At 40.3% G+C, this 144,179-nt stretch overlaps 2 protein-coding genes across 5 annotated transcripts; one reads left to right on the forward strand and one right to left on the reverse strand.

Moving 5' to 3' along the window:
- The first annotated feature begins 15,596 nt into the window (after window positions 1–15,596).
- SUMF1 (sulfatase modifying factor 1) lies at window positions 15,597–103,283 on the forward strand. 4 transcript variants are annotated; one of them, XM_046637511.1, is made up of 10 exons: window positions 15,597–15,873; window positions 28,562–28,735; window positions 32,125–32,199; window positions 54,037–54,119; window positions 56,424–56,546; window positions 57,301–57,415; window positions 62,292–62,405; window positions 82,324–82,375; window positions 93,146–93,205; window positions 102,167–103,283. In XM_046637511.1, the coding sequence occupies exons 1-9, from the start codon at window positions 15,604–15,606 to the stop codon at window positions 93,202–93,204; spliced, it is 1,065 nt and encodes a 354-aa protein (XP_046493467.1). In that variant the 5' UTR covers window positions 15,597–15,603; the 3' UTR covers window position 93,205; window positions 102,167–103,283. The 4 variants fall into 4 exon arrangements, with proteins under 4 accessions (XP_046493467.1, XP_046493458.1, XP_046493478.1 ...); XM_046637502.1 differs by lacking the exon at window positions 82,324–82,375; XM_046637522.1 differs by lacking the exons at window positions 32,125–32,199; window positions 82,324–82,375.
- A 21,610-nt stretch (window positions 103,284–124,893) lies between these two features.
- On the reverse strand, window positions 124,894–133,381 carry LOC124248976 (histone-lysine N-methyltransferase SETMAR). The gene is made up of 2 exons (XM_046679670.1): window positions 133,238–133,381; window positions 124,894–126,446 (listed from the first exon to the last, which is right to left on the reverse strand). The coding sequence occupies exons 1-2, from the start codon at window positions 133,379–133,381 to the stop codon at window positions 125,658–125,660; spliced, it is 933 nt and encodes a 310-aa protein (XP_046535626.1). The 3' UTR covers window positions 124,894–125,657.
- Window positions 133,382–144,179: the final 10,798 nt, after the last annotated feature.

Consider the following 144,179-nt stretch of genomic DNA (forward strand, 5'->3'; position numbering starts at 1 on the left):
TGCCTGAGCTCTCTGAGCCTTAGTCTCCTCATCTGTCCAATGGGTATCATGATAGAACTTCCCTCACTGCATTGTTGCAGGAACAAAATGAAATATTGCATTTAAGTGCTCAGCACATAGTAAGTACTCAATAAAAGAGAGATTATTAGTTAATACTGCAGTCTTTTTTTTTCAAATTAATGTACACAAGGCATTTAATTAGATAGCTGGTTATACGAGGTTATTTACAACATGAAGTCCTTTAGTTGAAAGATAAATTGTATAAAAGGATGTTTGATAGTGGAAATTTTAGGAACAAGTGACTACTCAATCCCTTCTTTTGCTGATGAAGGAATGGATATCTAAACATTCAATGGTCCTTCCAGATCACACAGCCAATCAGAGGCTCTGGGGGGATGAGAAGCCATGCTTCCTGCCCCCTGGCTGGAGCTCGGTCCACTGACTCTCAGATCCCTGGGATTGAAACTACTAAATTAACTTAGCAAACTTTCCGACTTAGTCTTTAACAAGCTCTTCATTATTTTTTTAAAATAGGATACATAAGTAAAGTCTGAATACTTACTTTTTTATTATCTAAATTTTACTATATAAATTATAATAAATTAAATCCACTATTTATTGTAGTAAGGTTTTATTCCACTTAGCTATTGGCTTGTCCATCCATATGGCCAAATTCCACCAAGAAAGAGACATTTTTCTATGGGAAAAATCACAAGAATGTTCTGAGTTGCCAATGACCTAAACTGTTCTTCTGTTGCTGTGACCCAGAGAAAGAATTCCTCATCGTGGAAGGACAATAGAGTCCTTCCAGGAGTGACTAATTTTTTTTCACATGATGGTAATACCAATTATCCTAGAACTGGGAGGGGTAAAAAAAAAAAAAAAAAACTCAGACTCTTACTGTCTTGTGGGATTTCCCAGAGGAGCGAGCATGGCACAGTTCTTTTTCTTTTCTGAAATTATTTTTAAATTAATTTGCTTCTGGCCCGGTTTACTTTTATTCATTTCTATAGCCATTGCATCACACCCAAATGAGTTTCCTCTTTCTATTGTTAGACAAATTTTCTCAAAAGATTTTAAAACTTTCTGCTTCCTCTTCATTCTGTTTTGTGGGTGAAGCATTTTTTTCAGACTCTTTTCTCCAGGAGTCCTCTTGAGTTAGAAAGTTAAATGATACTCTGTGGGTAGGAGACTTTGAGAAAGTTTGGACAGTTGTAGGAGGACAGTTTGTGAGGTGACATTTACTGTCTGTTGGCTTATCTGTGGATGTGTCTCTGGTGTCTTGTATCTAACACTTAATAATTTGTCATTAATCATCCTCATAATAATGGTAAACACATTATAATAGAAACCATATATTGAGGTCTTTACTGTGTGCCAAGTGCTTTACATATATCATTCTATTTAATCTTCATCACAGTCCTAAGAGATAGGTTTTATTAACCCTATTTGATAGATGAAGAAAGTTAAGAATTCCAAAATTTAAGTAAGTTCCCCAAGATCATTCAACTTGTAAGCAGCGAGGACTGCCTGAGTCCTAAGCTCTTACTCATTGTTCCCATGCTTCTCAAACCATGGTCCTCAGACCAGCAGCATCAGCATTATCTGGGAAATTGTTAGAAATGCAAATTCTCAAGCTGCACCCCAGATCTGCTGCATCAGAAATTCAGGGAGTGGGCCCCAGCAATTTGTGTTTTAAGCAGCCCTCTGGGTGATTCTGATGGATGCTGAAGTTAGAGAATCAGCTGCAGCATGCTAGGCTTTATAGGCATGAAGCCCTCATACTTGTAACTGGGGAAGTGGGAAGTCTGTCTGGGAAATGACTGCAGGAACTTTGGGTTGCCTGGCCAGGACCTGGCTGGGACTGTGGCTTTCTGTCTCTCAGAGGGAGGGCTGAGACTTCCTATGGTTCCGGAGGCCCCCAAGATCTCCAAGGGCTGAGTAGTTGGCATTTCTCTAAATTCCCCTAAACAGCTGGCATCTGAGCTCAGCCTGTGTGTGCCTGAGTCCTAAATGGTTATTATCACTCTCCAATTCCCAGCCCTACCTCATGCAAAATCACTCATACTTTCCTAGCAATAAGGGAGAGCAGTGAGGGTGAGAGATGGAGGGGGGCAGAGTCCCTCTCTGGTGCACAGACCCACCATGGTCTGGCTGTGCCCCAGCCAAAGAACATTGTCCGACTCTCCAAAGGATGTCCTGTGCATCTGCTGACCTTCTGCCTGTGAGTTCCAGCCTGCACCAAGTGATAACGCTAGAATTGAAATACGTATTTGTGTTAGTTTCTTGTTACTGCCGTAACAAATGATCACAAACTTAGTGGCTTAAGCAACATAGATTTATTTTCTTATAGTTTCGTACATCAGAAGTCCAATGTGGATCTCACTGGGCTAAAATCAAAGTGCTAGCAGAGCTGCATTCCTTTCTGGGGACCCTAGGTGGGAATCCATTTCCTTGTCTTTTCCAGCTTCTAGGGGCATCCACACTCCTTGCACTCCTAGGCTCATGTGCCCTTTCTCCATGTTCAAAATCAACAATGTTGCATCTTTCTCAGCATTATTTCATAGTCACATCTCCCTCTGACCAAAGCCAGGAGAGACTCCTCTGCTTTCAAGGACCTGTGTGATTAGATGGGGCCCATCCTGATAATCTCCCTGTCTCAAGGACCTTAAATTAACACTTCTACTAAGTCCCTTTTGCCATATAAGGTAACATATTTCCAGGTTCTGAGATTAGGACATGGTCATCTTTGGGGGCCATTATTCTGCCTACCAGAGTCTTCTCTTGTAGAACAGGGCAACATTCTCTCTCTCTTTTCTTTAATTTTATTGAGTTGACATTGCTTTATATAACATTATGTAAATTTCAGTTGTATATCATTCTATTTAGACTTCTGTATAGACCGCATTGTGTTCACTACCAAAAGTCTAGTTTCCATCCATCGGTATGTGCCCCTTTGCCCTTTCACCCTCCCCTCACCCCTTTCCCCTCTGTTAACCACCAATATGTTCTCTGTATCTGTGATTGTTTATTTGTTTATTGTCCACATATGAGTGAAATTATACAGTAATTATCTTTCTCCATCCAACTTATTTTGCTTAGCATAATATCCTCAAGGTCCATCCATGTTGTTGCAAATAGCACAGTTTCATCTTTTTTATGGCTGAGTAGTATTTTATTGTATATATACCATATCTTCTCTGTCCATTCATCTGCAACATTCTCTTTTGCAGACTATAGTTGCAAATTTCAAAAGATAGGAACAACAACACAAAATGAATTCATCTATTATTTTTCAATTAGGGGAATATGTAAAGCCATGTTTTCTTGATTCCAAGACCATTTACTGAAATATATACTCCTGCTTTGAAAACATTTTTTTTTTGAGGGAAAAGGAAGCGCCACCACATTATAAGTATCCACAGCTCAAAAGATGCATCCAGATTTCAGAAACAATACACTAAGATGGAAACGTGTCTCAGAATCAAAGTGATTCCATAATAATACCAACTAGTGTTTATTTCCCTTCTTATACTTACATTTTTTATCTCAATAAAGCACTATTGTGAAAAAGGCAAGGTAGGAAACTCAGGCTCATAGAAGTTTAATGACCTGAAGTTTCCTAAATAGATGCTAGGACCCAAAGCCAATCTTTGACTCTAATTCCAGGGCTCCTTCTATTATGTTAGTCAAGACTTCCCAGAAAGACATTACTTCCTCAGTGATCTCCAAGCTTTGGGTCACAGCCCCCTGGGGAACCAGTGATTACAACGATTGGGGGTTCATTCATATGTCAGCATCAGCTGAAGCCTGCAATGGTAATATATATTTGTACCTCCCAAATATACACAGGAGCCGATGTGATTTAACGTGCAGTTTCCTTTGCTGAGGTACTGCCTTTACAGCAGCGTCTTGACATTTCACTTTCTAAATAAATGGATACTAAAAGTAAAATTGCTGTTGTATGAGCATCTGAAATATAAATATATATATTTATATTATACACGTCTATATATTTCTCCTTTACAATTAAGCTCTCAATTTTGAAAAAGTTGGGAATCGTTGTTCTCCCTCATTTTATTTGACAAAACATTGTGACAGCTAGGATCTAGAAGAGAAACATGACTCGGATTTCTTATGTTATTCCTCCCTCTCTCCAAAGGCACATAAAGCCTGTTTTACTTGCTCTAAACCTCTTTTGGTGCCATTCTAGCTTCCGCTCATCCTTCTCTCCAATCACTACTGTTCAGGAACATCAGGAAGTTAAATGGATGGTAAGTTTGGAGAAGGAAAATTGTAGGTTGTACTGGAGTTGTGAATCACAGTGCTTGCGATGCCTCCGGCATTACTAAGAGAAAAATGCCCCTCCCAGCACAGATACTAAAGGGGTAGCACTAGTGGCTTATTTCATGAAAGCAGTAGTTTACCAACTGTTTGGATCAGCAGTATCTGGGACCTTGTTAGGAATGCAAATTCTCAGGCCCCACCCCAAGACCTACTGAATCTGGGGGTGAGCTGACCAATCATTGCCTTAAGTGATTCTGATGCACATTACAGTTTTACCTGGACTTCTAATTATAGCTGATTGGACCCAGAGATGACTGACTGACTCCAGGGCAGCTAAACCCTTGGTAGGTTCCCCTTGGCCTACAGTATGCTCTGGCGTGAGAAAGTGGAGCTGGGCAAACCAGGCTTCCCGTTTTTAGCGGCTGAACGGGGAAACAGTGATAACCTTGAGTGTTCACAGCATGGCTGAAGCTGAATGAGGCTGTGCCCTAGTGTTGAGGCCACGAAGGGTCAAGAGCATGCTGGAAACAGGAACTGTACTGTGACTAAGCAGAAGCTGTGAAGCTGGGGGTGGGGGGAACGGGACAGATATTGAGGAGAGAGTGAGGAAGGCAAAACAATTGGAGGAGAAGGAATGAGTGTACAGGAACAGCAGACCTTGGAGAAGTGGGGAGTGGACTGAGAGAGCACCTGAATGAAGATCAAGAACACTGTCGGCAGTCCTTGGAACTGCTGCAGACGCTCCAGGATGTGCTTCTGTTCTTGACAGTGTTCCCATCCCTTCGGAAATAGAATCATTCCATTTTCTGCAGCTCCTCTTCTCTCTGTGTACCCTTAAAACTTATCTCTTTTTTGCATTTTCTTTAAGGAAGACTTTTTTTGCGGGGGAGGGAGGGTGATTTCAAGGAGGAAGAGAAAACCAAACCCTTTGAACAAGAAAAGAAGAAAAAAACAAACAAAAATGAAAAGTTCTTTCTATACGTTTTTCTCATTGGCTACAGCACAAATTAGCAAAACTAGAAAGCTTCAATTAATAGGCTTTCCAATCAGGTGATTTCGGTACACAGTGACTCTGAAGAACGCCTAAGGAACGAGCCACAGGGCAAAATGTTTCTGCCCCTTTGGACTTCTCATTTTTACTATCTAAATATACAGAGGAAAGTATCCCATTTAAAAAAAATAACACTTTGGAATGCTCATTTTAGATATTAAATAGGTTGATAATCATAATCATCATAATAACTAATAATTCTTAAGCTATTTCTATGTACTAAGCAACGTTCTAAGTATTTCACTTTTTAGGTTATTTCATGTCAGTTCCACAAGGTCAAGAATTTTCATTTGTTTTGTTTGCTGTTGTATCCTCGGTGTCTGGACTCATGCTTGGCAACTAGTCGGTACTCAATAAAGACTTGTTGAATGAATTAAAGTGGATCTTCACAAAACCCTTGGGTGGAGGTGCTGTTATACCCATCTCGCAGATCCTCCTGGCTATAAAGATGGAAAGTCACATCTTGAATGTCTATGGCAGCATAACACTGTCAGGCAGCAAGCTTTTGCTGAGACAAAGACCCTGATCTCCAGGGTTGGTCTCGCAAATGTTTTGAAGCACTATTTCAGGAATGTTGATGTTCAGATTTAATCCTTTCCAGTCTGAAGGTTTTTATTCTTTCAATGATTCATTCATTTATTCTACAAATATTTACTTAGCACTTATACATACCCTGTGTTGTTCTAGGAGGATATAGCATTGAACACTAAAGTTGTTGTACCTGCCCCCATGGGAATAGAGATAAATAAACAAAGTAATTTGACATAGTGAGAAGGGCATGAAGACAATAAAAGAGGTGATGTGTCAGAGCATAATGGGGAAGGATTACTTTCTATTTGGGGATCAGAGAAAACTTCTCTGAGGAGGAAGCATTTGTGTCAAGACCTGAATGACCAGAAAGAGCCAGCCATGAAAAGCGTAGAGCATCGCAGGTGGAAGGAGCAGCAAGTGCAAAGAGCTCATGGCGGGATTCTGCTGCTGTGTTCTAGGAGCAGTAAGAATAATACCTCGACTGGAGCATGGTGAGCACAGCACAAATGATGGAAGATGAAATGAGAGGGAGGCAAGGCCATAGTGGCAGCCAGGAAGTGTGTGCTCAGATCCCCCTTCAAGAGCAAACCTACTGCAAGGACAGTCAACTGACAGCCTCTAGCAGCAGCCCATGTGGGATCAGCCACAGTGTTCAAACTGAGGACATGCTCTTCCTGGGCAGCTCCAACCAATGAGTGAACACGGTGGGAGGATTAAGGTTTGGCCATTTTGGCTAAATGCAAGACTCCTGTAATGAGCAATCTTTACTCTCGAGCTTCCTGTTGGACTGGCCTAGACATCTGTGTATAGGTTCTCCAGAGAAGTAGAACCAGCAGGAGATACATATATACAAAATGAGACTTATTATAAGGAACTGGCTCACGTGATTATGGAGGCTGAAAAGTGCTACAATCTGCCATCTGCTACCTAGAGACCCAGGAAAGCCAGTGGTGTCGTTCCAAGGCCTGAGAGCCGATGTTGTAGATTCTAGTCTGGGTCTGAAGAACTGAGAACCAGGAATGCTGAGGGCAAGAAAAGATCAATGTCCCAGTTCAAGTAGTCAGGCAGCGAACAAATTCAACCTCCCTCTACCTTTTTGTTCTTTTCAGGCCCTCAAAGGATTAAATGATGCCCACCCACATTGGAGAGGGCCATCTGTTTTAACCAGTCCAGCCAGCGATTCAGATGCTCATCTCTTCCGGAAACACCCTCACAGACATACCCACAGACAATGTTTATCCAGATATCCAGGCATTCCATGGCCCAGTCAAGTTGACACATAAATTAACCATCCTGAGCCCCAGGCTCCCAGGCATTTCCTGCCCAGTGCTCCTCCCTGCCGCCTTCCTTTCTCAGGCCTCAGACCTGAGTTGTAGTCTGGAACCTTTCGCTGCCTGCTCCCTCTTATTTCCTCTCCCCTTTAGTTTTCACAGGCGTTATCACCAATTAATCTCCTGCCTTTCTAATTGCATTTTGGCATCTGTTTTGGAGAGGAATGGCACTGCCACAGTTCATACTAGAAGTGGTCTAAAAAAGCGGGTGATAAGATGGGGTTTGGGGACCAGGTCAACCACTGCTTGGCTGGCAATGAGGACTCATCTTTGAGTGGTGTGTAGGGTATGGATAGTCCCATGCACAAGGTGGCAGCCTAGTTGCTAAAAATTTTACTGGTGGTGACCTGGGAAAATATCCATGTGGAAAGGAATGTCTGTGCCAGTGTGTTGATTCAGAAATTTGAAAAGTATAGAGGAACAGTGCATCCAAGGATAATGGGATTGGCTGGTTATTACCAAGTTGCATTGCCCCCCTACAGAGGGATAATGAGAAACTGAGGGCAGTTCACAAACAGTTAAGAATTAAGTGTGAGAGCCAGAGGGCCTCTTTGGTAGCTTGCAAAAAGGCCTTTACCTACTGCAGTGCAAGAGCAGACCCAGCTAAGTGGCAGACTGATGATCTAACTGTTAGAAACCAGAGTTCCCCAGATGTCTGGATGCTCAGCCAAGGCAGGTCTCCCAGGCTAAAGTCAGGGATCAGGTTGGAAAAACCTGGGACCTGAAATGTGGCTCAGGGACATCTAGGTGGACGCCCCTGAGAAGTATGGCTCTGCAGACTTCCCTGAGCCCCCAGAGCCTGTGGAGGTGGCCTATCCCTTCTATGGGAACTAACAGTTCCCCCAAGTGGGAAGACACGGCAGAGCCCCCTCTCTTACAAGGCAACAGGTTTCCCCCCACCACCCCCAGGAGCTGCCACCACCTCCTCTGTGGCTGCCAGACTATAAGGAGGGTTCAATCCCAGTATAGCCAAATGGAGTAAATGCTAGGCCTGATAAAGGAGCAAAGAGATTTTATTCTAAAGGAGATGCAAGAATTAATCACATGGTGGAGAAATTACAACCCTTTGTGCGTTGTTGATGGGAATGTAAAATGGTACAGCCACTTTGGAAAACAGTTTTGGCAGTTCCCTCAAAAAGTTAAACATAGAGTTACCATATGAGCAAACAACCCCATGCTAGTATATACCCAAGAGAAATGGAAACACATGTCCACACAAAACTTATACACGGATGCTCATATGCTGTTCATAGCAGTATTATTCATAATAGCCAAAAAGTGGAAACAATCCAAATGCCCATCAACTGATGAATGGATAAATAAAATTGGGTATTTTGGCCATAAAAAGGAAAGTACTGATTCATGCTTCAACATGGATGAACCTCAGACACATTATTTCATGTGAAAGAAGCAGTCACAAAAAGTCACATTTTGTATGATGCCATTTATAAGAAATGTTCAGAATAGGCCAGTCTATAGAGACAGAAAGTAGATTAGGTGTTATCTAGGGCTGAGATGAAAGAATGAGGAAATAAGAAGTGATTATTAATGAGGTTTAGAGTTTCTTTTGGGGGTGATAAAAATGTTCCAAAATTAGATTGTGGTGATGGTCATACCATACTGTGACTATATTAAAAAAACATTGAATTATATACCTTAAAAGGGTGAATTTTATGGTGTGGGAATTATATCTCAATAAAGCTGTTTAAAAAAAGAATTACCTAGTACGTACACATAACCCTGGACTGGAACCATGTGGGTTTGTTTTTTTTAAGATTTTTTTTATTTTTCCTTTTTCTCCCCAAGACCTCCCGGTACACAGTTGTGTATTTTTAGTCGTGGGTCCTTCTAGCTGTGGCATGTGGGATGCCGCCTCAGCATGGCTTGAAGAGCCGTGCCGCGTCCGCGTCCAGGATTCAAACTGGCGAAACCTTGGGCTGCCGAAGTGGAGCGCGCGAACTTCACCTCTCGGCCACGGGGCCTGCTCCTGGGTTTTTGATTAAGGGTCCAAAACATAAGACTGGATGAGCAAGAATGTATCAACTTTGAGGGACTCACTTGGGACATGGGATTTCATGCCTTGGCAAGAACCCCAGGGAAAGGGGAAAACTCAGTGGCAGGTGGCTCACAGAACCCAGGAGAAAGCAGTGGCTCGCTCTGAATGAGGGTGAAATGCAGGGTTGCTGAGGCCAGTGGAGGAAAGGACTCGATAGCTCAGGGAAGTAGGAATGCTGTTTGGATTTGTTCTGAGAGGCCAGGAGACCCACTGAAGACTATGTTCCACAGGAGAGCCCAGAGGACACATGTTCCCCAAGGCCATCAGGTGTGCACGGAGCAGAGGGGTGCAAGCACGACTGGGCAGTTCAGCCAAGGCTTGTCCCTGCAGGCCGTGCTGACTAGGAGAGGCGGCCACTGAGCTGGAGCTTGCTAATAGTGATGGAGATGGCAGGGCCTGGAGCAATATAAGCCAGCTGGTGGCGTTTACCATGAGCAGCCAGGGGGCTACAAAGGGTATAACAGCAGACAAGCTAGGCAGGTCGCCAAGGAAACTTGACCTGCAGGGCATGTGCAGATGGTAAAATAGGCGAGTAACCAAGAAGGGTGCTGCTTAACATCTGCAGTCAGAGAGAGGCTACGGGTGGTGAGCCCACTAAAAAGAGTGGCTGTAGACGTCGGCAAGCTCAGCCAACACAGTCCCCAATCTTAGCGCTGTGCGGGATACGGCATTGTTACCAGAGGAGAGTAGTAAAGCTTCAGGCATATAGTGCATCGCCATGGATTCAGTAAAAGTGTTTTTTTCTATCCTAGTCAGGAAGAAGAATCAGGAAGTGTTCACATTAAGATGGAACGGGTAAAATATTACTTTACTGCAGGGGCCAAATGCCTCCAACAGTTGCCCATAGCCTGTTTTCCTATGGCCATTGAGTTAAGAACAGTTTTTACATTTTTAAAAAAGATTTTTATTTATTTATTTAATTTTTCCTTCTCCCCAAATCCCCCCCAGTACATAGTTGTATATTTTAGTTGTGGGTCCTTCTAGTTGTGGCATATGGGACGCCGTCTCAGCATGGTGCTCAGCTGATGAGCAGGGCTAGGTCCCCACCCAGGATCTGAACTGGCAAAATCCTGGGCCACGGAAGTGGAGGGCGCAAACTTAACCACTCGACCACGGGGCCGGCCCCTTTAAAGGTTTATAAAATAATGATAACAACAAAATCAAAGAAGAATATGCAACAGAGATCATACGTGTCCCACAAAGCCTAAAATAGTTGTTATCTGCCCCTTTATAGAAAAAGTTCATCAACTCCTGCTTTACGGTTTTGCCCCAGGGCCATGTCACTGCTCCTGCCCTCTGTGATAATGTAGTTTGAGAAGAGCTGGACTAAACTATCTGGACATCTAGCAGAATATTATAAGGCTCTCTTACATTGATGATATTGTTAGGCAGGCAGGATGAGCAGGTAGAGGCTAGAACGCTGGGGGCCTTTGTAAGAAACACACACTCCAGAGATGGGAGATAAACCCATGAAGATTCAAAGACTTTCCACCTCAGTAAGGGTGGGTTCAGTGGTCAAGTCTGTGCTGAGGAAAAGGAAAGGAAAAGAAAAAGACAAAATGCTGCATTGTGCATCCCTACTACAAAGAAGGAAGCACGAGGTCTTTTCAGGTTCTGGGGGCAACATTCCACACCTAGGAATACTGCTCCAGCCCATACACCAGGCGACATGGAAGGCCAGGTTTGAGTGGGGCTAAGAGAAGGAAAAGGCTCTACAGCAGGTCCAGGCTGCGGTGCAAGCAGCCTGCTGCTGGGGTCATACAATGGCAGCCCTCCTGGTGTTGGAGGTATCAGTGATGCAGAAGATGCAGGATGGAGATGATAGCAAGCCCCACTGGGAGAATCATAACAGCAGGCCCCTGGGATTCTGGAGCAAAGCTGTGCCATCCACAACAAAGAACTACTGTGATGGTTGAATTTATGTCAACTCAACTGGTCCATGGGGTGCCCAGACATTTGGTCAAACGTTATTCTGGTGTTTCTGTGAGAGTGTTTTTGGATGAGACTAACATCTAAATTGGTAGACTGAATAGGGCAGATTGTTCTCCCTAATGTGGGTGGGCCTCATCCAATCAGTTGAAGGCCTGAATAGAATGAAACAGCTGACTCTCCCCCGAGTAAGAGAGAATTCTTCCTGACTGCCTTTGAACTGGGACATCGGCTTTTTTCCTGCCTTCAGGCTCCAACTGAAACATTGGCTCTTCCCGGGTCTCGAGCCTGCCAGCCTTCCAACTGAAACTAGACCATCAGCTCTTCTGGTTCTTGAGCCTTTGGACTCAGACTGGTACTTACACCACTGGTTCTCTTGGGGCTCCATCTTGCCAACTCACCCTGCAGATCTTGGGACTTGCCCACCTCTATAATCATGTGTGCGAATTCTTTATAATAAATCTCTTCCTCTATATAAATATATATACATCCTATTAGTTCTACTTCTCTGGAGAATCCTGACTAATACAATTATGCACCTTATAAAAGACAGCTGTTTATATGCCACTGGACCCTGGTAGAGATAGAATGGTTGGCTACCAAACACAGAGTAACCATGTATCTAGAACTGCCATCATTAGATGGTTCTGTCACCAAGTCCCAAAGTTAGGCAGGCTCAGCAGCAATGTGTTATCAGATGGAAATACTACATTCAAGATCAAGCCCGAGAAAGACCTGAGAACCTGAGTAAGCTGCTTATAACCACCATTGCACCAGTGCCCCACCCTCTGCTCACATCTATGGTCTTCAAGGGGGTCTCGTAAGCCCAGCAGAAGGAGGAGGAAAAAGCCCAAGCTGGGTTTATGAATGGGTGGGCTCAGGATGAGGATGCAAACCAAAAATGGATGGTAACTGTGTCACAGCCAAGCTTAGGAGCTGCCTTGAAAAACAGTGGCAATGGAGAATCTTCACAATGAATAAAGTTTGAACTGCGCCTTTCCTGTTTCAAGAGCCTCAGCCAGAACCACTGTCTGGGAACTTGCAGAATGCCTTATCCACAGGCATATATTCCCACACTGCAGAGCATTTGCTCAGGGGACCCACTTCATAGTGAGGAATTTGCAGGGGTAGATCATGGCCATGGGATCCAATGGTCTTATCCCATACTACACCAACCAAAAGCAGCTGGCCTCACAGAGAGTAGGAATAACTTAATGAAGGCACAGTGGAAATGCCAAGTTGGAGGCCATCCTCTGCAAGGATGGGGTCATCTCTAAGAATGCAGTATGTGTATTCAATCCGAGATGTCTATACGGCACTGTATTCCCAAGTAGGACGAATACATGGGTTCATGAACCAAAGGGTGGAAGTAGAAGTGGTCCCACTTATTACCACTCCTAACAACCCACTGGGGACTTTGTTCTTCCCATCCCTGAAACTTTGGGCTCTGTAGAGTTGGAGTTCCTGGTCCCCAAGAGAGCGCACACTTTCTATGGACACAGGAAGAGGTCATTGAACTAGAAGCCATGGCTGCCATCAGGGCACTTTCGACTTGACAGGGAAATTGACCACGAGTAGCAGGAAAAGTGTCAGGTGTCTTCTCAAAACTGTATAATAGCACTGCCTGTCACTAAGAGTAGAGTCTTACCAGATCCTACATAATCTGGTCCTCTGTTACCTTTCTAACCTCCCTTCTTTTTTCCCTGTCCCTAACTCTACTGTAGCTATATTGGCCTCCTCGCTGTTTAGTGAACACACACAAGTCACCTTCAGGCCTAGAGTCTTTCAGCCAGCTTCATTATATGGCAAGAAGACCAGCAGGAGGATCTCAAATGGGAAATGGAGGGTGGGAGAAATTCTAGATAAATTGCCCTAATTTATGGAGAGTTGATTGCTGAGCTGTACTTTTTTTTTTTTCGAAGATTGGCACCTGTGTTAATATCTGTTGCTGATCTTTTTTTTTTCCTTCTTCTTCTCCCCAAAGCCCCCAGGTACCTAGTTGTATATACTAGTTGTGAGTGCCTCTGGCTGTGCCATATGGGATGCCACCTCAACAAGACCTGATGTGTGGCGCCACGTCTGCACCTGGGATCCGAACCTGCGGAACCCTGGGACGCTGAAGCAGAGCGTGCGAACTTAATCACTCAGCCATGGGGTGGCCCCTGAGCTGTACGTTTAACTCTAATTCCTAGCACAGGCCTCCTCACCTAGAGATTTCTCATCAATTTTTTCCACTTACTCATTGCTTAGTGACCAATAAGAAATTATTTAATGGATTGAGTGATAAGGTTGATACCGCCTGGAAAATTCACAAAATTTCCATCTTTGATAATGACTGCTAATAATAGGAATTTTTTTGAGCTATTGTTAAATGCTAAGCTTTTTACATACTTTATCTCATTTAATCCTCGTAAAATCTTTAAGAAGGTGCTATTATAATCCCTCTTTCACACATGAAGAAACAGAGGATCAGAAGGGTAAAGTAATTTACCTGGTCATACCTCTCGCAAGTGGCCTCCTTTAAACACGGCTCTTTCTGAGTCTAAAATCTGTATTATTTTTTCAACAATTTGCTTCCCTTTAAGAGAAAGAGGTCTTGATTACTGCCATTCGTTCATTTATCTATTAATTCAATAAATATTCACGGCGTGTTTATTATGTGCCAGGCCTGGGCCTAATTTTGCTGACACAGTGATGCACAAATAGGCAGGACCTGTGCCTTCATGGGGCTTCCTGCCTAAAAGTGTAGCAGGACCACGAATCAGAGGAGTTCGGGTCTCGGAAGGGCAGAAGACACAGAACATGCTGTGACTGAACCTTTGCAATGAGACTAACAAAGATTATCTCTAACCTAGACCCTAGAAGCTGTATTGTGCACAGTAAATATATAAAACCTTGGTTAAAGCATTGACCTTCTAGCCTCATCAATTATAAATGGGTATGGTAATAATAGGTTTCTTGCCAAGTGGTTGTGATCTCAAATGAGAAAATGTGTGAAAGCTCTTGACAAACTGTAAAACAGTCAACGAGGAGGAGAGGACTTTTAAATTTCACCTTTTTTAAAAATTGAGATATGATTGACATATAACATTATATTAGTTTTAGGTATACAACATAATAAATTGATGTTTGTATATATTGCAAAATGATCAGGACTTTTCTTTATATTAAAAAAATTCAAACATGAACTAGGGAGACTAGTACAATAAACACTCAAATACCCATAAACCAGGTTCAACAATGATCAACTCACGGCCAACTATGCTTCATCTCCAGCTACCCCTCGATCATCCATATTTTGGGAAGCAAATCCTTGATGGCATATCTTTTTATCCATATATATATTTCAATACATATATCTCAAAGGAAGGGATGCCTTTAGTAAACATAACCACAAATATCATTATCACTCCTAAAAAACTAAAAACAAATTGACAGTAATTCCTTAATTTTAGCAAATATAATTTGATTCAGTGGCCATATTTCCCTGATTATCCTAAAAGTTTTGAGATCAGTAGGTTTGAATCAGTATTTAGATAAGGTTCATATATTACAGTTGGCTGAGACCTTATTTTTAACCTACAAGTTCCCCCTTCATCTTCTGTCTGTTTTGCGTTTATTTTTTTGCTGAAGAAATTTGGTCCTATAAAACAGTGGTTCTTAAACTTTAGTGTGCATCAGTATGCATTAGAATCATCTGTGGAAGTAGTTAAAAACACAGATTGCTATGTCCTGTCCTCAGAGATTCTGACTCAGTACTGCATTTCTAACAAGTTCCTAAGTGATGCTGCTGGTCTGGGACAACACTTTGAGAGTCACTGTTGTACATATTCCATAGTTTGGATTTCTCTCACTGTATCCCTTGGCGAAGCGTCCTTCAACACATCCATCTTCCATTTTCCTTTCCCTAAGGGAAGCTTATTTAATCACATACAATGCAGCATAATGGTTAAAACTCAAGAGTTCGAAGCTATATCTTAGAGACACTGAGATCCAATGTGGCTGGGTTTAAATCTCGTTTTTGACACTTATTTGCCACTTGAGCTTGGGCAAGTCACTTAATTGCTCTGTGAACCCAATATCAATAGGGACGTTGTGAGGATGAAATGACATTCAAAAAGTGAAGTGATTACTTAGCATAGTGAATGGCATATAGCAAATGCTCAATAAATTCGATTGTAATTTTTTCAATGCAGCAATAATGATGGGGTCCACAGTCTGTCGAAAGCCATGAGTTTTGTAGGGTATTGTTGTGTTTTTACGTCAGCAGAGTCAAGGAGGCGCGCTCAAAATACAGGTACCTGGAGAGAGGTGGATTGGGGGCAACTTTCTTAAGTCACTCAAGTCAACCTGGGGTCAGGCCCCTTTAAGGAGGGAGGGCCACGTGACCCAAAGGGTCACATGGCTCGCGGGACAACATGGCCGCGCCCGCGCGAGGGCCGGCTCGTGGCCGCTGCACCGGCCTAGGTTTCGTCCTGTTGCTGCCGCTGCTCCTGCTGCCGGTCCAGGCGGCAGGGAGCGAAGAGACCGGGGCCGGCTCGGGCGCGGCGTCCCTCGGGGGCTCGTGCGGTTGCGGCACTCCCCAGCGGTCCGGGGCCCACGGCAGCTCGGCGGCCGCGCACCGGTACTCGCGGGAGGCGAACGCCCGGGGCTCGGGCCCCGGAGAGCGGCCTCTCGCGCCCACCAAGGTGCTTTCTCGATTCCCAGGAGGCGGGTGGGGGCCACCAGGTTCCTGGACAGGATTGGAATGGGCAAGGCAAGGGATTGGTCGGAAGTAAAGATGATACCCGCACACTAGATCGCGCACCTGCTGATCCGATTTGATGGGGAGTTCCTCCTCCCTCATCGCCCCCGAAAACGGCTGGGTCTTGGGGCTCAGCTTAATTTTGAGCATCAGGGAGTTTGGTTTGAGGACAGTTGTCACTCTTTTTTCTTACCTCTTACCTCCTCCTTCCACCCTATCTTCTTGATGAGGTTCTTATAATTCTAAGTCAGATAGATTCGGGTTTCAGTCCTGGGTTCCTCTCGTTATCTGTGAAGGAATCAGGACACTGGGTCTCAGTGTCTCTCACATTGTTGCACACTTACCCGTAGTCTCTTCCAATAGATTTTGTTTCTTGAGGACAAGGACATGTCTTATTTATCCTGCTATCCCCAGCACTTCAGCACATAGGAAGGACTAAGTTAACAGTAGCTTTATTACTATTTTTTATCTATGCCTGGCATAGTGCCTGAATGTGTTATGTGCGACGACGATATATAAATAATAACATTAAGAACGAGTATTATGTACATCGTCCTGTCTGCCAAGTACTTTGCATATTGGTCTGGTTGTGGAAACAAACTAGAACCTAGGTCTTCTGACTCTTAAAGAAGTGCCCTTTCTGTATACATAGGACACCCTTTCCTCCTCCTTTTTCCATCCCACTTTTCTTTTCTCTGGATTAATTCTGACAGGTTTCAGGATTTAGGTGAGGTAACATCCTCCGACAAGCCTTACCTGGGCTTCTCCCCTTCCTTCCTTTTCGGTATTTGCATATGCTACCACAGCAGTACGGATTTACTCTGACATAACAATTATTAAAGATGTTTGTCTGCTAATGTCTCTCCCAAGTAGGCTGTGAGGGTGGTGGGGGGTCAGGATGATAAATTTGTGTCTCAGGTAAAGAGTGTTAGGAGGTTGGAAGCTGGTCTTCTCATTGTTTCTCCATCTTATATAATTATTAGCCTTTTAGCTTTTTCCTATTGTTCCTCAGAGGGTGACCTGCATTATTAGTGTTTATCTTTTGTGTGGTGGGGAGCCCTGGTTACTATTGTAGTGTGTATTGGCCATAATTGGTTTTAATTCATCTGTAACTTGCATGGTAATTGATAATCAGTTTCTCCCTTCTTCCAGAGAGAGAGAGCCCTGTATCTGTTTATCTGCTTTGTAACCAACAGGGTAGCTGTTTATTTGCATGTGCACATTGGTCTGTCTCAAAATTTTGCCTAGAACCTTCTGGCCAGTGCTGAACATTGCTCATTTTAAATGCTCCAACTTCCTGTTGGTTCCAGAATAGGATGTGGGTGGCAGTATCTTTTGAATCACATTTATAAGATATACGTTTTTTCATCCGTTTAGAGTGGTTTTGTGTCCAGACTGGATATTGTAGGGGTCACTTTGGCTAGTTCTTGCAGTCACTTTCTATAATATGTGGAGGCATCCCAAGCTGTTAGTAAACTAGGGGTTGCTGAGAACACAACCCACAAGCCTTCAAGGACTTTTAACCTAATGATTGAACTTGAAGTAGCCTTCTTATCAAGACAAAAGACTTCATAGCAGGCAGTTCTTTATCTCTCTGTTTACCTTCGTTTCAAAGACTTTAGTTTCTGTGCAGATGACTTTGGTCTAATTCTGACACTTAGTCATTTACTCTAAATTCGGGAAGTCCAATATTATGGGAGAGGTACATGGTTGTAGTGATAGCCTCTTTTTTTCCCCTTTCTTTTAGAGCAGTTTTAGGTTCATAAAATTGAAAGGAAGGTACAGAGATTTCTTGTATACCCCCAAACCCTACACATGCATAGCCTCCCCCATTATCAACTTTTCCCCCCAGAATGCTACAGGTTACAATTGATGAACCTTCATTGGTACATCATAATTTCCCAAAGTCCATAGTTTTCCTTTGGGTTCACTCTTTTTTTTTGAAGAAGAAGATTAGCCCTAAGCCAACATCTGCTGCCAATCCTTCTCTTTCTCTGAGGAAGACTGGCCCTGAGCTAACATCCATGCCCATCTTCCTCTACTTTATATGTGGGACGCCTACCACAGCATGGCTTGCCAAGCGGTGCCATGTCCGCACCTGGGATCCCAAGCAGCGAACCCTGGGTCGCCGAAGTGGAACGTCGGCACTTTGCTGCGCCACTGGGCTGGCCCCCTGGGTTCACTCTTGATGTTGTACATTCTATGGGTTTGGACAAATGTCTAATGATATATATCCACCATTATAATATCGTAGAGTATTTTCATTGCCCTAAAAATCTTATGTGCTCTGCCTATTCATTCCTCCCCCTCTGCACTGGCAACTACTAATTTTTTTATTGTCTCCGTAGTTTTGCCTTTTCCAGAATGTTCTATAGTTGGAATCATATAGTATGTAGCCTTTTTAGATTTGCTTCTTTCACTTAGTAATATGCATTTAAGGTTCCTTCATGTCTTTTCATGACTTGATAGCTCATTTCTTTTTAGTGCTGATAATCTTCCTTTGTCTAGATGTACCACAGTTTATTAATCTATTCGCTTACTAAAGGGCATCTTGCTTGCTTCTGAGTTTTGGCAATTATGAATAAAACTGCTATAAACATTCGTGTGCAGGTTTTTTTATGGAGATAAGTTTGCAACTCCTTTGGGTAAATACCAAGGAGCTTGATTGCTGGATTGAATGGCAAGTGTGAGTTGAGTTTTGTAAGAAACTGCCAAGCTGTCTCCCAAAGTGGCTGTACCATTTTGTATTCCCGTTAGCAATGTATGAGAATTCGTGTTCCTCCGCTTCCTCACTTGCATTTGGTATTGTCAGTGTTCCAGATTTTGGCCATTCTAATAGGTATGTGGTGGTATCTCATTGTTGTTTTAATTTGCATTTTTTTGGTTGACATATGATGTGGAGCATCTTTGGCATCTCTCTATCATCTTTGGTGAGGTATCTATCAAGATCTTTGGCCCATTTTTTAACTGGATTTTTTTTTCTTATTGTTGAGTTTTAAAAGTTTTTGTATATGTTGGATAACAGTCCTTTATCAGATGTGTCTTCTACAGATATTTTCTCCCAGTCTGTGGCTTGTCTTCTTGTTTTCTTGACATTGTCGTTTGCAGAGCAGAAGTTTTTAGTTTTAATAAAGTCCAGCTTAGCAGTTTCCTTCATGGATGTTGCCTTTGATGTTGTATCTAAAAGGTCATCACCATGCCCAAGGTCATCTGTTTTCTCCTATGTTATCTTCTAGGAGTTTTATAGTTTTGTGTTTTACATTTAGGTCTATGATCCATTTTGAGTTAGTTTTTGTGAAGGGTGTAAGGTCTGTGTTTAGATTCATTTTTTTTGCATATGGATGTCTGGTTCCAACATTTGTTGAAGAGACTGTCTTTGCCCCAGTGTGTTACCTTTGTTCCTTTGTCATTGATCCAAAGATCAATTGACCATATTTATGGAGGTTTGTTTCTGGGCTCGCTGTGCTGTTCCATGGATATATTTGTCTGTTCTTTCACTAATCCACACTGTCTTGATTGCTGTAGCTTTATAGTAGGTCTTGAAGTTGGAGAGCGCCATTCCCTCAACTTTGTTTTCCTCTTTCAGCATCATGTTGGCTATTCTGGGTCTTCTGCCTCTCCACGTATACTTTAGAATCAGTTTGTTGATATCCCTAAAATAACTTGCTGGGATTTTGATTGGGCTTGTATTAAATCCATTTTTTCTCTGTTTCCTGTTTATTTAGTTTAATTCAACAGATGTTTATTTGGCACATAGGACCCTGTCCTATGCCCTGGGCGTAAAGAAAAGAAAAAGACCTATGCCGTACCCTCAAGGCATTTCCCCTCTGGTGGGTCTCTTTTTTTCTCTCTCTCTCTCATACACACACACACACACAATCACAATCACATGTAAGCATCATTTTTCTATAGTGACAATACTATAGGAGGAGGGTATACAGAGCACTTGGAGAGGAAAAAATGATTTATTCTTCCTGGACAAGTCAGGAAGTGCCTCAGAGAAAAGGTCACATTTGGCTGGGCTTTGGAGGAGACATTTTCAGGAGCTAGGGATGGAAGGAGAAGGAAGGACATTCCCAGAAGGAAAATAGCATGGGCACAAACAAAGCATTGTGCAAGCGCGTGGTGTGTTCTGGGAAACATGAGTAAGGTTTCTGGGGGACGTTTTCACACTTTTTAATGTGACGCTTTACAAGTGTGAGTCTTTTTTTTATTTTAATTCATTTAGTGAGCACTTGGCAAGATGAGGGATACGAAGAAATAAATAGCGCTGGGCTTTACACTCAAGGAATTTACAGTTTCACTGGAAAGTTATGGCAGTAAAAATTGTCTGGGAAAAATATAGATATTTAAAAATTTTACTTAACTTCTCTCTGGTTAAATAATACAGAATTCTCATTGAGAAAATTATCCCAACAATTTTCTATGCAGCTTATTATTTTGTAACAAGGTAGCAAAACGTTTTAATCTCCATGTACCTTTCAAAACAGTTGTTTGAAAGGCATTTAGAATCATGGGATGCTAAACTTGTATGTGGTGTCTCTGTGTGTATACCTAATTTCAACTTGATTTCCTGTCTGAGGATCTTTCTGATTGAGTAATGTGTACCCAGGTGTCAAGACACGATTGAATCACATCTCTTCCGTGAAACTTTTCCTCCAGGAAGAAGTGGTTTTTCTGTCATCTAAATTCCCATAGCATTTTGTTGTTGTCTGATGGCAACTTGTCATATATATATATATATGTATTTTAAATTGAGGTCACATTGGTTTGTAACATTGTATAAATTTCGGATGTACATCTTTGCATTTTGACTTCTGTATAGACTGCATCGTGTTCACCACAAAAGTCTGAGTGCCATCTTTCACCATATACATGTGCCCATTTACCCCTCTTGCCCTCCTCCTGCCTCCTTCTCCTCTGGTAACCACCTATCTGGTCTCTCTATCTATGTGTTCGTTTATCTTCCACATATGAGTGATATCACGTAATATTTGTCTTTCTCCATCTGACTTATTTCACTGAGCATAATACGTTCAAGGACTATCTATGTTGTTGCAAATGGCAAGATTTCATCTTTTTTATGGCTGAGTAATATTCCATTGTATATATATGTGTGTGTGTGTGTGTGTGTGTATACACATATATAATATATATAGTATACATTGTACGTATACATATGTATATATACTATATATATATATACACACATTGTACACACACACACACACACACACACACACACACACACCCCACATCTTCTTTATCCATTCATCCATTAATGGGCACTTAGGTTTCTTCCAAGTCTTAGGTGTTGTGAATAGTGCTGCAGTGAACGCAGGGGTGCATGTATCTCTTCAAATTAGCATTTTCATGTTCTTTGGATAAATATCCACATGTGGAATAGCTGGATCATCTGGTATTTCTATTTTTAATTTTTGAGGAGTCTCCATGCTGTTTTTCATAGTGGCTGCACCAATTTACATTCCCACCAGCAGCGTATGAGGGTTCCTTTTCAACACATCCTCTCCAACGCTTAGTATTTCTTGTGTTTTTAATAATAACCATTCTGATGGGCATGAAGTGATATCTCATTGTAGTTTTGATTTGCATTTCCCTAATAATTCCCACATCTTTTCGTGTGCCTGTTGGCCATTTGTATGTCTTGTTTGGAAAAATGTCACTTCATATCCTCTGCTCAATTTTTGATTGTGTTGTATTTTTGTTGTTGAGTTGTATGAGTTCTTTATATATTTTGGATGTTAACTCCTTATTGCATAATGATTGCAAACATTTTATCCCAGTTGGTAGATTGTCTCCTTGTTTTGTTGATGGTTTCCTTTGCCGTGCAGAAGCTTTTTGTTTGATATAGTCCCATTTGTTTATTTTTTCTTTTGTTTCCCTTGCCTGGGGAGACATGATATTCATAAAGATACTGCTGAGACTCATGTCAAAGAGCATACTGCCTGTGTTTTTTTCTGGGAGTTTTATGGTTTCAGGTCTTACATTCAAGTCTTTAGTCCATTTGATTTAATTTTTGTGTATGGTGTAAGATAATGGTCTAATTTCATTCTTTTGCATGTGGCTGTCCAGTTTTCCCAACACCATTCGTTGAAGAGACTTTCCTTTCTCCATTGTGTGTTCTTGGCTCCTTTGTCCAAAATTAGCTGTCCATAGATGTGTGGGTTTATTTCTGGGCTCTCAATTCTGTTCCATTGATCTGTGTGTCTGTTTTTGTGCCAGGACCATGCTGATTTGATTATTATAGCTTTGAAACCAGCAATTGTGATGCCTCCAGCTTTGTTCTTTTTTCTCAGGATTCCTTTGGCTGTTCAGGGTCTTTGGTTATTCCATATAAATTTTAGAATTCTCTGTTCTGTTTCCGTGAAAAATGTCATTGTAATTCTTTTTTTTTTTTAAGAGATTGGCACCTGAGGTAACAACTGTTGCCAATCTTCTTTTTCTTTTTTCTTTTACCTTCTCCCCAAAGCCCCCCAGTATATAGTTGTATATTCTAGTTGTGAGTGCCTCTGGCTGTGCTATGTAGGATGCCTCCCCATCAGGGCCCGATGAGTGGTGCCATGTCCATGCCTGAGATCCGAACCAGCAAACCCCCGGCTGCCAAAGCAGAGTGGGTGAACCTAACCACTCGGCCACGGGGCCGGCCCCTGTCATTGTAATTCTGGTTGGGATTGCATTGAATCTGTAGATTGCTTTAGGTAGTATGGACGTTTTAACTATGTTAATTATTCCAATCCATAAGCATGGAATATCTTTCCATTTTTTTATGTTTTCAATTTCTTTCAACAATATTTTATAGTTTTCAGTGTATAGGTCTTTCACCTCCTTGGTTAAATTTGTTCCTAGGTATTTTATTCATTGTGTTGTGATCGTAAATGGGATTGTTCTTGATATCTTTTTCTGTTTGTTGTTTGTGTATAGAAATGCAACTGATTTTTGTATATTGATTTTGTAACCTGCAACTTTACTGTATTCATTAATTATTTCTAATAGTTTTTTTGGTGAGTTCTATAGGGTTTTCTCTATATGTAGTCATGTCATCCACAAATAGGTACAGTTTTACTTCTTCTGTGTATTTTCTTTAATGTAGTGTTATTTGTGTAGTTGTCTGATACCTCATTCTACATGGGGAGCATTTTTAGATATGTTTTAATCTCTGTATTACACATTTTAAGCATTCTGTAACAATTTCTTGAGTGATCTGTCACCCTTTTTTGGTGGATGCAATGTTGAGAAACTGAGTGGGAGTAATGGATATCAGATACTTTTTTAAAGAAGCCTTTGCAAAATGTTCTTTTGCTGTATCTCATCCTCCCAAGAATCTGGTGAGAGATGTTATCCTCCACTTTACAGATGAGGCAGCTGAGGCTTAATAGAATCATAAATCCCAGGGCTTGAAGGAACTGTAATGCTGTTGCATCAGAGATTAGTCTGTGCAGGCCGTGGAGTGAGAGAATGCTATTGATAGACAAGCCCTGTATAACAAATAAGGCAGCAGTTTGTGGACAGATCCACAGAGCATGCTTCTCTTGTTATTCACCTGGCTTTCTCCTGAGCCTTTAGCTTTTTATATTAGGTTTGAAGAGAGGAAAGAAGGAAAAGGGAGAAGAGCTACACAAAAGGGTTGCATATAAACATTTCATTTTTGTGTATGGCAAAAATTTCACAATAGTTAGTGAAAGAAAAGACAGTTAAAACTGGCTTAAGGGGGGGCTGGCCCCGTGGCCGAGTGGTTAAGTTCGCGCGCTCCGCTGCAGGCGGCCCAGTGTTTGGTTGGTTCGAATCCTGGGCGCGGACATGGCACTACTCATCAGACCACGCTGAGGCAGCATCCCACATGCCACAACTAGAAGGACCCACAACGAAGAATATACAACTATGTACCAGGGGGCTTTGGGGAGGAAAAAAAAAGGAAAAAAAATAAAATCTTTAAAAAAAAAAAAAAACTGGCTTAAGGGGCCGGCTCCGTGGCCGAGTGGTTAAGTTCGCGCGCTCCGCTGCGGCGGCCCAGGGTTTGGGTCCTGGGCGCGGACATGGCACCGCTCATCAGGCCACATTGAGGCGGAGTCCCACATCCCACAACTAGTAAGATATACAACTGTGTACAGGGGGGGTTTGGGGAGATAAAGCAGGAAAAAAAAAAAGATTGGCAACAGTTGCTAGCCCAGGTGCCAATCTTAAAAAAAAAAAAAAAACTGGCTTAAGTAGAAAAAAATTGGGGGAGGGGACATTTATGGGCTCTCATAATAGGGGTTCAGCGGTAGTGTGGCCCCAGACATAGCTCACTCTTTGGCTATCTCTTGGCTCTTCTTCAGTGTGATCTCTGTTTTCAGGTAATGTCCCTTCTCCTGCTGATTAAATAGCTGGAAGACAAAGAGAGTTCCCCTTTCCTCATAGCTCCAGCAAAAGTTCTGAGATTAACTTTGATTGGGTTATGGGCCTATCCCCACTTATGTCTCTGAGGTCAAAAGGGTGCCATGATTCACCATGCCTGAGTCTCAGGAAGGTGGAGTCATCCACCTGAGCCACATATACTTAGAGAGTTGAAGAAGCGGTTCTCAAAGGGGTGTCAGAGGCTTTCACAAGAACAAGGGGGAATGGGTGTCGGATGGGCAAAAATGGTAGAAGCCCACTGCACCTGGCTCTCAAGTGTGCAGCCCCAGTATGGGTCTAGTGATAATAGAGGCATTCTTGACTTCAGCTGTGCCTCTGGGTTGAGTGGCAGTGGCAGAAACTGGTGTGGCAGAGGGGGTTTTGACTTAACTTTTGAGGAGAAATGTATTGTTTGAATCTGGACCTTCAGTGGAGACTTGATTAAAATGGTTCTTTTTATTTGGCTCAGGACCCTTTAGAGTGATGAGATGCTCTAGATTTCCGTAGAATGATGTTTTACATTTGTAGGACAAAAAACTTCACTTCATTAGTGAAAATTGGAAATTAGGATCCACTCAGAGCAATGCAAACTATTTTTATCTGTAGCCTCCAGAATAGAAACTTGGCTTATTCAGTGCTGGCTATCTCTGATGGTTAATGAAAGAATTAAAAAAAACTAGGCCAGGAGGCCACAGTGGAAGTCGTGATTGTATTAGCGTTGTTGGTACTCACCTTAATTGTCAAACTTCATTAGATGCAATGGGCACAGCTTCCTGTGGGCCTTGTCTTCACACTGGGACGAGCAGCTGTTCTCAGAATAGGGCCTACTTGTCTGCTGCCAGAAAGCTTTTTTTTTTCTTTTAAGTCCTTTATGAAACCTTTCATTAGATCATTTTAATAATCATTTTAAGACTACTCTTGAAGCTTTTGTCTGAATTCTGTTTTTCTGTTCCTTTGCAGAGCTGCTTAAAATTCTGACTTCTCTTCTAAGGACTGAGGAATCTTGTGTCTCAGACACTTGGAGAATAATGAGAATAATGCATGAACCTAGTTCAGTCTTTGAGCAGAATCTATTAAACAGATTTCACTGTGATGCAGACATGCTAACCATGTCTGGGACTGTGTTATAAGTGAAATAGAATTTTTGTAATTATAATTATGAATAATTCATGATAGATTCCTTATTATATTCATGATCTCACTCATTCAGGCAATAAAGATTTTTTGAGTGTCTGCTGTGAACTATGCACCATATTAGGCACTGGGGGTATAGAAATGAAGACTTTATTTCTGGTTCCCAAGGAATCTAGAATCTAGAGAAGGTGAAAACATGTCATTAAAATACTGTGTGTGTCCGTTGTTAGGATAGATAGAGGTATGCATCAGAGGAACCCAAATGAGGGGCATATGACCCAGCCAGGGAAATGCAGGCAGGAAAGGCCTCCTGGAGGAGGTGATCCTCGAACACTGACATTCTTTACAAAGAGACAAAGAAAGTGCAGGTGGAGTACAGGGTGAGAGAGATGGTGAGAGATTAGGTACTGAGTTTAGATATTTTATTTTACCTTGAAAGGTGATGAGGACCCCTGAAGGATTTAAGTAGGAAAGTGGTATGATCAGATTGACACTTTATTTTATTGTTTATTTTGTTGAATAGACAGTATGTTTATGATTTAAAATAAAAATATAGAAGGGTGTGTAGTGAAAAATTTTCCACTTACCTAATGACCTTCCCCTCAAACAACCCCCGCATGAGTTTCTTGTATATGTTCTCAGAGCTGTGTTCTGCAAATAGAAGCAAATACAAAAATATGTGACTCTACTCTCCCTCCACCTCCTTTCACACAGATGGTAGTACACCACGCTTACTGTGGTGCACGTACTCTGTTCCCTTAGCTCTTTATCTTGGCGAGATCTCTCCATATCAATATATTAAAAGTATCTTTTCTTTCTCTTGTTTCCATTCTTTTTCTTTTCTTATGGCTGATTAATTTTCCAATGGCGTACAATTTACTTAGCCAGTCCACTACTGATGGACATTTAGGTTGATTCCAGTTTTTTTCTGTTACACACAGAGCTGTAACAAATTGCACTGGATACAGAAGACTGGCATTTTGGAAAGTTCAGTAGGGGCTTAAATATTTGTTGAATGAACAATTGAATGGAATGTAGATGGCTTAGGAGCAGCAAGGGATGTGAAAGGATGAGACTGGAGACAGGGAGTCCAATTGTGAGGTTACTGCAGTTATCTGGGAATAGAAAAGAGGAGATTGATTAGAGGGATATATATTTAGATCTAGTAAGACTAGGTGACCTGTGTAATGTGATTAGGGGACGGGAGTAGTCAAGCGTGGTTTCTTAGAATAATAGTAATACATTGGACAAATAATAAGACATTTGTGACCCATATGTCCTAGAAAAAATACCTCCATTTTCATTGGGAAATACACGCACAGAATTGAAGGCAACTACTAGCAGAGACAGCCAGTGGAAATAGAAAGTAGCAATCAATGATTGTTGATTGCTATTTTCTTTTGATCTGGTTTTTCTAACTCTTCTGCTCTTATTGCTAAGCCATATTCTCTTTTTATTCCAACTAGTTCTCTTCTTTGACTTCTTTTCTTTCCTCCCTTAATTTGAACCCTTGTTTTATAAATCAGAGATTTGACAATTCGTAAGGTGCTGAGAAGTCAGTGAATTGACTTCTCACTCAAAGGATTAGAAAGTAAGACATTGTGTCTGCAGAGTATATTTCTGACAGATGATGTGATTGTGTTCTTTTTTAAAAAATTGAGATAGAAGTGACATACAATAAAATTCGCCCTTTACAGCGTACAATTCAGTGGTTTTTAGTATACTCACAAAGTTTCACAACCATCCTTATTAATTCCAGAACATTTCATAACTCCCAAAAGAAATCCCATACCCGTTGGCAGTCATTCCCCATTCTCACCTTCCTTTCTGTCTCTTTGGATTTCCCTATTCTGGGCATTTCATATGAATGCAATCATACAATATGTGGCCTTTTGTGAGTGAATTCTTTCACTTAGCATAATTTTTTCAGGGTTCATCTGTTTTGTAGCATATATTGATACTTCATTCCTTTTTATGGCTGAGTAATATTCCATTTTATGGATATGCCACATTTTGTCTGTTCATCACTTGATGGACATTTGGGTTGTTTCTCCTTTTTGGCTATTATGAATAATGCTGCTATGAACATTCCTGTAAAGATTTTTTCATGGACGTAGGTTTTCATTTATCTTGGATATATACCTATAATTGGAATTTCAGAGTCATATGGTAATTCTTTATTTAGCTTTTTGAAGAACTGAGAGACTGTTTTCTAAAGCAACTGCACCATTTCCTAAGCCTACCAGCAATGAATCAGGGTTCTAATTTTCCCACATCCTCATCAACACTTGTTATTGTCCATCTTTTTGGTTATAGCCGTGCTAGTGGGTGTGAAGTAGAATCTCTTTGTAGTTTTGATTTGCATTTCCCTAATGACTCATGAGGTTGAACATGGGCTTGTGTTTTTAACTAAAAGTTTTGGTGCAACGTTCAGACCCCCTGTTCAGTGCTGGGAATACAGGTGTGAACAAGGTAGCCTCAGTCACTGCTCTCTTGGAGTTTAGAGTTTATATGGGACAGTAGATAGGAACAAAGTAATTGCAGTTTGAACCTTAATAAGGAATTAATTAAGGACAAGGACATAATAAGGACAAGATATGGTCCTTTAGTAAACTTTTTAGATTTTCTATTTCAGTGAGTTGTCTTTTTCCATTATCATTGGAGGCCCAAAATCATTCAGTGGGTTTTTAAAGATAGTATGTATGGCATTTTTGCATTTGTAAAAGATAATTCAAAAGAAATGAGAGCATATTAAAGGAAAAACACACACAAATGTGTAAAGAAGTAGAATATTCTCCCTGCCTCTGAACTCCAGCCATTAGCAGCCTGGTGACTTTTGCTCCAGACCTGTTTCCATAGCATGTACAAATTTGTATCACGTAGAGTTTTGACTAAAGAAACTGCTTTCCTAAAGAATTTTCACTTCTTTTTGTGACTAGTCATTCACTTCGGAGTATGGAGTGACTTCACTGATTTTACAGTGATTTCTGTGGTGGGGGTTTACTTAACTATCAGGTGCTTCCTGTGTGCTGGCACTCTGCACTTCACACAGGTTCACATTAGCTGTGATGGCATGACTTCCCCTGTTTCCCCTTTTACTGCAGATGGTCCCCATCCCTGCTGGAGTATTTACCATGGGTACAGACGATCCTCAGATAAAGCAGGATGGGGAAGCACCTGCGAGGAGAGTCGCTATTGATGCCTTTTACATGGATGCCTATGAAGTCAGTAATGCTGAATTTGAGAAGTTTGTGAACTCAACTGGCTATTTGACAGAGGTAATGGGGTTAGGATGGGGAGGGAGAACTTGTTCTTTTCTAACGTCAATTAACCGCGTTTTACTCTGTGCTAAGCACTTTATGTATATTTCATCTAATTTAATTCTCATAGCAACCCCCTGAGGCAGATTACTTTTCAGGTAGCAAATTGAGGATTAAGAAAGTGATTTGCCTTGAGTCGCATAGCTAGTTAGTAGTGGAGCTGGGATTCAAGCCTGGCCAGTGTGATCCCAGGGCCTGTACTCTTAACCATTATGCTCTGTTGTGTCAATGCTTTAATATGCCAGAGAGTACCACTAGCACTCTGGCTTTGAGAAAACAGCATGCAAAGTAAGGCCACTCTTCCAACTCAAAACACTGCAGTTTGGCTGTTCCAGAAGCATTACGTATTTCCTAAGTGACAGACGCCGAAGTGCAGCCTTTCATTTTTGTGGTTTTATTCCAGTGCCTCACAACTCATAAGCTTTCCTGTGGCAGTTCCAGGCTTTCTCTTGTGGTCACTGAGTCACAAAGCGTGGTGCTGAGAGTGGATATCTGTTCTCAGTGGCCATAAGAAGAGGGAGGGTTTTTAGTTTGTGAAAGTTTCTGTAAGTGTCTAAAATGTACTTGTTCTCTAGGCTTCCCGTTTTCTCTTGCGGAAGGACTTTACCCTTGCCTTCATTTGTGGAGTTCTTGTTTTTGTTTTCAGACCAAAACCATCTGTTTTTATTCAAAAAATAACTTGAGAGTGAATGCTGAAAGCAAAACAACATTCAAATTTGGTCTTGCATTGTTACGTTTCTTTGGAATTTCCTAAAATATACAAAGTGGTTGTTTTTTTTGTACCTGTTTGTCCCTGTTCTTGAAACTCTCAGATCAAGTTCCTCGATGGTCTGCTTAAGTTAGAAGAAGGCTTCCGAGGGAAGAGCCTCTCTTAGACTAGAGTTCTCCGTGAAGATAAGGTGGAATAAGCGGAATTTAGGGCATCCAGGAACTTGGATGGGGGAAAATTACATACTCATTTTTACTACCCTCTAACTGAAATTTGGCATTTCCTTCAGTTATGAAGCAAACAACAAACCATAGTAGTAGTAGCAATACTTGTGATTTTGTCACCAGTAGAAATTAGAGACATTTTTTGTCACATTATTGTTGTAGATATCTTGAAGTGTTGTTTGCATTAACCCCCACTTTAAAGTGATAACTATGAGACCTGCCACTAGATCTTATTTAATATATTAATAAAGAGCATATATATATATTATTATAGCAGAAATTTGTTTTATTACTATTTTGATGTAACGCTTGTTCTTTGTAATTGTATTGATTTTGTTTTATACATTTAAACCTATCATTCTGAGAAGGAGGTCTTTCACCATACTGTTAAAGGGGTCCAGGGCACAAAAAGGGTTAAGAAGCCCTGCTTTGGATAAAATGCTTCATATTTTTATGGCACTTTATGGTTTTTTCCTGTCCCTCCAACCTCATTTTATATCACACTCTACTTGCTTACTGTGTTCTGGCCTGGCTGGTTTTGGTTCTATTCCTTGAAAACTCAACACTCTTTTCTGTCTTGGGGGCTCAGCCCGTATTTTCCCCCTGCTTGGAATTTCCTGCTCCCTTGCCTGTCTTTTTTGCATGGCTGGCTCCTCTCATTCTTGAGTCGTCTCAGCTTATGTCCCTTTCTCAAGGAGGCTTCCTCTGCCTGCTCTATCAAAAGGAGCCTTTTCTTGGTCAAGTAAAGTTGTGATTATTTTCATCTTTTCTTTGACTTGATTTTTGTCTGTACCCTCAAATGTAAGCACTGCAAGGACAGGGACCATGCCTGCCTAGTATTGACCTCGTATCTCCATCATTTAGCCCAAGGCTGGGTACATGGTAGGGGTTTGATACATGTTGTTGAATGAAGGAATGGTTTAAGTACTCAGGCATGGTGGTGCCACAGGGGAATACAGGAAGAAGAGTAGGGTGAAGAAAAGATGATGAGCTGTCTATTCAGGAAAAAGAGTTTGAGGTGCTTGTAAGGCCTGAAATACAGGGATCCAGTAGGCAGGTAATATCATCTAGCAAGGACAGGACTGGCCTGGAGGTAGAGATGTGAGAGTCATTTGAAGTGCTGGTGGTTGTTAAAGTGATGAGATTGAAAGAGGTTGTCCAGCAGTAGGTCAGTGTATCTTAAAGTGTGATCTCATGGACCACCTGTCTTAAGAATCACCAGCTGAGCTGATCATACATGAAGGATCCTTGGCCTCACCCAAGACCTCCAGAACCAGAATCTCTGGGGTTAGGGAGCAGTAATCTACTGTTAGCTGCCTTAACTGCTAACAATCTGGCCAGGTGATCTCAGCTGCACAAAGCCCAAGAGCCCTGGTGTAGAGTAAGAAGAGCAGAGAGCCAGCAGCAGAGTGCTGGGAAGCAGCAGTGTTTCAGGGGCTAGAAGAAGAGCCTGTGTATTTCAGGAGATGAGTAAGAAGAGTCACAAACAGAGCAGGAAAACTAGAAGAGTAGAATCATGAGACCAAGGGACTAGGGTGGCTGTTTGCAGAGTGTAGTCGCATGCAACACAGAGAAGCAGATGAGAACTTGAGATAGTAATGTTAAATAAAAATAACTAAAAAGCAGATTTCCATCTGATGCTTGAATTGGCCACTCAAGATTTATAGGCACAGTTGACACCTTAGTGGAGCTAGAATGTGTCAGAATATCAGCAAACAATGCCATTTAATTCTTTTAGCTAGATTCAAGGAGCAGAACAAAGGACAAAGTTTGATTATATAATCTGACATGTAAAGAATACTGTTATTTTCCAAAGTCATTTGTAATACTTGGGAAGATGTGTTTCCATCAACAGGAACAATCACATTCTCAAAGGCTAATGTCTTCCAGTCTGCATTCTTATCAGCTAAATGGGCTTAAATGAAAATAATCTCATGTAAGTGACATTAACTTGTCTTAATAGAAAGCCGCATGCTTTTAAGTCATTTCTGAATCCTCTGGGAAGTCATAAGAAAAACTCACGTTCGTTTGAACAAGAAGAATCACTTTAATAGTATGCAGAGCCAGCCCTGATGGCGTAGTAGTTAAAGTTCGGCACGTTCTGTTTCAGTGACCTGGGTTCAGTTCCTGGGCGCAGAACCACACCACTCATCTGTCAGTAGCCATGCTGTGGCAGTGGCTCACATAGAAGAACTTGAAGGACTTACAACTAGACTATACAATTATGTACTGGGGCTTAGGGGAAGAAAAAAAGAAAGAGGAAGATTGGCAAGAGATGTTAGCTTAGGGCAAATCTTTCCCAGCAAAAGAACCCCAACTTGTTTAAAAAAAAGAATAGTGTGCAAAGAAAATGGCACATGCGAAACACATCACTACAACTTTTTCTGGATTTTTATTTCCTTCCTTCCTTCTAGGCTGAGAAGTTTGGTGACTCCTTTGTCTTTGAAGGCATGTTGAGTGAGCAGGTGAAGAGTGATATCCAACAGGCAGTAAGTAATGTTTAAACAGGCTCTCGTATTTCTCTACTGCTCATTGGAAAGGGCTTGGGTGAAAAATCCAAACTACAAGCGCCACCCTCCTCTTCCCTGCAACACCCAACCATTCTCCCGCTATAGAATTGCCCCTAAAGGCAGGCCCATGGACGAGGACACCTTATCTTGAGGAAAATGGCATGAGTTCAGGATGGTATCTGAAGAAGTGTTGAGTTGGACTTGAGCTGCTGTGTTGTGCACCCCAGTAACACATTGTGTTGCTAAGTAGAGTTCACCTGGGCTCTAGACACTTCTGATTTCTTTGACTTTTAGCCATGTCTAGAATAGTGGGTTAAATGTGGATATTTTTTTACTTCTGTTCTTAAAGTCTTAAACTCATCAGGTGTTGATATGGAGAGAGAACGTCCTATTTGAACATTTATGCATTCACGCGATCAGAGGGGTATTCATGAAAGGGGCTCTTCACTTTGGATGTTGGTAGGGAATTGAGCCAGGGAACTGGTCCTTGCCACCAAGGGGTGTACCTGCTCTCAGAGAGAGGATCCAGGGAATGTGGTTAGGTGTGTTTTTCTCAGAAATCATGGAAACAGTGGACTGGGCCTCCATAAGCATGCATGTAGTGTGTGGAACTTGGGATTTCCGTTGCAGACATTTTAGCAGGTCTGTGTATGTTTGAGTGTGTGTTTGCATACATGTCTCATGAGAAGGCAGAAAATAAAATAACAAGGGAAGGAATGAGAGTAAGCTGGGAAGTTGAGGGTTCACAAGACAAGGAGGGCAGAGAATGCAGAAGAGGCAGGAGGTGGTGAGAAGGAAAAGAAGCGGGTCAGCCGGCTCCAGGGAGACTGATGAAGATGCAGACGTCGAGGACAGGAGTCCAACCCTGATCTTCCTTTGTTACACAAGTTCGCTTTCAACTCCTGCCTGAACTTCATCTTTATGGATTGGCATGACTGTTCTTCTCTCTCGTGAGCAGCAGTGCCAGAAAAATTAAACTGTCTTGGCTTGTGTTTTTTTCTTTTCAAATGAATTATAGCAAAATTTGGGTGGGGGAAAGATGAGGTAAAACTAGACTTGTTCTCAAGTCATTTATAGGAGAATCAGGCCACTTTTTTGTGTGTGTTTTAGCTAAATGTTTTAAAAGCATGACTGAGCTCCATATGAATTTCACAGTTTTCTTTCCTCATTACAAGTTTATATTACAAGTCTATTATGTAATCTGATGTACCTTTTTTTTTTTTAAAGGGCTTTGAGGTCAGATTGGCCTAGTTGATGAGCTAGCAACTCAAGATGTGGTGCCTTGTTTTAAGAAACAGAGTTCAGATGAGCGAGGGCTTTGCTCTTATTTTTGTAATGTGCGCTTTCAGATATAGGGCCTCTTGTCACTTGAGACCCTCCGAGCACATTAGGTGTAAAGTCAGAGGCAGACTATTGCTGGGCTCTGAAAGGGCCTGGTAAGTACACAGTGAAGTGTGTGTCCTCGTCACTAGGATGAGAGCAAGCAGCTGTCACTGGATCGTAGTGTTGGTCACTTGCTCAAATGCTCATAATGGAAAAACAAACCTTTTAAGCGTGTTTGGAAAGGATTGGAACGAATAAAGTGAATCTGTTGATGATCTGAGAGAGGTAAGTTTTTGTTTTTTCAATGCCCTCTTAGGTCTGACATACCTTCATCCACCAGACCTGTTTTTAACCCAATGTTTCCAGACGTGTAGGACGTGAGATGGTCCATGTGGTGACTTTGAGTGAAACAGGAGATGAGTTAAGGTGGTACATGGCCAAGCATAAAATAATCCTGAATCACGAAGTGAGAAAGTTGTTCCCTTTTCGGGGAAGTCTCCTTTAGGTGCTAGCATGTCATTAACACTCCATAACACTTGTCAGTCTCCTTTTTAACATAAAAATTGGGCCTCGGAAACGTCCTCAGGCTACAGGAGCTAGCTAGAATTTAATAATATTGCTTACTTTCATGTAATTATTTTAAATGTTTCATATAATTTAAATAAATGTTGTAATTATTTTAAATGTTCTATTTATGACAGGTTACCCTAGTGATATAAATTTTCCTTTTAGAAGAAGTCTTTTTTTGTAAAGTAAAACACAAATACAGAAAATCACACAAAGCAAATTTATAGTTTACTGAGTTATCTTAAGGTGATTGTGCTTGTAACCATCACCTAAGTCAGGAATTAGAACTTGGCTACCTGCCTTGGAGCCCCATCCATGTGCCACATCCTATCACCACCGCCACTGCCCTAAAGTAGCCACTATCTTGCTTTTTAAAGTGGACATTGCCCTGCATTTCTTTCTACTGTTATCACCAGGTGTGCACCGCAAGACTACTGTAGTTTATCTTGCCCATTTAAAGGAAAGTTGTGTCTTTTAAGACCCTTTTAATCTACAGGTTTCCCTTTCATTTCCCCTTCCCCACCCACACTGCCCCCCCTCCCCCCACCTTTTTTCCCTAACGGTTTATCTCTGGAAGAATCCTGAGCTGGGGTTTAACCTGTAGACATTCCCACAGTCTGAGTTTTGCTGCTGGCCCTCTCAGTGCTGCTCAGCTCTTCTCTCTGTCTTCTGCGTTTCTTGCAGAGGTAGCTGGATCCACAGGCCTGATCAGACTCATGTTTGAACCCTACGGCAAGACCTTAGCCAGTGGTGCGTTCTTTCACCAGGAGGCACCGAATGTCTGCTTCTCCCTTTTTTTGTGATGTTACCTGCTGTTAATGCTTAGTGCCTAGAACCATTAATTCATTGGGAGTTGTAAGATGGTGATAATCTAATAGGTTTTTTCTTTCATTAATTGAGGTACTTTTATAAAGAGATCATTCCCTCCGTCTGCTATTTTCTTAACCATTGGTACAGTTCATACAGGAAAGATAGAGTAAATGCTTGATTCTTTACTAGCTTTTAGGAAAATGGGTTGGCTCCCTACTACTCTCCCTGAGGGACCAATTAGATTTTTTTTTGTAAAACATTTAAAGATAATTTTAGATTCGCATGCAATTGTAAGAAATAACAGAGAGAGATCCTGTGTGCCGTTCTCCTGGTTTCCTCCAATTCTTGTACAACCATAGTACAGTTTCACAACCAGGAGGTTGACAACTGATACAATCCACTATCTTTGTCTGATTTCACCAGTTTTATGTATTCATGTGTGCATGTGCATGTGTTTAGTTCTATGCAGTTTTATCACAAATATACATTTGAGTAATCACCAGATTTTTAAAAAATATCCTCATGAGCTTATGGATTTAAAAATATTTTATGGGTTTATTCACTTAGGATCATACCTTTTGAAGGTCAAATTTTCCTATTTTTAGGTATTGAGTGCCTCTTCGAGTTCTTGTGAGTCCTATTTTCCCTCTCTTTTTTAAACAGCTTTATTGAGATATAATTTATAACTCATAAAATTCACCAGTTTAAGTGTACAATTCATTCAGGTTTTTTGTATATTTATATTGTTGTGCAATCATCACCACAATCTAACTTTAGAACATACTAGCCCAAAAAGAAACCATGTACCCATTTGCAGTTGCTCCCCATTCCCACCCCTAACCTTAGGCAACTGTGCTGAGTCCTTTTGAAGTGACCCTGGTAGTCTTTCATAGCTTCTTTGCTTTCCTTAATGGCAGGGTCTAACCCTCCACCCCCACTCCCCAGCCTGGAATTAGCCATTTTTCTAAGAAGCGCTGGTAACTTTTAGTAGAAAATAGTCTTTCAAGGACTGTAACCAGGTTCTAGGTGTGCTTATTGCCTTCGGTTGGTTCATTGTTTGTAGGCCTCTGTGGTGGACAGAGCTAAGATAAAATGCTCTAAGAGTTCACGCCGGTGTTTCTAGTTCAGGATTTGTAAATTAGCCTGTTTTGTATTATAGTCAGCCCTCCCTGTCATGGATCCAAAGGCCTAGGATGGTTGCATCTATACTGAACATATACAGACTTTTTTTCTTGTCATTATTCCCGAAACAATACAGTATAACAACTATTTACATAGCATTTAGATTGTATAAGGTATGATAAGTAATCTAGAGATGATTTAAAGTATATGGGAAGATGTGGGTAGGATATGCAAATACTATGTCGTTTTATATAAGGGACTTGAACATCTGTGGATTTTGGTATCCATAGAGGTCCTGGAACCAATCCTCATGGATATCGAGGGATGACTATACACGTGTCTCCTTTTTCTACAACCAGGAATCCTGGTTCTCGAGGGCATAGGGGATGATAGAATAGCCTATAATTACTCATTTATTTTATCCCAGGTTACATATAGAGTAGGCTCAAAATAACAAGACTAATGCTACCATCACCAATGTAATTACTGAGAACAGGTAGGGGGAAAAACACCTTTTACATATGCTTTCCCATTTTTCTCCAGTTTAAAAGTTGTTGTACTATTTCTGTATTATTGGAGCATGTGTCCATTGTGTGGAGTACTCAGTTTTACCAGTAACTGCATGTTTAATGCTTTCTGTATTCAATATCTCTCTAGTGATTTGGATTAGAGACTCTCTACTCGATTCTTCAGGAACTGGTCATGGGTACAATATTCCCCAAGTTTTTGCATGTTGCTAACAGTTTGTCAGTGCCCTTTGTACTTTAAAGTCACTTTTGCTGGATGTGAAATCTTTGGTTCACATTTTTTTTTCATGAGTATCTTGTACACGTTGTTTTGTTTTCTTTTGGAATAAGGCATTGCTGTTGAAATTTTCTTTCCCTTGAAAGTTACCTCCTGTTATTGCCTGGATACCCAAAGGTGTTTTTTTCCTTTTTTCTTTTGTATCCAGTGATTTTACTAGAATATATGTTTGTGTTGGTCATTATGGGTCAATACTGTCAGGTATAGGGTATGTCCTTTCAATATGTAGTTTCACAACTTTTTTTTTCCAATTTCAGGAAAATTTTCTTATAGTTTTTGCTATTTTTTCTGTGCCCTTACTTTTGTTTTCTCCTTCAGGAACTTTTAATATATCTATTTGTAGGATCCTTTTTATTCATTTTCACTGTTTATCACTTTATTTTGAATCATTGCCGTCTCTTTTTGTATTTTACAATTTTCTTCCTTTTCATCTTTTGTGTCTCTTGAGTAATCTTGTGTTGGTTCTAAAATGACTTTTTATTTTCAGTTGTTCCTTGACTTCTCTACCTCATCTGGGTTTGCAGATTCTGATTTATTTTGTTCTCTCATGTATCATTTTCTAAATGCTGTTTACTTCATTTTGAAATAGTATGCTGCGGGGTTTTTTTGAGCATGTCTTTCTGACTGCATTTGTTGTCTGTAGGTACTTTGTTCTGTTTCTCTTTTTCCTTAAAGTAACTTTGGATGGAATTTGACCTTGAGTCTCTTCTGGTGCTCACTTTTGTGTGAATTAAGTTTTTCTGAATCTTTAGAAGGAGGCATGGTTTAGGGTAACTTTTGTAACTTCACAGTTTTACTCACATAGTGTTCACAAATATGGCCTACTGTTTCCTCACATTTCCTATTCTCTTGCCCTTCACCACTTCTCTCTCTTTTTCTCTCTTGTCCCTCGTTTTCCAGAGTTGATTTTGTTCCCTGAGGATTCTCCCTGGAGAGGGACTCTATTCTGGAAGAGAACCCTGGCAGGTCAGTTTCAAGAGATGGAGGGGCAAGATTCCTCCAGGGCTTTCACTCTCTCTCACTCTAGGCCCCTTACGCTCACTTGTTACTGGAGTGGGCATAATTCCTTCAAGTTTTAGCTGCTTTCTCACATTGTCCTTCCCTGCTTTCCAATGCAATCTATTGGCTAGTTTCAGATTTTCCTTTTCACAGGTCTGATGCTCTGTTGCTTTCTTCTTCTGCCCAGCCACAGATACCATGCAGGTTGTATGGCTGTTAGCATTTTTCCCTCACTTGCTTGTATTCTGGTTTTGGTGAGGACACCTGTCACATAGATTGGTTGTGCACATTTTTCTTGGGTTTTGATGTTCCTATCCAGTTGTCCGCTCTGGTTTTATGCATAGGTTTGGAGAGATTAAAAAATTATGCTGATTCTGTTGTCATCTTAGCAAGTTTTATATATATATATAAAGTTTTCAGACAAAACATTGAGCTAGCTTTAGGGTTTGCATGTAAAAATATCTGAAACTGCCTGAATTTAATGGTTTAAAACAGAGCACATATGCATGCTGAAATTTACTTAGGCGTAAATTATTATTTTTATTTGGATGCTCAATTTGAAGTGAGGATCTTAAAAACTATAGGTATTAAGTCCTAGAAAGGATTAAGGCTAGTTTTTGTTATTGCATTGTTGTTTTTTTATTTGGGGGTATTTTACTCTAGATAACCTACAATTGTTGAAAAAGATAGTATTTAAAATATTTAATATCTAAAAAATTATGTTTTGTTTTTGTAATTTTGTTATTAGTGTGTCTCATAAATCTTTGACGCAAGGAATGGCCATGGAGTGGGGAGAAAACGGCAGGTCTTGGTGGGAGCCTGAGAAACAATGATTCTCTCGTCATTTGTAGTTTGGCACTTTCTAAATTGTTAGCAGTTTAAGGAAACAAATTCCTGAATAGGTGTCCTTGATAAAGGAGGAGGGTAGGCTATTTTGAGAAGCTCTTTTCAACTGAAAGCCAATTTCAGTGAGGAATCAGAATTACCATGGCATCGTCGTCTTCTTTTTTTAAAGTAAAAATTTCCAGACAGTCATATCCAGCCCAAGTAATGCTGGGTGCTTTGTTATTTGGATGATGCTGGGCCAGGATGAAAGGCAAGGAATAAGGCAGCCTGACCCTCTCTTATATAATCACACTGGATAAAGACTAAGCTAGAAATGGAGCCATTAGCAAGGATGTGGTTCAGTTCCCTAAATGTGCATGGGTTATAATGAGAAATGCCTTGAGGCCCAGCAAGATTCTGAGGTCACATCCCAGAAATAATTCTTAGGAAAGCTTTAGTAAGTGAACTACAGCATCAGCCAAGCCAGAAAGTATTCAGAAAGGCAATTCCGGTACCTAGGAAAAGTAAATGAAAATAACTCAAAACATGTGCCTGATGGATAAATTGCTTGGCATCATTTTGGATGTTAGAAGTTTTACTTTTCTAGAAGCTTAACCAAGATTTTCCTGAATAACCTCCATTCGGCTTCTTTTATACGACCACCAGGACTTTTCTTTCCCTAACTGATTTTGGGACTTATTTATTCAGAAAATCCTTAAGGAAAATATCACAGCCTTTGAATCAGAGAGACCTGGTTTTGAATCTAAGCTCTGCTGTTTACCAGCTGGTTTTGGGAAAAGTCACTTAACTTCTTGGCTACTCTTTTTGACTTCTTAAATTTGATACTTAGTTTAAAGCATTTAAATCTTCTTTTTAAATGGAAGCATTTTAGTCTACAGATTTCTAAGTGATCCTTTTAGTTCAACAAGTTTTGTAGTATATTTGTAATTGTTTATGGCTAAATATTTTCTAATGTCCACTATAATTTCTTCTTTAACCTGTACATTGTTTGTAAGTTTTATTTTTCAACTTGCAGTTATTTTATCATCATTTTGGGTACTGATTTGAACTTGATTGCACTGTAGTCAGATAATGTGATCTGTCTGATATTAGTCCTTGAAATTGGTTGAGTGTATCTTTATCGCCTTCTGGGGTTTGGCTTTCATAAATGTACCAAGTATATTTGAAAAGAACACGCCTTTTTTATTAGTTGGGTGCAATAGTTTATTAGTTGTTGATTGTGTTCAAATTTTCTACATCCTTACTGATTTTTTTCCTATGCTTGATCTTAGTAATTACTCACAAAGATGTTTAAGTCTCCATTTAAGATGGTAGATTTGATCATTTCTCTTAGCGATTCTGTCCATTTTTGCTTTATATATTTCAAAGCTGTGCTATTAAGCTTAGAAGTATAAGTGCATAAGTTTAGAAGTCTATCTTCCTGTTGAATTGAACTTTTTATCATTATATAGGGATTCTCTTTTTCTCTAATGATTTTTATCTTAAAGTCGATTTTGTCTGATACCTACATAGGTGCATCAGCTTTGTTTTGTTTACTATTTGTGTAATATATACTTTTTACTCTTTGCATTTTCAACTTTTCTGTGTCTTTATGTTTTTAGATATATCTCTATAAATAGGATATAGCTGCGTTTTTAAAAAGTCCATTCTAACACTCTTTGTCTTTCAGTCAAAAGTTTAGTTCATTTATATTTATTATGATTAGTGATATATTTGGATTTATTTCTACCATTTTATTCTTTACTTTCTCTTTATCCCATTTTCTCCTCTTCTTTTTTCTTCAATTCCTTGACTCTTTTTTCTATTTTTTTCCTCATTCCAACTTTGCCTGTCTTCTTAGAAGTAATATACTTTATATCTCTTCATTGAATAGTTAAACTATGTACTTTAATACTCATATTTAAAATTTAGTCCATTAACTTTTCTGCTGTATAATACTAGGACCTTGCTCTAATCATCTCCATTCAACTTGTATACTATGTAGCCAGAAGTCCACTATTTCATTCTAATTTGTTTTCTTCTTCCACTAATTAGATATTATTAACAAATTTCTATGTAATCAATATTTGTTTACCCCATAATTACTAATATCTGTGCCCTCCATTCCTTTCTGCATCTCAGAGCAAATTTCTCTTTGGCTTAAAGGACATCCTTTGATAGTAAATGTTTTTCTAATTAATTATTTGGAAATATCTTTAATTTTGCTTAATTATTGAAAGATATTTTTACTGAGTAAAAATTTTAGGTTAGCAGTTATTTTCTCTGAGTACACTGAAGGGATGATTTCGCTGTCTTCTGGATTGTATTGTTGCATTGAGAAGTAGCCATCAATCTATTGCTGTTGCTTTTAGGTGATCTGGCTTTGGCTGCTTTTAAGACTATCTTCTGCCTTTTTTATTCTACAGTTTCACTTTGATATGTCTAGGTGTTGATTTCTTTCATTTATCCTGCTTGAGTTTCATTGGGTTTCCTGGATCTGAGGACTGGTATTTTTAAAACAACTCTGGGCTATTCTTAACCATTATCTTTTTGAACTGTGCCCTTTTCCCGTTCTCACTTATCTCCCTCTGGGGTTCCCAGTTAGGTGTTGGTTAGACTTTGTCACTCTCTCTTCCATGTCTCTTCACCTCATTTCTGAATATATGTATTCCATATATATATATATTTATACTCTATATATCTTATACTATATATATTTTATACTATATATATTTAATGTTTGTTTATAGTATATATTCTCTCTCTCTCTCCACCATTTTTAATTTCTGTTGGCTTTTGGCTCTATCTTTGGTAGTATTTTTTAGCCATTGCTCTAAGGCTTACAATATGCATACCTAACTTCTCATGATCTACTGTAGAGTCAACATTTTAACACTTCAAGTAAACATAGATGCCTTATAACCATATAGGTTCCTTTACCCTTTATGTGATAGTTGTCATATACACTACATCTATAGACATTGAAAAAACCCAAGACAATGTTAGAATTTTTGCTTGCAATACTTAGACATACTTTCTTTTAATTTATAGAAGAAAAATAATGTATTTACCCAAACCATTTCTGTTGTTTTTCCTACATTCCTGAAACATCCTTCATTCCGTGTTTCCCTCTGGTATCATTTCCCTTCAGCCTAAAAGACTTCCTTTAGCATTTCTTTTAGAGCAAGCCTTATGTTAGTGAATTCATTAGTTTTTCTTTATCTGAGAATATACTGCCACATTTTGTTTAGCCATTCATCTGTCAATGGACATTTGGGTTGTTTCCAGCTATTTAACAGCTAATAGCTGTTTTGGCTATTGTGAATAATGTTGCCATGAACTTTGGTGGACAACTATCCGACTGAGTCCCTGCTTTTAATTCTTTGAGGTGTGCACATGACATATATTTTGAGCTGTTGTTTGGGTTCATGCCTTCTTGATTGTCTGTTGTCCATCACTGGGGTCTGTTCTTTGACTTCTTCTAGTGATGGAAATGAGTCTAGCTCCCTCTGTTTGAAGATTTGCTTTCTGGTCTGTTTGTGTAGCCAACAGTCAGAGATGTCCTACTGTCTGCTAGATACTATGCTACTCCTGAGAATACAGGGGTGAAAGATACCCTTCCTGCTCTTTAGCTGCTTAAAGTCTAGGGGAATGCAGTAACATGGACTCTGAACCAAAATTAGATTTTTTCCAGATTTATGAATTTCTATATCAAATATGTTAGAGAAATAAAAATGAAAACACATATATCATCTGTTTAAAAATTATCAAGAAGAATACGAGTATATGAAATCCATATCATCCTGAGTGTCCAGGTAGTATGAAATAACAAATTGAGAAAAGTGTTAGAAAGGACATCAGCAGGTGCTGTGGCAACAAGTACGGTGAGAAGTTGGGGGAGAGCATGGAAAGCTGAATTTGTTAGGTTGATCAGAGAAGCCCTGTGTGAGGAAGTGGCATTATGGAATCCTTGCAGACAAGGAAGAACTCCTCTTGGGATCAGTTAGGGCAAAGCATCTGGTGGTGGGCCTGCTATGTCTCTGTGCTCTGACTACCCACCTGCAGCTTTGTATGGTCAAGTCTCAGCTAAACTTACTCTGGGAAGTCCATTTAAAATGCCCTTCTGTTGTCCCACATTCTAGATGTAGATTCTTCCATTTATTTGTTCTTGTGCCTTCCTTTCATGTCATTTATCTCACTTATAATTATTTGTGTAGGTATTTGTTGAATGCCTTTCCCTTTACTGGATATGTTCTATAATGGAGAGTGGGAATGCACCTGTGTTACCACCACCATATCCTCATCATAGTAACTGTCACTTAATAAGCACTTAATAAACATTTGTCAAAAAATGGAAGAATGCCATCTGGGTATCATCTGTTGGAACATTTAGTATTTGAAAGAGCTCAGACCTGGTATGACCCGTCTCATGTTGGAAAGTTAGCTTTTTCTTGGCAAGAGAACACTGGCCTGGTCAGCAGGGTTGAGGTGGGTTCACAGTCACTGCTTTATTTGGAAAGAGGGGTCCAGGGCTGGCTGGCTGGATAAGATAAGAAGGGAACATGGTCACACAACCATATTTTGTGTCTGTGTTTGAAAAGAGTAGTTGTCCTCCTGACTTAGGAGTCACTGTGTGGTTTAGGCTCAGGAAGCAAAGCATGATAACCCTGGAAGGTGAGAGCCCAACATAATAGGACAACAGGGAACAATCTTTTTTCCTAACCTGTGCCAAAATAAGGCACCTGATCAGAATGAGTGTGAGTGAGGCATCCTGGGTCGCAGAGGCTCAGATTTGAAATATCTGTTTAAGGTGTTCTTAAGTTTCTTTTCAAGTCATGAATCTTTTGAGGTCTGACTTGGATTAAGAAATAAAAACAATTCTGACATCCCTTTTCTCCCAAATGTTGGTGTTTGCGCTGTAAACCTTCATGGTGAGACAAAGATAGACTATCGTGTAGGGAGTCATGGCCAGGCACTATCCAGTTTTAAGAAAAAACCATGCAAAAATGAGAATTTAGGATGGATGAAACTTTCAGAATCATCTGGCAAAAATCCTTCCTCTTATAGTTGAGGCAACCATGGCCTGGGAGGGGAAATGACTTGCCTCACTTCTAAGTAATGTTAAGGGTGGCACCTTTTAGTACTGAGAACCGGCCTAGAACCTTTCCCACTGTAGACCCCTGTGGAAAACCCATAAGTCAGGGTCTGATTCTCTCTCTCTACAAAAGAACGTCCCACTAAAGACTATAGTTAACATTGATGTTTATCCAGAAGAGGGTCACCCAAGGTCGGGAGGGGTTTGGCTCCCACGGAAATCTCAGGAACAGGTGAATTTATTCATTAAACAAATGTTTATCCCGTATGTGCTGTTTGCCAAGCAGTGTAAGCGCTGTGGATACAACAGGGAACCAGATATAAGTCCTCACTCTCATGGAGGTTATAACTACTAAGAATCAGATTCTAAACAAGTGAATTTTTAAGTGACTGTGCCAGTGACTTGTGAATAAAAGAAGAAATAGTAATGTGATAGAACGTGATTGGAGTGTAGAGTGGTTGGACTGTTGGCTCTTTTATTTGTGGGGTCCGAGCTAAAACCTAAATGATGAGTAGGAGCCTGTATGACCAGTAATGAGGGAGTGATAAACAAGGGGAATTGTGATATGGGGTTAGGTTGGACAAGTAGACAGCAAGTGAATTACATAGGGCTTCCTAGGCCTCAGAGAAGTTTGAGTTTCTTCTTCAGTTAGAAGCCACTGAATCTAATTAACATTTTAAAGAGACCACTCTGGCTTCTGTGTGGGTTTTGTCACAGTCCAGGTGAGACATGATGGGGCTGTGGAGCAGGGTGGTAGAAGTAGAGATGCTGAAAGTGTTCTGGTGTTTGGAAGTACATCTGAGAGCGTCGGGGGAAAGGAGAGAGGAACCAAGTATGACTCCTAGGTTTTGGCCTGAGCAGCTAGCGAGGTGGTGATTCCCTTAACTTGAGATGGTAGAGCCTGGGGAAGGTTGAATAAATTACCGAACCTTGAAAAGTCTAAGAGGTGAATGAATTAGGATTATTCTACAAAAGTCTGAAAGATGATCCAAAGAGAATTTGATTTATTCCATGTGATCCTTGGGAGATCTCTAGGAGGCATTTCAGTTTAGCTACTGATTAGGAACTCTCTTTTGGTTAGAATGATCTGAACAGGAGAGACTGCCTGCAAGGAAGAGATGTCTGCTACCCAAATTGTTCAAGCTGAGATTGCGGGGGCAGGGTGGGGCATCTGTTGGTAGAGTGTGTGTGATTTATTGTCTAAATTGTTGAGGGAAATGTCCAAATCAAGAGTGAAATGGGATGCTCTTAATTATGCTGGGATAGCAGGTGTAAATCTAGACTACCCAGGTCAAATGGGGACCAATGTTTATCCTTCCTTACGTGTTCATCCTAGGGACACTGTAGAGAAGATGCCTTCGAGTATAGGTTGAAGCAAGGTGACCTCTTGGCATCCTTCCAGTTCCAAGTTCTGAAGATCTTTGGTATATTTTATTTAACAAAAAATATTGATGCTCAACTTTTCTGGATTAAGTGAAGTACACTTATGATACAGGCAGATTAACTGAAGTGTACCTATAATACAGGCAGCTTCCCATGTGGAATGCCCTACTCATCCCTGTGCTACCTCAGTCGCTCCTCCTCACCTCCTCTGGGAAGCATTTGCAGAGTAGCGCCCCCTGACTTTGGGTGGGTGCCCCTCCTTGGGCTCCCATAGCTCAGTGAGCTCCTGTTGGCCACAGTACTTACTGCAGACTTGAAATCATCTGCTCATTTGTCTGTCTTCACCCCTAGATTGTGTGCTTTGCTTCTCTACCCCCCAGGCTTAGCATACGGCTGGCAAGGGCAGATGCTCATCAAATGTTTCTTGAATGAATGAATGGCATCATGAATTGGTTCTGTAGATTTCTAGTAATGTACTAACCTCTACATATACATACCTATCTATTGAGTGCTTATTATGCTAAATCCGCACAATACGTAAGTTCTATTAGGTAAGTTCTCTTAGTATACTAATTTTACTGATTGAAGACACCAAGGCTCAGAGAAGCTTGATAGCTTGCCCAGTGTTACATAGCTAGGATGTAGTAGGAGAGTCAGGGTTGGAACCCACTAATCTCTTGGCAACCACTCGGCTGAAGTATGTGCTACATCCCCTTACTCAAAACTTAACCACACATTACATTAGCAGTTAAAGATTTTGAAAAGTTCTGCAATAAAAAAACTAGTTTAACTTGATTAACCCAGTGCTTTCCTGACTACTTTGACCTCAGAACCTTTTTTCCCCCCTGTACCTACTAACATCTTATGGAAGACTGTTAGGAAACAGCAGTTGGGAAATGCTTGGACAGAAGAAAAGAGTTATGAATTGAAAATCTGCAGCTGTGGGTTCTTTTCCTGGCTCTGCCACTACCTGCCATTCAAGGCTTATTTTTCCATCTGTAAAATGAGGGAGTTCAAATAGATGGCCTCTGAGATCCTTCCCGTCTTTAAAATTCTGTGGCACTGTAAGCATGCCTGTGTTAAGCATGCAGCCATGCTGGGAAAACATCGAATACCTAAGGTTAGAGCGGGCTTTCTACCCTCCTGCCAAGCCTGTGTTTGCTTTACCAGCTCTCATGGAACTTTGCAAGATTCACAGTATTGTTAAAAAATATGCAAATGTCTCCTGCACAGTGTGCTGTCATCAGGAGGAGAATCAGCAGTCACTGTCCTGCCTCACCATTCTGCCACTGACACAGTGTCCAGCCACAGGGTGAAGTGTATGGACCAGGCCGGTGACCTGAGGAAGTGAGCCCTGGGGAGTGTTCAGAATTTGTTCTTACTCCTGCAGCCCTGGGCTGAGATTGGCTGGTCCAGTGCCAGCCTTTGGTTTAAGCGGGTGGCAGTTGAGCCATGGTGCTATGTGACCCTCTGCAGAGCGTGTCTCTAACCACAGGCAGGAAGTAGATCATCTCTGACTGTGAGCCTGGGCTGCCTTTGCAGCAGGAGTCCCTGTCCCTTTATTGTGATGCTCTATGAGGTGATGCCAATCCTCTTTTTCCTCTTTTACAAATAATAGGTGGGATTATTCATATTGTGATTTACCTCCAGAACAGCCTGCATGAGAGAATTTCCTGTTTTTAGGATGCCTTTTCTATGTTCTGTCTTCTGTTTGACCTTTTTTCTCAGAAGCTTCAGAGCTTGTAAGGTATGAAAAAGAAAAGTATAGAGTTGATCAAATGGCCTTCAGACTTTCTGTGATTTCCCTGTTTTATACATTGAAAAAGATCTCTAAGTAAGCCAGTAGTAATTTAAGGAGCCTAACTGGAGCCTCTGTGTAAAGAGTTGTAATAAATACCTTGTTCTGGGAGCCGAGATTTTTATATACTCAGCCCTTTGGCCAGAGGGAAACTGGCCATACCGTCTATTAATTTTGTTGATTTTTAAAAATCCATTGTGGATTTTTAAAAGTGGTGATTTAAAAATGATGATTTTTAGCAAGAGCTGTACAGACATGCTGTTAGGTATAGTGATGCCACTTCTGGAAATTTAGCAGAAGCAAAAACTGTACATGAAGTGTTTGAAGATGTTCACCGTCGTGTTATCTATAATAGCAAAAAGAGCAACAAAGTTGAACATAACCTGAGTGGTTCGATGTTAGGAGATTAGTAAATTGCGGTACGTCAACATGACAGAATATTGTGTAGCCACTAGATGCGTTTGTTGTGAAGTCCAGATATAACACAGGGAAGTATGTAATAAAATCAATGAAAACAATCAATATACAATTTGGAAAAAATATGTAAAAATGTGTATGCTTATTGATGAAATTAAAATGAATATAAAAATAAAGTTTGCATTAGAATGGTGAATGTAAATAATTTTTAATTAAATCTTTCATTTATTTAATATTGCTTACTTTTGTTTTTTCAATGTAAAGTTAAGTCTCAGTTCAGTTAAAATAAAAAAACTTAGAAAATCTGAATTAAAAAAATAACATATTCACTGTAGATAATTTATGGCACAAAAAAAGAACATTAAATATCACCCATAATCTCACCACCCCAAAATAACCATTGTGGTCATTTCGATATAAGTACTACTAATCTTTTCTTGGCTGGGGGGGGGGGGGGGTGTATCTATATGTAGAATATATTTGAGGAGACTTGTACAGACATACTTGTAACTGGCTTTTCTCACTTTCTATGGAGGGTGAACATTTCTCCAAGTAATTACAATTTTTCCTGCATATAATTTTTAATGACTATGTTGTATTCCTTCATATGGATATACTGTAAGAGACTCAACCAGTCTCCTCGCTAGGTGTGCATGTGATGTAGCCTTTTACTGGGTGTTGTCAAATTGCTTTCAAGATAGGTTTTATCAATTTACACAGTCACCTCTTTGCCTAAAGAAGTACAGAGTTATTTGTAAACAGTAAAAATCCTTTTCTCTTGTTTCTATTAATTTTTCGGAAAGCCCCAAATCAAGTTTCTCCATATTTATATAGGTCTCAACTGAGGATGAGTAAACCAGATCACTTTTAAGGGTTCTTTGAGCCCAGAAACTTCTTGGGCCATTTTTGCCCATTGTCTATAATGAATGACTAGGCATAAGGTCTCCCCTCCTCTCATAAGGACATGTAGTGAATGTTTAGAGTGTACCGATTGATGCATTGGGAATATAGTGGATTCCAACATGAGGAATTTCACCCAGAACTGAAGCAAAAAGTATTGAAAAATTTCTGATTTGCCTTAAATTTCATAAATATTTGTACTCTGAAAAAGCATGCATTTTTCTCTCACACACATTCTATTAAGTAGTCAAGGTACCTGATGCAGGATTTAATTTGAAATAAGCTGTCAGACTTGCCTACCTATCTATTTTAATGATAAATTTGTTTTTACTCTATATTCAAGCCTAGTTTTCTGCTTTCCACATTTATATTGGGTGCTGAAGAAAGAGATTTTTACTGTCTGTGTGCTTTCTATTCCATTTAATTCCTTTAGTTGCTAGATTCTCCTCCAGTTTTATGTATACTTCATGAATTTGAACAGATGTGCAATTTCTCATTGTTCACTGGTGCCAGTTGAAAAATTCTCCCAGGCTGTTTTTATAGGGGTAACTGTCATGTTTATACTATGTTTCAAGAAACGTCCATCGTTTTAATTTGCTTGTCTAAAAGCATTTAATTTTTAAGAGAACATTTGTAAAGTTGTGAAGTTGACGTCTTTACACTTGAATATGCGTAATTACACAGTGCTCTTTTTCCTTTGCTGACTTTATTCTAGGCTGTGTGGGTATAAGAAGCATAATTTACCACCTCTGGCAAGAATAAAGGCACCTTTGCTATCATCCCCTTTTCTTTTCTTGAAGCTGTTACTACAAGTCTGGTTATGTCCCCAGGGGGAGGTGGGAAAAGATGTCTTTGCTTTCCGAAGTCCATTTCTCAAGGGGACGTCAATACTCACATGGATCCTATTTACATTGTAGTTGGTCACTAGCTGTCTGGTACAGCTGTTTCAACTTAAACCCAAGACAGTTGCTATGGAGATGGTTGACTAGAAATAGGTCAAGTTAAAGTCCTTTTCCCCCTGGATACGAGGGAGTGCTGTAACTCTGGAAGTGTCTCAGTCGAACAGAAAATGTGTAGGTGGGCAACCACATCCCCCCAATTTTTCTTCTCAGGATGAGGCTTATCATAGATTCCAGTCCGCTCGTGTTGCTGCTTTTTTTTACTCACAAACAACACACCTGAAGACTATTCCTGTTAAAGAAAAGCAGTTAGAGATGTCATAATTTGCATTGTAACCTTGATTAACTGGCTCATGTATGACTCTCAAAAACTGCTTATTTCATAAGTTCCTAAACATAGTAGAATAGTGTTTATTTTCAAGACACAACCATGAGTTCAAGAACAAGTTTTTAAAAACATGGAGTTAACAGTGACATTTGGAAAAGGAAAGCATTTGGTTACATTGGATGAGATTTGCCATAAATTTGGCCAGAAAACATCATGGTTTTCCCAGGGCAACTTGGCTAGGATAAATGATATCCTACCACTGATTTCATCACTCCTCTCTTATGAGGTGACTCTGATTACTTGTCTTTCTTTCTTCATGTGTGTCAGTCCGGGAAATGGTCCCTGACTCTGTGTCTGACAATTACAGTGGGGAGTTATGGTCTCTCTCACAGATGGGCGTGTGGTATGGTACTCTTACAGGCCCCTAAGCTTTTTCGAGTTTGGGGCTTGGTGAATGTGGATTCCTCCTGCTTTCTATTAACCCCTCACACCGTCCCCTTCTCCCTACCACCGCCCCACTTTCATGGTGCCACTTGCTTCAGGAAATGAGTTAGTTTACGTGTAGATAGTTTTCACATCATGACAGGGATGGAAGATGGGAACTACGCACTCTTCTTGAGAATTCTTTGGGAATGACATATTCTAACACTTTTCTCAGCCTATCAATCTTCTGAAAAGGGTGAACTGGTGAGTGCTTGGGGCTCATGCTGAAAAAGTTTTACGGGGCAGATTTTCACTAATTAGAATATGTGTTCTTTGAAAGTTCTAAGAGAAAAATTGCAACATGCAGTAACATGAATCAATACTACTACTCATGATAGCCAACACTTGTGTAATTCTTACTCTGTACCGGGTACTGTTCTAAACTCTTTACATGTATTTCCTTATTTAATCCCCACAACAACCCAAGGAAGTAGACAGTAGAATTATTATCCCCATTTTACAGGCAAGTAATCTGAGGCCTAGAAAGATTAGATAAGGAACCCAAAATCATGCAGCTTGTAAACGGTAGTGCTATTATTCAAACTCAGGTAGGCTGTCCAGGGTTGGATACCTTACCGCTATGACACTATGAACTATATAATAACATTTAAGAAAAACAGTCTGTTTTTTCCCCTGATTATCATAGTGCAGTAGGTTATTTTGCTCCTCCCAGGGGATATTTGGCAATGTGTGGAGACATTTTTGGTTGCCACGGTTGGGTGGGGGGAGGGTGCTACTGGCGTTCAGTCAGGAGACGTCAGGGATGCTGCTAAACATCCTACAGTGCACATCCTATAGGGACAGCCCGCCTACGACAAGGAATTATCTGACCTAATGTGTCAGTAGTGCTGAGGCTGAGAAATCCTGTAATAGTAACACATACTCATTCTAAAGAAGTATATTACTCCCCCAATCCTTGGCCCCTGTTAAGTGCATGTATATTCTTGCAAATTTTTCTTCTGATTATGCTAACATACATTCATATGCATATATTTCACAGAAACAGAATCAAATATGTAATTCTATAGGTTATCTTTATAACATATTATATACATATTTTCACATTGGAGTGTATTTTTATAACTATATAGTATTCCTTTGGATGGATGGATGCCGAGGATGGGTTATGTTGTAATTTTTAATTAGAAATAATATTATAATACTGTACACGTATCTTTAAATGCTTACTTCAGGTCTTACTATTTTGGAGAAAAACTAGGTTGTGTCCTGTGGACAAGGATGGTGTTATCATGGTGTCCCCCTCCCCATGCTCGAGCCAAAGTCTGTTCTTCCTGTTTCACTGTGCACATCACTGAGACAGGTGATCATTGTGTAGCTCCATGATGCCAAGTCATGTAAGCTAGTGGGCTATTTTGGATGGGTTGCTAAGATAATGTGAAAGATTTCAGAAAAGAGACATACTGGGAGAAATGAAAAGTAGATATCTAGAATGAGAGAAAGTGTGTGTGTATGGTGGGGGGGAAACTGAGTCAGAACTAAAGCACTCGTGTGTAAGGTGGTACCTGGACCCACTAATTTGAGGGTTTTTTTGTATGTGTGTGTGTGAGGAAGATTGGCCCTGAGCTAACATCTGTGCCAATCTTCCTCTATTTTATATGTGGGATGCCACCACAGCATGGCTTGATGAGCGGTGTGTAGGTCTGTGACCAGGATCCAAACCCATGAACCTTGGGCCACTAAGCAGAGTGTGCAAACTTAACCACTAGGCCACTGGGCTGGCCCCCCAACTTGAGTTTTACAGACATCTTTGAAGGTCAGTGAGGTGACTAGGTTCACACTTTGTACCCCACTTTGTGCAATTAACCATGAGGATAAATATGTAAAATAAATAATTTAAAAACTGTCAATATGCCAACTGTCTTAATCATATTCTGAGAGTTGCAGATCCCCATTAGGAACTAGGCTTAGCACCTGGCAGATAGTGGGTGCCCAATAAACATTTGTAACCAGAGTGAATTGAGGGTCAGAGGCAAGGAAATGGAATGGACTAAGAGGCCCCAGGAGCAGTGGCACAGGATCTACTGTACATAAGCCAACTCTGTAACGGCACAGAGTCTACTGTACAAAGCCAACTTTGAAGAAGGGGTAGAAAACCTTGAGGGCTTCTGTCGTTAAGGCTTGTGTTTGGCTGTCCTTACTAAGACTGTGCATATGTATATCCTGTGATCCAGCAGTTCTGCTCCATGGTGTACGATCAACAGAGATGCACATGCATGTTTAACCAAACATCATGAGCTCTTAAGAATGTTCACAGAAGTAGCTCTATTCATAATAGCCCCAAACTGGAAGCTACCCCAACGCCTATCAGTAATAGAATAGATAAATAACTCAGACTTTTTAAAAAAAAATTGCTAATATTTCAAAACACAAAAGGGTACAAGAAAAACAGGCATTCTAGTTTCTACCACCCAGATTTAACAAAGGTTAACATTTTGCCATATTTGTCTTCTTTAGTTCTTTTTTTTTTTAAATCTAAGAAATAGAACCTTCTGGTGGCCTATCTTATCAGTGTTTGGGGCCGGGTAGGCTTGGGTGAGTGATCTGAAGAACTGAAACACAAGAGTGGGATGACCTGGGCTTTCTGTGCACGTCCTCCCTTGACATGGAGTGAATTACCTGTCACTGGCACCTCACATCAAGTCTCGTCAGTGAGAACATCCCCAGATTAAAGTTTCTGCAGTGGCGCAGAGGAAATAGAAAGGAGCCCTGCCTTTCACCTCTCCTGCTGTCTGAAAAAGAAAACGCCTTAAAGTGGTGTCCTTTAAGGACACAGTGCCTCTTTCGTTGAAATAGAAAAGAATTTGGCTTTTTCCATCAAATTGCGATTGGAATACCATGAATGTTTTGATTGTGCTGATGTGAAAAAAGAACAGGAACAGGGTTTGGTGTTTTCAGTGATTGCTGTAATTGTTAGTGGAAACACATCCCCCTTCTTTTCCATTCAACCCAGCTCTTCGGGATGCAAATGTTTCAGAGTAACATTGTCATGGGGATAACCTTGAGTCTGCTCTAGTTTATGGTAGAAGGATCATCTGCAAACTTCTGTTCTTTAGTTAGTATTAGCAACAATGATGATGATGATTTTTAGGGCTCTGCTCCTGACTATCGTGAGGCCGTGGTTGAGACTGGTTCCCTTTACTGAGTGCTTGCTAAGTGCTAGGCATAGTCATAAGCCCTTTATGTGTGCTATATTTCCTCCTTGTAGTAACTCATGAGGTAGGTATTGTTACTGTCTCCATCTACAAATGGGAAAACAGGCTTAGGGAGGTTCAGTAGATTGCCAAGGGTCACATCATGAGTGACAGCCATGATTCAGATCTCGTTTTGACTGGCTCCCAAACCAAGTTCTTAATCAGTCACTAAATGAGAGCTACTTGCTATTGTTGTTTGGGTTAAGGGAACTGTAAAGTAGGATTAAGGTCCTGGGAACAGGTGGCTGAACATTTCCCAATCTTATGTAATTCGACCTCCTCTGTAGTCTGAGGTAGGTGAGGCATGGGGGACCTGCTCCCATTTCACAGATGAGGACTCTGAGGAGCCAGATAAGCAGTGAACTTGCCCGGGGCCACACAGCTAATGTTGGGCTGGAAATTGAACCAGGATCTTTTGAAAACACACTCCAGCTTTTTACTTTGTGCTTCAGCTTGATCTCTGACCACCCTGATTGACCTTCAGCCCAGCACTTAATTGTCGGGTTAACTCTGTTTCCCCATCTTTTAAATAGGAGCAGTACTACCTGTCTCTCTTGTTAGAGATTCTAGAGGATTAGCTAGCGGTTCATCTTTTTAAAATTCTTGGAGATATATACCATTTAAATACATACTTACTTAGTCACTGTGGTGCTTTATGATATGAAATAATATTTTTTTGTTAAAGCTTTATTTACATACAAATCTTTATTTTTGATATTCTGGTAAAGGTAATTGGGATAAGTCAAATGCAAGTTGAAGACCATAAGTGAGATTTTTTTCCTGCACATGCTGAGTCAGTGTTTTTCTAGAATCATCGTAGCTAAACTCAGCTGCTTCTGTGTTGCTTTGAGGTTGCAGCTGCTCCCTGGTGGTTACCTGTTAAAGGCGCTAACTGGAGACACCCAGAAGGGCCCGACTCTACAGTTCTGCACAGGTGAGGCTGGTGGTTCTTTCCTTGGTTGACATGTTTTATTCCAAATAGATTCCCATGCTGTTGAAAAGGAACTCAATGGCCATCTTCATCTGTAAAGGCGTGAGAATGAAAAATTCCAATTGGTTGGTAGGAAGATAAAATGGCAGGAAATAGTGTATGTAAAGAGCAAACACTGTGCCTAGCTCATAGAAGGCTCGTAATAAGTGGCTTCTTTCCTTCCTTGTTTGGCCTGTCAGAGTTCCTTCTTGCTGATTTTTGTTCCTGCTTTGACAGGCCTATTACAAATCTATGACATGTTTAGTCTTCACAACCTGTCTGTCTGCTCTCTCTCATGAGTGGGTCATTAACTGGAAGAAGCCTGTCATGTGTATAAGTAGTTGTGTCCTGCCAAGCAGCCACTGTTGAAGCTCAGGCCTTGGCTATAGGATCCATGTTATCTCCAGTCCTGGACTGACATACTTTGAAGCCACCATCTGACTGGAAAACCACAGAGCGGCAAGTCGGTCAGCAAGTCTCCAGGGTGGCAAGGAAATAATTATCTCAAGCAAAATAGAGTAGCACTTTAAGCCCTGGGGATGGAGAAAGGTTTGGGTCAGGACTCAGCATCTCAACAGCCCAAGAAAACTGTTCTCCTAACCCAGTTTTTCAGACGGGATTTTTGAGCCTCTATTTTTGACAACATTCCTGGTTATTGCCCTCATTGTCAGGGAGCTGGAAGCACATTAAGTTCAGCTTTAGGGCTATGCCCCTTGACAAATGTCAGAAGTCTTTCAAAGCCTATGTTGGCAGCCGCTGTGGTGGAAAAAGACTGCAAGGCAGAAAGTCATAGGATTCTTGGGTACCACAAGTTGACTGGGCCTCTTAGCTCCCAATTAACATCTTATTTACTTACTTACTTAATTAATTATTTTAAGATTTACACCTGAGCTAACAACTGTTGCCAGTCTTCTTTTCTTTTTTTTCCCCTTCTCCCTAAAGCCCCCCAGTACATAGCTGTATATTCTAGTTGTGAGTGCCTCTGGTTGTGCCCTGTGGAACGTCACCCCAACATGGCCTGACGCTTCAGCATGGGTGCCATGTCCGCACCTGGGACCCGAATCAGTGAAACCCCGGGCCGCTGAAGCCGAGTGCGCCAACTTAACCACTTGGCCACGGGGCAGCCCCTCTTTCCTTAATTTAATAGTGAAAGAAAAAGCTAAGGGAAGAAGGAAAACCCAGAGGGGAATGTATTTTATCCACTGACTGAGTCTATCTTCTGAGAAAAGTGCATCTCTTATCAGTGCTAAAAACAGTGACTAGCACACAATAGATACTCAGTAAGCATTTGTTGAAAGAATCAATGAAAGTTACGGTGTAATTACTGTAGGGAATTCAAAGATGTTTAAGGAATGGACTAGGAATGTGTGGTCTACTTGAAAAAGAGTAAACAGGGTGCTAAAGTTATCTGGTGCTGGGTAAATGTGTATATCCTCTTATTGTCAAATTTTCCCCCTAACCTTTCCTACTCCTCTATACCCTTAGAAAAAATAAAGACTTACTTGGAGTCTGCTAGAGTGAGGCAAATACAGCTGGCTGATCTGTAGTAGAAAGATGCAAAGTGTAAAGCCAAGTATCACTGCTTGGGCTCTCTGGAAACAGAGATAACCGTATCGCAGGAAACTGTGATAGAGTTTGGTGTGCAGAATATTTGTTAGGGATCCATACCTATGAAAGGGTAGGCAGGAAGCAGGATTGGGCAGAGGGAGATGCCAAGACCACAGTGCAGGCCCAGTGAGTCCCAGCCAACCCCGCAGAGAGCTCTGGGGTATACATGGCCCGTAGGGTTGAGCTGCCGGGTGCCGACATGGCTGGGCCTTTATGCTTCTGCTGTGGTTCATCATTGATGGCTCTGAGGTGGGCTGTCTGTAGCTGTGGGAAGCCTTGAAGGAGCCGACAGCTGGAAGCTTCTGCCGACAGCACTCCCAGCAGCTGGAGCAGCACTCGTTCCTTAAAGGGGGATCTGAGGGGTGCATCTCCGCATCCACAGTACCAGCTGAGATTCTGTGGGGGGCCAGGCCTGCCTGCAAAGTGAAGAAATGTTTTGAGCCTAGTTCCAAGAGGAATTATAACCCTTTTAGGAGCCTGGGATGTGAGAAACCTGTGGTGGAGGGTGACAGATGTGACATGGCTGGGGCTTGAGTTGGGGACCAGGACCACTCAGTGTCACAGAGTGAACTGAAGGTGATAGTGGGTGCTTTGCTGAAGCTGGTTCACAGTTCCCGTTCCACTTTGTGCCCCCTTCACTCTCCTCTCGCTCTTCCCCAGGCCCGATCATCCCGTTCTCCATGTCTCCTGGAACGATGCTGTCGCCTACTGCGCCTGGGCGGGAAAGCGGTTGCCCACAGAAGCTGAGTGGGAATACAGTTGTCGAGGAGGTCTGCAAAATAGGTACTGGAGGGGGGTGGGTCTCATCCTGCCCAACAATATGTTGACCTTTCTCTAAATCTGTGGAACTGAATTTGGTTAGAAAGTTGATTTAAAACAGCAGCAGCAACAACAGCTCTTTCTTACTGGGCCTTCCTCATCTCCACGATGGTGCTTAGGAGACACTGACGCGTGGTCACCAGCCCCTCACAGCCCCCTAAAGCCAAGAGTCTGGCGAAGTGGGCTCCGTGCAGCTCCAGTTACTCTGCCCCCTGGTGTTACACAGTCCTTTTAGAGCCTCTTGGCAGGCTGCCTTGCTTTTCATATTTCCTTATTTTCAGCATCCCCTGAAGCTGCGGTATTTCTCAGCTTCTAGAGCCATGAGGCAGAAAACTCATGTTTGGGTCACATCTTCTAGGAAGGGCTCCTTAAAATAGCGAAGGCTGTGTAAAACAGTGTGGCGTGATGGTGCCCGATCCTGCTACCATATAAGTCCCGAATGATGTCTGCTTTCCCAGCCTTCTATCAGGCCTTCTTTTAGTTATGTCATTTATTTCAGGCCTCCTGAGTACTCGGGAGAGACTGAGGTTGTTGTGAACCTGACGTGAGCTAGTTATGTGGAAGTTAAAAAAAAAATCCAGATTAAAAGCTTTGTTTATTTATATATTAAAAATTTTGAAAAATAGCTCACTCAGAACAACATTGCATTCCTTCTCTTGACTTTAATCCAGAAGCCTGTGCCTGTTTGACAGGCTGATGCCTGTGTCTCTTCTGACAGACTTTTCCCCTGGGGCAACAAACTGCAGCCGAAAGGCCAACATTATGCCAACATTTGGCAGGGCGAGTTTCCTGTGACCAACACTGGAGAGGATGGCTTCCGAGGAACTGCGCCTGTGAGTAGCGAGGCATCTGAAAGACGGCAGCCCCAGAGGGCTGAGAAATGAGTAGAAATGAGTGGAAGCCACTGCTCACTCCCTGACCAGTGTTGCCACTTCTTGCGTTCATCCACTACCGCACACGGCAGATACTAATAATTAATCAAGCGTTCTTTTTTATAACACATTTTTCTTTCTGATTCCGTAATACTTATTGTAGAAACTTAGGAAAAACAAGAAGAGTATAAAGGAGAAAAGTAGAAAGATCTGGAATTCGACTGCCCAGAGATAACCCTTGTTAGCATTTTGGTGTGTTTCCTCCTGTTCGTTTTGATGCTAATAATGGCTGGTGGGTAGTGAGTGCTCACGGTGTGCCAGGCATGGTGCTAAGCCATTAGCATGAATTACCTCATTTAATGTCCATTCAACTCTGTAAGGTAGGTACCATTATCCCCATTTTCCAGGTGAGCATTCTGAGGCACAGAGAAGTTAATTAACTTGCCCAAGGTTACACAGCTGGAAAGCAGTGGAGCTGGGATTTGAACCAGGTCGGTTTGTTTCCAAAGCCCATGCTCTTAAATAGCATACATGTCAGCATATGTGTTTCCGGTGTATACGTACCTGTATATTTTTTACATATTGCTTTGGGGTCATATTGAATACAATATTTAAAATCCTACTGTTTTTCCCTGCTTAATAACAGGAACATTTTATCTGTCATTAACAGTTCTCCACAAATACCTTGTCTCTGAGCAGCTGGGTAACCTGTCATTCGAACGAACCCTAATTTATTTACCTCTTATTGTTGCAAATTTAGGTTATATCTGTTTTTTTCTAAACAATACACCAATGAACGTCTTGAATATAAACATAGGATTGTATCTCTGATGATTTTTTTTAAGGTAGATTCCCAGCTGTGAAATCAATGAGTCAAAGGCTAGAAATCTTTCTTGGTAAGAGTGTTAGGTGTGTGGCCAGATCGTTTTCCGGAGAGCATGTGGCCTGTTTCCCTCCATGAGTGCGCGATTGCTCCTCTCTCACTGTTCTCTGCGAGCAAATCATACACTACTGAGGCACTGTTAAAGACACTTCATTTCTCTCAGTACAGTGAGGAAGGAAGTCCTGTGGTGGGGAAATAGCACCTCACTGGGTCTATTGTTACAGAGAATAATTTTCTTTTAACAGTCTTTCAAATAGTTGTTTTTTTTAATATTTGTATTTTTGTTTCACACAAAAATAGTTCCTCCAAAGTTGATTTCTAAATGTAACACAGATACATTATTTAGAACATGACCAAATGATTCCAGAATTTCAACTGAAATAATAAACAAGTGAGAGAGACAGATCAAGACATTTTTGGAAAAGATGAAGAGTAAGGAGACACTTGGCCTATCAGAAATTTAAAAATATTTTGAGCTATCGTAGTTAAAGCATTATAGTTTTATTTCTGGCAGAATTAATGTAAAAAATAAATTACATAAGGATATGTAGCCCTTAAATGGGTATATGAGTGAATATGTGTGTGCATATAAAATTCTGTGTATATGCGTTAGGAATGTGATAAAGGAACCACGACAGACCAAAGGGAAAAGGATGCATTATTCAGTAGAGACAAAGGACTAATCAGATCATCTTGTAGTTGGTTCCTCCAAAGTCTCCTTCAGGATACTGGTGTTCTTGTAGGTACGTAGTTTTATTCAGTAAAACAAGTGATTAGAGGTCTTGGGGACTAAACTCAAACTTCATATGGGTAAGAAGCCCAGCCGGTACCTCGTGGGCCACTTTTGGTCCTGAGAACTGGTGCTGCAGGATGAACAGAAAGTATCAGTTAAGGTGCCTGATGGGGAGGCTGCCCATGAGACCCTAGCAAAGATGTTGATTGATGCACACAGCAGGACAGTGGCTGTCCAAGTGTTACACACTGCTAAGGAGTGGTCAACAACTCACCTGTGATGCACTAACCCTGAACATGGATGGCCCTGGAGTGATGGGCCCATACCTTCTTTGGCAGTGGACACATGAGAGAGACTAGTACGAGAAGCACCTCAGCAGCCTGGATCCCCCTCAGGGATGCTAGGCTGTGAGAAGTAGGGCCACTGCAGTAAGCCTTGAGGCTTAAGGCGTGGGCTTCTGATGGACCAGACACATTTTATAAGCGCCTGTCAGTTTTAGTAAAGGGCCACAAGAAGGCTATATTGGACAGGTATGAATATTTTACTGCATTTACTGCTGCAGAGTTTCATATCACTAATTAAGTGCCTAAGCCTCCAAGGAAAGTAGTCATTTATTCTCAAGTCAGTCCACCTTTTCAGAAAACACAAAATTCCATATGAAACAAGGACACTTTACAGATGTTTAGAGTTAGAACATTTAACTGGGAGTTTAGCAGATGTCTACTTGGAATATATTTAACAGAACTTTCCTGAAGAAGTTGCCGTGGAAGTTCCTGAGACAAAATTGGAACGGTTACCAGGAGCCCTCAGAGAACCAATTTGAGAAACAAGACCCGAGGAGAAAGCAGCAGCAAGCCACTTCCGCTTGTGTTTGATTGAGATTTAACAAGATCTCTGTCTTTAATTGGGGCGGTTTACTCAGAGAATCATTTCAAGTGCACCTCAGCTGCCCTGTGTGTCCACATGCTCTGGTCAGTGGAGAGCAGGAATTCAGCTTCAGTGATGGGATGGACCACAACGAAATAGCTCCCTCACCTGCTGTTTTATGTATTTTATTATTTCCGATCTGATTTTAAACTGAGCAAACTATTCTGACCACAGTGAACCTAAAGAATTGGATTCATATTTTGCTTGGCTGCTGTTACACAGTTATTAGTGTGTTTTGGTTTTAATGCCTACCAGCTCATTCACCTGAAAATAAGTGTGTTTGAAGTATTTTTCATATATTGTGCATTTGTTTCCTTTTGAGGTTCCTGGACGGAAGCTTTGGTTAGTGTGATTAACGTAACAATAAGCAGTTAGAATTTTTATTCTCCTTAGTGGCATGCTCACATATGGTAGTTTTGGAGGAGTGACCTTCAGATTTTGCCTCACTTAAACATCAAATTATTTAAAGGGGGAAAAAACCCCCAAACCTTTGTGTAGATACTATTATTTCCTCATCTTCTGGTTTAACAGGACCAGATAGGTTAAATTGCGTGTGCAACAGCTGCTGAGTGTTGGCACATAAAGAGGACCTCAGGCAGACTGCCTTGAGAGTTCCAGAAGCCTGGGAAAGGGCTGCTTCCTCCAGAAGGTTTGTTTCATCTTTAATTGCTCTTGCACCCCGGCTTCTTCCCTTCTTTCCCTGAGACAAGTAAGTTTCTTCTTTCTTTCCTACTCCTTTCAGCTATTATCCCACCTTGCTCTTTCTGGTCATCTCCACATTCTTGAAAGAACAGTTTATGCCTGTGGCCTCCCCTCCTTTACTGTCCCTCTAACCTTTGAACTCTGACCTCGATTCCCAAGAGATACTTCTGCTTTTGTGGAGGATACAACGCCAGCCAGAAATCTCTCCCTCTTGGGAATTTCTGCAGCATTTTCTTTCACACTCTTCCCTACTCATCCCACTCTGCCTTTAAGAACTGGATTTTTTGTTTTTGGTATATTCTTCTTTTCTCCCTCATTAAGCTCTTCGATGTCTTCTGTCATTGAACCCCTTCCTGCCTTTAGTTGACGTGCGTGGAATTACTGAATGAACCAGTCAATAAGTACTGCCGTTTTCTTAATGGATGCTGAGTGTGGAAGCAGAGTGGTAAAATTTTTCAGCTTTCTACTTTATCCAGAGTAAGTTCTTTTTGGAGTAGCTTCATAACTTTGACTGAAGTGCTCTGAATTGAAGTGCCCAGGTCTCAGATGTTTCCATATTCATGTGTAAGACCTGAAACCTTCTTCAAGGGAAATAGAGATGAATTTTAGTTTATTCATTCCCTAAGTCCTGCTTCATTAGTATGGGAAAAAATAAGAATTTATAAAAAGATTTTTTGAAAACCCCAAGGATAACTTGATTTTTTTAATTTTAAAAATGAAATTTTTCTTTATGTTTGAGCATTTCCATTAAAAAAGGTTGGAAAAAAATTTGTCACTAAAATAACAAAACTGTTCTGCATGTACTATTGTTTAAAGTTTTTTCTCTTGCTCCCCTCCCCATCCTCCTTCTTATAAAAGCTTTACGCTTTGGTTCTGTGTCTGTGACAATATGATGTGGCAGACTGTCTGACCTGCCTTTGGAATGTGATATAATTGCTTGCTGAAGCACGTGTACACTTTGCCTCATACTTCCAGATTCCAGAGACTGCAAACCCTCCCTTACAAATATGCTAGATAGTGAATTCACATTTCTTTATAAAAACAAATCCCCTCAGTGTTTTGATGATGATGACTGAGGCTTAAAGATAAGATGGTGAGTTGGAGGGGGCTGATGGAGAGGAAAGAATTGGCTTGGGGTCTCTCAGGGCTAAAAGACAGTGTGTGGGCAGCGTAGCTCAGTTCTGATGACAAGACTCATATTGGGTCTAATAGGATGTTCCTGTTATGCTTTTGAAGGTCTAAGTATCATCAACCCCCACCCTTCCCATCAGGTACAGATTTGATTTATGATCACTATTAGTCTCTCTATTAGGAATAATTTCACTGGCTTTCCTACATGTAATATAAACTCTCCTTAGGTTTTTAAACTTCCTTTGAGAGCTCAAAGCCAAAAAGTGTCTTTTCCTTTGAGAACTCAAAGCCAAAAAATGTCTCTTTCTTTGTATTTACATTGGTCAAATTATATTTAGACTGTTGGAATGAAAATAAATATTCATACTTTGAAGTTATAGCTCTTAGTGCAATTCTGTACCTAAGAGGTTTTCTAAACAAGGTGAGTAGTTTGACAGCATTTTTCCTTTTTTTATTTCTAGGTTGATGCCTTTCCTCCCAATGGTTATGGCTTATACAATATAGTAGGGAATGCATGGGAGTGGACTTCAGACTGGTGGACTGTTCACCATTCTGTTGAAGAGACGCTTAACCCAGTGAGTATCATTCTCAGAGTGCATAGTCTGAAAAGGCTACATCCATCCCCTGGGCAGTCTGTGGCAAGAATTTCTTGTGTTTCTGAGGAGTATTTATATACTCTTGAAATTAATCTTGGAATTTCCCCAAAGGGATATTAAACACGTCTCTTATCTTAACTTAAAGCATTGTATAAAAGTGTTTATGAGCATTTTATGTGCTGCTGGATTGTGATGGTGATAATTATTTGAGGAATCTGTCTATAACTTTAGAAATTATCTTCATCTCATAAATTTGATCAGAGTGAGATATATAAATAACTATGCAAAATTCATTGATGTTTTATTAATAATTAGTGAGATCGGCTAGATGATATTTATCATGCATCTGGTTGCCTGAGTTTTCATAGGTTGAAATTTTGATTCAGGAGCGTTATTTGGAGAAAACGAGAAAGGGTACTTTCTGAGTGAATGTTGAGTCAGGAAGTTGAATCATTTAGTGATTATTTCCTGAACTCCGCAGTATGTCAGTTCAATGCGTCATATGCCTTAGGAACCTAAGACAACCATGTTTGTCTAAGTTGTACCTGTTTTGGTATGGGAAGAATGTTGAATGCAGCTAGTATACTGCTTTGTTTCTAAAGCCAAGCTCTCTCAACAGAATATACAAAAATTGAGACACTGTGTGGAAAATACTTCCTTTAAAAAGAATGTCTCTGAATATTTTTTGTTGCGTGAACAGATTGGGGGAAAAATACCACATAAAAATCCTATCTCTAGCAAACTAGACATTCATAAATCAGATCCAAGAATGTATATTTATATCAAAACCAGCTAGACTGGGAACTTGATATGCTTAATATTAAACCTTAACCTTTTGAAAAAGCACAAAGGGTAATAATAAAGGAAACTAATTCTTCAACTCTTCTCGGAGAGTTAAACAGCTCAGAGTAATTGAAGAAATTGTCAGACTCTGTGCCTCAGGCCATTTTTCAGAATGTAGGGATAAATTTGTTTGATATGCATGATTTTTCTTTACAGAATAACACGTGGGCTGCTCATGAATAATCTAGAGACACAGATCTACTTCTTTGGGTGCAGATGAAAAAGCTGAGTTCTTCAGAAACTGTCATTCCGCCTTCATTTTCCTTGTACTTTCTGGCAAGGCTGGTGGAAGTAGTGGTCAAAGACAGCCCATCTCTCCAAAATGAGACTTAGGTTGTGAAATTCTTGGTGGGTTTGTGGTTGGGAGATACCATTCTCTACTGGCAAGATGTGACTTGGTATTTGCTGTCAGAACCAGAAATAGAATTTTCTTCCCCTCAGATCAAAGCATCTGCATGTTTGGAAGGGGGTGCACAAGGCTTCAGAATTCTGGCAAGTTGTGAATGTATCTATCTGGCCATCTGTTGTCGAGCTGAGTGCTTATTAGCGTTCAGTTTTATAACGGCTTGTGTTTCTTCTAAGGATTTGCAGAAAAATTCACATTTTTCTTGTTTTCACCCATCTCAGGCTGTATCTTGGATGTTGTTCTTACTCTACAAATTGTTCTCATTTTAGGTTTCTCTTTGTCACAGTGGCCTCATTTGCTTCCTGATTTGACTCAGGTGAAATTCAACAGTTTTGAGAACTAAACCCCAATGCCCTAGAAAACTCAGACTCCATCTTTCAAATCTTTCAACTTTCCCTCATTTCCTTCCTCTCTCATCTGAGTTACTGCATCAGCCTCCCAGTTGGGCCCCCTGCCTTCACTCTCTTGGCTCTAATGCAGCTAGAATGATCTCTCTAGAGATCAGATCGAATACTGTCACTCCTCTGTTCAAAATCCATCAGTGGCTCCTTCTTGTCTAAAGAATAAGGTACAATCTCTTGAACATGACTTCAAAGGCAAAAATAATTTAGCCCTTGCTTGTTTCTCTCTGGCCATACTCTTTTTTCTTCTTTGAACCTTTAATTATGAAATGTTACAAAAATTCAGAAAAGTACAGAAAATAGTATAACAGATATGTATGTACCTACCATTTAGATTTAAAAAATGTTAACAGTTTACTGTATTTACTGTATTTTTTTAACCAAAGAAAAGGGACAAAAACTATTCTCCTAGTCAACAATTGGAATTGTCAATATTTTTAATTTAAGCTGTTCTGGTCAGTGTATAGTACTATCTCATTGTGATTTTTTTTTTTTTTTTAAGATTTTATTTTTCCTTTTTCTCCCCAAAGCCCCCCGGTACATAGTTGTATATCTTTAGCTGTGGGTCCTGCTAGTTGTGCCATGTGGGATGCCGCCTCAGCATGGCTTGATGAGCAGTGCCATGTTGGTGCCCAGGATCCGAACCGGTGAAACCCTGGGCCTCTGAAGTGGAACACGCGAACTTAACCACTTGGCCACGGAGCCGGCCCCTCACTGTGATTTTTTAGTCGTCATGTTTTAAAGTCTGCATCTGATAACTCTGATATCCAGCTGCCCTGTTGATCTGCTTCTGTGTCTGTTATTCTTAGTTTTTGGTTACCTCTTGTTTTCTCACATGCCTGGTTATTTTTGATTGAGTACTAGACATTGTATGTGAAAAACTGTAGAGAATATTTGAGATCTGGATAGTATGAACGTTCTCTAGAGAGGATTTACCTTTGCTTCTGGAAACTTTTATTTCAGATTAGTTTATTTCAGTCAGGAATTGAGATTATTTGAATCTGAACTTCAGTCACTGTGGAGACCAGTCTGGGTGTAGTTCTTTAGCGTGCCAATCAAAAGTCTGGGGGTTTTACCATGACTCTTCTTCCTTGAAGGGCCCTGAACTCCAATTTTTTATTGCCTTAGGCCATGAGTCTGTTGAAAGTTCTGTTCAGCTTCTCAGCCTTATAGCTACTGCCATTTGAATTCACAGGCTTCTAGGGAAAACAGGTTCACTTCTCTGAGTTTACCTTCTCTCTGGGATTTGAGCTCTGCAGTTCACCACAATTATGGTAGTTCTCTCCTCTTCTGGTTAAAACTCCTCCTTCTTTGAGGTCTTAATTTCTTTGCCTTCCTTCCCTAATGACATCTCTATCTCCTGTGCCTAGCAAAGAACCTGGTACATAATCGTTGGTCCTGTAAAGCCAATTCTAGATACCTAGAGTTGAGGGAGTTTGATCATTGTTCATATTCCAGGTGTTTCAAAAGGAAAGGCTGGATAGAAGCAGACATTTTCAGGGAAAGTTTTGAACCAAAATATCCATGTGATTAGTAAACATTTCAACCCAAGAACTGACCTCTTCAGTGTTATATATATATGTTAGCTTCAAGAGTAACTTAAAATGACAAATCATTTTAAAACTTCTTTGCAAAGCTTGGAAAAGGTTAGTGCTCTGTATGCAAAGGCTATTTAGAGAATATATTTTTCTTACTCAGTGACTTCCAGGGAGCAAAAGTTAATCATTAGTGTTTATTTTATTCAGCAGTCATTTATGGCAAAAGCAAGTGGTAGAAACACCTTGTGTGCTTTGTACACACAATCCTGAGAGAGGCTGAGGTATTTGTACGAAGTGAGGGTCGGTTTGGTCTTAGCTGGTAGGAGGTTATGGGGAGCATGCATGCATGCATGCTCACGTGCATGTGTGTGTGTTTTCTAGAGCTGCTTAAGATGTATCACCCCTTCAACAGACACCATCTGGAGTGTGGCCATTACTGCTTCTAAATTTTTTTTTAAGCAAATAATCCAAAAAAAAGATGATTTGTGCTTTTTTTCCTTTTCAGTTACTTAACCCCAAGACCCATATTAATCTGTGGCAGTATGTAGTGATTTCAGTAAAAGAATGTATGGACTTATATAGCTTCCTAATTTCCCATACCTGCATACTCATTCGCTCTCACTATCCAGGTACCATCCATAGTGAATAGTGTGTTAGGTGAAAGCATGGAGTGATCTATAATATCCTTCCCACTCTAACTTAGAGGGACACAGTCTCATTTGGGCAGCTTTTTTTCTAAGGGAAAGAACTCCAGTTTGGAATTTGTCAAAGTAACTTGGATTATAGCTCTGCTACTTAATATTAAAGGAATCCCTCTAAACTTAGAGTATATCTGAAGTTTCCTTCTCTACAAATTGGGAATCATTATACCTATCTCATAAAATTATTGTGAAATTAAATTTGATAATGTTGTATGTGAAATTACTTTATTCCTCAAAAGTGCTTTTGTTGTTGTTTACTATTTTTGTTTGAATTACATTTTGGCTACCTAATTCGGATAATATATGCTTCTACTGAGCAGAGTTAATGAGGAATGTTGGCCTTTGGAAGCAGAGGGGAAGTGGTATTTATAAATAATGAGGGCTTGGTATTCTTCCTATACTTAGCCTTTGGTGGCATATCACATAGTCATCCTTACAATGAAAAACTCACTTGTGCTTCATGGCTCCTTAAGGTCCAGTGGGAATAAAGTTTCCAAAAAGTATTCCTCCTCTGAATGAATCCCTGCTGCTTGCCAAATTCTTTTAGCCAAAGTTTCTGTTTGTTTTGTTTTTGTCATTGTGGAATTTGATTGTATAATTAGATTGTATAGCTCTAGACATTTTGGGAAGTGTGTTATTTCACGAGGCTGTTTTGACATTGTATAGAATTGACCGGGGAGGTTATACACCTTCCTTGTCTGTCCTCCATGGTTTGCAGAGTTTGTACTCTGCTTGTTTTGAAGGGCACTCCTCTGAGCCCTTGCCCATCGCACATGGCACACTGGTCAACCCTCTGACCTTAGGTCAGCATGTACAGCATGCTGGTAGGTGTTGACCTTATCAGTCCTGCTCGGACTTCTTTGCCCTTGGATGATTGGACTTGGGTTACTTTTGTCCGTCTTCTACACACCACACTTGATCGTTTCTCTTCCTAATAACCCTTCCTCTGGCCTTCCACCACTGCATGTGCTACAAAATGGTAGTATGTGCAACATAATGTAGAACAGTGTGCAGCAAAAATGGTAGACTCCTGCTTAGCCTGTCTCCTGGTCCTCCTCTGCCTTATGGCAGGCATGAGACTGCCCTTGTCTGAGCCTGGCAAAACCCAGCAAATATCACATTGTCCTTAGTTGGGACTGCTACACCCATTGACTACCCCATAGGCAGCCTCATCAATTCAGCAAGCATTCATTGAGTACTTAGTGCTAGGAGGAGGAGTTGATTGATAATTATTACCTGCTATAAGGCCTTCGTTCACGTATTTTTAATGAGCACATTTTATGAATGTGAATAAATTAGTTTGATGGAGAAGTAACCTAGTATTCAAAATGAAAAAGGCATGAAAGTGTTAATGAAGTTGACTTAAACTTGATAATGGGTTAATATAGTTGCAAATTGTACTTAGTAAAGTGCTAAGAGGAAGGCAGGGTGATCAAAATGTCAGCCTCCTGGGACTATGTTTAGGAAAAGAATTTTATCTTCTTCCCCCTAATGGAAGATGGAAATTTTCCTGGAGGAAGAGCTAATGTTTATCCATTGCCACTTTTCTTTGTGGTTCTGGAGCGAGATTAACCATCCAGAAACAGCAACAACAAAAAACAATTGAGAAATAGAAGTAAGCGTGAATGTATATGGCTCAGATATTTAGATCCTGGAAACATATTTCTAAATACATGCTTCTTGCTTGAAAAGAGTGAATGCTAATTCCAACTGCTATTCAAAGATCGTAAAAACACTATTTCTACTTCACAATAAAATTACCTTTAAAGCTTCACATTATCACGATTGACTCTTCTTGAGCAAATAGAGCAGGACACTCAAATGTATCATGGCCTCCTCTCTTAGTTTAGAGGATCAGTGGATCTTAAAGGTGGGAAATGGAAACTTCCAGCCTCTATCCCCGCAGGAATTGCTTCATTGATAGCCCTGACAGCTGCGGTCCTGTATCCTCTAGCTAAAAACTTGCTGGGGAGCAAGAACTCTCTAACACCTAGAGCAACATGTTGTGTTATCAGATGTTCTCACCATTTGAAGGTTCCTATGGCCAACCAAAATATTCCTCCCTGGAGCTTCAACCCACTGGTCCTCATTCTGGAGCTGGTGAGAACACAGAACACGTCTTCTTTCTGTCTTCTACATGAAAGCTTTTCAGATACCTAAAGAGTCACAGCATGTGTTCCTTTGCCTTTCTCTTTCTAGATAAGCATGTCCATCCCTTCAGCTGCATTCTGGATAACTTGGTTTCCAATCTGGGGCAGCCTGGGTTACATTCCTCTGAATAACAGGAGTGAAAAAAAAAGTCCCTTTCTCTAAATGGCACCCAGAATTATACACAATGTTCTAGATATTCCCTGATAGGTACCAGTAATAGTAAGGCTGTCCTTTTGCATCATTCTCTCTCATCAAGTCTCAGATTGTGTTAGCAGTTAAGAGTTGAGCCAGTGTAATCCAATAGAGCTAGGTTTGAATTTCGTTGCTGTAACTGTGGCTTAGCGGTTGTGTGACCCTGAGCAAGTCACTTAACTACTCTGGGACTCAGTTTGCTTCTTTCTTAAATGGAGATGAAGATTCCTGCCTTGTAGAGTTGTGAGGAACTGAGAGAGTGTTTGTAGTCACTTAGCATAGTATTTGGCAGATAGCAAGCACACAGTACATGACAGCTTCTGTTTTAATCATTATTAGTACTATACTACTCCTGCGTGTCCTAGTACTGTTATTATGAGGAGCAGCAGCAGCAACAGGAAGAGCAGCCTCTCACTGTTGGCCCCTAATCAGCTTGTAGCCAAATAAAAGTTCCCTTTTAATTAATTTATTATTTGTGTATTATTTTTATCCCTTTTATCTTATTGTCCTCTGTATATATTGATTTTAGGCTAAGACTCCCCAAATATTGTTGCTATGCAGCTATTTTGTATGCAGCTATTTTTTAAAAAGTAGTTTAAAAAAACTCTCTGGAATTTTCTCTTTATGTTTTGTAGCTGCATTTTGAAACTTAATGCAGAGCCTATCTCTTCTCACCATCAAATTCAAATTTTTTATGGGTTTCAACCTTGAGAGACAGCTTATAAACATCATTGCCACTATCAGTGCTGTGATTTATGGTAGTAGCTGTCCCTTCCAGCTTATTATAATCGACAGATTTGGCTGGGTTTTTGTCATTCATACAATGTGAATGGGACAAGGTTCATAGCAGAGCCCAGCAGCCCTAGGGTCAGCCCACGTTTGCTGAGGACTTCCTGTGTTATCAGACTGTATCCGTTCTTGCGAATGTAAGAGGCATGAGACAGGCCTGGCTGTTAGGAAGCTGGAGTTCCCGGGAGAAGCTGGGGAGTGATAGATAAGTCAGAAGGCGCTGTGCTGAGAATTGTTGCTGATACAGTTGAGGTGGGAGCCTCTGCCAGCTCTCTGCTGGTTGGAGCTGGGAAGCCTTCTCCAAGGAGGCGCCCTTAGAAAGGATGGCAGCAGTTGGAGAAGCCACTCTGCTAGGTCCTTGACATCCAGACATAAGAAAAGACAGGACACAGCCTTTTGAGAAATTCTTGGTAAGCGGAGAAAGGGTTTTCGTCCTTTCTCTCCCTGCTGCTTTGTTTCTTTTCTTTTTCTTTTTTTAATTGGGTTCATAATAGTTTACATCAATGTGAGATTTCAGTTGTACATTATTTCTTGACTGTCACCACATAAGTGTTCCCCTTCACCCCCTGTGCCTGCCCCCTACTCCCCTTCCCCTGGTAACCACTGAACTGTTTTCTTTGTCCATGTGTTTGTTTATATTCCACATATGAGTGAAATTATCTGGTGTTTGTCTTTCTCAGACTGGCTTATTTCGCTTAGCGTAATTCCCTCCAGGTCCTTCCATGTTATTGCAAATGGGATGATTTTGTCTTTTTTATGGCTGAGTAGTATTCCATTGTGTGAACATGTATATATATATATATACACACTATATATATATACACACCACATCTTCTTTATGCAATCATCAGTCGACGGGTACTTGGATTGTTTCCATGTCTTAGCTATTGTGAATAGTGCTGCAACGAACATAGGGGCGCTTATGTTACTCTGGATTGTTGATTCCAAATTGTTTGGGTAGATACCCAGTAGTGGCATAGCTGGGTCATATGATATTTCTATTTTTAGTTTTTTGAGGAATCTCCATACTGTTTTCCATAGTGGCTGCACCAGTTTGCATTCCCACCAGCAGTGTATGAGGGTTCCCTTCTCTCCACACCCTCTCCAACATTTCTTATTTTTAGTCTTACTGATTATTGCCATTTTAACACGCGTAAAGTGGTATCTCAGTGTAGTTTTGATTTGCATTTCCCTGATGATTAGTGATGTTGAACATCTTTTCATGTGTTTATTGGCCATCTGTATATCTTCTTTGGAAAAATACCTGTTCATATCCTCTGCCCATTATTTGATCAGTTTGTTTTTTTATTGTTCAGTTGTATGAGTTCCTCATGTATTATGGAGATTAATCCCTTGGCAGATATATGATTTGCAAATATTTTCTCCCAATTGGTGAGTTGTCTCTTTGTTTTGATTCTAGTTTCTTTTGCCTTGCAGAAGCTCTTTAGTCTGATGAACTCCCACTTGTTTATTTTTTCTTTTGTTTCCCTTATCTGAGAAGACATGGTATTCGAAAAGATCCTTTTTAGTTCGATGTCAAAGAGTGTACTACCAATATTATCTTCCAGAAGTTTTATAGTTTCAGGACTTATCTTCAAGTCTTTGATCCATTTTGAGTTTATTTTTGTGTATGGCATGAGATAATGGTCTACTTTCATTCTTTTGCATGTGGCTGTCCAGTTTTCCCAACACCATTTATTGAAGAGACTGTCTTTTCTCCATTGTGTGTGCTTGGCACCTTTGTCGAAGATGTGTGGTTTTATTTCTGGGCTTTCAGTTCTGTTCCATTGATGTGTGTGCCTGTTTTTGTACCAGCACCATGCCTGCTTTCAGTTTCTTGAAGTAAATGTGTAGCCATCGGTATCCTAAGCCACAGCTGCCCTCAACTTGCCCTTCAGTCCTGAAGTGTCGTGGCTTTTCCATGCTCGAAGTAAAAGTAAAAGCAGTGAGAGGAGAGTGTGTGTGCATGTCTGTATGTGTGCATGCACTCGTGCCCTGTTTCTTTCAGTTTTGCTGCAGTGTATTCTTTCCCTCCTCATGGGAGTGTTAGAACTGCCTAAACAATTTCTGTTAGCTCAGCGGCTAGGGGCTTTGGAGAGTGACTTGTAAATTGTCTTGCTTCCTTTGGTATGCTCGGTAAAACGGCTTTTATTAGCTATCTTTTGTCACAGTGTATAGCACTCCTGGGAAGGGAGAACCACGTGTTCTAAGATTGTGGTAGCAGAAGGTGGGTTGGGGTTATAACAGAAACGTTAAATGGAAGGAGTGAAGAGTCTGCTAATGTGGTTATTTGCTGTCCTTAGTCAAGTTCTTCCTGCTGCACTGAATACCAGAACCGTTGTTACGTGACAAAAGCAGAGGCCGGTAGCCTGGGTTTCCATCTGAGATTTAGCTTTAAAATGTCGTAGGGCTGTAGGTGAGTCATCTCTCCCTTGTTCGGCTTAGTGCTTCATCTGTAAATTTTGCGAGGGATGTAGCAGGCCATTCGTGGGCGCAGTAAATCTGGACAAGTGCCCTGGGGTCTGGTGCTGGCTTGGAAAGTAGGCAAAGATGGATGAGGAAGCTGGTAGTAACATGGTTAAGAGGACTAGTTTTAAAATGATTCAGACCGAGGTCCACATCTTAGTTCTGCTACTTGATGGCATGGTGGCCTTGGAGGAAGGAGGTGACATCTTTTGATTCTGTTTCCTCATCTATAATATGGGAGGAACAATAAAATTTAAGGACATTGGGTTGTTCTGAGGATTAAGAAGAGGTTAGAGCACTTCGCACTGTGCCTGCCCCATAGTAAGCACTCTGTAAACGAAAGCTAGCTCTCTTTTTCTAAGCACCTCTCGGTCAGAATGTTTCCTTCTTGAAAATCCTCTCCCCTTCAGCACTTCCTTGTGTTGTTTGTTAGACCAGATTGTGTTATTTTTCTTTCATTTATTTAATAAGCATTTACTGAGGGCTTGCTCTGTGCTAGGGGCAGACATAAACATCCAATAGTGTGCCTACAGGGAGTTTGAATTTCAAAATCCCTAATTATGGTTCCTTACTTTCATGGTAAGGTTTCATGGTTTTTGCCCCACTGACACTTAGGGAGTCAGAACCAAAGCCTGGGTTTTTGGCTTCCTTTCGAAGGTTGTTTATTGCTTCCCTTGTACCTCTGTTTACCTGGAAAGGGCCTTGGGGAAAGGAGAGTGGGAGGGCTTGCGGAGTCTCTGTCACTTGGCTCCCTTATTTATTTGGGTCCACAACTGACAGGCCAGGTCTGAGCAGCTTTGCTGGGCAGAGGAGGGGTACTTGCCAAATTCTAAGTGGAAGTAGGCCACCATTATGGGTCAGTTGCTTGAGGATTTTATTTCCTGTCTTGGTGTGGTTTGAGGTATGAATTGACAGCCATAAGCTTAGGCAGTGCTTCCAGGGCCAAACCCTCTCAACCAGGCATGGCATCCTGTCTTCCACCTCTGGGGGCCTCCCTTCCCATCTTCTTCATACTCCGAGGTTTCCCTGGACAGACTTTTTTCTTGGTATTACAATTAATATCTCAGCCCCTAATTTATGCTTAACATTTTCAGCTAAGGCCTCTATCTCATCACCTTTGGCAGTCAACAAAGGCTAACTTAACATACATGTATCTTCCAACGCACAGAATAATTCTCCTGTTTACAGGTTTTCACTGACAATAGTCCGTATTCATAAAGTTTTCTCACTGCACTCCTAAATCAGAAATGGAATCATTACAAATTGTTTGGGAAGAAAAAGTGTGGTTTCTGTCAACTTGAAGACGGTCCCCCAGGCCCTTCTCCGCTCTAGTTTTTTATATTATTAGTGTAAAATGTGTTCTGGGTTACTAAAGAAGAGAGATGCCTCAGACCTTGCATCCTTGTGTAATAGCTGACTTTACCCAGACTGCCTAGTGCTTTTGTGAGGAGTCAAGTCTAAGTGCTTATACTCTACATTTATAGAGGCTTTTCCCCCCGCTGAAGAGCTCAAAGTGCTTTCTCTGTCTGTCTGTCTCTCTTTATTTCTCATATCCTCCAAATATTCCTGATTGTGCAAAAGGAGGCATGTGGTCTTAGTCTCATTTCTTATGGTAATTCTTGGAGTGGAGAGAGGTCTTAACTTTGCCCCAGATTTTGAGTTTGATTTGCAGAGTCAAGACTGCATCCTAGTTCTTCTGATCTTGAGACTTGTCCGCTGTGCTGGACTCCAGATGTTATTTGAAATACAAAATGTGAAAGGCTGCTTAACTTCCTTGTAGTATTTTATCACAAACTGCATACGTTAAGTCAGGAATTTCAGGAAGTGTTATAAATATGAAAGATAAATTTAAGACGTGAATTGCTGTGTCATGCAGTAGCTTCTTCCAAAAGCACGGGAGAGGCAGTGAATTATGCCTATGGTTTTTTATATCTTGAGATTTTACGTCAGTTTCTTGTCCTTCTTACCTTTCTCATCTCTTATTTCCACTAAAGTGTTCTTAAAAATTATTGGTTTGGCAAGTCGATTTTTGTACCTAACATTTTGACTTGTTAATGAACTGTAAAGTAATGTAATGTCATTTTCCATTTCCATAGCTTTACCTTTCATGACTCCCTATGCTATAGTGTGACTCATTTGTTCTTTCCCTAAGGATCTGGAAATAAAACCATGTTATTGAGAAGAGAAAAATAGAACAGTTAAATCATCTTTTTTATCAGGTCATTCTGGGGATTTTTTTTCATCTGGTTATGTGGACACATTTATAATAGAGGTATATACATATCCACATGTGTGATTTCTCTATCAGTATATACTTTTATCCATTCAGCAAAATTCACTGGCAGTCTCCTGAATGCCAGACTTGTGTATTGGGTTCTGGATATCCCAGAACAGACACGATCCCCTTGCACTCCTGGAGCTTACAGATGTTAAGGAATCAAGCAAATGCATCTAATTATATATGCATGCATATATATTTAATGATATGTAAGGAGGAAGTATAGCATGATGATTGAAAGCATGCAGATTTGGAGTTGGACCTGGTTTCCTAGTTCCGCTGCCTACTAGCTAAATAAGCTGGGACAAGTCACTTAAATTCTCACTCAGCTTCCTCATTTGTAAGTGAGGAAATAGTAGTATCCTTTGTGGAGTTACTGAGAGGTCTCAGTGAGATGCTACAAAGAAAATGTTTAGTGTAGTGGCTGGTATGTAGTAAGCACTTTAAATCTTAATTATGACTCCTGTATTTTAGGAGTAATGAAAATTTAAATACAATAAGCTAACAAGCTACGAAATGACGTCTCATTCTGAAACCTAATCCACGTTTATTCTAGACCTTTTGAGGGATGTGGAAAGGGGATAAGTCATCTAGTAGCCTGCAGTTATAAATACTGCTTCTAAGGAAGCAGCAGAACGTACAGAACTGGGCACTTAGCCCTTGTCCACTTTCAGAACATCCAAAATGAAATCATGAAAGTCTTTAAGTATTCTTTGAAAATAATGTTTAACTAAAAATACCATTTGGTATCAGCTAATTGCTTTACTCTCATAACTTGCTAATGAGTTGTCACTGAAGAACACAGAAGATTGTGAGTATAAGAGAATGTGATAAATGAAATCCTTAGGAAGACTAAATTGTGTTTATTTTTCTCACTTCAAGCAATGCTTAGAGCCATATGTGGCTTTGCCAGCAGGACTGAACAGTTTTACATCATTGTTCTGAGAGATGGAAGTGATTGGGTCTGGAGCAAACCTTTCAGCAAATGTGGTCCGTACCCTGCCATATTGGTGGCTTGGTTTTAGTTGACCCAGAAGTTACCTTTCGTTAGGTTGCTACTGCTATATACCATGCATTATTTAGGATGAAACAAACTGATTTCTCTGTACTTTAGAACTAATCCATCCAGGATTCGATAGACTGTGAATGTTCTTTTGTGTTGTACGTTAGCATATTAAGCTTTCTGAAATTAAAGAACCATCTGCATTATTTGATGACAGATTTCATTTAGCAGTATATGGCTATTTGCAGGTGATGAGAAAGCTAGTTCTTTGTGGCAGAAATGCAGTGTGCTACTTCTTTTCTCTTAATGGTTGCTTCTTCTGTGTTTAGGTTGACTAGTTTTCAGCACCCAGATGTTTCATGGCCTTGTATTGAAAAACTACTATTTCTTTTCACAATTATTATAGTCCATGCCTCTTAAATAGATCATATGTATCTACCATTGTAGAGATCAGAGTTTTAACCATTTTCCTCGACCTCGCTGCTTTTTCTTCTCTCTCTCCTGCCTGCCTGGAAGTTGGATAGTGTGGTTGTAAGAGTTGAGGCTCTTGGCCACCTCATACCTAGTATGATGGCTACTATTTTAAAAAGTAAAATAACAAGTGTTGGTAAGGATGTGGAGAAATTGGAAGTTTTATGCACTGTGATGGGAATGTAAAATGGTGCAGCTGCTATGGAAAACAGCCTAGTGGTTCTTCAGAATATTAAAAATAGAACTGTATGCTCCAGCAATTCCACTTCTGGGTATGTACTCAAAAGAACTGAAAGCAAGGTCTTGAAGAGATATTTGTACACCCTTGTTTATAGCAGCAGCATTCACAATAGCCAAAAGGTGAAGCAATCTAAGTGTCCATCGATGGATGAATGGATGATGAAAATTTGGTATATACATACAATGGAATATTATTCAGCCTTAAAAAGGAAGGAAATTCTGACACATGTGACAACATGGATGAACCCTGAGGGCATTATGCTAAGTGAAATAAGCCATTCACAAAAAGACAAATATTGTATGATTCCACTTATATGAGGTGCCTAGAGCAGTTAAATTCATAGAGATAGAAAGTTTGCCAGGAGCTATGGAGAGGGGAGAATGGGGAGTTAGTGTTTAATGGATAGAGTTTCAGTTTTGCAAGATGAAAAGAGTGCTGGAGGTGGGTGGTGATGTTGATTGGATGACAATCTAAATGTACGTAATACCACTGAACTGTATACTTAAAAGTGGTTAAAATGGTAAGTTTTATGTTATATGTATTTCACCACAATTTAAAAAAAGTTGAGGTCCTTGAATGAGGCACCTGAAAGAAAATTATAGTTGCTTATCTCCCATCTTGGCAAGGATCTGTGGAAAGGATCCCTGGAGGAAGTGAAGTGATTGGGATGGGGAAGCTTCAAGATGGAAGGATCTGAGGATGTATCCACCAGCTTGTGTAGAAGGATGATGGAGGGTGGGCCTCATAAGGTCTCTAGTGCAGCACCCGCATTTCACAAATGAGAAAACTCAGGCCAAGAGTAAATTGACAGAGCCAGAACTAGATGCTGGTTCTCCTACCTTCCTGGCCTGTGTAGTGGCTCCTTGGTGAAGCTCCCTTGCCTTGGCTCATCCTGTTGGGTCTCTGCAGTTTTTTCACTGTTATTTTCTACTCACAGTCGATCTTAAGCTCAGGACTTTTTATTTTGTGCTTTTATATTGATGAATCATAAATGGGCTGAACTGTTTTCACTTAGAATGCTTCTGCCACCAAGTGTATGGTTTTTTCCCACACCAACAACCAACTCTTCAACTCTCTGGACATCAACTAGGTGTCCTGCAATTCAGTTCAAGTCTGACATAACCACCCAGATTTAGCATCAGACTCCACAGGTTTAAGGGCTCAGTCCCACAAGTCTGCCCCCACTTCAATGCCAATCACAGGTATTGGGTGCCCAGAGTACCCACTTCTGTCCGAGTTGGCTACAAAGTCAGGAGTTTCCACAACATCCCTTTCAGGTTCAGTAATTTGCCAGAACTGCTCACAGAACTCAGGAAGATACTTTACTTACTATCACTGGTTTATTATAAAATACAGATGAACAGCTGGATGAAGAGGTACATAGGGCAAGGTCCAGAAGGGTCTCAAGAACAGGAGCTCTGTCCCCATGAAGTTGAGAGGTACTACCATTCTGGTAGTACCTCTGAAACTTTCCAAGCCCAACACTTAGGGTTTTTTATGGAGGTTTCATTACATAGGTATGATTGATTAAATCATTTGCCATTGGTGATTAACTCCAATCACCAGCCCCTCTCCCCTCCCTGGAGGTCAGGGTGGAGCTGAAAGTTCCAACCCACTACTAAGGGAGGCTGGTCATTATTATTGGTCTTTCTGGTTGACCAGCCTCCATCCTGAAGCTCTCTAGGGACCTTTAACTACCAGCTGTCTTATTAGCACACAGAAGACACTCATCACTCCAGAGATTCTAAGGGTTTTAGGAGCTATGTAACAGGAGCCTGTACAAAGATTAAATATGTATTTCCCATTGTACCACAGGGACCTTTCCCATCTTTCTCTTCCTTCTATCTTTCTCCCCTTTGCTGAATCTCTACTCTCTGGCCAAGAGTCATTACCTAGAAACTGAAGTTCAGGGTGATCATCCACTAATTCAGCAAATAGTTATTGATATCTATAATCTCAGACACTATTTAAGGCTCCAGCAATAAAGCAGTGAACAGAGCAAAGTCAGTGCTGTCAAGGTGCCTGCCTTCTAGTGGGAGAAAGAAATCAATCTGTCGTTTGTCGCAAGGTGCTAAGTGCTAGTGTACTTCGTTTTTTCTGGCGCTATTCTGACACCAAATGCGTGGTTTTTTCTGACACCAAATACGTGCCATTTTTCCACATTTAATTCTTCAACACCAACTGGGTGTCGAGCAATTCAATCCGGTTTTGATACTAACTCTTGGAGTTAGCGCAGACATCACAGATTAAGGGCTCAGTGCTACAAGATTGCCCCCATTTTAGATGCCAGCTGCGAATGGGTTACCCAGTCCAGCCACACTTCTGCCTGGCAGACTGTGAATTTGAGGGTTCTCATGATCCCTTCCTCAGGTTTGGCACTTCTCCAGAACAACTCACTCTAGAATTCAGGAAAGCACTTTTCTTATGATTACTGGTTAATTATAAAGGATAAAGCTCAGGAATAGCCAGAAAAGAAAGACAGTCCTCGCTCAGGACATTCCAAGAGTTTCACGAGCTCTGTTCCAGGAACCAAGGACAAAACCAAATATGTATTTTTTGATACCACAGCTAGGAAGAAGGGGAGATAGTGGGTAAGCGGAGATAGTGATGGGGGCGGAGGGAGGGTGGGTCTTTCAGCCTCTCTGGTGAAGTGTCACTTGACAGAGACACCAAATGGAGTGATGAAGCAAGCCTTGTAGTGTCTGAGGGAAGATGCAGAAAGAACTGTAAGACGAAGGACAGTGATGTCACTGAGGGACTCAAGAAACAAGATAATGTGAAACACACCAACATTATGTTGCCTTATGAAGCATGTCTACAAGCAGTCTCATATATACAACAAAAACACTTTCTACCTACCTGACATGGTGGCTCATTGAGGTTTTATGATGCCTATAGTTTATTTTGCAGTGAAAGGAAAATGTTGAACTGTATCACTTTATTTCTGGGGCATAATTTTTCCTTGGAGGTTTTTGAAAACCATTCCAGTAATACACAAGAGAAGATGAGACTTTACAAGCAGGTCTATGAAATGGAACAGTTGCTTCCATGGTATGAGGTTGAGCGACCCAGAAACCTAGTGGGGTTTGAGCCAGTGAAACCACTGAAGGCATCTGTGGTATCAGTCTAAGTATGGATGTCTGTTTAACTGGTAGGTGTTGCTGCTTTAAATGTATATTTATTCCTAAGTGAAATAAGCCATGCCATATGCTGAGAGAAGTACATTAGGAGAAGCACATCTAACAAGGGACATATTTCAACTCTATTCAAAAGCTAATGAATGTCTTTATTGTTAAAAATACAAACTCTTGACTCACAGTTCTCCTTGGGTTTTAGCCATTTTCTTGCAGTGAACTTGTGAAATACAGAAAAGTTTGTGCACTTCAAGCTGGAACAGTGGAATGCTTTATTTAAAAAATATGATACTATATCAGCTCACAAGGTGCCCATGGCAGAGTGGCTGAGCGTGAGCCCAGAGCCAGATGGCCTGGGCTTGAACCCTGGCTCCTCGGCTTGCCAGCTATGTGACCTTGGATAGGCTATTTTACCTTTCTGTTCCTCAATTCTCCGTTTGCAACCTGGGGCTAATGATTGGGTGTCCGAACATTGCTGGTTTATGCCTGTGCCTGGCATGATTGTTGATAGCTCCCCTTTCTCTCCCAAAAGCATCCGTATTTGGACAATAAATTATATGGTTGCCCTACCACTAATAGAACCTACGTCAAAGGATCACTTTACAGATTAAAAACATTAAAAACAATACCTGATTATAGTATGTACTCAGTAAATGTTAGCTGCTACAACTGAAATTGGTGTTTTAAATACCAGGTTTTATGTATTACTCCTAAAGCAAGAATTGTTACTGTAGACCTTGGGCTATGAAAGTGACATTTTTTTATTGGAAGATGGAGAACCATCCCAGTGTGAGCAAGTTTAATACAGTTTTGAAAATTCCCTTCTTTTTTAACCCAACGTGGGTGAAACAAGTAGCGTGGAGGAAATGACTGTTTTCATTCATTTCACTAACAGGATAATCACCACACAGGGCATGCTGGTTTTACAGAGAAAATTCTGCGGGGGTTGTTAATTTGGTTTGTGTGTTTAATGTGCTATTCTTTCCAATTTGATCTCTGTTTTTCTTTCTTTGACCTTTCTTTGGGCGTCACCTTCCTTTTCCTCTCCCCGTGCGATGTCTAAAGCTAATTGCAGTTTCTTCTTCATTGGTCTTTGTGCTAGGGGATAAATAAAATCACACAGAATTGAAAATGCTTTATTTGAAGTAATGGTTTCATCTACCCACTTTTAAAATCCTTTGTCATGTTTGACATTGGGTAAAAAAAACTGAATTGCTGGGATTTTGACTTTTTTTCACTTATGCACCTTGGTCTGAGTTGCTTCTACACCCAGAAGGTAGTCAGCTGGACAGGCAAAGAGATGGGTGGACCTCGATGCCTGGTTTTGTCACTTGCTAGCTGTGTGACCTTGGATAGTCCATTTCTTTTGTCTCTCTCAGTTTCATTATTTTTTATTTTTTTTGAGGAAGATTAGCCCTGAGCTGACATCTGCTGCCAATCCTCCTCTTTTTGCTGAGGAAGACTGGCCCTGAGCTAACATCCATGCCCATCTTCCTCTACTTTATACGTGGGATGCCTACCACAGTGTGGCTTGCCATGCGGTGCCATGTCCACACCCAGGATCCAAACGGGTGAACCCTGGGCCTCCGGAGTGGAACGTGCACACTTAACTGTTGCACCACCAGGCCAGCCCATCAGTTTCATTATTCTTCATCCTTAAAATGAGGATAATGATACTTCCTGCTTCCTAAGGTTATTGTGAGGATCAAATGAGATGATAAGAGTTAGTATGCTTTAAACAAAGGTAGGCAGAGAGTTCCTTTCCTTAAAAATGGTTAAGATGATGGAAATGAGACTCCTTTTAGGAGACACGTGAGCAGAAGCTTGAAGAAAAAGAAGATAAAATGCTGCTCCTGTTTGTGTGTTTCTGAGCTGCCCATTGCTGTAGTACCTGGTGACTTAACAAGGATGCCACTTCAGCAAGCAGGGAGTGCTTCAGATGGGCAAGATCTTTTCTTTTTTATCCTAAACTTCAGGCTGCCAGGCCCATTCCCGTGGGAGCCCGGGTGATCTGACAGTTTGAAGACTTGACTAGAAGTCAAGTGTGCAAGAGAACCCAGCTTTTAGGCAACCAGGGCAAAGATGACTTAGCTCTTACAGGAACATACGTGCTTCTCAGGATTATAGCGTTTAAAATAAAATCTGTCCTTTTAAACTCCGCATTTCCCTGCACTTAAACTTCCAAGGAAGTCTTTGACTCCTAGCTCTGGAAGCTATAGTTGTTTTTCTTCTCGTAGTTTATCCTGGCTTATGATTTTCTATCTGCTAACTTAAAAATTGTTTTTATTGGGGCTGGCCTGGTGGTGTGGTGGTTAAGTTCTCACTTTGGCAGCCTGGGGTTTGCAGGTTCAGATCCTGGGCCCAAACCTACACACTGCTTATCAAGCTGTGCTGTGGTGGCGTCCCACATACAAAACAGGAGGACTGGCAATAGCTGTTAGCTCAGCAACAGTCTTCCTCAAGCACAAAGGGGGAGATTGAATAGATGTTAGCTCAGGGCCAATCTTCCTCACACACACAGACACAAATTGTTTTTATTATAGGACCTTTCAAGTATGCAAAAGTAGAGAGAATAATACGTTAAACTCCCATGTCCTTAGAACCCAGGTCTAATAATTATCAACTCACGGCTAATCTTGTTTTCATCTATAGTTCTACCCACTCATCCCCGCTCCCCATCCTCCCCTGGATTATTTGAAGCAAATGCCACACTTTATATTTTATTAAAAATACCACAGCTTTTTTGTTTATTTTCATTTTAAAAAGCAGCTTTATTGTGGTACAATTGGCATACAATAAATTTCACATATCTAAAGTGTACAGTTTGATTAGTTTATATATATAAATATATATATCAAATTGTATATGTATAAACTGTATATATAAATTTGATCAAATTATATATATATAACTGATCGAGATATATATGTATATAAACAGATATATATAAATATACACACACATATATAAACTGATCAAATATATATATATATATATATATATATACACACTCACACACATCCATGAAACCTCCACAATCTAGACAGTGAACATGTACATCCCCCAAAAGTTACCCAGGGCCCAGTGGTAATCCCTCCACCCTGCCCCTCTGTCTTCCATACGCAAACAACCACTATCCTTCCTTCTGTCACAGTAGACTAATTTGTATTTTTTAGAGTTGAGATAAATGGAATCATACAGTCTGTACTCTTCTTTGTCTGGCTTCTTTCACAATATCATAGTCTTTTATTTATTCTACAAATATATATTGTGTTCCTACTAGGTACCATTCTGGAAGCTGCAAGACCTGTTAGGAGGCTCTTGTAATAATCCAGGTGAGAAATGGTGGTTTGGACCAAGGTGGTTACCATGGAGATAATGAGCCACCGTCAATTAGAGATCAGCTTTGGAGGTAGAGCTAATCAGACCAGCTGGACATGGGGGTGAGGGAGAGGGAGGAATGGAGAATTACTCCTCAGGATTCTGGCGAGCAGCTGGATAGAGTGTAATGAAATGGAGGAAGGCTCAGTGAGAAGTAGGTATGACCTTCCCTAATTCAGTGCTTTATCTGGGTGTCCATTGCTTTTTCAAAGCTATTATTGTTATCGTTGGTTTGTCTTAAGCAGTATCTAATCTGTAGATGAAAATAATGTTTAAAACACTTTAAGATATTCATAGGATTGTTGGGTCTCCTCAGAAATGTTCCTAAATAAAGGCTAGCTACCATTGTCAAATTGAAAAAAAGGAATTTCAATTTTCTCCTCAGGTGTTTGTGCATCATTTGGACCTGGCAAGGGGAGAGAAAGTAGTGCAAAGGCAAATCACATTTTCAGACTTTTAAAAGCTTCTTGGGGTGAAGTTCACTCTACTCTTTCTATGGCCCCCAGAATGTTTTTGTGTTGGTTTTACATTAAAAATGTTCATGCTGTTCTAAGTGATGCTGTGGTGACAGCCTCTCCACACTGTGACTAGCTATGTGAATTTCATTGCAACATGCAATAGTCTGTCTTCCTTCTACAAGGTTATTAACATGTCAGCTATTTTATTAGAATTTGGACTTCCTCTGGGGGTTTGTCCTTAGGAAAACTGGATCAGTGATCTCTGTGGTTTTGGAATTTTAGGAGTACCTAAATGTACCTAAATGTACCACACCTAGATTATTAAGTTAATGGGCATCTTCGGGAAACCTGAGTTAGTCATGAGCTAATAATGTGTAGTAGTAACAACAACAACAACAACTGTGTATTTATTGTTTATTACTTGTTAAGTGCTTTGTATGCATTAGCTCATTTAATCCCCACATCAGTCCAATGAAGTACGTACTGTTATCATCTCCATTTTACAGAGGAGGAACCTGGGACATAGAGGGGTTACCTAATTAGACCTCTCTCACAGTCAGTGTCAGAGCCTTGATTTGAACCCAGGCGTGTAATGTGACTCCAGAGCCCGTGCTCTTCATTAAGAGATAGCAGTCAAAGTGGATCTTGCAAGACGAATAAGAGTTTAATGAACAGTGGGGCTGGGCATATTAGGCAGAGAGAATCAAGTGTCTCGTTGGAGGACATGAGAAATTTGTTGTCCTGGGGCTTCATGGTAGAAGGTGATGTTAAGAAATGATGTTAATAAGATAGGAAGGACTGACTAGGGCCTAAAAAACATCTGATTTGGTTAGCCAGAGCAACTTTTTCATAGATAAATGTATGAGGTCTTTAAAAAGTCTCTTTGAAATCTTGAACAAGTTCAAGAGATCTCATTTTGTTTTCTCAGATCCAAAGAGCTCAGATGGGGAGCTTTTGGACTAGCTGATCGCAAAGGCATCTTCCGATTTCGAACAACCTGGATCTTGTCATCCAGGAGTAAATCCACTGCTCCCACCTTTTCTGTTTAGCTCTGATTCCCTTTAGTGTTAAAAGGAATAGTCTTAAGAGTTTTAAACCAAATAGTCTTTCCAAAGCTGCCCACACTGACAGTAGCTGAAAGGCTAGCAGCTAGCATCTGAATACCAGTGGAGTTATCCCTCACTTACTTGATTCTTAAAGGGCTGATGGGTATGAACAGGAAAGTCTACAATGTGGTGGTCAATCCTTATACAGAGGCTCTTATTCCCTGCTTTGAGAAATGTGTTGTGCTATTTAGTAGTAAGAATTGAGTATAATGAGGAGATAGTATACACAAAGTAAAAGATTTTTTTAAGCTTCAATAAAGTGTTATTTCTGAGTGTCACTGAAGCAGGACCAATACATGCTAGAGCATTTTAGTTTTTATTGCAGTTAATGCATTTCTTTTTTTTCACTGGAAAAATGAATAGGTAGTTCAGGAATGTGAATTTCAAAAGGTACAAAACTCCTAGCTTTGTCTTTCAACCCCTTCCTTCTTTTCTCTTTAGGCCACATTGTCAGTAGTTCTTTAGTGAATCCTTTTGTAAAGATAGTCTATGCTTACACTAGCATATATAAATATATGGGTTTTTTTTTAGGATTTTGTTATGGAAATGCTAATTAGTAAGAGTTAAGAGAACATAACTGTAACTCAGCTTCAACAGCTATTAACTCTGTCAGTCATGGTTCAATCAGAAGTAGAGCTACTAGCATGTGTATGTGTGTGTGTGTGTCTACTTGTGTACATGTGTGTGTGTATTGAGGAATATATTAGAGATATGACCTTACACAATCATTCTAAAGTTGCTATTTTTTGTATATATATGTGTGTTCGTGTGCATGTGTGGCATGTATATATATATATATATATATGGTATATATATGCATGATATATATATATTTTCTTTTTTAAAGATTGGCACCTGAGCTAACAACCGTTGCCAGTCTTTTTTTTTTTCTGCTTTTCCCCCCCAAACACCCCCATATAGTTGTATATTTTTTAGTTATGGGTCCCTCTAGTTGTGGCATGTGGGACATTGCCTCAATATGAGTGATGCCATGTCCACGCCCAGGATCTGAACCCGTGAAACCCTGGGCTGCCAAAGCGGAGCTCATGAACTTAACCACTTGGCCGTGGGGCCGGCCCCGAGATATATATTTTTATATAGATGTATGTATATGTATGTATGTGGGTGTGTGTATATATAATCCAAATGTCTAGTTTTCACCTAAAAAGTAATAAACATGCAAACTAACAGGAAAGTGTCACCCATACTAAGGAAAAAAGTTAGATAAAGAGAAACTGACTCTGAGTAGGCCCAGATATTGGATTTAACAAAGACCTAAAAGCACCTACTATAATTATATTTAAGAACTAAAGGAAAATGTATTCAAAGAATTAGAACATATGATGTGAGTCAACAACTAGAGAATCACAACAGACAAATGAAAATGATAGAAAAAGAACCAAGTGAAATTTCTAGAATCGAAAACTATGATAACTGAAATGAAAAGTTTTCTAGATGGAGTCAATAGCAGATTAGAAATGGTAGAAGAAAGAATCAGTGAACATGAAGGTAAATCAAGAGAAAATTCCAAACCAAAGAACAGAGAGGAAAAAAGATTTGGAGAAAAATCAACAAAGCCCTGTGTGACAATATTGAGCATCTCAACATAATTCCAAAACATGTGTGATGGGAATCCCAGATGGAGAGGAGAGAGAGAAAGGGACAAAATGGTTTTTTTTTTTAAGATTGACACCTGAGCTAACATCTGTTACCAATCTTTTTTTTCTCCCCAAAGCCCCCTAGGACATAGTTGTATACTGTAGTTGTGGTCCCTCTGGTTGTGCTATGTGGGACACTACCTCAACATGGCCTGATGAGCGGTGTCATGTCCGTGTCCAGGATCTGAACTGGTGAAACCCTGGACCACCGAAGCTGAGCGTGCAAACTTAACCACTTGGCCATGGGGCTGGCCCTCAAAATATTTTTGAAGAAATTATCTAAATACTTTTCAAACTTGATGAAAATTATCTACAGATCCAAGAAGTTCAATGAACTTTAGGATGAACACAAAGAGAAATCTTCCTAGACAAAACATAGTCACATGGTTGATAAACAAAGAGAAAATCTTGAAAGCAGCAGGAGAAAAAGAACTCATCACATTCAGGGCAACAACAATGTGATTAATGGCTGATTTCTCATAAAGAAACCATAGAAGCCAGAAGACTGTAAAATGACATAGTCAAGTGCTGAAAAAAAAAATCCCCAAATGACTATCAACCAGGAATTCTATATCCGATACAACTATCCTTCAAAAATGAAGGTGAAGGAGGTTTGATTTCTGGTTCTGGGAAAATGCAGTAGACATACATTTCCCTATTTCTGTCACTAAATACCACTAAAACTCAGGACACTATGTATAAAAGAAACATAAAAAGATGCTGAAAAGTGAAAAGAAGACAGAGTAGCTGCAGACCTTGGGACCTTAAGAATGAGATGGTGGTGAGTTCCATGGATTCTCTTTTTGCCCCATATATCCCAGACTTGGAGCAGAAGAAGCCACCAACCCAGTCAGTAACCCCTCTACTCCAGCCAAACACCACAGAAAAACACTATGTCCCCAGTCATGCCTGCAAAGGCCAAATGGGGAGCCTAGACTTGCACCCTCATGAGGCTCTATTGAAGTGCCATGATACCTCTGCCAGGGTGGTGTCAGAGAAGGCCAAATAGGGGAACCAGGCCTTTCATCATTGCCCAGCAATCATGAGGCTACCTTCACCATGGTGTCAGTGGAGACCAGTTGTAGAGCCGAAACTCACCTCCATCCAACAATAAGAAACAAGAGTCTCTCCTGGGGTATCAGTGGAGGCTGAGTAGGGAACCTGAACTTCTACTTCCACCAGGCAGTAATGAGATGGCTCCCTCCCTTCCCCTGCCATGTGGTGTCAGAGAAAGTCAGTGAAAACAGGATGTTTAAATAAGATCCAGAGTCTTGTAACATAACAAAAGTATATCCAGGTTTTGACTGAATAATCATTCATCATACCAAGAACCATGAAGGAACTAAATGAAAAAGGATAATCAATAGATGCTAACACTGAGATGACAGAGATGTTAGAATTATCCACCAAAAATTTTAAAGCAGCCATGATAAAAATACACGTGAGCAATTATGAACCTTGAAACTTGTGAAACAACCTAAAAACAAATGAAAAAAATAGAATGTTCAGAAAAAAATAGAAGTTATAACTAAGAACTAAATACAAATTTTAGAACTGAAAAATAGAATAACCAAAATAAAATCTTTGTGAATGGGTTCAACAGCAGAATGGAAAGGACAGAAGGAAAAAAAAAATCAATGAACAGGAAACTAGAACAAAAAAAAATTACCCAATCTGAACAACAGAGAGAAAATGGAAAATAAATGAGTGAATGAATGAACAAACGAATGAATGAATGAATGAACAAATAGAGCTTCAGGGATGTATATGACTATAACAAAAGAGCTAACATTTGTGTTATGGGAGTCCTGGAGGAGAGGAGACAGAGGTGGGGCTGAAAGAATACTCAAAGAAATAATGGCTGAAAACTTCCCAAATTTGGGAAGAGACTTAAATCTGTAGATTCAAGAAGCTAAGCAAACCCAACATAGCATCATCCCAAAGAAATCCACATCAAGACACATCATAATTAAACTGCTGAAAACTAAAGACAGAAAGCTTGAAAACAGCCACAATGACACCTTGCCTATAGGGAAAACAACCCCAATGCAAATGACAGTGGATTTCTCATCAGAGAACATAAAAGGCTGAGGAAAGGGTACCATATTTTTCAAGTGTTGAAAGGAAAGAACTGCCAGCCCAGAATTCTTTACCTAGCGAAGTATCTTTCAGAAATAAGAGAAAATTAAGAAATTCTCAAATGAAAGAAAACTGAGAGAATCTGTCACCAGCAGATCTACCCTAAAAGAATGGCTAGAGAAAGTTCTCTTAACAGAAAGGAAATGATTAAAGAAGGAAGCTTTGAACATCACAATGGAAGAAAGAACACAGTAAGCAAAATATGGGTATATACCATAGGCTTTCCTTCTCTTGAGTTTTCTAAATTTTGTTTGATAGTTAAAGCAGAAATTATAACATTGTCTGATGTGGTTCTAAATGTATTCAGAGGAAATATTTCATAGAATTATAACCAAGGGAGGCTAAAGGGAGGTAAGTTTTCTATACTTCACTGGAACTGGTAAAATAACACCAGTAGACTGATAAGTTTTATATCTTATCACAGTTTTATGTATATATGTATAAGTACCTAGAGCAACCACTAAAAAAGCTATATAAAGAGATGCACTCAAGAGCATTCTAGGTAAATAAAAATGAATTTCTTAAAACGAAAGTTCAAGTAACAGGAAGGCAGGAAAAAGAAAACAGAAACAAAAATCATAGAGAACAGACAGAAAACAAAAAGTAAAATGACAGACTTAATCCTGTCGTATCAATAATTTCATTAAGAGTACATTGTCTAAATAAATCAATTAAAAGACAGATTGGCAGAGTGGATTAAAAAACATAATGTATGGGACCGGCCCAGTGGTGTAGTGGTTAGGTTCGTATGCTCTGTTTCGGCAGCCTGAGATCTGCAAGTTCAGATCCCAGGTGCAGACCTACACACTGCTCATCAAGTCATGCTGTGGTGGCATCCCACATACAAAAACATAGAGGAGAATTGGCACACATGTTAGCTTGGGGACAATCTTCCTCAAGCAAAAAGAGGAAGATTGGTGACAAATGTTAGCTCAGGGCCAGTCTTCTTAACACACACACACAAATAATAGTAATCTAACTATATGCTGTCTATACAAAACTCACTTCAAGTATAATGATATAAGTGGCTTGAAAACAAAATGGTGGAAAAAGATTCATCATGCAAACATTAATCAAGGGCAAGCAGGAAGGGCTGTATTAATACAATATAAAGTAGACTTCAAAGCAAAGAAAATTACCAGTCAGGGAAGGACATTCTTTAATGATAAAAGTAATCCACCAAGAGGACATGGTAATACTAAATGTGTATGCCCCAATGAATAGAACTGAAACATATGAAGCAAAAACTAATAAAACTGAAAGGAGAAACAGACCAATTTGCAATTGTAGTTGAAGACTTTAAGGTCTCCTTCAAGAATTGATAGTATAGTTGGGTAGAAAATCAATAAGGATATAGAAGAACTCAACAATGCTATCAACCAACAGGATCTAATTGACACTTCTAGAACACTCTGCCCTACAACAGCAGAATATCCATTCTTTTTAAGTCCTCATGGAACATATACCAAGATAGACCATATCCTGAACCATCACATAAACCTCAACAAATTTTTAAAAATCGTATCATAATAGAGTGTGTTCTCTAACCACAATGGAATCAAACTAGAAATCAATAACAGAAATAAAATAGGAAAATCTCCAAACACTTGGAAACTAAACAACACAGTTCTAAATCATCCATGAGTCACAAGGGAAGTCCCAAGGTAAATCAAACAATACATTGGACTGAATGAAAATGAAAGTGAAAATGAAAAGATATAGATGAGTGCACAGCGGGCAAGGAACAGCCGTGTGGCTTTTCTCGTGCTCTGTGCCATATGGCACCCTCCTGCGCCCCCAGGTGCAGACGCTCCCTCCAGATAACCAACTCCCCATCGGTACACAATGTATCAGAAAATCTGAATAAATGCTGGATTCAGTGTTATTTTCTAAGTGAAAGTGATAGTACAATACTCATAAAGAAGTGCCTCATATTTTTTTAACATGCTTTATTCTTTTTAATGGCTGCTTAGTGTTCCATACTATGGATTGCATCAAATAACATATTTAAAAGTAGTGCTTTTGACTCTCTGCTGATTGATGAAAATTTGTCATATTCTCTGTCCCTTCTTGTGCTTTCCTTGTCATTGTGTTGGGTATGGCAAGGAGGGAGACGAAGTGTCTCTCCTGACCACACAGAGTGCCATTGTTGATGCTCCTGTGGAAGTGTCCTGGCAGCCCTGAGCGGATTGGTCACCCCTCTTCCTGCAGGCTTATTCCCCCTTCAACAAACCAGTCTTGCTGATGCTTGGTTCTGTGGCATCTACTATAAATTTGCTTCATCGTTTAGGACTTTCATGCCTTCCAGGGTATTTAAAATGAGGGTCTATTTCCCTGCACTAACACTCATAGCATTTCATCTTTATCTCTCTTCTTGAGAACTTCAGCTGAGATTATTGGGGCTGTCATTTAGAAACTTGTGTTATTTGCTGTTCCTTGCAATCATCCAAGCAGTAGAGACCTGCTAGTATTTTGGTGTCTTGGAGTAGAGCAGTTTGGAGTGGTGGTACCTTTGGAGAAAAAATTTACGTGGCTTCTTGCCTGTTTCTGGGCAGAGTCCCTATGTTCCCTGTATGTGTTTTACTTAGACTCTTGAGTAATGGTGGTTGAGGTCATGGGGCACTTTTGCCTCTTTTCTTGTGAGATATGTAGGCAGGAAGATGAGGTATTCAGACACTGCTTATGGTAGCTGCTTAAGTTGTTTTAACCTGCAGTGACAAATTGATCATGAGAGGCAATATTAATTTTGCTCATCGATCCTTTCTTTAACAAATAGAATGGAGACATTTCTCCCTTGGATTAGTTTCCTAGGGCTGCCATAATAAGTTACCGCAAACTTGGTGGCTTGAAACAACAGAAATGTGTTCTCTCACAATTCCGGAGGCTAGAAGTCTGAGATCAAGGTTTGGGCAGGGCCATTCTCCCTCGAGAGTCTCTAGGGGAGAATCTTTCCTTGCCTCTTCCAGCTTCTGCCAGCTCCCAGGAATCCTTGGTGATCCTTGGCCTGTAGCTGCATCACTCCTGTCTCTGCCTCCATCATCACGTGGCCTTCTCTGTGTGCGTCTCTCTGTCCTCGCCACCAGTCATTGGGTTTAGGGCTCGCCATAATCCAGTATGACCTCATCTTAACTAGTTACAAAAATCACAAATCTGCAAATTCCCTCTTTCCAAATAAGGTCACATTCTGTGACTCTGAGTGAACATGAATTTTGGGAGGACGCTATTCAACCCACTACACCCTCCTAGTAATTTTTCTGTTTTTTTGCACACTGGCAAGCATTTCAAACAGTTATAGCTAATCCCACATCATGTTGTTTTCAAGAAAAAAATAGTTTCATTTATAAGAACCAGCTGAGCAGTCACCTAGATTGAGGACTGTAGTAACTGCTGTGGTCTTATCAGCATGGATGACTCTCATTCGTGCTTGTGTCACTTTGATGAGTGTCATATTTATTAATTGCAGACGTAGTTCATTGGAGATGGTGATGAAAGGGAACTATTTTGTTCTTACTCCTTCCCATTGGCACATCAGCTCCTTCTCTTTCTTAGATTTAACTTGACAAAAGAATTTAATCTTGCATGATAGCAGATACTATGAGAGACTTTAATCAGCATTTAACTGTTTTGGCACATTGTAACATAGCACATGGAGAACTGCCAGAAGCAGTGTAATACAAGAATTCCCAAGCAAAAAATTTAATGTAGGAGAGTAACCATTGTGTGGGATAGCTACACAGTTATCAGTGCTTTCACTTCTGCTTCATTGAATTCTTAGGGATTGTCTTACTTTTATAGAGTAATAAATGCACCCAACAAGTACTGATACAATGTCTGTCAGATTCCAGATATCCCTAGGAAGAAAGCTGTGCTGTTAGTTGTTATTTCTACATGTAGCTTTTCACGTTTACAGCTTGCCCGTTTATAATCAGTAGGTTTATTAGTGTAACATTAAGCATTTAAGGCCATGGAAATACTGTGGCCCTGCAGGGTAATGAAGAATGGCCAGTGGCTTGGTCTGTGACAGTTTCCTGGAAAAGCTTAGAAGAAAACATGAACTTCTGCCCACATCGTTGACACTTGCAAATCAGTGTGTTAGCCATTCTTGGAGAAAATATGGTTCTTTTAACTTCTGCCATTTATGTCTGGGCCCTTGACAATAGGTGGTTGACAAGAAAAGGGAAAACTAAGATAGGAGGGGCATTGTCCAACCTTCTCTTGTTTTCAGTAAACAAAGAGCACAGCTGTGTGGTTGTTTTTCTGAATAACAAAGGAAATACAAAATCGCCCACAGCCTTACCTGACGCCGTTCTGGTTTGTGGGAGTTTATTGGTACCTCTCAGATGCTCTTTGCATGACTTACCTGATGTTGAAGCTCTTATTCTGGCGACTAAAGCTTTAAGGGGTTCATTTCCATTGTACCTTTGTCCAGAGCCCTCCCTAGAAGAAATAGTCTTACCTCTTGGCTGCAGTTTCTGGCTCCAGTTCTCATTACAGCGATAGCCACTCTTCCTTCTTGCCTTCTTTTAGGCACTGCCTAATTTCCTGCCCTCCTAGTCTCTAAACTGAGAACACAGTGGACTCAGGAGCCAGGTTGCCTGGGTGTGAATCCTCGTTCTGCCACTTGCTTAACCTACTTCAGAAGTTGTTACAGAGATTACATGAGTTAATATTTGCAAAGTACATAGAGCCATGCTTGGTTCATAGTAAGCACTATATAAATCTTTTTGAAAAAGATAAACTATATTCTAGATCTTGATTGTGGTAGTGGTTACATGACTATATATTTGTCAAAAGTCATCAGAAATGTGCATTTAAAAAGAATTAAAAAGGTTAAAAGGGTTACTGTATGTAAATTATGCCTCAATAAACCTGACAAAAAAATTTTTAAAAACAGAAAAGGAAATTCCTTCATTCAGTCAGCAAAGGGTTTTTTAGGTGTTGCACATTAGGATTATAAAAACATAATTCAAGGAGGCTTGCCAGTCTAGTTGAGCAAGCCAATTATAACACAGGATAAATTTGCATATCAGCATGAGAAGGTGATTTAAGAGATGCTGCCAAGCAGCTTATTAGTCATCTAGGCAAGAAATGCTATAGGGGCTTAGAGGCAGGATTGCTTATGGTAGTCATGAAGATTTCATGGAAGAGTGGGAACTTGACTTGGACCCTAGAGGGTGGGTAGGATTTGGAGAGGTGGGCATTCAGGAGGATGCATGGATGCAGGTACATGGCCCAGGGGCAGAAGTGCATGTGGAGAGTTTAGGCAACCATGCGAGAGCTGGTTGGATTAAAATGGACTCTCCTACTGTGTGAAGAGCACCTGTACTCTCTGGACTAATGAGTTCTCTTCTTTTCATCCACAGAAAGGCCCCCCTTCTGGGAAAGACCGGGTGAAGAAAGGTGGATCCTACATGTGCCATAAGGTAAGTCATGTCACTGAACTCTGATTTTGTCTTCTAACAGCAGTGTTATGGATCCATTATAAACAGTAGCCCCAAAATGTCCCATCTACTTCTGCTAGTACATACCTATCCCCATCAAAGCCAGAAAAAAAATAGGATAATCATCTGAAGTTTGAGCACGGGCATGAGGAAAAGTGGCACAAGAAGTAGAGGTTGTGAATGACCTATTGTTAACCAAATTCCATCTGTCAAATCTGGCCCCTTTGAGAGACCTTTTGTGTCCCGTGAACCAGGGCGGGCTATATACTTGTCCAACGTGTAAGGCTGGAAGCACACCCTTAATTTATTTGAGACTCCTGTAAATTTCTGGGTTCTCTGTTGAGATTAAGGGAGAATTATAACATTAATAGAAACATCCCAAGTGTTGTAGGTATAAGTATCCGCTTTGTGAAATAAGCATCAATTTCAGAGAGTGTTTCTGTTCTTTGGGCTACGATTTCAGAATCAGAACTGGCTGTTCTTGGTTAGTCGGAGTGACTCAGTGTTCCATGAGTAAACGTTATAAGGAATTTGGAAATCAAATACCACCACTCTCCCTTTTTCCTTCAGAGCATATACTTTTAGTGTCTCCAGCGCTTCAGCTTCTGTCTTTCTATCACTATACAAAAATGGCATTTTGCAGATTGTTATTGCAAGAAGCACCCATGGTAATTCATTCAATCCAGGCAGTTAGAGACTTAAAATGACCTATAATGGCTCCAAATTAAGTCACTAATTTGATAATGGAGATATTGTCAAACTTTGCCCTAAAGCAGTGGTTCTCAAACTTTATTGCACATTAGAATCATCTGGGATCTATAAAAACTACTGATGCCTGTTTCCCCACTTGCCTCATTCTGATTTGATTTTTCTGGAGTGTGACCTGGGCATCAGGATTTTAAAGCTCTTAAGGTGATGATAACATACAGCAAAGTTTAGAAACCACTGGCCTAAAGAGAATCTCTTTAGATTACGTATATGTGTGAATTTGTAGTGTGTTTGTCTTCTGCATGTCTTAGAATTTTTAATCCACTCCACTGACTTAGGTGGAACTTCATGGAGTTGAGTTTACTTTATGCTTTACACCTACATTTATAACAAGATGTACACAAATTTATCTTTAAAATTCTACTTTTAATATTAAGTTAAAAACATTGCCCCAGGTCACCCCAGTATATTTAAATGTTCATATACATATCAGTTTTTAGTCCCAGATTGTTTCTCTAATTCAAGCTGTTACTACAAGTATATCTGCATCCTCATGCTGGGGAACCAGACTTCCATGAAAAACAGATGAATCTCGAAACCATAATTGCCATCAGTTATGTCTCTTACATATGATACTTTTCTTAATTGGGAATTCATTTGCTCTGTAAGAATTGAGGACCAGAAGATTTTTTCCATAAGAGTAAACGGTGAAAATGAAGGTTGTGAAAATTATTTTAAGCACGAACACTAAAACATCCCAATGCCATGCATATGGATGTGTCTACTTTAATAACATTTCATACTTTTTGCTTATTTTTAACCTGTATTTTCACAAGCTTCCTAGTTTATTCTTTTAAAATATCTGTTAACATAATAGATGTTTTTAATAAATACATTTATATGGTACAGTTGATTTTTGTATATTTATCTTATATCCTGCAACCTTGTTAAACTCATCTATTCTAGTAATATTTTTGTAGATTCTATTGGATTTTCTACATGGGTGGTCATCCATCTGTGAATATAGACTATTTTGCTTATTATTTTTTTAATCTGGATGCCATTTATTTTTCTTGCTATATTGCATTTGGTAGAACCTCCAGTGTAGTCGTGAATAGGAGTGGTGAGAACAAACATTCTTACCTCATTTTTAATCTTAGGGAATAAGCACTCAACTTTTCAAAATTAGGTATGATATTAGCTGTAGTGTTTCCAAAGATACTCTTTATCAGCTTGAGGAAGTTTCCTTCTATTCCTAGCTTTTTCAGAGGCTTTATCCACAATGGGTATGGATTTTGCCAGATGCTTTTTCTGCATCCATTGCGATGTTTATATGGTCTTCCTTTTTCTGTCTGTTAATATGGTGAATTACACTCATTGATTTTTAATTTTCAAATATTTTTAATTTTCAAATATTAAACAATCTTTGCATTCCTGGAATACATCCACTTAATCCTTTTTATATATTTTGGATTTGATTTGCTAAAAGTGTTGAGCACTTTTGCGTCTATGTTCATGATGGATATTGATCTGTTGTTTTCTTGTCTGGTTTTGCTATCAGGGTATCGCTGGCTTCATAGATTGAATTGGAAAATATCCACTCATCTTGAATTTTATGGAAGGGTTTGTGTAGAATTAGCATTAGTTCTTAAATATTTGATAGAATTCCCCCAAGGAAACTATTTGGTGCCTAGAGTTGTAACCATAAATTTAATTTAGTTAATAGATGCAGGGCCGTGAAGATTATGTGTTTTTTCTTGATTAAGCTCTGGGAGTTTGTGTCTTTCAAAGAGTTTATCCATTTCATCTGAGTTGTTGAATTTATTGGCATAATTTCTGGCTTTTTATTGGCTTTTAACATGATTTAATGTGATTATTGATATGGTTGGGTTTAAATTTGTCATCTTGATACTTGTTTTTCTCTTTGTCTCATCTGTTCTTTCTTTCTTTTTCTCTCTTTTTTGGACTTCTTTTGGATTAAGTATTTTTTATTACTCCATTTTTTCTTCGTTGGTTTATTACCTATAACTTTCTGTTTTAAAATTTTAGTGGTTGATCCAGAGTTTATATTACACATCTTTATTCCTAGTCTACCTGACTAGGTTTAGTCAGGCTCAGAGTAATAGAATATTCTAGAAGAGATAATAGCAGAGTGACAAAACTGAGTGGAATACACAGGATTTCCCAGAGAAAAACAGCAGCTCCAGGATCTTGGTCAAGTTAATTGTAGATGATGTAGGTCTTTAACATTAGTCTAGTTATTTTGTTGAGGTCAGAAAAATAGCACAGTGTTGGTTGTGAGTTACTTTCAGAGTGCTTATCCTTTCCACAAGATTAAGAGTGGCAACTATAACTAAATTATTAAGATGTGGACTTTGGAATTAGATCTGGGTTGGAGTTCTGTAACTGCTCCTTGCTAGTACATGACCTTGGGCAAATTACTTAACCTTTCTAAGCCTCAGTTTTCACATTTGTAAAATGCACATCATAATTGCATCTGCTCTGAGGTTCTTCTGAGGAATAAATGGACCAAAATATATAAGCACTTTGTACACTGTCTAGCTCATGGTAAAGACTCCGTAAAAGTCATTTGCTGCTAACACTATCATCCTTAACCTTCATCTTTATTATAATTAGATATTTTTCCCCTTCTTCTCTTTTGAATAAGGGACCAACTAATGAACTTCTAACTAGATAGGCAGAATCCAGGAAATGATTCTTATGGCATAGGTGAAAATCAATAAAAGGAAACCAATCAAAAGAAAGAAAGAATAATGTTATAATTCATTTTGAAAAAAATCACCTTGCTTAGAAGGTAGACTTTTGACCTTGGGCCAGGGCCATTTTGCATGACTAAAGTAAACTGATGATTATTCATAACTTTTTGAAAGTCCATACAAAGTACAGCTTCAATAAGGAGATGATGGCATAGAAAGAGAAACTATGAGGCAACGTGACGTCAGGTTAGGAGCACAGACTCTGGAATGGGATTAAAAAGGCTGTAATCCTGGATCCACAATTTATAAGGCATGTGACCTTAGGCACACTATTAGCATCCTTGTGCCTCAATTTTTCCTCATCTAAACAATACAGATACTAATAATACCTACTTCATAGGACTATTGGGAGGATTAAGTGAATTAATACATGTGAACTTGTTCTGATCATTCACATAGTAAGTACTCAAGAAATATTAGTTGTTACTGAATATTGTTAGATTAGTCCCCTTGGGGTCTTTAGCTCAACCAACAACATTGAGGAAATCCTCACCCCCCTGCCATTTTACACCAGGATTGCTAGCAAAAGGTGTTGATCTAGTGTTAGTGGCAAGAGCAATGGATGAGAAGTCAAGACACCTGAGTTCTGCTGTGTGATTTTCTATAATAATTTTGTTCATAATCAACTATAGTTACCTTAAAACTTCTCTTTATCCCTAAAAACCTTCCTGTCATAAAAACCATATTCTTTTTTTGCTTGACTTTGAAGCCCCAAGGCTGGTAAGTCATTTTCTGAAATCGATTGTTCCTGAGTCCAGGATCACATTGTTAACACAGATATTGAGATCAATTTCACACCTTAATTAGCCATTTTGATGAAATACGGCTAAAACAGACCCTTCTCCCTACGTCTGTTCTTAATTAATAGAATGACCCATATTTCAGCCTAATATCATTAATAACCATTTTTCGTGCTAAAAGTAGAGTTAGAACAAAAGAAACAGTAATGAGGGCACTTATAATCAGGCCATTAACCTCTTTAATTACGTTTTCCATTAGTTGCCCATTTTGGAATTTAAAATGAACTACTTATTAATAAATGTTTGCTAAGTGAATGAATGCGTTTGAAATGGAATGATGATGTGAATTGACTTTTCTCATATGATGGTCCAAATCTCTCCACACCAACTTGCAGTGAGACTTGCTTTTAGGGTTTAGTTCTTCATAGTCATTTAGGTTAGTGAAAGGTTTTAGGGACTGCTATGATCTAATAAAGGACTAGCTCTTTTGTTGTCACTGATTTTAAGCTTTTTTGTTATACAAACAAAACATTTTCATTCCATAAAAATGAGAAAATAAATAATAAACATAAAAATGAAAATAAAAATCATTTGTTCTTCTTCCTAAAGAAAACTGTTGATAGTATTCTACCAAACTTTTTGGTGCACTTTTATTTTTTCTTCCCAAAATGGAATTATTTTGTACGTATCAATGTCTTCAAATATAGCTATAGTAAAAATCTCTTATACATCATGGATTTCTTTTCTACTATCTTATGTCACAGCCTCAGAATCCTTCTGAACACACTGCTCCAGGCAAGCACAGTTTGTCTGAGTTATTACAACCTGTGTTTTGTGGCATATGAACAACTTATTTTAAAATAGTTTGTTATGTAATTTGAGAGATAAGTTGCATATAGAAATACACCATTCAACAAAGACCTCAGGCCTATGCCTTATCTCCAGAGATATCCCTCAGCTTTCCCATTTATGTAGCAAATAACTTTCCCGTTTATGTAGTAAATGTATATCCACATTCAGATGCTGGCAGGGATATTATCATCTTTCCAACACAAGATCTCTAAGACCTGTGGAGAAGCTGGTTAATGCTTTTGTTTTAGTGAGGAAGCAGGTTAACCCAAAGAGGTCAGATAAGACAGGCAAAGTTAGTTTCTGTAATTAAGAGTGTTATGATCATTATAAAGTAACAGTTATAATGCCTTCCACGTGTCTAGTGCCTTACATTTTTTTTTCTTGGTGAGGAAGATCAGCCCTGAGCTAACATCTGTTGCTAATCTTCCTCTTTTTTGCTTGAGGAACATTGTCCCTGAGCTAACATCCATGCCGTCTTCCTCTATTTTGTATGTGGGATGCTGCCACAGCATGGCTTGATGAGTGGTGTGTAGGTCTGAGCCCAGATCTGAACCCTGGGCCACTGAAGTGGAGTATGCCACTGGCTGGCCCCTACTGCTTTGCTATTTTTATGTAAAGATAAGGTGAAGCATTTGGACATTATTCCATTAATAGCCCCATTTTATTGATGAAGGAACAGATTCAGAAAGGCTTTGCCTGAGGTTAAATAGCTAATGAGTCTTGGATTTTGAGCAAATTAGCAAAATGTTTGTTCGTAACAATTTCTATTTGTATCAATCAAGTCCAAATTCCTCTTTCTGTTGAGAAGATAGCCTATAATGTGAGTTCATCCTGTTTATCCACCCACCTTTCCTGCTTCTTGGCATTAACCATCTTTGTACCAGCCATTCTTTTGCCTGAAATTCTCGTTCTCCAAATCTTTGGCCAACTCAGCTCATGTGTCGTCTCCCAAGAGGCCTTCCCAGGCCACGCTATCTACAGTAGTCACTTAGTCACGCTCAGTCCTCCTTTATTTTCTTCCAAGCTGACCACTACTAGAAACAATCTTGGATTTATCAGTTTATTTATTGTCTGACTACTCCCTGTTGAATGTAAGCTGCCTGATAACAGGTACCTTGTCTGTCTTGTTCCGTGTTGTATCCCTCATGCCTAGAATAGCACCTAGCATATTGTAAGCTCTCAAGTATTTAATGAATAAATAAACCATGCTCTGACATGATCAGGCATGGTATTGCTATCCTCTTAAGCTTTCTGAAGTTTTCCATTTTTAAGCCTCTGATGTCATTGTTTTCTCAACGTAACATACCTTCTTTCCTTTTTTTTGAATCCTATAAATCAGTGCTTTTCAAAGTGTGGCCCATGGGCCCATAGCATGAACAGCACCGAGAAGCTTGTTAGAAATGCATATTGGACCCCACGCCAGACTCACTGAATCAGAACCTCTAGGTGTGTGGCCTAGGAATATGTATTAAACAGCTCTCCAGGCTATTCTTATGTGCATTCAAGTCAGAGAACCGCTGCCAGAATCATGTAAATCCCACCCAGCCAAGTTCTGCCTTCCAAAAGGCGGTCCTAAAGACTCGGGCACTCCACAAGGGATGGGTTCTTATCTGAATCAGTCATAACCTCAAAATGTTTTAACCCTAGCATGTTTTGTAGCTGTTTGATGTGAAATCATTGTTTTCTCAACCAGCCTCTGATCTCCAGCAAGACAAGACCATGCCTAGCCTCGGGTTTCCTCTCCGGGTGTACACAGTAGGAATCAGGAAACGCTTGATTGTTGTTGTCGTCACTTGTGGGACAGTTGTGGACAAGGATGTCCTTGTCTGCCTGCCTGCCTCCCTCTAAACTGAACTCTTGCTCTAGTGTAGAATTCACTACACATGCTTGGGAGCATGGGCCCTAGGTTCTCCGTAGGAGCTTGGTTTGTGGAGTAACCAAAGCACTGTTGCTTCCCAGCAGCCTAGTGTATCGGCCCTGCATGGAACAAGGTTTCTACTGCGTCTTCCTGCATGGTCCCCTCTAGTCATTTTAGAGCTTCCACTGCATGCTGACCACAGGGAGTAGCAGACGTGACTGATTTTTTAAAATTATTTGTTCAGGCATATTTCTTATTCATCTTGCCTCTGCCTGCCTGAACATTGGTAATATGATGTATTCCTCACTGGCCACAGGGAAAATGAGAAAATTGGTTGCTATTGTTTCATTATCTATAGAAGACAAAGCACTGTGTCTTTCTTTTTATAGTGGAAGTGCTCCCAAGAATTTGTGTTAGCTTTAGAGATAATTTTATGAAGATTAGAAACATTCAACTTTTGTGAGAGAAAGGGGAATAATAAGAATTAAGGGGAAAAAAACTCCTCTTTCGCGCTGACCTATTCCCCTACCCCTCCCACCAAATTCTCTCTTTTTTATGAGTTCCAAAGTTATTCTACATGATTCTCTGTGCAGTTTCTTTAACCAGCTGGCAGGGACTTGAGTTTCACCAGCCAACTCAGAGTTAATGCTCATGGTACACAGGATAATTAGTTTATTTTCATTCTCTGTTATTTTGGATCAAAGAGCAGTCCTAGGACATAAGGGTTCCATGCATGGCTATTTTTGGAATATGGAAGCTTTTGAAGTATTTGAATTAAGTAATCTGTGGTTATTCACTGAATACATAGTAGGTGGCCCGGGATAAGTGTTAGGCTTTCTTATCTGTGCAAGTATGTGTGTGCGTGCAGGACGAGTGTATGGGGGGCTGGGAAAGAGGCATGAGATGTGATACTTTTCCATCTAGGAGCCTAGAATCTTGCTATGGAGGCAAGCGCACCAGTTAGATCTGGGTTCAAATTCTGCTTCCTTTAACAACAACTTTGTCATCTTGGGTAACTCATTCAATTTCTCTGGGCTGTTATGATCAAATAAAATAACAGGTGGAGGTGCCTGGCACATGCCTGGGGTGTACTGGGTGCTCAATGTCTGTGTGTGTTTGTGCACATGGTTCTACTCTGCTCCTATAAAGTAAAACAGAAAACAAATCCCACCCCCACAAATGTATATCTTTATGAGTTAGTATGATTTACACTCCAAAAGCAATGTATTAAAAAAATGTTTTCCACTGCCTTTCCTACTCTTGGTGTTTATAGGCTTGCTGATTAATTTTTGCCAGTCTGCTGGATGTTGAATAATACATTAATGTTGGTCTTAGTTACTGTTTGCTCGATTGCCATTTACCTTTGTTACTTGGTTTAATGTCAAATACTATTCTAAATGTAAAAGTAACTTTTCAAATTATAAAAGTTAATTGTACTTATTGTGTGAAGTTGAAATCCCATTGCTTGAGGATAACAACTGTTCATATTGTAGTACATTGTGACTCTCCCAGTCTTTTTTACTTGGTGTTCCTAATTATCTCGATTAAGATCATACCACATATACAGTTTTGTATTTTGACTTTTTCATTTAACATTTTATCATGAGAATTTCCTGTCATGAAATATTACATCAAAACATAATTTTCCATGGTTTTATGATTTTTAATGGATTTTTACTAGTCTGTCATATAGATATGCCATAACTTATGTAACTATTGATTGTTACTTTTTTTTTTTTTTACTGTTAAAAGTAATGCTGACACGAACATCTTTGTAAAATATCTATGTTTATAGGGTAAAACACTGCATAGCATGTGGGGAACTCTGAATGTGCTGCCCTTTCAAGACATGCATGCTTAGTGTGTGTGAGGGGTGTTAGTGGGGAAAGCTCTGTCTACAGGTGGGCAACTTCTCTACAGCTGGTGCTGGGTACAACATGCATCTGACAGGGTAGAGCCTTCAGCTGAGAGTCTGAAAGCGCTGACCTTTCTTTTTCTCTCTGCCCAGTCCTACTGCTATAGGTACCGCTGTGCTGCTCGAAGCCAGAACACCCCTGACAGCTCTGCTTCAAATCTGGGATTCCGCTGTGCAGCCGACCACCTGCCCACCTCGGGCTAAGAACCAAGAAGAGCCTTCCCAAGTCCAAGAAGAAGTCGTGTCAACCCTGCACTCGGCTTCCCTCAGAACGCTGAACAACCTCGTGTGAATTCCCACCCCGAGGTGGGTTCCATGCCTGCCCAGTGGCCAAAGGAACTGCCTTGTGAGACCAAATCGCTGACCTGCATCAGCATATGCGCTTTATTGTGTGGTGCATCTCTGGAGATCATCGCCATGTTTGACTTTGAGAGTCTTTTAAAGAGGAAGGGGCGTGGAGGGAACCCTGAGCTTGGCTGCAGGAGGCCTACCTTCTGCCTGGGGTCTGCCACGGGGTCAGATCCCGGGGTCCCACACTTGACCTTCCTGGGCCTCAGTGACCTCATCTATCGAGTGAGGGGATGCACAGCATGATGTCTGAGGCTCACTCCAACTCCCAAATTCTATGAGTATATCAGATTCTATCGTGATTTCATAGTGAGAATTTATGACAGATTATTTTTTAGCTATTTTTTTCCATGTGTGAACCTTGGGTGATACTAATCATGTAAGATAAGAGTTCTCTTGTGTATTATTTTCAGAAGAGGATAGTGGGGTGCTGGTGATGAGTCTTTATATTCATACTGCACTTTGTTTTTTCAAGGAAATCAGTGTCTTTTACATTGTTATGATGAGTCCCACATGGGCCAGTGATGGTGCACTCAAGTTCAGCAATCTGAACACGCAGGAATGTCTGTGGGGTGATTCTACTGTGCTTTATCTTTTAACATTAAGTGCCTTTGGTTCAGGGGGACAGTTATAAGCCGAGTTTTCCCCTTTCCCCAAAGCCTTTGGTGAATGTGAAATGTGGGCTAAACAGAGAAACCTGTTTAATTCTAGATGTAGGAGAAAAGAATGAGAACCTTGAATTAACTATATTCAGGGTATACAGTGTTTTGTAATAGGGAAGTAGGAAATCTTGTTGGCTGTGGAAAATCAGATGCTTTGAATCATGCATAATATAGAATAAACTGGTATCTGCTAAATCAGGCTTCACTCTCATGGGTTCCTTTTCTGTGTCCCTCCATTGTGTTTTATTTTAAAGAAATGACTTTGTAGGGCAGGCCCCGTGGCATAGTGGTTAAATTCGGCGCACTCTGCTTCAGCTGCCTGGGTTCGCAGGTTCGGATCCTGAGTGCAGATCTACGCTACTCGTCAGCCATGCTGTGGTGGTGACCCACGTATAAAGTGGAGGAAGATGGGCACAGATGTTATTAGCTCAGGGCTAATCTTCCTCAGCAAAAAAGAAAAAGAAAAGAAATGACTTTGTGGTGTGTACGTGTTTTGTTTGCTAGAAACTTTCATGTCCATTAGCTACTTGATAACTTTGATGCTTGAGCAGTTTTGGGGAATTTTTATTCCAAAACCCAAGGCTCTTCTGCTGGGAACCCAATTATGACCTTGCTTCTTTGTGCCTCAGTAGATGAGTCAAAGACAAGAACACTGCCTCTGTTGGTGGTCCTGTACAACCCGGCAGCTGCTTCACATGTCAGGAAAGCCTCTTGTTTTAGAGTGATGGCTTTCAACCTGAGGTCCCTGTCATCAGAATCCCATCCTGATTTTTCAGTCCTTGAAGACCCCTAAGACATTTCTAATGGGTAATTTGAAAGAAATGGTTTGTCTTTATGTTGGTTGTTCAAAAAGTAAGTAATATTCTCATGAACTTATGAAATAAGATTCATAAGTGTTCGACTAACACTTGATTGCTTCTTTCATACATAGCCTCCTAACATTAAAACATGTCTTGAAAAACAGTCATGTTGCTAAAGTGTTTAGCCACATTTGTTAATCTGTTATGTTGTGGATATAAAATGTTTCTCTACAAACTCTCACCAATTGATGATTAACTCCAAGCAAAACAAACCAAAAAAGCATTCACTTAATTGAAAAAGCTGATGTAGGAAATAAGGTATTTTATTCTTAAAGTCACCACTACTCAAGTCCTTTTTTTGTTTTTACTGTTACCTCCCACCTGCTTATATTTTTTTACATAGTTATATTTTTAGTGTGTATATTTGGAATTCTTCTTGCTAATTAATGTTTTATGGCATAAATATTTTTGGGGGTGTATTGGCTTAGTCTTTTTTTTTTTTTTTTTTTGTGGGAGATTAGCCCTGAGCTAACATCTGCTGCCAATCCTCCTCTTTTTGCTGAGGAAGATTGGCCCTGAGCTAACATCTGTGCCCATCTTCCTCTACTTTATATGTGGGATGCCTGCCACAGCATGGCTTGCCAAGTGGTGCCTAGGTCCACACCTGGGATCCAAAGTGAACCCCGGGCCACCAAAGCAGAACGTGCGAACTTAACCACTGCACCACCGGGCTTGCCCCTTGGTTTAGTATTTAGAATTGCATTTTTAGCAGCAGCATAATTTTGGAAAGCATTTAAAAAGAAATCCTAACAAGGCTTTTGTTTAAGAACCACATTTCCAGGTTAGCAACTAAAGAGTGCCCCAAACTCCAGCCACCTCACCACTACACTTTATAATATTGCATATTGACTTATGAACAGACCACCAAGATGGCTGTATAATAATTTCAGCTTTAATGCCATATATGCATTCCTGAGAAACCTCACCTGCAAAATTGCACATAAAAAATAGGGGATAGAGGGGAAAAATAAGGCTGGGGCAGATGACTCAAAACTTAAGGAACTTTGTAACCAGAGCACTAGCAAAAATAATAACTATTCTAATAAAACTAGTAGCTCAATTAAATCTCCAATGGCATTAGTAGCCGGCATCACAGCCAGCCAGTCCTTGGCAGCCTTGAGCCCCGGGGTCCCTTCTTCCTTCTCCAAGATGTAAGTCCTTGATGACATTTGCCTTTTTGGTTTTTTTTAAGGTATACTTTTTGGTGAGGAAGATTGCCCCTGAGCTAACATCTGTTGCCCATCTTCCTCTTTTTTTTTTTCTCCCCAAAGCCCCAGGACATAGATGTATATCCTGGTTGTAAGTCCTTCTAGTTCTATGTGGGATGCTGCCACAGCATGGCTTGATGAGCAGCATGTAGGTCCACACCCAGGATCTGAACCAGCAAACCCTGGGCTGCTGAAGTGGAGCATGCAAACTTAACCACTCGGCCACGGGGCTGTCCCTGGCATTTACTTTTAATGGAGACCGCTTCCATCAAAAGTAAAGATCTGATTGGAATGTAGACTTCTTCATCAAATGTTTTTTTTTTGGGGGGGGTGGGGCAGTATCTTTGTAGCATCTTTATCTGAACTCTCAGCTTTTCAGAGAGTTTAATTAACCTGGTAGAAAGGGTGGCAATTCTTGAAACCACTAAATAAACCATTACTTGCACATCCATAGGATTTTTAATTTCTTTTTTCTGAAGGTTTTCATATATGCTAAGGTTTTCTCTTAAATTGCAAGAAAGTTCACCCCAATTGTTTTAAAACATGTTTCAAATTGCATATGCCCCGACATGATTTCTGTCCTCCATTTTCTGTTTACTAATCACTTATGAGCTATTCTTAAATTAAAGAAATACATATTATAGCAAAACAGATATTTGGTTGATGTGCCAATACCAGTATTGAAAATCTGTTTTTTCGTTTTTTTTCAGGAGCTCTTATATGGGGTCTATACTTTTAACTCTTATTTCTTGCCCCATCAAGGCGTGGAGGGAATTTGAAGTTTGTTCTCGGATTGGCTTTGGTCTTGAATCCTGGACAATCTTACTTTGTTTTCAGGGGTGTACATGACGGGATGAGTGGGAAGCAAGTCATATCTTCTTTTTTAAAGCCTTGTAAACATGATTAGAAGGGAGTAGGGGATGGGGCATGATGGTGGTGGTGGTCAAGAGTGACATTTCCTTCTTGGAAAATATCAAATTACAGAGATGCCACAAACTTTGCCTGGATCAGCCTACAGCTTAAAATGGAATACAGATTTGCATTAATTGAGAGGTTTTTTTCTCCCCTACCCCTGCTTTTTTTTTTTGGCCAAGAACTCTGTTGTCCCTATGACCTTTCAGGAAAAAAAGAAATGGAAGATGCTGTTTATTTTAGTAAGTGTTGATTTGGGGCTGGGGTGTGGTGGGGTCTTGTCTCCAAACTAGTGTATTGGTAAATTCTATTTTCCATAAACTTCTTTACTGAGAATTCTGTTGTTGACATAAAATAAAGCAATGGGCCTTTCGTCCATGAGAAGCTCAGAATTCTAGTCCTTTGCTAATTGCCTTTTCAAAACAGGTGATGTTTTCAAGCTATACATAGAACTGTTGCATGTAGTAAAATCCATGCTTGACTTACTGAAAGGAATATTTTGAAAAAAAGAAAGATAGAAATATGGTGTTTTCTGTTCTGAGACTTCAGATAGTTCATATAAAAGACTAGTGTGGGGTTTATTCTTTTCTTTATAAGGTGGTATTTTGCATGCATTTCTTCTTCCCTCCTTCCTTCCAACAAATACTAACCTTACCATTGGCAATATTCTCATAAGAGAGTTACCTGCAGGCCAGCTCTGAGGAGGAAGACAGGAGGTACAGACCCTGGGAACAGGGGCCAGGCAAGATGCAGGCTGAGTGTGAGTGATGCCCATTCTAAAGGAGCAGCCATACAAAAATGTGAGCCCAGAGTTGCTCATTCGGCCAGTTTCTGAGAGTAGCTGGATATCTGCATTTTCATGTGAAGTCTTCTGAGTTTTTAATATTGGCAACCAATTCAGATTAAAAAAAAAACAAACACTAGGGGCCGGCCCTGTGGCATAGCAGTTAAGTTCACATGCTCTGCTTTGGCAGCCCAGGGTCCCCAGGTTCGGATCCCAGGCATAAACCTATACACTGCCCATCAAGCCATGCTGTGGCGGTGTCCTACATACAAAATAGATGAGGATTGGCACCAATATTAGCTCAGAGCCAATCTTCCTCACCAAAGAAACAAAAACCAAGAACCAAACACTGTGAAGACCTAATAAATTGCTTCTACAGCCAGATTGGGCCTATGGGGTGCTGCTTTTCAACCTAGATTATGAAAAGTTGATGCATTTCGTGGAGCACAAAATCTCCTGTTTTTCTATCTGAAAAATGACTGGTCAAGTAAGTCATGTACTATTTAGAAATATCCAAGTGTGAGAAAGGGCCATGGCTTGCCCAAGGACATCACCTTACCCAGAAATGCCTTCTGAGCCTCCTCTCCTCCATCCCCACCCCATGCCACCTAAAATCATTTAACAGCCACAGGTAATCTCAGCAGCACCATTCACAGTCCTTTTTCATTAACTTTAGCTACTCTTTACTAAGTTTGCAGATTAACATGTATCAGAGAATAGCAGAAAGGTCAGTTTCTTGACTATTAGTTTCATTTCATTTACTAAAACTTAATTCTCTCTAATACAAACTACCCCAGAGCAGGCCTTGTTTTTATAGGTTTGCCAGAATCAGTCGTGCTATCCGTGAAAGCAGGCCTTTGTTCTTTCAAACACTTAAAACGCCATAGAAATGATTAACTCCAAGAGCCTCAGATGGAACCTTGGCAGCTGCCAGGACTGCTTCCTTCCTCTGACTCTTATATTTAGAGTTAGGAGCAGGAGTTTAATTAATTTTTTGATTAAGCAAAATTATTACAGATAATATTCAGGTAGGCTATAAAATGAAAAATACTCTTTTCTGAAACTTGCCCTATTTAGGATTGGAAAGTTCAGAAGATTAGCATGAAGGGCTGGAATCTTTCAGCTTCAGATCAGATTCTAATCTGCCCCCAAATGGTAATTGACCCCCAAGTCATCCTTATGAGAAGGCTGCTTGGGCCTTTGGAATTAGTCACAGTTGTCAGGCAAGAAGGCGATTCCATTTCAGAATAATTGCAGGTCGGATAGGATTTCTCTCCCGCCCCTGGGTCTGGGCCATGTTTGACAAACTCCTTGTTTTCTTTGCTGAGGGAATGGAAGACTGATCAGAGCAACTCTCTTCCAACATGTCAGCTTGGCACCTCAATAGGGTAACCTTAGAAGCTCTGAATCAACGCTTAGGGGGAAGTGAAACCAGCTAACAGACTATCAGGGGAAAAGAGATAAGCCGGTCCTTGTCAGGGGGCACTGATAAGAGGTTCACCTGCATTTGGTTTGGTGCCTGTGAGGGGGCCCTTTGTGGTTGTTGTTTTGAAGTCTGCAATTTTTCTCTGCTCCAGACACTTGCCAAATAAAATTTGATTTATTTACTTTTAAATGACTTGGAAAGATGCCCCTTTAATCTCTTCAGCTGCTGTCTTTAAAAAGCCATTTAGCATTGTGAGAAGAGAGCGTTGGAATGAGATTGTCTGGGATCATATCCCCACCCCACCACACACTTAGCTATGTGAGCTTTAGGCAAGGAATGTCCTCTCAGGTAAAATGGGGATAGTAAGAGTACCCATCTCTGGGGTTGTGGAGAGGTATGAAATAGTGCAAACGTAAAGAGTTTAGCACAAAGTACTTGGGTAAGTGCTTGTTACTAGGTATTTGTTCCTGTTATAAGTATGATTATCAGAGGCAGAAGAGCAGGAAGGTGCTACACAATGGTTCTGGTCAGCCAGGGGTTACAGCTGTGGAACCGAGAGCATCATGGGCTAAGAGTAAGGAAGAAGAGGCTGAACATAAAAGCATGAACTTGGCCTCTACGTCAAACGTTAAAATAAACAAATAAATAAAAGAGCTCACATAATTGATCCCCAAACCTCTGTTAATGCTTGAATTTGAAAATGCCCTGATACTATATGCTCCATCTGTCCCACAGAGTTCTCATTCAAGGGGAAAATTAGATCTGATTATGGCTACATACGTTGTATAATTCTGAAGCTTTTCCTCTTGAATCCACCTCACAAAGAACCTCTGCTGGTTTAATACCAATGAAAATGTCATTCTTGGGCATAACAATAATTAAAAAGAAGGAAAACAAAAGGAGGTCAGTCTGTTGGCCCATAATATGTTGATCAGTCTGTTAATGTTTTCTGTGGTGTTTTTAAGGCTAATTTGCTTTTCGGTTTTAGAGAATAGTTGTTTAGCTAATTCTGCTTAGTCACTTAAATTTTTCCTTCTCATTTAGTCCTCTTGTGAGATTATTGGTCCAGAATATAATTCTAACTTCATAAATTACCAGATTTAAAAATCAAGATGATGGGGGCCGGCCCAGTGGTGCAGTGGTTAAGTTCGCATGTTCCGCTTCGGCGGCCTGGGGTTCGCCAGTTCAGATCCCGGGAGCAGACATGGCACCGCTTGTCAATCCATGCTGTGGTAGGCGTCTCACCTCTAAAGTGGAGGAAGATGGACACAGGTGTTAGCTCAGGGCCAGTCGTCCTCAGCAAAAAAGAGAAGGATTGGCGGCAGATGTTAGCTCAGGGCTAACCTTCCTGAAAAAAAAAAAAAAATCAAGATGATGTCCAAAGGAGAATAGTTTAGGGTTTGGCAGACAGTGTTCATAGGGATCGAGGTAGTGAGCAGTTCTCAAAGTGCGGTCTGGGGACCCTGGGGATCTCCAAGACCCCTGAAGGGGGTTGAGTCAAAACTACTTTCATAACAATATTAAGATGCTATTTGCCTTTTTTATTCTCATTATTTCATGAGTGTGAGGTGGGATTTTCCAGAGACTACATGATATATAGCTTGATCGCTCATAGAATATAAGCTTGTATATTTTCATGTTTTAAAATTTTCCCAGCCTTAATTTTTAATATGCTAAATGTCTCTAGATATAACCCACATTACAAAAGCTCTTTGGGGTTTTCAGTAATTTCTAGGTGTGTTATGGGGTCCAGAGAGCAAAAACTTTGAGAGCTCCTGATCTAGGAGAAAAGCAAAGTCTGACGGTGACTGAATTTGTCTTGGGAATAGTGACCAGCCCTTCTCTAGCTCTTCTGAAGACAGTCATGAAGAACTGAGTTTAAATGACCACAAAAGAAAGTAAAATGAACTGTTAAGAAGCACTGCCTTGCTTTCCACTTCAGAAGACCTATTAAATGCAGAAGTGATAACGGACTCAGGTCCTCTGAAAACAGGTCTGTGCACGGACTGCCCTAAATAGTCCTGTGGTTGGAATCACTTCGATATTGAAGGACTCCCCAAAAGGGCTTTGCAATGTTAGGGACGTGTAGTATAAGATCCCCCACTGTTGCACCCCCTGCTCAAGGTGACATGGTGGTGGGACCCTGCATGTCACCAATGTCCGCCCCCTCAGATGGTGGGTGTATTATAAAGCCAGTGAGAAGGGTCAAAGTGTTACTTTCATGACACAGCTCACTTTCTCCTAGGGAATTTTGTCTTCCTTTTGCTGTAAATTGTGACTGTTCTACGTCTTCTCTTGGCTGGTTTGTCTTCCAGCCAGCAATTTTGGGCACCCCTTAGTCAGTCAGGCACGGTGCTGGCTGCTTTATGTACGTGATCTAATTTAATCTGCAGGCAATCTTGGAGGAACCGGTTGTTTTGGGTATTTCCAGTGTGCTCTTGGAAACCAGGACTTAGAGTACTTGCAAGGTGCCCAGGCGATGCGGCGGAGCGAGGCAGAACCAGGACTCAACACCATTTTTGTGACTTCTGTTCTGTCTACTATATCATTAAACCCGCAGTTTTATTTTGAGTTTGGGGTGAGGACAGATGGACTGACGAGGGAGATTACTGGGGCAAGAGAGAGCCTCCAGGAGAAAGAAGACAAAGAGCCAGGAGGTAGAATGGACTCTTGCTTAAGAGCGTGGACTCTGGAGCCAGGCTGTCTAGGTTTTAAATTCTTGTCCTACTGCTTTCTGGTATTGCGATTTGGGGCAAGTTACTAAACCTATTTGTGTTTCAGATTTTCAAAATTAAGTGGAAGTACTTCTAGAAAAGGTAGAATTGAGTCAGGAGGGTTAAAATGGTCATATAGGGTGACGTGTGTGTAAACCTTTGACTTGTTTTATATCCATTCCAAACTTTGAAAGTCGATGCCGTAATTATTCCCAATATGGTAATGAGATATCCTAGGTTAAGACTACATATTTTCAAAAGGCGTGATTTCATCACATCCTTTGTTTCCCCAGAATGTGCTGTTTCTTTTTACAAAATGGTTACGTTCCCATAAAGAGGATTCTTTTTTTAGGGGTGAGGTGGGAGAAGGCTGGGTTTATGGGAAACATTCATCCGCTGGAAGTAATGAAGATCCAAAGGTGCGTTATCAGCTCATTTGTACCAGGCTCGAATTCATGAAAAGAATACAGCTGATAAAGACAACTGAGATCATGTGTGAAGAATGAAAGGCATAGCGTCCCTCATGCTTGTTAAATAGCATTATGGGAAGGCTTCCTTGATAAGATTAAATCCCCTCGTCTTTGTGAAGCTAGACTAAAGTTTCTCACTCTCTTCTCCTAACTCTGCTGCTGGACTAAAAACTGGGCATTGTTTCTTAAGACACAGTTTCAGGGCAGCTTCCAACTCAACATTTGCCTCTGTTCCAGAACATTTGTAAATATTCAGTTCAGCGGGGAAGGAAAAAACCTCACTAATATGAGAACCACAGTCACATTTGTAATTTCATATTTATTAACGAAACCTTTTGCTGCAGGACATATTGGGCAAGCCAAAGGCTGAATCACACTGATTATTGCTTGTGGGCTGTTAGCTTTGGACAATCTCTTTTGGAGCCAGCCCTTGTACCTCCATCTGTGGGCATGTTTTCCTATGAAGTGCCAACTTAACATGGTTTCATGTGTAATGTTCCCCCTCTAGTGGCCAGATTGTTTTTGGTTTTTGCTGCTTTTGTACAAATGACCCCCAGAGTTGGAGAACCTTTATTTAGGGGTACTGTGGATTTAGGAAGGCTGGAGGAGGGGATAGAAAAGGGGCATGCAAACCTTTATTCCATAGGAAAAATATTGTTCGGAAGTATTTGTTCATTCCAATCTCTAGCTTGTTAGAGAGGAGATGGAGACGGAGAATGTAACCTGCAGAAGGGAGGAGAGGCTCTGGAAGGATCTCTCATCTTTTTATTCTGATTATTTTCTGAATTTCTACTGCCTTTATTAATAATTATCTTATTCATGACCATCCATCAAGTTTCATTAGAAAACTCTTTCTTTTCTTTTTTTTAAATTATAAGAGCAATAAAATGTATAGGCTAAAACCTAGAAACTGTAAAAAATATGCAAAGTATCCTTAGAAGCCATTCATTCTTTGAGTTCTATTCTTCTCCCGAATCTGTGCCAGCAGGTGACTACAATCAACAGTTAGTGTATCTTTCCAGACTTTTTTCTGTGCATTTACAAACATATATTATACATGTGTGTACTGTTATATATCGAATACAGATGATTTATAAATAATAACATATATACACACACAGAAATCATATACAATATATACAACTTATATTTGGTTTTTATAAAAAATATGGAATCATGCTATAAATAGTATTCACTTAATATATTTTGTACACTTCATGAAAGTGCTGTATAGGTCTAGCTCTTTTTAAAATAGTAGAATTAATTAAGTTCAATTAATTTAAGCATTCCCCTTTTGATGAATAGTTGGGCTATTTTCAGTTTTTACTGTTAAAAAAAAGTTTCAATAAACCTATTTGTACCTGCTTCTATCTTTACCAGTTTGTGCAGAGACTTCTGTAGGATAAATTCCTGGGAGTCTAACACCTGTATCAGAGCATATGGGTATTTGGAATTGTGATGGATATTGACAGCCCTCCAACAAGGCTGTACCAGTTTACATTCCCAAGCACGGTGAATCTGCAGCTTTTCAATGGTTTTTTGTTTAAAATGAATCTGAGAACAACCAAGGTAGCTCAGCATAGGGGACATTCTTATGTAGAATTCATGGATCGTTGTCAGGGGAGATGAAGGAAATCAACCTGAGGTCTTCATCTGGCCTCAGCACTAGAGCATCCCCCACCCTCTGTGGCTGAAATAGTACCCCGGGGTCTGCTAATTGGTCCAATCCTGATCGCAAATGACTCCTGTCTACAAAAGTGACTTACTGTTAATGAAATCAGTCTTCAGGAGTAAATTGTTTCCACTCCCCACCCCTGCCCACAACCCGCAGTGATCTCTTAACTGCCGGTAATTACCATGTCATAGTCCTTGTGGTTTGGTGATCTGGAGCCTCTCTTTGAGTTAATAATTCTGACCTTTCCTACTTATGGCTTGGTTGGGGATGCTTCTGACCTCACCAGGAATTTCTTCTTAGTTAAAAAAGTTAAAAAATCATAGTTTGAAGGTCAGGAACCTCACATGTTATCTAGTCTCATCTGCCTCCTCTCCCCCATCCCCCAACTCCATTGATGTCTTCGGAGCTGGTCCCTGGACCTCGCCTGGCTTGTTGAGTCCTGAGCCCTGCCCTCAGAAGACTAAGTGAATAGAGCTAAAATGAGGCCTGAGATTAGATACTTTTCAAAGTCCTCATTCTCACCCCCTGAGCTCTTGGGCCTCCTACCTCTTGGGAGCTTTAGTTGCATTATCTGTAAGCTGAGAGCTTGAATTACTTGAGCTCTCCTAAAGGGGAAAGGAGGAGGGTTGTCAGGAAAATTCTACCTGGAGACTTTAGATTGGGAGAGTTGCTCCTAGGAGTCACTAGAGTGCCCACCTTGGTGGCCCTGTTACTGGAAACACTAGTGGGTGCTGCTTCTGCTTTAGGCTCTATTTCTTGACTCCCTTCTGGAATGACATAAAACCAGTTGGGAGGAAGGCAAGACTAAAACATATGTGCGCCTCCGTTGGCATAGACCTGTTGTCCACCTCTCATTTTACAATCTTTCAGGACCCTTCCACTCCGGAATTCTATGACTGGGGTCCCTGGGTGAAGTAAACCCAAAATTGAAACCAGCCACATAAAACTGAGTAGTTTTTGCTTTATATTACCTTTAAAAAACAACACCAACAGAAAGCTTACTGTAGTATTGAAGCACCTAAACAATATCTCGTATGTAATGAGTGCTGTATAAATGTTGGCTAAATGACCTGAGTCTCTGACAGTCCCTGGAACTGAGGACCTACAGTCAGCCTGCTAGCAGCTTCTCGATGGTGTGTGGCCTTTTCCTTACCCTTGGCAAGTGCTTGCTTTGTTGGGACCTATGAGTTTTGGAGTATGGACTCGGAGCTTTGGAACTTTTATGTCCCATAATGTTTGCAAGACTCTTATAATCAAGTTGGCTTTGTAAGGGATAAATTATTACTTTTTGCCTTATACGTCCTCAGAGTGGCACTGTTTATAAATGAATAAGCCGAAACTGCAATTGGAGAATCCCAACTGAATTTCTTCTTAGTTAAAAAAAAGTGTGAATAACATTTGTTATCACCTTTGATGTTTTGTAGCAGTGTCGGGGGAGGTGGAGAAGGTTTCTAACCAGCCACAAAAGTATAGGTGTATTGGTAAAGAAATTGTCTTTTTAAAGGAAATAAAAATTTTAAAAATGTTAGTGAATCCATTTGATCTCTGTTCAGTAACAAATGCCTAATGAATGCTTGTTAGACCATAAAGCATTTCAAATAACAGGTGCCAAAAAGTCTCCCTTGCTTTAGCCTTCTAAGTCCCCAAAATTTCTGAAATTTTTAAAACTCTATTTTTATTTGGTATAATAATGAAAAAATAAAGAAAATCTATATATTCATTCACAGCAGGACAAGAAAAAGACTCCTAAATCTTCAAAGTTAATGTCTAGGCTTTAGATGAATAAACTCTGGAGAGCTAGTGCACGGCATTGTGATTATAGTCAACAGAACTGTATCGTATACTGCAAAGTTGCTAAGAGAGTAGATTTGAAATGTTCTCACCACAAAAAGGAAATGGTAATTATGTGATGTGATGGAGGTGTTAGCTAACACTATGGTGATAATCCTACTGCAGTATTTAAGTGTATCAAATCAACACATTGTACACCTTAAACTTATACATTGTTATATGTCAATTACTTCTCAAAAAAAAAAAAGAAAAGACCACAAAGTGGGATAAAAGCCTAGATCTAAAAGTTACTACAGAATGTTATTTATGTTTTTGAAGCAAATATAAAGGTAATATGAGGCACATTCATTTTCTACAACCTTCTCATGTTAAAATATACTTCGCAAAATATTAAACACTAACATATTAAATAAAAATTAAAAACATTTGAACTATTCTCTACAAAAATAATAATAGTAATAAAAACTGACTTTAATGGGAAAGAATAATAAAAACTGATTTAAATGGGAAACAAATTCCTTTTAAAAAACCAAAATACCCTTTACCTCCCAGAAGTATCATTGTTCTAAGCACCTCTGCTTCATGATAGGAGGAGGCGTGCTTGAATTGAATCGCAACAGCTACACCGTATTCTCCTTTATGTCATTCTTCTTATTGTTCTCCTTTTTATCTTGTCATCAGAATGGCCAGAGCTGTGTCTGAGGTGGGAGAACGAACTTGGCAAGATGCTGATGTACTGTATGGCAGTAACGCCAGCCCATGTGTTGTTGTCACTTTTTTTGGGTACAGCAAGTTCAGAACAGGATGTTCTCTTATGAGACTTCAAATTGGTTTTTGATGGTCAAATATTCAAAGAAGCATTCCTGAAAGCAAAAGCTACAGCACATACATCTCCTCACGCTGGGAATATTGTGCAGAAAAATCGAGTTTATGTGGAAGAAGAAAAATGAAGCAAGTTAACGTTATGTTTTTTTTTAAGCATGTGCAACTTGATACTTTTGGAAATAGACAAACCCCCTCAAATTTTTCAGAACTCTGTATCTGAAAGCCTGGTGTCCTACAAGCTGTTTCTCTTGCAGTGTTCGGGAAATGGTGCCTCAGCACATCCAGTTGCAAAGCCAGAAACAGCAACATCATTCTTGACCTCTCCTCTCTCTCATCTCCCGCAGCTAGTCCATCTCCAGGGCCTGTCACTGCTGTCTCCCAGATTCCCCTTGAATCCCTCCCTTTCTCTCCATCTTCTATAGTCCAAGCTGCAGATCTTCCCCGGGCCGCTATAAACAATCTTCTAACTGGTCTACCTGAATCCTCTCTGACAACAACTCTCTGTCCCCCAACCTTAGTCGGTTCTCCCAACTACAGTCATTTCTTTTTGAAATATAAATATGATCACGTCCCCATTCTGTTCAAACTCCACTAGTGGCTTTCCATTTACTTTCATGAAGAATATTGTCTCAGTTAGCTTGGGTTGCTATAACAACTTACCATGGTTCTGGAGGCTGGGAAGTCCAAGATCAAGGTGCTGGCTGGTTCAGTGTCTGGTGAGACTCTCTTTCTGGCTTCTAGACAGCTGTCTTCTCCCTGTGTGCTCACATGGCTTTACCTGGTGCAAATTGTGGAGAGAGAGAGAGAGAAAGAGAGGGAGAGATCTTTTCCTTTTTTTGTGAGGGAGAGAGACCTTTTCCTCTTCCTATAAGGGCACTAATTCCATCATGAGAGCCCCACCCTCATGACCTCATCTAGACCTAATTACCACCCAAAGCTTCCACTTCCCAGTACCATCACATTAGGGGTTAAGGCTTCAAGGTATGAATTCTGGTGGGACACAAACATCAGTCCATAACAAACATAAACCACCACATGGCCTATGGAGCTTTGCACCCTCAAAAGAATGTGACTCAGAAAAAGACACACAAATAACACAGCACAAGGCGGCAAGTGGTAAGTGCAATGTGAATGGTTAGAAATTACATGGGTTGGGGTTTTACGTGGTTACAGTGTGTTGTGTAGTGGTCCTCAAAGTGTGGTCCCCAGCTCAGCAGCATCAGCATCACCTGGCAACTTATTAGAAATGTAACTTCTCTGGGCCCCACCCCAGATGCACTAACTCAAAAACTCTCGAGTTGGAGCCAAACAATCTGTGTTTCAACAAGTAACCCTGAATGATGTGGATGGGTGCTAGAATTTGAGAACATTGGTGTAGTGAACACTATGTACACTGCCCAGACCCCCCTGAAGGACTGAAGACTTTCTTCCTTTAGCTGCTGGGAGTGTTGTTAGCCCTCTCACCCAAGACTGTGCCCCCTTTCCAGAGGCGGTCTGCATCCAATGACTGGTTGATGCAGGAATATAAAGCCCCACCTCTCACTACAATGAGAAGAGAAACCTTGAAAGGCCACCTCAGCTTCAGAGCTCCCGGTGGGTTGGCTGCAATCTTTGTTGAAATTTCATTGCAGCCCAACTTCCCCTTTGCCCAGTCTGCTTCCTTTCCTTCCATTCCACAGGGGTTACTCCAAACAGTTAACAATCTTCCTGCACTCCAACCTTCCTCTCAGAGTATGCTTCCCAGGGAACCTACTCACAGTGCTGCACAGAGGAAATGGGATTTGAGTTGAGACTTTAAAGAAGGGTGGGAAAGAAGTCAATAAGCGATGAAGGGAGGGGTGGAAGGATTGGAGATGGGAATTGTCCCGAGGGAGGAAAGCAGCATGAGCCAAATTTATCTTCAGCCTTTTTAGGAAATGGAGAGTGACCCAGATGGGCTAGATCATAGAATGAGAAGGGAGCAGTGGGGTTTTGCTGAAGAGGTAGATTGCGGAAGGCATTAAGGTGCTTCAGTTGAGTTTGGACTTGATCCTAAAGGTAATGTCAGGTTCATTACACTGATGTTTATTAGTTCAATCATTCAACAATACCCATTAAGTGCTGCAGAGACACTGGTGAGCAAAAGCAGACCTGGTCCCAGTCCTCAAGGAGCTTACAGACTAATAGGGGCGCTGGACACAAATGAATCACACAAATGCCAAGTTTGCACCCCCATACTAAAGTAAAGGGTTTTGGTAAAGTATGGCATAGTACATGGACCCTAAGTTAGGACCCTCTCACTCTAACTTTTTGGGGTTTCTGCCTATTGGCTTACGAATGCTTTGAGAATGCAGGTTGCTTGTGGTCCGGATTTCTCTAGAATGTAGCATAGTAGGTGCTCAGGAACAATTGCTGAGTGAACCATAAGTTTAGAGACTTGACTTCACACCACCTAGCGTGTACCAGATACTTGACAGACATTGGTGAGTGAGTGAATGAGTAACAGAATTGACTAGGTGACCAGGTGGCTCAACCAGAACTACTTCCCAAGTGCTGGTCTTTGCAAAGAAAACATGAGGGCAAGGTGTCACGTTGTTTATAAGGTACACTGACTTCATTTTAAGAACTGCTGAGAGGTTTTAAGTGATTATGCGCCCCCCTTCTCTGTGTTAAAATGGCTTGTCTTTCTGAAAGGATGGTGATAGTAAATATTAATTTATTGTAAATTACTCTTACTAGGCAAAATAGTCAACAATTTAGTAGCTAAAACTGTTTTAAACTAGTCAAAAATTTGGGAGCAAGTTTTGCAAGGCAAGTTAGGATAGCGGGAGGGTCTTATGTCTGTTGAAGATCAAGGATTAGTCTTTGAGCTGTCCTTGATTTCCACCTTCGAAAGAGTTAAGGATGTATACCAATGAGTCTACGGTTGGGGATGGGGTGGGGAAGAGGTGAGTTGGTTACTAAAGCAGGCAGGGGAAAGAGGTTATTTTCAAGAGGTTACATTCAAGGGAAGACAGGAGAAACAGATTGGCAAGCAAGCAAACACTTCCAAAAAAACAACAAAAACAAACCCACTTTGCAAAACTCCTTGAGGGCAAATGGAAGCTCTACTCAAGGGGATTCAATTATGTTCAAATACAAGCTAGGAGAAATAGGTTTTAGATTCGTTTGGTAGCAGTTTTCTGTGTCCACTTACTATACACAAATGCTTCAAGGTGATGGCAGTTTAGGAAAAAGGACAAAAGTGGTCAACAAGTGGAGGGAGGGTGGAGTGTGGGCTGGTCAGAGGGGGCCATAGTGAGCAGAGGCTGTGGGACATGTGGGGCTGGAATTAGTGGCATCAACACTTTGTAATTGGCTGCACTAATAAGCAGGGAACCTTGAATATGTCTGGAACAGAGGACTAACAAAAGTTAGCAAAGTGGTACATGGCAGGGATGGTTATCCAGGAGATCACATAATTTGTATTTTCCCTGTTCAACAACAGGTATGTGGCAGTGAGGACAAGGAGACAGCAGACTGATGGAAGTGATGGATAGCCAGAAACAGAAACAGAAGGAGGGAAGGCAGGAAGAAGAGACAGGGAAATAGAATATGTTGCTGGCTCTCTTGTTAATTTAGCTGCCTAGCAGCCATGTAAACAAAGTATCATAAAAGATGGAGTATAAGACATCCCAACAATATCCAAGAAAGACATCAGGATGAAGAAAATCCAGAGTATTCTGCGAAGAAAGCAAGGGTAACAACAATTTAAAGTAAAAACATCTCTCTCTCTTTCTCCCCTCACCCCTTACGTCTTCTGATGCCCTCTGAAGGCAAAGTTAACCAACCTGCCTCCTTATGCTTCTTCCAGAAGGGAACACCACTGTCAAGGCTAGGGATGAGAGAGCTTGGCTTTTCCAGGTGGACCTCAGAGAAATAAAAGAGAAGAGTGAGAGATGAGGTGGAGAGGTAGGCAGGGGCCTTATGGTCATGTTAGGAGGTTTGCGCTCCATCCTCATTTGATGAGATGTTGCTGAGGGGTTTAAAGGTGGAGAATGCTATGTGGAGATGCCAAGACTGGAGGCAGAGGCTGGTGCAGGGAAGAAATGATAGAAGCGCAGCATAAAAAGATATTGGGTGAATAAAATGGAACAGATTTGAGAGTTGTGTAAGGCAAGGAATTTATAGGACTTAGTGATTGATTAGCTGTGGGCAGGAGAAGGAAGAGTTAGGGATGACTCGTAGCTTTGGGCAATGAGGTAGTAATGCTATTAGCTGAGTAACAATTTACACAAGAATAGGGAGGATTTCTATCACCACAGGGAAGTCCCAAATAGTCATAAGGTAAAAGGGAACTCCAAGGATATTCTTCAGATTCTGCTTATAATTTTGGCTCTACTTAAATGATCAAAGACAGGTATCTTTTTATGTAAATGACTCAGAGACCTCCTTCGGGAGCTTATTCTAATACATCCACAACCTTTACCACCAAGTAAGGCCTACCATTATATAGAACCTGATTGAATCTAAATGAATCTCGATGTAACCAAAGACAACTTCTATGATGATATGCTGTGTGTTCTGTTCTGTGTAGCACAGCGTAAAACCAGAAATATGCCTGTAATGATAACTAAATTTATATGGTACTTAGCTTACATAAATTCATTATTTTATTTGAGTCCCATAACAGCCTTGCCAGGGAAGCTAGTTCCTTCCCTTCCTTGTAAGCATCAAGGCCAGGACAGCTTGCGGGAGAGCCACAGGCAATATCTAGAAATATTTATAAGTTATAAGTCAAGTTATCTTCCTACTTCGACAAAAATGTCTTTCATAACCACAAGAATGGAAAACATGTATAAAGTTAGGGTTTTTATTTGACCAAAAGTTGGCAGAATATCAAATATGACTAAATTTAATTATCCTTGCTCCTGCCTGGGCATCCAACTGACCTGGAAATGTTTGGATGGATAATAAAATAACGACCTATCTGATTCATAAATTATTACATATTTATTCCAAAAAATCTATTTTTCTTGTTTTCCTTTCAGTAAAATCATAAATTGTCTTGTTATGAACAAGATTTTTCACATAGTTGGTGTTCTGTTAACAATGATACCAAATGAGACCATCTTTCTTAAGTCAGTGTAGCTCTCTGGTAGTTTTTTTTTTTATTAATTTCAGTTTGAGAAAGCTTTACTCTGCTGAGACAGAGTTGAAAATAAATCATGAAATTTACTTATCATGTTCAAACATTGTAATGAGATCACATTGAATGAATTATTATTGCAGAATATTTTAATTTCATCACATAAACTGCTATCACTTATATTGCCGTTTTCATTATCTCTTAAATGTAGTGTAATGAGAAGAACCAAGTAGTGTGAGGTCATGTGAAGAACCAATATCAAGCTTCTAGACCCATACATCTACAACTTTAAAAGTAATATGAATTGTTTAATATTGCAAAATATTTCTGTCTCCATGTGCAACTGTAATAAATACTGTGCTAATTCCTGAGTACCTCTGGAACCACAAATTGGAACAGAAAGAGAAACAAGAAAATTGACATTCAACACTCAAGGAAACTATACTTTGTTATGTTTTCTTTGGTGAGGAAGATTGGCCTTGAGCAAACATCTGTGCCAATCTTCCTCTATTTTGTATGTGGGATGCTGCCACAGCATGACTTAATGCGTGGTGTGTAGGTCTGTGCCCGGGATCCAAACCTGCAAACCCTGGGCCACCCAAGTGGAGCGCACAAACTTAGCTACTATACTACCAGGCTGGTCCTGGAAACTATACTTTGTTATTCAAGACTTGCATTCATGCTATCTGAGAGGAAGGCTCTGACAAGTTAGTTAATTCATCTATGTTTTTAGCAGACTGAGAACTTCTGATGTTCAAAATCTCGCTGCACTGGGAAGCAGTGTCCATCTCTGATGGTGGTAATGGCTACGATCACAGCATTGGGCAGTCATGTTGTGTTTCGAGGGCCTAAAGCAAGTGGAGAAGCATTTCTCTGGGAACTGAATAGTGTTATTCCTGAGAGCAATGTTCAGAGCTTCAGGTTACCAGTTTCCAAGTGAGAGGCACACGTCTTCTTTCTTTTTCTTAGAATAGCTTTATGGAGACAGAATTCATGTAACATAAAACACACTCCTTCAGGCTGAAAAGAAACCCTGTACCCGTTAGCAATCTTTTCCTATACCTCCCTCTCCACCAGCCCCGGGCAACCATTAATTTACTTTATGTCTCTACGGAATTGCCTATTCTGGATATTTCATATAAATAGGAATCCTACAATCTGTAAAAGTTTATGTCTGGCTTCTTTCATTTAGCATATTTTCAAGGTTTATCGTGTTGTGGCATGTGGCCATGGCTTTTATTTTCCCTCCATCCCTTTTTATGGCTGGATAATATTCCACGGTACAGATGCCACATTTTGTTTATTGATTCATCAGTTGATGGACATTTGGATTGTGTTTACTTTTTGGTTATTATGAATAAAGCCACTATGAATATTTGCATAAAGTTTTTGTATGGACATCTTTTCATTTCTCTTGGGTCTATACCTAGGAACAGATTTACTGGGACATGTGGTTACTTTAACATTTTAAGGAACTAACCAAATGGCTTTACAAAGTACTTGTGCAATTTTACAACTCCACTAGTAATATGTGAAGATTCCCAATTTGCCACCTCCTTGTCAACACTTGTAATTGTTTCCTTTGTTGTTGCTGTTGAGGAAGATTCACCCTGAGCTAACATCTGTGCCAGTCTTCCTCTATTTTGTATGTGGGTCGCTGCCACAGCATGGCTGATGAGTGGTGTAGGTCTATGCCTGGGATCGAAACCCGGGCTGCCGAAGCTGAGCGTGCTGAACTTAACCACTGTGCCATGGGGCTGGCCCCAATTGTCTTTTTGATTATAGTTATCCTAGTGCTGAGTCATTGTTCTAAATGCTTTATAAGTGTTAACTCCTTCGATCTGCCCAATAATGCTATATCCAGAAAAGGGAATTCAGACTCAGAGTGGCTGAGTAACTTGCTCAACACTAACACCCTGGAGAGTGGCAGAGATATAATTAGGAACATGTTACACAAAGAAAACACTATTTTAACATTCAAGGGAATAAAAACAACTTGGGGGGATTTTCCCCCCTTTTTTAAATAAGACCTTCCTGAGTTTAAGATAAAATCCTCTGTTCTATGCAAGTTAGTCTCCTGTTGCTGAACTAAATCCACTCCTGTCTTATGCTTCAGAGCTAGCCAGCACTGGGGCTTAATATTGAAAACAAGGGGAAAAAAGAAAAAAATCTCTGAATATTCATTTCAATTAAGGCAAAATTTTCCATTTAGTCAAGAACAAATAGCAGCCACTGATACTTTGTGAATATTAATTTGAAATTTAAAAAATTCCTTTTTTAAAGAGGATTTGAAAAGCTTTGTTCTCCAAGTATGATCTTTATTATTCTTGGGCCCAAACAGTTTCCAAGGTACACATTTTCACATTCTTAATGAAGTCAGTGGAAATTGACTTCAAAGCCAATTTTCATGAATGTTTTAATTGCATGAAGATACATGCATCTTTTAAAATTCCGATTTTTTTTTTTAAAGATTTTTTTTTAAATTTTTTTCCTTTTTCTCCCTAAAGCCCCCCGGTACATAGTTGCACATTCTTCATTGTGGGTCCTTCTAGTTGTCACATGTGGGACGCTGCCTCAGTGTGGCTTGATGAGCAGTGCCATGTCCACGCCCAGGATTTGAACCAACGAAGCACTGGGCCGCCTGCAGCAGAGCACGTGAACTAAACCACTCGGCCACGGGGCCAGCCCCTAAAATTCTGATTTTATAGTAACTTATAATTGTAAAAGATTTACATATTAGGATAATAGTCAGGCAGAAGTATATTGTTTAATGTTTGCTCTCAAAAGTAGAACTGTTAACATTCTTAAGAACATGGCAATAAAGTAAATGCAGTTATAACTTAGTGCCTAGGAAAAATAGAGTCTTCAACTTTGACCTTAGGAATCTGATTTCCAAGACTATGTGCTATTTAAGAATAAACTTGTGCATGAATACAAAACATTCCGAGGGTCTATATTCACTGAGTTCTGTCTCTGGCAGAGGCACCAAGATGGAGGGTGCTGCTCATGTCCATGCCTCCTAAGGAGGCTGTCCTCTGTACCTCTGATTCACAGACAGTGATAGTCAATAGAGAAAGGGCCAAAGGAAGAAGGAAAGAGTATCTGTAGAACCAAACAGGGAGCCATTCGTTTTCCTGCTGACCCTCTCCTTATTGCTTCTGGAGTAGCTTAGTTCTTACAAGAATCTGTGAGGAGGAAAAGACTTTTGAAAGGAGGGATACAAGCTGCCTTAGAAAAAGCAGGACTGCTTCAGAGAAATCAGTTATAGAAGAAGTCTGGGAGGGAGAAATGATTAGTTTGGAAGAAAAATCTGTTCTGTTTTAGACATTGCACATTGGTGGTTTGGGCCATTTTATGAGCACTCTAGCATCTTCTATTCACATGGAACCCTTCCAGATAATGTTATATGAAAATGCAAACCCTAGCATACTTATTAACAGTTTTACTGAGATCTAATTTACATACCATACATTCCATTCAAAGTGTACAACTATCCTACTTATGATATCATACAGGAGTGTTATATATAATATGGGTCCCTATGATATAAGTTTTAAAGTGCAGGGTCTCCAGGTCGTAGGGTCTAAATGTACTAAAAGATAAATATAGGGCCCAAATAATTATTTTAGCTTTCAAAAAGTCTAATAAACCTCCATAGTAACTTTGTGTTTGCAACATCCTTACTTTAAGGAAGATAGAGATGTTTACCTATCCAGAAGTTTAAATGGCATTATAAAACTCCCACCCCCTTCTGTGGTGTTGACAGGGTTATTTTTATGTTACTAATACATGAGTAAGTGAGGCTGTTTGAGGTTTTGAAGCATAAATTCACAAGCTTCAGAGTATAGCCAAGTGTGTAGTGAAAATTTCACAATTTGTTTCCTTTTATGACTCTTGGTTATATACATGGAAGTCATTCTCATGGTTCTATTTTTCACTATTGGTGGTAATTATTAGGATTTTCACAGGTGATAGTCATGCCCTTTTCCTTGATTTGTGTTTAGAAACAAATGAGAAATGAGATGCAGGAGTCAGACAGACAGAAATCAAACTATCAGTTTTATTACTGATAAAATTGACTGGAAAGCAGGGCTTAGCTATGCAGCCACAAGGTTTCCTTGGATCATTATGATTAGGTTCAATGCTAATGCTAGAAACCTCAAAATAACAGTGGCATAAATGAGGGAGAGACTATTTCTCAGCTAAAGTCCAGAGGTGTCAGATCAGCACTGAGAGAGTGTTCCGCAGTATATAGCGCTCAGACTCCTTTCAATTTTGTTGATTTGCTATGTGTGGCTTCTTTTTCCAAAGTCATCTTGGGGTCTAGGATGGATGCTCGAGCTCCAGCCATCATGTATACATTCCAGCCAACAGGAAGAAAGAGGAGGATAAGACAGGGACATCTCCATTTAAGGACACACCATTTTTGCTTATATCCCATTAGCTAGAACATAATCCCTTAGCCACATCTAACCATGAACAGTGCCCAGTTTTTAGCTGGCTGGTCATGTACCCAGTTAAAAACTAGGAATTCCATTACAGAAGGGGAGAGGAGGTACTGCTGGACAACTTGTAATCTTTGCCACATTCCTGAGTTACACAGCCAGGCAGAGACAGAGCTGGACAATCACGGGCCTCCCCTAGAGTGAGGGGCCAGCTGCGTACCACAGAGCAGAACTGTACCTCCAGGAGAAGTCTCTGGTAAGAGGGGAAGCCGCAGGGGCTGGGCCAAGCATGCTCGGTTCCTTCTCGTTCTCAGCCACTGAGCGAGGCCGGACATGTTTCTTCTATGCTGTTCCTTCCTAACTGACGTTTGGCTTTTCTGAGGGACAGTACAGTGAACTGTCGTAAGGCAGGAAAGCAGCACACGATTTGGCACCACAATAACAAGGTTTTCTTGGTTTCCCATTACCTAGTCTTTCTTTGTTTTTGCTGTCCATTAGATTAAGAAATCTTCCTGAATAGTCATAAGAAAGCTCTTCTTCTGGCAAAATGTCTTTGGCTGCAAAAAGTGCCAATTTTGGTACCATTGAGTCAATTCGGACAGGAATCATCAACAGGTTTGGCTCACAAGAATGGTTAAGGAACCTGCCAATATTTCCTATGTGGGCAGGATCAACAAATGTTTCTATTACCTGCCCATTATAAACATGTTCTCTGACCGCTATAATGTAATTCGAATCGTGTATTGTTTGTAACTGAATTCTTCTCTGTACTTCAGCGAATCCTAAAACCTCGCCAGCATATTCACAGACAAACCGTCCTTTTGGTATAAATTCCAAGGTGCGAAGTCCCCAGCCCTTTTTCTCCGTCTTGAACACCTGGAGGTGGAACTGCAGACCCCGCTGGACCACCCTGTTCTTGCACTGGTCACTGCACTGGCACAGGACGTTGCATTCAAAAACCGGCTCGGCACGCTCTGTTTCCGATCCTATGGCCCTGAGGCGTAAATTAGCATCGTAGTTCTCCTTGTTACGGAGACAGGAGCAGGTCCCAGGGAGGCAGGGAGTTTGGAGACAACTGCATCCAGGAAAGGTTATTTGAGTGGGATCAGTGTCTGCTCCGGGTCCTGCCACGTGATCAGGAGTATACTGCAAAAAATAGAAGTACTCTAAGTCAGCAGGACACGTCACAGATTCCATATATATTTCAAGCAGCTTTTGGCTGAGACACTTCCTAATTCTAACACATAAAAAGAACAAAACAAAATGACAAAACATTCTATATTAAAATATTGTCTGACAACATCTCTTTCCAATTTAAAGAATAAAATTAATTTTTAAGATTTAAAATTCTGTGGTTTCATTTTAGATATAAGGATTACAATGGGAAAAATATGTATTTTTTTCCCTTAAAAATTGAAACCTACATAACCATTTTGTTTTTGTCTTAGCTTTAGATGTGAGGAAAATCAGTGCTGGATTTAGTTTCTGAATGCAGTTAAGTGTGCTCTCCTTGGCCTTTGATCTCTTTTACATTTATCTGATAATACAAACACATATATGTAGTTTTATTGTGAGTTCCCTCAGATTCTTCTCGGGAATAAGAAAGTCATAAATGATAAATCAATGAAAAATGGCCTTTGTAAGAGAGTCTTTCATTGATTTTTTTTAAAGAATTTTTTACATGAAGATTATTTAAATTTTTAAATATTCTCTCATGTTTTAAAAAAAACACTATTACCTCAGAGTTCTATTTGAGTTTTCATAATGTTAAAAACAGGCATTTGGCCAAAAAATTGCAGACAGAATTCCAAAAATTATATTTGTTACATAGATATTAATGGGTATTTAAACTTGTAGTTATATTGTATACGTGTAAGAAATCCTGTTCTTATTAAAGAAAGAGATAATATGAAAAAGTTTCTCAGTCTTTTAAATATCCCTGTATTTTCAAAATGTTACATTTATAAAATGTTACAGAAAAAGAAGTCCTAGGTCTAAAATCTCTATGTGAGCCTGACCTCTGGGTATTTCCTTACTGGCATAATGAAGCTTATTTTCAACCCTGAAGATTAAAGTCTCTCTCATGAGCCCAGCATGTTTCCTTATTTGTGGAATAATTCTTGCTTATATGGAATCTAATTCATTTATTCTTACTTGCTTTGTTCCATAAAAGATTTAGTGAGGCTTACAAAGAAGTGAGATAAATGAACAATGGTAAGAAAAGTAAGGCAAAGGGGAAGATGACAGCAAGCTAGTCAAGTGAGCTTAGACACACTAACATGTGTCTAAGTAGAGTGGACATGTGGCTCTGCCTGAGAGCAGCCACTTCAAACAGGGAAAGACACTCAGATGCATAGTTTGCGCTGCCCATAAGGTACCACCTCACTGTTCAGAAGCACTGACTTTTTTCAATACAGAGACTAGAGACAAATTTCACCAATGTGTGCATCCTAAACCATTCTTTTCCAGGAAGCCGTTTCATGGGCTGTTTTTCATTTCATTCATTTCTGAGCCTCAGTAACGGCTGTCGGCATGCTGCCACAGCAAGTCAGTAAGAGCAGTTCTGAGGGACCAGTCGCACAGCCTTTAATTCAGGGACAGATTATAGAGTACCTAGAGGAATGTTCCAACCTCATATCTTTCAGTCAATCCTCCATTAACATTGTGTCTCCCGGCCAAGCCAGCGAAAGGTATTGAACAGCATGTACTTAAACTCCCCGAGGAGGCCTTGGTGGAGCTTTGCAGTTAGGAGCAAAACCCTATACTTTAAAAACGCTGAGCTTGAGGGAAGGATTGACATCCTCTTGTGAAAGATGAGGAGGATGATGAGTGGGAGTACCTGTGGGGAAAGGCCAACACTGCTTAAAAAGTGATTTGGGGGTGGAGAGCAGAAATAGCTTCTCCTGTTTGTGTCATTTCTTACAGCTTCAGCTTAGCAGAGATGTCCTAACGGGATAAAGAATGGCTTAGAAAAAGATGCTCTATCACTCAAATTCAATGACTGCTGTCTCATACAGAATCCATCTCCAGCTTTTAAGTCATCGCTGAAATGTAAATGGTTATCGAGACATTTTAAGAAGTACTTGTAAAATGAAGATCTTACTATCTTTTTGTTAAACTTTTCATGAAGAATTCTTTTAAATTGATTGGTCTTAAAGGCGCACCTATTTTTAATGTACTATAGAAATCACTAAACTTTAAAGTGAGTTTTTTGACACAGATAACTCCTTTTAAAATCAAGTGTGACTGACTGCAGTTTTCTTACCTTGTGGAACTTATTTGCACGTGGATAGGTTTGGAAAAATCCTTTTATTTGCTTATTTTTACTTATATAATTAAAAAAGATTTTGGAGAACGTAGTGATATATATGTATTTTTAAATTCTGCAATTTAAACTTGTTGCACAATCTAAGATCCTTTAGAGATTTAGATTACAAATGGTAGCTAATCCCAAATGAGCTGCAGGTACCTCCCAAAGGATAACAGAAACTTCTGGATAAAATTTTCTGTTTAAAGAGGACATTTGTTTTTTCCTTTCATGGGTGTAATCATTGACCCTGATACCAATAATCATCACAAATCATTTTAGGTCCATGTTTCCATTTTCTCCTCCATAAAAGGTTAGCAAAATACCATTCCAGAAAGATATTTTACTTGACTTAGAAAAATGGCTGTACTAAAGAATAATCTTATTTTTTTTTTAAAGATTGGCACTTGAGCTAACATCTGTTGCCAATCTTCTTATCTTTTCCCTTTTCTTCTTCTTCTCCCCAAAGCCCCCCAGTACACAGTTGTATATTCTAGTTGTGAAGCCTCTGGCTGTGCTATGTGGGACACCACCTCAACATGGCCTGATGAGCGGTGCCATGTCGGCTCCCAGGATCTGAACCCGTGAAACCCTGGGCCACCAAAGTGGAGTGCGCTAACTTAACCACTCGGCCACAGGGCCATCCCCTAAAGAATAATCTTTTAAAAACCATGGTCTAATTTAATATATGATTATGTAATTATCCATCTTTTCAGGTATGATCTGTCACTGACATGATTCAAATATTGATATGCCATGCAAACCGTTAAATTTTGAGTATCTGAAAGCTAATGGAAAGCTTGTTACAAATTGGGAGCCAGCTGACCTGAGGGTAAATGCTCCTCATTTGTAACACTCTTTCCATAATCTCTACCCTACTTCCAGGTACAAAGCCCAGGACCAAACTGATCCCCAAAGGGTGTTACCCTGAAGTTTTCTGTACCTACCCCAAGCCAAGGAGAGATCAAAGCTTGAGGGATGCGACCACAGAGGACATATGTTTTTACCTACCCAGCATCCATTCCTTTTCTTCTGATAATAGCACCCCAACTCTTCCTTCCCACTCTTGTCTCAGTGGTTTGGATGGGAGTACAGGGTGAGCAGGGATCTAAGCCAGATCAATGAAATATAATTCTGGAACTTTGGCTGAAGCAATTAGGGAAGAGGCATTCTCTTTCTACTTGGGTTGCTAAACTGTAGTGTTCATGTGGCACTCCCAAATTCTGCCACACCCTTAAGACCTACTGAGTGTGTAGCCATACACAGGAAAGGGGAGCAGAGAGGAGGGAAGGGTGTAGGTGGTAGAAAGAAATAATCTGATGACACCATTAGAGTTCTTGGATCCAGACACGCCTATAGTCACCACTCTTGGCCTTTGGTGTTATGTGAGGCAATTCTTTCCCTTTTTCACTTGGGTTAGTTTGTGTTATATTTATGTGTCTTGCAAACAAACGAGTCTTGACTGATACACCCAGAGTGGAAGCTGAGAATGGTGGCAGGAAATGGCTGGAAAATTTAATCAAAGATAATAAATGGCCAATGAGCAATGAGGTCTCCAAATGGGAGGTGAGACTGGAGCAGTGTGCAGGAGGCCATACAGGAAAACTGACTGTGGCCCGCAACACTAGGCAAGCAGCAGAGAACTTCTTGATGCAGAACATGGAATGTTCCAAAGGAGACACATACAGAGACAGGCTCTTATTAGCATTGTGACTTAGGGAAGTGACTTGCTAAACTTTGGGTTAGCAACTATAAAACAGGGAAAATTTGACAGAAAACTTAAAAGAGACAATTTTTTTTAATAAAACTTAACTTACCCAAGAAGCCAAAATAGAAACAGGAGACAGCATGTGGAAGAACAAATATACCTCCTTGGCTATTCTCATCCACAATTTCTCCCTTCTCTCAACCAGACCTGTACTTACATGAATAGCATGAACTTTGGGATCTAAATGGCATAGACTGTAGGACTTTCTAGTTATACAAAATGCATAGGTCTTATCTTTCTAACAAATATATGTCTCCAGGAAAGACATGATCATGAGGTTTGGGGTGTGGCATGGTGGTAGGGGTGGGGTTCCTATCCATAGTTCTAGGTACAGAGCAGGCACTCAAGAAGTAGCTTTTGATTGACTGACTGCAGCTCTTGATAACTTCTGATTGGAAGTCTGACTTTTCTTAAGCACATTCTGTATCGAAGCCCCAGAAGCTAAAATATGACACTGCATAATACTCTGGGCTTAAAACCTAGGCCTTGATTCTGAATTTTAAGGAAGTGCTGTGAAAATCTTCATTCCTTTTTTGGTTGTTTTGAAACACTAGCTACAAGAATCTCTGTACTTGGCCTCTAGCCCCATGAGTTTGTTTTTGCTCCAAGCAGCTATTAGGAGACTGTGAGCCAGATAATTCTCGTCAAGGCCAAGTTGAAATCTTAAAAAGGATGTTTGAAGCTGATTTCAGTGACCTGAAAAATGGTTAGATCCAACTCTACGCTCCAGAAAATCAGTTTATTTTCTACTTGGCCTTCAACACTGATGGCATTATGATATGCTTGTTCCCAATCTGAACATTTGAATGTTCTTTTTGCCTTTTCACCCAGTACCCTAAAGCAGACTAGACACAAAGTTATTTTTACCTTGAGTTTTACAATGCCTAAATTCTTACCTGCGGATTTGCCTGTGAAGGCAGGGTTTGGGGCAAGCAAGCTATTTTGACCTTTTATAAGACTGGTTCTGTGCTCCATGAATACATGGAAGCAAACTAGTTGAAGGCACTTTTAGGCTTGTCCTTTAAATGTTTCAAGCATGTTTTATCTTCTTGGTAAGACTATAAGCTCCTTGGGGAAGGGATCTTGTCTTCTTTCTGTAACTCCAACTCTACCCAGAGGTGTGCATATAGCCAGGCAGCTAGAACACTGTGAAACTGAGTCTTACACTCCTGATTTTCACTTATGCCCATCAGCTCCCGGTAAGGATCAATCACAAAGTTTGCTTCCCTGGCTTTTTATAGCAACCAAGTGCTTTCCATAGGCACTTGTAAACTCAAGGGCAGGAGGTGTATCTTGTCACCATTTTATCTTCTATGCCGAGCTTAACGTGGTGCCTAGAACATTACAGGCACTCAATTATTGAATAAAGAAAACATATATCAGGGGCTGGCCCCATGGCTGATTGGTTAAGTTCATGCGCTCCGCTGCAGGCGGCCCACTGTTTCGTTGGTTCGAATCCTGGGTGCGGACATGGCACTGCTCATCAAACCACGGTGAGGCAGCATCCCACATGGCACAACTAGAAGGACCCACAATGAAGAATATACACCTATGTACTGGGGGGCTTTGGGGAGAAAAAGGAAAAAAATAAAAAATAAAATCTTTAAAAAAAAAAAGAAAACATATATCAGTGTTTTTGATATTCGGCAATGTTTGGTCTTGAATAAGCTTTTAGGGATCAGAGTTTGATTTGGTGCCAGCCAACCGTATTATTAACCATAAACTGCCTAAGGCAGTTTGAGCAAAAACAACCATTTCTGATGTTAATATCCTGCTCTACCCTTTGAGAACTGCTACTGAGTCTATTGTCTCATCTGAGCCCCATAACAAACCTAGGAAGAAGGAAGGACACCTAGGGTTCAATTCAATATTGATAAAGGATGTGAAATGGGCTATACATTTTTAACTATTTTCATTTTGTAGAGGAAGAAACTCAGGCTCTGAGACATAGCTAAGATGGCTAAGCCCTGAACCTCGCCCTCCCACCTCCAGGTCCAGGGCTTTTTCCACTCTAAGATCCTTGTTTTTTTTTGGTCATTCCTTATTCCTTAGGCAACACGCAGGTCAGAGGGGTGAGAAAGCAGACAGGGCTTTGAGGTAATAACAGTAATGAACATTTGAGTTCTTTCAGCAAAACAACAACTGTATTTTACTTGTAATTCTCAAAGCAATCCGGAGACAGGTACTATTATTTTAATCGTACTGGGGAGAACTTCAAGGCTTAGCTGAGGCTAGTTTATATTGCCCAAGAGCTCACTCACAGCCTGAGGAAGACCTCAACTAAGTCTGACTCCAAGAGCTAGGATGCCTTAATAGGCCCCATGCCTTATGTTACATAGAAGATACCTAAGACCGCAAGGCGAACTGATTTGCCCCAATCCCTGAATGAGTTCCGTGGTCAGAACCAGAACAAAAAGACAGGTTCTCAGGCCGCTTTCCAAGGGACCTCAGAACACCTCTGGTTTTGCCCCAGAGGGAACTGCCAGTCCATGCGCAGAAAAGAGAAACACTCTTGCTAACGTCATTACAGAAGATGAATAGAAAAAGATCGAAACCTGTGCATTTAAGAGTTACCGGCGCGCGCAAATAGCTGTGCGACAAGGCAAGTGAAAAGATGGAGAATTCTGGAGACAACCTGCAGTATGAGAGTCATCCACAGACATACGCACGCCAGGGATAGCTGTACACCCAGAACCCCGGGGTCACCTAGCCTCTCCCCCTACCTGGAAGGGCGCCAGCCTGAGCCCTGAGGCTGCGCGCGCAGCGCTCGTGACCGCCTAGCCCCGCCCCGTACAGAACCGTGCCGGCCCCGCCCCCCGGGGCTGCGCGCAGGTCTCGCGCCGGCTGAGCCCCGCCCCCTACCTGGAAGGGCTCTGGCCACGCCCCCGGGGGCCACGCGCTCACGGGCAAGTTCTCCAAGCCGCGCGCGACATCTTCCGGGGCCTCAGCCTTCTCCTCATGCGCTGCCATCCCGCAAGGCCACTGCTCCACGGCTTTAGCGGACATTTCGCCGCGTTACGACACACCTACCACCTAGGCGAGCTTGAGCCTCGCAGAGGATGCTGGGAGTCTTGGATCCCGCGGCCCCGCTGCCTTATGGGAGTCGTAGTTGTTTTCTCTGCTTTGACGAGTGGCCTGTGAGGGCGTCTCCTTTGTTGACCCTCACGTTTCCTTAACTTTTTGGTCTGGCTCTCTCTTTGTTTTGAGCCAGAAGCACAACAAATAATGCAAAACCTTGTAAGGTACGGACAAAGCTTTGGGAACACATAATGAAGTACTTTAAATTTTCCTGTGAGCCTCAGGGAGGGCTTTGGAGGCCGGGGCATTTGTCCACGTGTCCGAGGGCTTAGACGGTCGCCGGAGTCGGGGAGGGGCGCGCTCTAAGCTGCGGGGGGAAATGCACACCGGGTTCTAAAGACCAGAAACCTGCCTGAAGGTTGCCTGACGTGTGATAGGGTTCGCGCTCAGGCGGCCCGGTAACCTTACAGGGTTTGTAGGGCGCCGCAAGGAATGCGTGTTGGATACGCCTGCTCCCTGATCAGGTATCTGTGCCCATCGGCTTCCCCTTCCCTAAAAAAACAAACCCTGCTCGGCAAAGCAATCTGATAACCTCGAAATTGCTGAGTCCAGGGGGATATTTTCAGCCTTGCCAGAGCGCTCTGACCCGATGGTCCTGCTGCTTCTACTTGAAACCCTGAGTCCTCACAGCTTCTGCGGGCCCCTGTCCTGGGTGCGCTTTCCTCTTGCAGACTGTCCTCCTCAGTATCCTTATGTGGGTGGGTGTCACTCAGATTTCTGCCCCGGGTCCTTTTCTCACCTTCTCCGGGCTTCCTCAGTCACAGCGTCTACTCCCGTGGCTTCAAATACTAATATAAAATACTACTATATTAGGTCATCCCTTTCCAGCCCAGAAGTTATGGATATCCGGTTTGCATATCCTCTCAGTTCCGGTTTGGATATCCAACCAATTATTGGACATTTCTACTTTCTGTCTTATATGCACCTCAAGCTCAAAATCACCTGAGTTGACTTATTCTTCTGCAAATCATCCTTTTCTCTTTTAAAATAAACTGGGAGAATAATTTGTTCGTGATCTCCAGAGTTACCAAAGCAACAAACCAAAGCAACAAACCAAAGCGTTTCCCTGTATTCCTTCCTCGAGGCCCTTAGACCTCCATAGCTAAGAACTTCCTGGCCAAATCTTGTTGCTTCTGCTTTCATCATGTTTTTCATTTTCATTTCTTCTCACTTAGTCTCAGGCTCTCTTTTCTTGCTTGGACTCTTGAAACAACTTTTTTCAAGTCTGACGTACTCCAAACCAGCAGATCACCCTTACCGCTGCTTCTACAGTGATCTTTTGAGGATGTACATCCAGTTGTTATACTGCACTGCTTAAAATCCTCTGTTTGCTCTATGTTTCTCTCAAAGTCCACCTTCAAAATCCTGGCTTATAAGGCCGTTGAAGAGCCAGACCCTACCTATTTATTTGGCCTCTGTTTTGAACCTCTTGTTCTGTTCAGATTTTTCTCAACAAGCCGTACTACTTGGGCCTCTGTGCCTTTGTTCGCATTGTTCTGGTGTCTCCAGTGCCTTTTCCTCATACTGTCTGTCCGCTCAGCTCGTGTTCCCTTCTCTATATCTTTCCTAACCCTGTTTCCTATAGCCTTGGTTACCCTTTTCTTTGTGCTTCCATTTTACTATATAAGCCATTTCTCCTTGTCCCTGCAGCTCTTTAGTATACTCATAGTATACTATTGAAGTCATAAAAATTATGTATACAAGGGAAGAAACAGAGACAGAGAAAGGAACATTTTGTTTTAGCTTAAATAATCTTGGTACATTTATTTGTAAGTCTTTAGTATAGGGCCAAGTCTTTTTCTGTATATGGATCTACTGATTAGAATTCCATGTCATGCTTGCTCTGAGTTCTACTTTGGGTGTCTTCAAAGTGGGGCAGGAACTAGAAGATAGTGAAGCAATCTGAGTTCATGATCTGTTTTTTTCACCTAGTCTTTTATACTTTTCTTACATCCACTTCAATGGCAGCATTTTTTAGTGACTCGACTTTCTTCCAAGTCTTTTTTTTTTTTTAAAGATTGGCACCTGAGCTAACAACTGTTGCCAATCTTTTTTTTTTTTTCTTTTTTTCTGCTTTATCTTCCCAAATCCCCCAGGTACATAGTTGTATATCTTAGTTGCAGGTCCTTCTAGTTGTGGCATGTGGGACGCCGCCTCAGTGTGGCCTGATGAGCAGTGCCATGTCCGCGCCCAGGATCTGAACTGGTGAAACTTTGGGCTGCTGAAGCGAAGCACGCAAACTTAACCACTTGGTCACGGTGCTGGCCCCTCCAAGTCTTTCCAGAGTGTTTCACTTAAGTTTTCCAAGAGGGGAGAAACTCTTTACACCAATAGTTCATCATCATTTCCTCAGATAATTATAATAAGTCGTACTGGGCATTAATAGTGTCTTAGTTCCAGCTGCTATGACAGAATACCATAGGCTCGGTGGCTTAAAGAACAAACATTTGTTTCTCACAGTTCTGGAGGCTAGAAGTCAGAGATCTGCATGCCGGTATAGTTGGGGTCTTGCTGAAGGCCTTCTTCCTGGCTTGCAGATGGCTGTCCTTGTATCCTTACTTGGGGGAAGCAGAGAAAGGGCTAGCTCTCCTCCTCTTATAAGGATGCTAATCCCACCATGGGGGCTCCACACTCATGACCTGATTACCTCCCAAAGGCCCCACTTATGAATACCATCACATTAGGCCTTCAACATACGAACTTTAGGGGGAGACAAACATTTGGTCCATAGCAAATAGGGTATAGACACTGAGATCAGGCTTATAATGTGTATTCATGAAGAGGTAATACAGTCACTTAATTTTGCGCTGAAGTACACGTTTAATATAAAAACACGTTTTTGAGAGCCCATTTAGATGGGAAGGTGGGAAGTTGACTCTGTAGGAAAGTACCAAAGAGTAATGGGGTATAGGATCTGGAATCAGACATGCTTACATTCATGATTCTACTTGGCCATTTTCTGACCATGGGCCACAATTGCTAACATTCATTCTATTGTTATTATGTGCCAGAACCATTTAAGAACTTTACAAGCACTAGTTCATTTAATTTCCATAATAAGCTTCTTGAAAGCTTATTGAAATGACTCATGAAGGGACATTTTAGATTCGACTAAACGTTCAGATTGTAGGACTCTCATAGGCCACACTTGGCATTAGGTTCACTTTGAAGGTCATAGGATAGGAGCCACAGCCTCAGGAGGGAGGCTGCAGATGTTCTTCTGTGGAAATAGTGACAGCAGCTGTCACACAGCGGGTCACAATGTTGCTTCAGAGCATTCTTTGTCTTCCCAGAGGATGGCTCAAGTGCAAGGAGAAGAGATCCCCATTGATAGGGTGTGAGAGCATCCTGAATTAGGAGCCTTACACTCCATGGGAGCCAGAGGCTTTACGGTAGTCACCTGGTCAATATTTTATCAGACATAGCTGTGTACTTGCTCTTACTTAAAAAACGAGATAGTCACTTATGTAGTACAATTGGCTATAGTGTAATTAAGGGATGTGAGGAAGGTTCAGGTAGAGTGCTATGGAACTTCAACTGAGGGAAAGATGACTTCTAGCCGGGGAGATTAGAAAGCTTCACGGAGAATGGGCTATTTGCCATAGGCCTTGAAGAATGGATAGGATTTAGGAAAGGATGTTTCAGGCAGAAGAAACAGCAGGAGCAGAGGAATAAAGAGAAAGGTGTGTATAGGAAAGAGTAATTTCAGATTGGCTGGAGATCACGTTCCTTTGAGTTTTCAGGAATTGTAAACAATGAAGAAATTTTGCAAATATCCAAAGAACGTGCTGTGCTTTCATTTTAAGAAAAGTTTTTGAACAGTGATTACATGCACAGTACTATGTTTACCAGTTTGGGGAATGTACCCATGAAGAAGACATGGTGCCTGAGGACAGCTTCCAAACCAGTAAATAAATAAATATAAACATCCAGAAATTAATAAGAACTGTAAGAATGGCTCTTTTTTTTTAAAGATTGGCACCTGAGCTAACATCTGTTGGCGATCTTCTTTTTTTTTCTTCCTTCTTCTCCCAAAGCCCCCCAGTACATAGTTGTCTTCTAGTTGTAGGTCCTTCTGGCTCTGCTATGTGGGATGTCACCTCAGCATGGCTTGATGAGTGGTGTTAGGTCTGCGCCCAGGATTGAACCGGCGAAACCCTAGGCCACCAAAGTGGAGTGCACGAATTTAACTACTCTACCACAGGGCCGACCCCATAAGAATGTTTTGAAAGAATTATAAGAGCAATGAGGAGAACCACACTTTTATATTTGTGGATTATTATGCTGTTTTTATTTTTGACTCTTTCTTGGTAATATTGTTTGCCCTTTGGAAAAATGTTTTGAAAGATCCATTCTGTTTTTTTTTTTCTGAAGCTGTCAGTGATGGTGCTTCCAGAATAAAATATTCAGTTCATGTCAGCCCTTCAGTTTAATTGTTTTTATCTTGCTGGTGAAAGATCCAAAAATATTTTATATAGTGTGAGATTAAAATAATGAGAGGATGTTTGCAGGCTGATATAACCAATCTTTGGAGTGCCAAACAGTCAGTTTTCCATCTTTTCCAGGTCTCATAAGCCTATCTTATTTTCTCTAGATACTTGCTCTTCACTGACCAGGAGCCTAGGTCTTCAAAATTTGTTCTGAAAACCATTATAGCTACATGGTGAAAAAAAGGTATCCCTGAACATTAATGAGTTGCCCAAGTTGACTTCTATAAATAAGCCTTGGACCTGAATATTACATTGATTATTCACATTTCTTTTGACTTTTTCACTGGTGGAAGAGAAACTAATCTGAGCAGTAATAAAGAAATATTAATGAAAAAGAAAATAATGCAGTATAGTAAATCTCTAGCATTCTATAGGTTCAATTATCTTTGGCTAAATTCTGGGGTGTGAGTATATGAGCTTCCCTTTTTTTTTTTTAAACAAAAATGGCCTTTAATTGAGATGTTTTTCTTATGTGTTTTCCCCAGTTTTAATGAAGTTCTGCATGATTTTTTCAGAATCCCTTCCTTCATCAAAGTCTCACTAACATTATCTGAGCTTAATCTGGGATATACTTTCTAGCCAGTGATGAAAGGTCTAAAATCAGCAGAAGTTATGTATTTATTGGTGTTAATGACAGCATCTTAGCTTTCCAATAATAACTATCATGGCTTGATATTAAGTAGGCCTAGCATAAGCACTGAATCCTCTCATCAAATAAGATTATGTAAGTTAAATCATTTTGAAGAGAACAAAGCATAGTAGTTGATGCTTTTGGCAGTTTTTGCTCAACTTGTTAGCTGTTTCCCTTCTGAGAAGATGCCAGCCCTCACACAGGCCATCCTGTGGGCTGGGCTCACTGGCAGTCATGTTTATATTACACAACCCCTAAGCCTTGGCCCATGCTTCTGACCTCTGGATGCACACCTGATTCAAGCTAGGCCAATCAGATTCTCTTGATGAGTAGTTGAGACCAGAAAACTGCTAAAACTATATTTACAACTTGGGAGCTGAGAGGTAGCTTTCTTCAGTATATTGCTGGAAAGGAGAGAAAAGTAAGTCTTCCAAGAGAAAAATAAAGCAGACAAGTGACAAGGAGAAAGGACTTCTTAGTTCCTGAACCTATCCATTTCTGGTTCCCAACCCTTTTTGATTCACATGACATATTGTATTCTTACAACAAATTCTTCCTTTGGGTTTAGGTTAAGTCAGTGTGGTTTCTGTTACTTTAGTCAAAGAATTTTAACCAGTGAAGGTACCATTCACCTTATGATGGCATTATTACCATTGTTATTATTAGAAAGTGTGGGCTGGATAATCAGCTACTATGCCCTGTACAGAAGTTAGTCGATGTCTATGAGTTTTTGTTCATTTTAAAGGTTTGTAAGCTATGTTTTTTTTTCACACTTTGCCTTTCTGATATGTCTTCACTAAAGAATGCCTCCCCAAAATAATATGAATAGAAATGTACAAGAAAAAGTAGTAAAAAAGGAGCCAGCCCCGTGGCCGAGTGGTTTAAGTTCGCACACTCCGCTTCTGCGGCCCAGGGTTTTGCTGGTTTGGATCCTGGGCGTGGACAAGGCACCGCTCATCAGGCCACGTTGAGGTGGCGTCCCACATGCCCCAACTAGAAGGATCTGCAACTAAGATATGCAACTATGTATTGGGGGGATTTGGGGAGAAAAAGCAGAAAACAAAAAAGAAGATCAGCAACAGTTAGCTCAGGTGCCAATCTTAAAAAAAAAAGTAGTAAAAAATATGAAATTTCTATCTAGTGGAAGGGATAATAATACAGTAGTAAAGTTAATAGTTATATTGCACATAAAATGCGCCGATTTGCTAGCTAAAAAGCTAGCAAAATAGAAAGTAAATTGGATGGAAAAAATGTCTTTTTAGTAGCTGAAATTTTATGTCAAAGTGTGTGGCATGTGGATTATTTTGCAACAAGAAAAAATATGCCAATTGATTAAAATAACTTGAGAGCTGTGTTTTACAAAATTATGATCCTGTGCTATTTATGCTTTCCAAAAGACGGTAGTTTATGTTTTTTGTGTTTAGACTGCTAGTAATATGTTTTCAGCAGAATAAAAAACTTGTGTCTTATCCTATGTTTTTCTCATTGCATTGTAGTTTAATGAAATCTATAATTTCCCCTGTTGATATGACAACAAAACACATCATGATATAATCACAATCTGAATATTGTTAGTGTAATACTTTAATTGTAAAGTAAATAACCAGGATTGATAATTATAGAGTAATAATTCATAATGGTATGCAGTCAAATAGGGATCGTTTGGTAATAGGTGAAGAGCTGAAAGAAGAGAATTATGTATTTATTTAACCTGAAATGTCACTAGCAAGGAATTAATTTCACTCATCAAAGTCATATCAAATTTATTACCAGGTGTATTCAAATACTATTACCAAGGCTGTAAGAACAGACTTGCTCTGTGTGTAACTTGATTTTGAAAGGCACAGCCTTTCAAGGAGTTGTGTTCACACGTTTTCATTTTGACTTTGGAAGGACACTTTGCATATTACCTAGAAGGATACCACTTATGAGCAGAATGTCATGATTTTTAGAAAGTACTAGATCTTCCTTCTTGTCTGTAAAAAGGCGTGTGGGCCAACCTCTTCTGCTTGTAGTTTTGAAAGCAAAGACATGTATCCTTTGAAGTTTAGTCATAAATGTCCTGTTACAGAGAAATCTACCTAGAACATTTAAGCTTAGATCTACAAGGGTCTACAGGATAATTTCACCAGATACCCCCAGGTATCATCCGAGACCAGAATTCTTCTTGGGGGATCACATTAAACTTCAGCTTCTTATGATTCTATATTCCTGCAACTTTCTAGACCCCAATCAGCATTTTCACTGTTACCTTCCCAGCTCCAATTCCGACATTTGGAGGGGGCAAGGAAATGAAACCAAAGAAACAAAAAGACTAATGCAAAGAATTCTGCTCCAGTGCCCAAGACTAACTTGCTTAAAGTATCTTTGGAAGAATGTTGACGACTTATATTTATTTTTAGATATTTCAACCAGGAAAAATTTGGTGTGAGACTTCCTCAAAAGAGAAGGCCCTTTTCTTTTTCATTATCTCAGTAAGTATTAATGTGTTAAAGTCAATGTCCCTGCTGTGAGTAGGTGGATCATTAGGTATGAGTTGAGGAGTCCTGTGGAGACCCTTTTTCTCTCTCCACACTCATAGTCCAAAAAGACCCTCCCCAACGTCCAACTGCAATGCCTGAAATCCCTATCATTAGAACTTGTCGCCTTTGTGGTAAGCATTGCTTTCTCTCTGCAGTACTCTTTTATTTTATTTTTTTTTATTGAGGTAACATTGATTTATAATATAAATTTCAGGCGTACATCACTATATTTCAATTTCTTTGTAGATTACACCTTGTTCACCACCCAAAGACTAATTACCATCTATCACCATACACATGTGCCCAGTCACCCCTGTTTCCCTTGCCCCTTCCCCACTTGGAACCACCAATCTAATCTCTATCTGTGTGTTTGTTTGTTGTTGTTTTTATCTTCTGTTTATGAGTGAGATCATATGGTATTTGACTTTCTCCCTCTGACTTATTTTGCTCAGCATAATACCCTCAAGATCCATCCATTTTGTTGCAAATGGAAAGATTTTGTCTGTTTTTTTTTTTTTGACAAAGATTAGTCCTGAGCTAACAGCTGCCACTAATCCTTCTCTTTTTGCTGAGGAAGACTGGCCCTGAGCTAACATCCATGCCCATCTTCCTCTATTTTATATGTGGGACCCCTGCCATAGCATGGCTTGATAAGTGGTGCATAAGTCCACACCTGGGATCCAAACCAGTGAACCTCGGGGCACTGAAGCAGAACGTGCAAACTTAACCGCTGTGCCACTGGGGTGGCCTCTTCATCTTTTTCTTATGGCTGAGTAGTATTCCATTGTGTATATACCACATCTTCTTTATCCATTTGTCCCTTGATGGGCACTTAGGTTGTTTTTAAGTCTTGGCTATTGTGAATAATGCTGCAATAAACATAGGAGTGCATATATCTTTACACATTTGTGTATTCATGTGCTTTGGCTAAATACCCAGCAGTGGAATAGCTGGATCATATGCCAGTTCTAGTCTTCATTTTTTAAGGAATTTCCATACTGTTTTCCATAGCAGCTGCACCAGTTTGCATTCCCACCAGCAGTGTATGAGAGTTCCCTTCTCTCCACATCTTCTCCAACACTTGTTATTTCTTTTCTTGTTAATTGTAGCCATTCTGACAGGCGTGAGGTGATATCTCGTTGTAGTTTTGATTTGCATTTCCCTAATAGTTAGTGACATTGAACATCTTTTCATGCACCTGTTGTCCATCTTTATATCTTCTTTGGAAAAATCTCTGTTCAGATCTGTTGCCCATTTTTTAATTGGGTTGTTAGTTTTTTTGTTGTTGAGATGTATGAGTTCTTTGTATATTTTGGATATTAACCCCTTATCAGATATATGGTTTGCAAATATCTTCTTCCAATTGTTAGGTTGTCTTTTCGTTTTGTTGGTTTCCTTTGCTGTGCAGAAGCTTTTTAGTTTGATGTAGTCCCATTTGTTTTTTTTTTCTTTTGTTTCCCTTGCCTGGTCAGACATGGCATTTGAAAATATGCTGCAAAGACTGATGTCGAAGAGCGCAGTGCTCTTTCAGAACTCCAATGTTCCTAGGAGTGAAGAAGTGATAAACACGTGCATTTTTTTTTTTTTTAAAGATTGGCACCTGAGCTAACAACTGTTGCCAATCTTCTTTTTTTTGGTCTGCTTTTTCTCCCCAAATCCCCCCAGTTCATAGTTGTATATTTTAGTTGTGGGTCCTTCTAGTTGTGGCATATGGGACACCACCTCAGCATGGCTTGGTGAGCAGTGCCATGTGTGTGCCTGGGATCCGAACCAGCGAAACCCTGGGCCACTGAAGCAGAGCTCGCAAACTTAACCACTCGGCCACGGGGCCGGCCCCTGTATATTTTATCATATTGCTTTCCTTCTTGAGAATGAGATACCTTGGGCAGCCTGAAAACTTAGGGAAATTGATGAAGAGGAGGAAAAAAATGCCAGACAGATCAAATGAACATTTATTAAGCACTTACTATATTCTCTAGGAATGTCCAAAAATTTCTGTGATGATGAAAATATTCTGTACCTATGCTGTTCAATACAGTAACCACCAGCCACATGTGACTATTGATTACTTGAAATATGGCTAGTGTGAGTAAAGAACTGAGTTTTAAATTTTATTTAATTTTAATTAATTTAACTAGTCACATATAGCTAGTGGCTACTGTATTGGACAGCACATTTCTAGACTCTTTACTAAACACTACATACATTTCTTATTTAATCTTCATAACAGCTCCAACAAGTAGGCGATATTATCTCTATTGCACCCATCTAGGAACTGACGTTCAGATGAATTAAGTCAGTTGTTTCACGAATCGCACATGTATATGTGGTAGAGTGGGATTTGGGCCCAGGTCTGAAACTCTGCTTCTCTGAAGACAAAATTTCTCACCGTTTGTGTCCCCAAGCTCTAGCCATATTCAGAGACTGCCTTCTTCTGGCTGCTGTAGAGAAAGTAAAGGATTAGAAATCATGAAATTAAAAAATATATGCAGTTTTTCTTCTTATTTGAAAGTACGGTAGTTTACGTAGCGAAACATTATATAACTTGGGAGATGTTTTTCTTAAGGGCGGCGCCATTGGGCTTTGAAAAGACAATCAGCATAATTAGTCTGCCTCAAAAGAAATCTTGATCTCACTGCTGGGCATCAATCCTGGAGCCTGACTCCTGAGAGCAGTCTGTTAGGCTACTGAGGTCCCTGCCTTGTGACAGTCAACTGTTATTCCTATCATTTTACTAATTTTGAGCTACCTGAGAGAGGGGACTGAATAACAGAAACCTATTGCATATATGAGTGTGTGTGTCTCTCTCAGTAGTAGTAAAAATGCAGGGGAAAACACCAATTTATGAATGGTTGTAGAAGTGATTTTTAGTTCTACTCTCTTTATTTTTCAGGCATTTTTAATAAGTAAATGGAGGCAACAAATTACTTTATTCCTGTGCCACTCATGAGAGGCAAAATAGGTGGCTTTTTGAACTCTAGAATTTTTCAGCTTCAGAATGGAAGGCCAAAAGGTTATTTTTACGGGAGATCAAACTTTCTTTGCAATGGTAGGAGAGTTTTTTCGGTGTCATTCTAATTCTA

The sequence above is a fragment of the Equus quagga genome, chromosome 1, assembly GCF_021613505.1.
Source record: "Equus quagga isolate Etosha38 chromosome 1, UCLA_HA_Equagga_1.0, whole genome shotgun sequence".
In the NCBI taxonomy this organism is placed as follows: domain Eukaryota; kingdom Metazoa; phylum Chordata; class Mammalia; order Perissodactyla; family Equidae; genus Equus; species Equus quagga.

Coding starts and splice junctions, on each gene's coding strand:
- SUMF1 (XM_046637502.1), top strand. CDS start 15,604: ATGGCCGCGCCCGCGCGAGGGCCGGCTCGTGGCCGCTGCACCGGCCTA. Junction 28,736..32,124: donor CAACTGGCTATTTGACAGAG/GTAATGGGGTTA, acceptor CCTTCCTTCTAG/GCTGAGAAGTTTGGTGACTC. Junction 32,200..54,036: donor AGAGTGATATCCAACAGGCA/GTAAGTAATGTT, acceptor TGTTGCTTTGAG/GTTGCAGCTGCTCCCTGGTG.
- LOC124248976 (XM_046679670.1), bottom strand. CDS start 133,381: ATGTCCGCTAAAGCCGTGGAGCAGTGGCCTTGCGGGATGGCAGCGCAT. Junction 126,447..133,237: donor CGTGGCCAGAGCCCTTCCAG/GTAGGGGGCGGG, acceptor TATTTTTTGCAG/TATACTCCTGATCACGTGGC.